The 144,179-nt window shown below is 48.0% G+C and overlaps 1 protein-coding gene across 1 annotated transcript; it reads right to left on the reverse strand.

The window, feature by feature from the left end:
- Positions 1–8,551: 8,551 nt before the first annotated feature.
- On the reverse strand, positions 8,552–117,219 carry ABLIM3 (actin binding LIM protein family member 3; the record flags this gene model as incomplete). Its single annotated transcript, XM_080804715.1, is given in 24 exon segments — positions 8,552–10,698; positions 15,546–15,626; positions 16,047–16,171; positions 16,889–16,949; positions 17,769–17,827; positions 18,394–18,423; positions 19,641–19,788; positions 21,045–21,109; positions 22,385–22,519; positions 24,864–24,911; positions 26,308–26,406; positions 27,104–27,233; positions 27,709–27,738; positions 29,301–29,456; positions 33,440–33,511; positions 35,712–35,770; positions 48,460–48,547; positions 56,161–56,254; positions 59,818–59,944; positions 67,583–67,695; positions 69,731–69,914; positions 80,289–80,426; positions 117,179–117,206; positions 117,208–117,219. Coding segments are annotated over 24 exon segments (2,196 nt in total). The 3' UTR covers positions 8,552–10,584.
- Positions 117,220–144,179: the final 26,960 nt, after the last annotated feature.

Raw genomic sequence — 144,179 nt, forward strand, 5'->3', positions numbered from 1 at the left:
GTAAAGAGTTTTGTGTGGAGAGCTCCGGGCTCTGTAAAAAGATATCAAATTTGATTCTGGGAACAATAGCAGGAAGAAAGCTTTCAACTCCCCAGTGCTCCCAGTCTTGGGAAAACAAATGATACACCCCAGTCTCATTCTCAGCTTATCAGGTGGAGCTGGGAAGACTGGGAATGAAAAATTTGGAGGCTAAAGGTTCTGCGTCCCAGCAAAAGAAACATACTCTTGCCTTCTATCCTGTCACCTTGCCTCTAGGTCTGTTTGCACCACGGATACCAAAGTGAACGTTCCACGACCCCAATCAGAAGCCCTGTAAAAAGATGTGTTGGCCCCATTCTGCCCTCAGTGTAGAGCCCAATTTCCTTATTATGGCGTTCGGGGTGCGTTCTTCACTGACCCACTTTCTCATTACAGACTAGCAGCTCAGGAGACCCTGGGAAGAGTCAGAAAAACCACAGGTCGGGTGTTCAGACCTGGGTTCTTAAACTGACTCTGTTGCTCTGTGAATCTTAGCTCTTCGGTTGGGTCACCAATGTTTCATTTCCTACTTACTTCTCTCCTTGCCTCTTCCTGGTCCCCCAGATTGCAAGCAGCGTGAGGATGGGTGCTGTGTTTTATTTCCCACGAAACCTCTAAAGCCTAGTGCAGTTCCCGGCAACTGGTGAGTGATAGTAAGGACTGGCGAGTGAGTCCATGAATAATTGCTCAAGGGCTCCTGGGCTTCCTTGAATGCACACATCCCGGAGGTGCTTTTGATCCTCTGGGAGTGTTTGTTTGCTCACTTATTTGCAGGGGGAGATGAGATCGCAGTGAGGTGTTCTGCAAGCCGTTGGTCTCTGTGTCCCCGCCTTACTGCATGCTGCTGGAGGCAGGCAGCCCAGCCCACTGGACTTCTCGGGGGCCTGGGGCCCCTCTACCCAGCTCCTTTGTGCAGAGTGAGCCGCAGAGCCTCCTGCTCGAGTGTCTGCCCAGGGCTGGTGGCCGGATGAAAACTTCTCTTGTTCCATCGGCACAATGTTGCCATTATGGCCCCTACCCAGGGAAATGACACATGTCTGCTGGTCCACCCCGGGCCCCGGAAAGCAGATAAGAGATCTGGGTGGTGGCTGTTGGGAGAAAGAGAACGAGTTTCATGGCTGAAAACCCCCCCTTCCATCGCACTTTCTGGTTCCTGTTCCCTGGGCACGGGAAACCTACCTGTACCCGGGCCACCAGGTTCGGCTTCAGTGGTGAACGGAGCCCAGTGCTCTGGTTGTGTTTGGAGGAAAAGAGCTTTTGTTTTTATGCCCAAAGGCTGCATGAAACCTGTCCCCTCTCTCCGGGTCCTTTCTTAAAAACAAGAGCTCTCTTGGCTCCTTTTGTGAGGCTCCCATCCTGAAAAGCCTGAAAGGCCAGCCAGGGGAGGGGCATGTGTGAGGGGTCAGGGGAGCACTGGGTCCATGGCCAAGGAGAGCCCTGTTGTGCCCTGAGAAGGGCCAGTAGCCAGCTGCGTGGGCCAGTGTGGCCAGCGGGAACATGGGCCCCAAGAGGCCACCCTTTTAAACCCTTCTGGAAAACCCAGAAATCCAGATTTTAGTGTAAAATTTCTTGATTTAAAAAGGTTGGTAATGAATTACAGTTGCCTGAAAACATTGTGAGCTGGTCTTCATGGCGCCCACAGCTACCTTTGTGGAACCTTGAGGCAGAGTATGGCCTCATGAAGACTTCCGGGGAGTCTGTCCGGCTGGATGCATCCACCCTGACGTCCCGAGGTAAGGCCCAGCCCCTAACACTGCCGCAGGGGCTGCCTTTCTTCTGGAAGGCTGCGCTGTGTGCACGTCCATGCCGCAGGACGAGACCAGGCTGCAGAAGTCCAAAGGGAATTTCTGAATCCTGGAAATCCAGAAAAAACTTTAGAGCAGAGAGGAACCGGAAATGTTAGCTGAGATGGTCTCTTCGTTGGTCAGTTAAGGAAACTACAACCCAAAGCACACAAGGCCCAAGAGGCAGGGCCAGGAGCGGTGTCCAGGACTCCAGACGTGATGTCATGGGAGCCACACTCCTGCCTCCATTAGTGTCATTCTCTGCCATTTGTGGGACACACTGGGGAAGAGCAAGATCCAAGACATGATCTTCAACCTCTCTGAACCCTCGATGGCTCACCTAAAGATCATCTAAAAATCGGGGGCTAATAATAGCTTCCTCATAGGGCTTGTGAACCTTCAGTGCGACTGCGTACGTAACGTGCTTGGTGCCTGGCCCGGCCCAGAGGAAGTGTCTTCCAAATTCAGCTCACACTCTGTTGAGGGAAGGAGTTGTTGTACAGTGGCCAATCATGGGCTTCGGGGTGAGACATCCCTGAGTTCAGGTTCAGGCTTTGCTATGTACAGCTGTGAAACCTTGAAAGAGTTCCTTATCAAGAGCTCAATTTCCCCATCTGTAAAAGAAGGGTAAAGGAAGTACCCAGAGGATTAAATGAGATAAGTCAGGGGCCCAATCTGGTGCCTGCCGCATTGTCAGTGTGAGTTATTCTTTTTTTTTTTTTTTTTTTTTTAAGAGCACAGGTTTTATTTTTTATTTTTTTTTTCTTCCAATTTTTTATTTATTTTCAGCGTAACAGTATTCATAGTTTTTTCACCACACCCAGTGCTCCATGCAATCTGTGCCCTCCCTAATACCCACCACCTGGTTCCCCCACCCTCCCACCCCGCCCCTTCAAAACCCTCAGGTTGTTTTTCAGAGTCCATAGTCTCTCATGGTTCACCTCCCCTTCCAATTTCCCTCAACTCCCTTCTCCTCTCCATCTACCCTTGTCCTCTGTATTATTTGTTATGCTCCACCAATAAGTGAAACCATATGATACTTGACTTTCTCTGTTTGACTTATTTCACTCAGCATAATCTCTTCCAGTCCTGTCCATGTTGCTACAAAGGTTGGGTATTCGTCCTTTCTGATGTAGGCATAATACTCCATAGTGTATATGGACCACATCTTCCTTATCCATTCATCCGTTGAAGGGCATCTTGGTTCTTTCCACAGTTTGGCGACCGTGGCCATTGCTGCTATAAACATTGGGGTACAGATGGCCCTTCTTTTCACTACATCTGTATCTTTGGGGTAAATACCCAGCAGTGCAATTGCAGGGTCATAGGGAAGCTCTATTTTTAATTTCCTGAGGAATCTCCACATCTGGTGCAGCCACTTTGGAGAACAGTGTGAGTTATTCTTGTAATCAACATGGGTTTCCTCTGCAGAGGTGGTCAGATGCTGCTGGAAAGAGCGGGGATACTGAAATCCCAGCCACATACCCAGGCTGCCCCCTGCAGGGGGGCTTATGTAAATCAAACCATTGGAAAAGGGATCGATTCTGCCAGATTCTTTGCCTTCCCTGCAAGAACACGTCATATTTTTTTTTTAAGATTTTATTTATTTATTTGACAGATAGAGATTACAAGTAGGCAGAGAGGCAGGCAGAGAGAGAGGGGGGGAAGCAGGCTCCCGGCTGAGCAGAAAGCCCGATGCGGGGCTCGATCCCAGGACTCTGGGATCATGACCTGAGCTGAAGGCAGAGACTTTAACCCACTGAGCCACCCAGGTGCCCCAACACCTTGTATTCTTAAATAGAAGGCTTGAAGGCTAACAGAGCTTCCAGCTACTGTTACACACAGTAGAATTTCGTGTGTATATTTTTAAAGAGGTAAACAGTGCGCTATTTTGTTCAAAGGACAAATTGCTCAGGACAGTTTCTCCTGGTCCAGGTGGGTAAAGACCCTGTCTGTGAGTTAGACGGACGATACATTCTTTATCCACAAGAAGGCGTGGGAGACTTCACTCGAGACTCCCCTGTGAGGGTTCATTTCCTCTAGGAGCCGGTGTACTGGTCACAACTGCTCTGGTGGCAAGTGACAGAATCACACCTCAAGCCAGCTTAAACCAAAAAAGGAATTCATTCACTCAGAGGGTAACTGGGGAGCGTAAGGGATGAGGCTGGCAAACAGAGCAGTCTCCGCTTTGTCTCCAGCTCCTGACTCGTCCTTCCTCTGCTTCATCTTCACCTTCAGGTGGTCTGTCCCAGTCTGTGGCAGAGGAAGTCACGCTGCTGAAGGCCTGCCGGTCTTTATCTTTAGAGGGACAGTGCGGTGGCCAAGGTCAGTCCTCTTTTCATGCAGTTCCAGAACCGGCCAGAGGGGGCACTGTGGCCTGGGTAAACCACCTGATCTAGGAAAGCGGCAGATGCCCAGCGGTCAGGAGGCCCCTTGCCCTGCAGCCAGGTACTGAACCTGAAGTACACCATTCCGTCCTTACCGCCCTGTGAAGTAAGTCCACCCTGGACAACGTTGCCATTATGGCCCCTACCCAGGGGTAGGGTTTTTCATTCCTATTTTGCAAGCTGATTTCACGTGGTATATTAGTTGCTAGGGCTGTCCAAACAAAAATCCCACGGACTGGAGGAAGGGCGGGGGAAGAGGGGCTTAAACCATGGAAATTTATTTTCTCATAGCTCTGGAGGCTGGAAGCCCAAGTTCAGGGTGTCCTCCGAGGCCACCCTCCTGCTGCCTCTTCACATGGGCTTTCCCCTGTCACCTGGTGTCTCTGTGTATCCCAATCTCCTGTTCTTATAGGGTTACCAGGCTAGTTGGAGTAGGGCCTGCCCTAGGTGCCTCACGTAAAGGCCCTCCTAAATACAGACACATTTTGAGGTACTGGGCATTAAGACTCCAACATAGGAATTTTGGGGTGACACAGGGTAGCCCACAACCCACACGTGGTAAATGGGGAGGCTGGGAGTAGCACTCAGGGAGGCCCGATGTCCCTGCTGCGGCTCATCATGGCGCCCACAAAGACAAAGGCTCTATAGCCCAGGGCGGCAGGGAAGGAACTGTATCCAATGAACACTTTTCAAGGTCTGGGAACCTCCTGCCGGCACAACCCCTGGGAAGCAGCCAGCGGTACGAGAGTCTTGGCTGGCTCTCTGAGGCGGGCAGGGGTCAGTCAGGCCCTGCTTGATTGTCAAAGTAGCTTGTGGTTTCTTCTCTGTGCAGCATCTTCTGATTGTTTTCCCTTCGGCTCCTTAAAGCCCAGTCATCCTGAAGGGACTGAGGGAATACAAAGCTTCTCCCCTCCCGCTTCTGTTAGAGCAATTCCCAAAGTACGGAATTCAGACTCTTGCTGGAAATGTGGGATGGATTTCGGTGTTACACAGACCACCATATCTGAGGAGTTACCAATTGATTTGCATTTGTGTTAAAAGCGTATCCCTGGTCCTTATAAATCCATACTTTCCCTGATACTGCTTTAAAATAGAGATAGCAGGTATGAGTCAATGGAAAGAAAAATATCAGGCTAATAGCCATTAAGTACACAATCTGATGACAATCGAGAAGGTTGTGTTTGAGCAACTGAAATTTGGGAAACACTTTTGGTCATGGGCATAGATGTCCCCTTACTTTTGACCCAATTCTTCTGCACACTTGGCCTTAATTTGCCCTGAGGACTAACCGTGTGAGCGTGTGTGTGTGTGTGTGTGTGTGTGTGTGTGTGTGTGTGTGTGTGTGAGACAGCAGGCCTTTACTCTCTCCTGTCTGTGCTCCTGTGCCCACCATCTTGGATCAGGGCAGGTGAAGAGGGTGTGGGTTCCTGGGGGGTAATGAGAAGCTGGCCCTTGTCTAAATAGCTTCAGGATTTTATTTATTGAAAGTCCCACCCCCGGGGTCTTGCATGGCTTGGCAGCAGCTCATGGCTTGGTATATAAGTAGGTATTTATCATTATGGAGGCAAGATTTTGAGCACCTTGAAGTCTGATGTGAAATGAAGCATTTCAAACTTAATTCCACATGGGGTATTCACGGAGTTGGCATGGTTCTGTGAAGTTCATTACTGTGGATTTTAGCAAGGCTTTCCCCTCCTTGAACTTCAAGCCCTTCTTCTCCACGTGTGGCTCTGTTCAGTGGCCAGTGGCAGCTGCTGACCCCTTCTACAGCTAGCCCCACGTTTCTGCTCCAGGGGCCTGGTGAGGATGACGGGCCCCAGTGCAGGCAAGCTGGCTGCTTGTTCTCCTCTGCTCAGATGCTCAGGGGCCTGCTTCCGCGGCTTCGAGGAGCGGCCATTGTATTGACTTTAAGCTCTCACATTCTGTGATTTCTGCACCCTCCCCCTTATGTTCTGGTTTATTAATGTGAGGTTGCCCCCCAGTGGTTCAAAAAGGTCATGTGCAGGGAGAAAAGGTTCCCTTCTCCAACTTCAGAAAGGCTAGCTCCAAGGTGTTGGCATTTGTCCATAAAAGGAAGAGGGTTTAGAGCAGCACTTCCCTAACCTCGCTATGTGTGTGAATCACCCAGCAGTCTTAGCAAAATACAGATGTGGACCGAGTAAGTCAAGGGTGCGGCCTGAGATTCAGCATTTCTCACAAACTCCCAAGGGGACTCCACGCCAGCTGGTTGGGGACCACACTCCAAGGAACAAGGCTCACAGCAATTTTCCTTGCATCTGGTGGGTTAGCAACCACAGTGCAATCCAGACAATGTCCATAAAGCCTGAATGAATGGGAGGCATTCAGTCTCCCTGTATGTTCTGGACCCTGCCTGCCTTCCCACTACTTCTCGTCCTCCTCCCCTGCTCCTCCTCCACTTAACAGAGCCACCCAGGCCCCCCTCCCTTCCTCCCCTCTTCCAATCTCGTTCTCCCCTTCACTCACTCCTCTCTGTCTTCTCTGGAGGATTCAGTTCCTCAAATACACCAAACTCTCACCAACCACAGTGCCTTTGCACATGCTGTCTCTGCGCTTAGAGTACTCCCACCCCTACTTTTCCCTTGCGTACTTCGTTTTCATCCTTCAGTGAGTATGTGAAGCTTGTCCCTTTCTGCTCCCCTCTCTGGTACACCATTTGTTGTCTGTGCAGCTGTTATCTTTCTGTGTCATCTCCTTTGCTGTTGCTTACCTATAGTCTGCTCCCTCCTCTAGGCCAGACCTTCATGAGAGCTCATACTGCCTTACACCCTGGTGAATCTTCAGTGCTCCTGCTTCCCCCCCCAGATGCTCAGTAAGTATTTGCTGGGTGTGTGTATAGGCAGGGAGCAAAGGAGCATTCTTTTTTCTTTCTTTCTTTTTTTTAATGAGAGAGAGAGAGAGCATGAGAAGGGGGAGGGTCAGAGGGGGAAGCAGACTCCCTGCCAAGCAGGGAGCCTGATGCGGTACTCAATTCTGGGACTCCAGGATCATGACCTGAGCTGAAGGCAGTCGCTTAACCAACTGAGCCACCCAGGAGCCCCAGAAAAGGAGCATTCTTTAGTGTCCTTTTGTACATTTGAGCCACCTGGGTGGAGGGGCTGTAGTGGGGATAATTCTTAGAAGATTCATATGATGGGAGGTCAGGAAAGGAGATACTCTTAAGCCACATCTCATCTCCAAAGATGTCAGAAGTGAGATAGGTGTTTATCTTAGGATAGAAATAGGACGTACAGTAGAAATAGAGTAAGTCTCACGTTTCTTAGAGTTATGTCCAATGAGTTTATGAAACTTTGGATTAAACAAAGGTACTGTAGAGCTTTGTGGGACGTTTTGGCAATATACATTATGGGTCTCTAAGGACAGGGACAGTGACTGTGGCAGGGACACTGTGATTCACTATCCAGAGGCCCTTCCTTGTTTTCCTGTCTCTTTTCTTTCTCTGCACAGCACTTGCCACCCACTGTCGAGGCTCAAAATGCCAAATACTCAACTTCCCAGCCTTCTGTGCAAGCAAGGGCATGAATATGTTCCCTAGCTCTGCTGGTGGGACCTGAGAAGTCTACTGAGGACTTCTGGGATAGTTTTCTGGTCAAAAGAGACCCATAAAGGGAAATTTCTTTCCTGCCTTTTGCTGTGGTGTGAAGACACAATGCCTGGAGCCATGGCACCAGCTTTGCAAACATGAGGGTCCCGTCTCAGGACAAAAGCCACTGTACTGAGGATGGGGGAGTGAAGAGATATGGAGAGTCTGGGCCCTCAATGGCATCCCCGAACTTCTGAATTGATTAGCCCTGCACTTGGATTCCCAGTTGTGCAGGACAATATGAACTCTCGTTGTTCAATCACTTTTAAGAAGGCGCTCCTTACTGGCAGCTGAAAGCATCCTGACTGCTAAGAGGGGTTAAGCTGGTCTCTCTAAGCCCATACAGGCTGGAGTTCGCTTCTAGCTCCATCATGGTAATTATAAGTCCTCCTGAAAGCTGTTTCCTCATCTGTGAGATACAAAGAATTATTCTTATTTCCTCCCTCTTGGTTGTTACAGAAGCTGACATGACATGATGGGTGCCAAGTCTTCAGTGGAGCGAACTACTGTTATTCTAGTGAGTTTCTGGATCACAGCCATATTTGTTGGCATGTCCTCCACCGTCTTGCAGAACCCCGCGTTCTGCAGGACACACTCTGGGTGATGCTTACTTTGTCCAATTTTCTTAATTAACAGAAGCAGAAACTGAGGCCAAGAGAGAGCTACTCCCTAGACTCTTTTATTTTGGAAAATGTGCACGGTAGCCTCTTCCCATATCACGCATTTCCACTCACACCAGAAACAACAGAAGGACACGGGTCTGGATTGGAATTATGTGCTTTTATGGGAAACAAAAATACCCAACAACAATAACAAAAGCCCTTCATCTTGCCAAGTTCTCAACTGGTGATAATGAGGCAGTTTCAATGATTGCGTCTGGCTGGGGACATTTCTAAAGGGTCAGGACAGTTGAAAGACACTGGCCAAAAGGAGGGTTGCAGAGAGGATTGATGTTTTAAATGAAAGAATATTAGACTTCCTTCTGGCCCCTCACCCTGTCACCCTTTCAAGTTACAGTCTCCTCTCAGTTTACAGAGAAACTTCCTGAACTTCGCTCAAATGCAATCTCTTCCAGAAAGTTCCTTGGTCTGCACCAACTTGCATCTGCTCTCTCGGTAATTCCACAAACACATTCTCACGCCATCTCCATCACTTCCTGCCTTACGTCCATCACGTGTGAGTTCATGTCCGACGACACCCAGTGCTAGCAGGCATGCCCCCCAGTCCAGATCCCGTGTTGATCATCTCAGTGTCCCCACCTCCCTCCCCCCTTCAGTGCTCAGTATACAGCAGGTGCTCAGCATCAGCAGGGGCTCAGTGAGGGTTCGCTGGATTGGAGTCAGTTCTCTATTTGCCAGGTCACAACACCAGCCTCTTGAGAGTCATAGTGGTTATTTCCACTTCTTCGTCTTCCCTCCGTGACCTCAAAATGATCTACATCAAGGCATCTCCAGGAAGGAACAGACCCCACCACACATCGCCAACTGGGGGCCGGGGGTCAAAGGTTTGGGGGAGGGAGGAGAGAAGGTAAAGTCAAGCTTTCATTGCTGTTCAAGAAGGCCAGAGGGCAGGAAAGGCAGCCACTGGGGAAATCCAGGGTGGTCATGAGCACTGTTGGCAAATGCTTCATTTTGGAATTCCATAAGCAGCCATTCTTCCAAAGGTTTCCCCTATGAAACATGGCCAACTTTGCAGTGGGAGCCAACGACTGACTGGTGAGGGACAGGTTCGGTTGCCCTTCTAGCCCAGGGGCCTGCAGACGTAGACCAGGAGGCTTTCTTTGGGACATGGCCTGTATTACGTTTGGAAGGGAGTTAGAGGTTGTCTGTCTAGCTGTTCTGTTGGAACTGTGATGGGAAAGTTAGCCCTGTGGTGTGTTGAGTTGTCAGGCACATAGATCGTAGTAAGGCTGTAATAATGGACCTCTCCTCTGAAGGGGGGAAGGGTTAGGAGGTGCTGGGGGCAGTGAGGGTGAGAGGAGGGTTGCAAAAGGTCCTGCAGCTCCAATTCCAACAGGTGCCCTGCTCTGGCTCCTGTGGCTGGCTCCCATGCCTTCCCTCTCATCTCCATATTGGGGCCAGGCAAAGGGACCAGTTGGAAGTGGTGGAGGGAAGGGAAGTGACTTTTCTCCTCCTACCATGAGACTTGGACAAGGGAGAGGTCAGGGCCAAGGGCAGAAGGAGGAGGACTGAGAAGCTGCAGAGAGGCCCAGGCCCGAACCACTTCGTTTGCTGCTGTAGTGAGTAGATCCAAGGCCCACACAGCTAAGGGCATCACCCCCAGAGAGCACCAAACTCCTAACTGGGGGAGACTGGAGAATTCTTCACGGGCTCTCCATGGTGCTCGGTGACTGGGAGATCACTGTGGATCCTCCCGTGGGAGGGCCCCTCTGGGGCCAGTAAGGTGTGGAAACTGCCTGGTCAGCATCCACCCTGGAGACTGGGGAAAGAGCCGAGAAGCAGAGAGAAGAGAGACTTCTTCAGGCACCTCCTTTAGGAAAGAGAGTTGGACCTTGGGGGACTCAGGTTAGGACAGATGTTTCAGTATAAAAAGGATCCCCAGTAAAAGGATGGGAGTCTCCTCAAATCCCTTCCCGAACCCCAGAGCACTTAGAAAAGAGAAAGTAAGGAGCATAAAAATATCTCGATGACGTGGGCTTGCCTGACAGTACAGAAAAGCAAGTCTCATGGCTGGCAGTGTGTCCCATTACACAAGAGAGGATTATACCGAGCTTCAGTATAGAGATTTTACATGTATCTTTATATAAATGCATATATATTTATAGAGCCTCTGCCTAGAACAGCCGGGCTTGCTTCTTCAGTTCATTCCTCTTCCAGAGGGCCAGCCGGTCAAACTCCGAGATGGTCATGCCGAAGACCTGGTAAAACTCCTCCTGGGACAGGTGGCGCTGAAAGGAGGTGGGAGGGCACAGAGAGGGAACAGCTTGAGGGTGACAGGTGGAGATTGGGGGCAGGTGCAGGCAGAAGGGGACCTTGGGTGTTTCCTCTGGCTGTGCCGTGCTTGGCACAGACCCGCAGACACGTGGGATGAGTAGTTGGTGTATGCGAGACTGTGTGCAAGGATGTTTCCCGGGAGGGGCCTCTGTTGCTTGTCTATGGGGGCCTCCCCCGCCCGGACTCAGGTGGGAATTTGGCTTCACCTAAGTGCCTCTCGATGCATCCTGGCGGACCTCACCTGTCTGCATCCTGCTTTTCGCATTCTGTGCTCCGGAATGTGTATGAATTAATAGGATTCTTCCTAACTTTAGGAGTAAACGGGGGGGGTGGCCAAGATTTTAGGGTGTACTTTCTCTTATTACTATTTTTTACAAATGAGCTGGAAGGTTATTCCTTTTTCCAGTCAATGAAAAAAAAACAACCTGCTGTTCCTACTTTCTACCCACTGAAATGTCCTTTCATATCTATCTTACATGAAAACAAATATACCATATAATGAAACATCCTTCTGCCTTCCTTGGCAGGTTTTCCCTCTCCTTTCTGCCTGTTCTTCCTCCTGCCCTTTCAAACAGTCTTGAAGGTTGATACATTGTCAAAAGCTCTCCCAGTTAGAAATATATGGCACCTGAAATGTGGCAAAATGTTAACAATTCGCATTTAGGCCAAGGGTAGAAGGATGTTCATTTCACTCTGCAACTTTTCTGGAGGTCTGAAATTCTTCAAAATAAAAATTTAAATTCTGTTTGAAGAGAGATATGTAGGGTATATATCCTCCCTGGAAACCTACGGGAATCTCTGAGATGACCTGTTGGTAGCAATCACGTTAGCTCATTGAATATTGAAGGAGATTCCCTGAGAATTATGTGTATGGCCACACCATAATGAGCCAATTCTCTTGCCTATGTGAACTAATATTTTGGCCACATTTCCGGATCTTGAAGCAAAAGTAACTTTGATACTTTTGATAGATATCATTGGTTGCTGGAGACTTTGAGCTGGTTTTTCAATACTTAAGAGTGTTTAATAACACCAGCAATTCCTTGAATTGCATTTCTGCCATGCCCATGACTGTACGGTTGCCCCCATTTTCTCAGTTAATCTTTCCAACCCCTCTGATAATCGGACATTATTTCTATGTAATTAAAAGATGAGAAAGCCGGGGTGCCTGGGTGGCTTTGTGGGTTAAAGCCTCTGCCTTTGGCTCAGGTCATGATCTCAGGGTCCTGGGATGTAGCCCCACATTGGGCTCTCTGCTCGGCAGGGAGCCTGCTTCCCTGCCCCCTCTCTGCCTGCCTCTCTGCCTACTTGTGATCTCTGTCTGTCAAATAAATAAATAAAATCCTTAAAAAAAGATGAGAAAACCAAAAGTCAAAGATTTAAAATGACTAACTTAACCAAGAGGGAGGGAGGGAAGAAAGGAGCCTGGGTAAGTAGCAGAGCTGAGACCAAAGGCCACGCCTTCAGCTTACAAACACAGTGCACTCTGGTTGACCCCTTGGCCAACTCCATTAAAAATTCATAAATAAGTCTTTCTATTATGAAAAATTTCAAAAATACTCAAATAAATAATATAATAATAATAATATATATAATAAATAAACTCAAAAAAATAGCACAATGTACACCCATGCCCATTACCCAGATTCAATAGTTACCAAGAGTCTGTCACATTTCCTTCACCTATTGTATTTTGCTGAAGTATTTCAAAGCACACTTTAGACATTGTATCGATTCCTGCCTCTCTAGGGTCCTATGAGTCTCCCCCTGAGATAGCAAAACTTACTGGATATTTTCTTAGGTAACCATGAGGGCATGAGCAAACTTAAAAACAACTGACAATCATTCCTCGCAATTACCTATAAAATGCCCTTCATTGTCTCAAAAATGTCTTTTTATGATTTGGCTGTTAGAATAAGGCTTCAAACAGCATCCACGTATCACATTTGGTTGCTGGACCCCTTCAGCCTCTGCCAGGCCAGACAGTGCCTTCTTTTGTCCGCGCTGTGGTCATGTCTGCATTTGTCTTGCTTGCACTCAAGCAAGGGCTGAGAAATGCTGTGGATACGGGCGAGTTCTATTCTCAGCTCCTTCCACGGTAAAGACTGAGGGGGACTGTCAGTTAGTCTCATCTGTTCTTTTTTTGTTGGAAGGTGATGGTTACTATTGATTCTCTAGGTCATTTTCTCTGCTGTGCCCAAAAATCTTTTTCATGAGTTTCGATGCCAAGGAATGGCCGACTCAACCTGAGGATGGTGTCCTCACCCTGGAGGAGACTGGAGCGCTTCTGCTCTCCCTCTGTGAAGGGCCAGCTGGAGCCTCCTTTCTCTTGCAAGTTTAAAGCACCCAATGCCAGCGCTTTCCCTTTGACATTCTGCACAGACTTGAAAGCATAAAGGTAAAGCTCACAGGCTTTAAAGCCAGGCAGATATGGGTGTGTGACCTTGGACAAGTTACTTTACCCCACTGAGCCTCGATTTCCTCTTCTGGAAAGTGGGAACATCCTAGCACCTACCTCCTGGATACATCGAGGGTGAATGAAGTAGTGTGGGTCATGGACAGTAGCCCAGATTCGGGAAGCACTCAGAGGCTGTTCACTCTCACCCCTGTAACGATCTCATGTGTCTGTCACATGGTGGAGTCTGGTCCTCATTTCCTTTGATTTCATTTCCCCCTCAACCTCTTCCCTGTGCTCATGTGACCCAGCCACACTCACCACTTGCTAGGGCCTTCGCAGTGGTTGTTCCCTCTGCCTGGGATGCTCTTCCTCCTTATATAAGCATGGCTAACTCCCTTTCCTATCTTGAGTCTTTGTTCGGTCAGGTACGCAGGGAGATCTGCTCTGACCACCTGATTTGACACGGCCACTTACCTCTCCCTCTAACCTCCAATTCTCTGCTCTCCTTTTATTTCTCCCCTCAGCCCTACTAGGTTCCATGTTCTAGATGATTTATTTATTATTTGTGTCATTTGGGGTCTGTCTCCTCAAGTGAGAATGCACTCACTTTATTCACTGATGTTCTGCAAGCACCGAGAGCAGGACCTGGTCTACATAACAGGCTTCTAATCCATGTCTTTTGGGTGAAGACAATCTACACTCTGAGCTCCTTGAGGAGCTCTTCAGTCCCGTCCTTGAACTGACGCAGGGGGCTAGGGCAGTGTTTGTAGCCCTGTGGTCTCAGCTCAGGCTCCCTGTTAGACATCCCTGGGAGCTTCTGAAAAATACCAGTCAGTGCCTGAGCTCCTTCCCCAGATTGCAATTTCATTGGTCTAGGCTGAGGCGCAGTACTGGTATTTTTAGGAAGCTTCTGATTCTTAGGGGATGTTACCCTTCCCTGGCCAGAGCTTCTGGGAGTCCTGGAGGATGTAAGAGGGCGATTGGTCCTCCAGGATGAAACAACCAGGTTTCCATCCCTCAACGCAGGCTCCCCTGAGCTGCCCTGGGAGCTGTCCCCTTCAGCACCGGCAGCTTCTCACTGCTAGACCGTGAGGGAGGCCCTTGTTATAAATGTGGGGATAATCAACCACTCGCTAGGCTGCTAGCCCAGCCTGCTAGACCTGGAAGGACTCACAGAGCTTCCTGGCTTGCTCATATTCCCTTCCCTCCGCCCCAACCCTTTATTCTGGACAAATTCTTAGCAGCTAGGTAAACGGTGGTTGATATGCTCATCCCAAGGGGTGCTGAACCTCCTCTCTTAGAAACCTGCATTCAACTCAATGAACATTTTCCAGTACTTCCCCTGGTTCAGGCCTCATGGTAGAGGACTGACCATCTTTGTCGGACAGAGGAAGTGGATAGCCCAGTGATCTGATACAAAGGAAGGACAAGAGGTGCTTGATCTCCACTCCCAAGACAGGGCTGAGTGAGGCTGGAGGATGGGTGAGGGACGCATCTTGGGAAGAAGGTCTGGGGGGCTCTGGGACACAGGCATCTCTACAGGGGGGCCCTGAGGAGTGAGGAGGCTGGCAAGTTGGGAAGGGTATTCTAAGAGAGGGAGAGGCAGGGAGAGGCATGGTAGAAAGGGCAGAGTGTGCTCTAGGATCAGGGTCCCAGGGCTTGGAACTCCAGGCCAGGTGGAGCGGACTGCTGGAAAGCCCAATGCCATGTTCAGCCCTGTCTCTGTGCTTGATTGATGCCGTCCCGCTCGTCATGATGCTCTCCTTCCCCTCTTCACCCCAAACCTGCTCCTTCAAAGTCTGTGCACCTGGGAGACCACCAGACTCTGTGCCAAGGGCTCTGTGGCTAGTGTCTCATTTACTTCACTGGCAACTTGAAGGAACACAACTGCCCCTCTCCACAGAGGAAAGAACTAAGGTTTGGAGAGGTTGTTACTGGGCTCAGCTGACCGCCTAGGGATGGCAGGACCAGGGCTGGACTGGGGTCTGCTGTGAGATTATCTGATGCTTTTATCTTGTATACAGTGCTGACTGCCCCACGATCCCCACAGGGAGCACCAGCTTTCTGTACCATCCTGCAGGAAACCGGGGCTGTGTTTCTTCTTATCCACCAGCCTGCAGGCCCCCATGGGAAGGGACCAAAACCAGCTCTTGTCTTATGTCTCTAGATGCATCAGGTAGGACAGGACGTAGCTGTGCACCACAGACGCTAATCGAACTGAGAAGGTAGCACAGCAATGTTTAGTCTTAGGCTAAAGACACCAGGTTGGCATCTCTGCTTTTTTCCACAAGCTACACGACCTTAAGGCTCTTCATTCTGCTGGACCTCCCAAGCTGGGTTACATCAGGCAGCTTCTAGAATCCCTTCAAACCCAAAGGTTCCTGCTGAGTTTTCTAGGCTCACCTCTAAACGTGTCCGGTCCACATCCTTGGGCAGCCGATTTCTTCCTCTCGTGGTCACCAGCAGCAGTTCATAAGGGTAGATCTGAGGAGAAAGGACGGGGTGGGGGTGGGGCGCCAGGCTGGCTGAAGGCGGTGGGCTTGTCCCTCCAGCCACATTTTGTGTCTGGGCATCCTCCTTTCCCCAGACAGGGCCAGAAATGAAAGTGTGAAGGAAGGGCTGTGTCTGTTCTCCTTGGGGTTGCCTGGTGACCTCAAGGCACCTTCTCCCCAAAGGCAAAACCCAAATCCCGTAATACTGCCAGGAATGAGCTTGGTGACATTTGACATTAACACGGCATAAGGCCTCATAATTGTAAATGTCTAATGTCTGGTGATTGGCAAGCCTCCAGAAAGTCTCTGAGGCCCACAGGGAATTGTCTGATTTTAGTGGGCAAGAGAGATGGGGCAGAATACAGGAAAAGGAGGCCAGAGAGGGGCTGGAAATGCTGGTCTGAAGAGGAACCTTGAGGTTATTTATTTGATATCCCTTCCCTGAGAAGATAGTGCTGTCATCTTCCTGCTGGATCCCAATGTAGCAGCATCTGGGGTGGGACCCCCAGGGTCTCTGTATCTCCTTTACCTTGTACTCTGCAGAGAGAAAAGAGAGACACACAAAATGGAAATACATTGGTTTTTGCTTTACATCACGACACTAGCCTCAGTCTTAGAGGCTCCGTCCTTGTCGAATTCACTCTGAATCAAGGCTGATAGGAGCACAGTGGATGGCTGGAGAGAGGGGTTGGGCTGAGCCAGAGATAGGGTTTTAGAACAAAAATGACTTTTGAGGCAATTGGAATAGAAATAAGAAGATTCTGAGATTGTGAAGCACTTGGGCAAGGTCCTCCATCCTCCAGAGGAGTCCTCCCGTGTTTTGATGTAGGCTTGTCCTCCTGCCTGAGCCTGCTTGTAGGAGCTGGCGGGGAGGCCGGCAGGGGAGTGTCACTGGCAGAGAGCATGAAGCTCATGGAACGTTTGCCGGGAACAATGTGCATTTGGCTCTGAGTGTTTCCCTCCACCCGGGGCTGGCAGGCAACTCTAGCTCAGCAGTACGACTCTGCAATGGCTCTGGGAACCCAGATGGGACAGATGGCCTGGAGATCACCCAAGGCCAGGGACTCGAGAGGATGAGGGAAGAGGAGGGGAAAAGGGAGGGAATGGGAAGGGAAAGGGAGTGTGGGAACTCGGGGTTTGGACCGAGCCCAACACGGGGCCAGAATCTATAGTGACTATTGGTGGAAGGTCAAGCCACAGTTACGAGCAGGGCGCCCAAAGCTGCTGCGAGTCCCCGGAGAGGCCGGCACTCACCTCGCATGCCCCAGTTGACGGCGTTCATGCTGTCATAATGGAAGAGGTCTGCGCTGGGTGTCTGCAGGGGAGACAGGGCCAGGGCTGGCCTGAGCAAGCTCACAGCTGCCTCCCTGAAGCACTCCCCCACCTCCCGAATATGGCCCCAGGATGGACAGGACGTGGTCCTTCTCAGAACAGCCTCGGTCTCAAGTCAGGGTGACCCTACTCGCGGCCACATCCCTGGTGCCTAGGGCTGGCACGCATTTGGTACTCAATAGTACCAAATGAACTACATTTCATGCTTTCTTTTGCTGCTCTAATACCACTTTTCCAATGAAAACTGCCCTGGCAGCTCCATTTAAAATCGCAAAGGCCACCTGGGTGGCTCAGTTGGTTAAACATCTGCCTTCGGCTCAGGTCATGATTTCAGGGTCCTGGGATCGAGCCCCGCATCAGGCTCTCTGCTCAGCAGGGAGCCTGTTTCTTCCTCTCCCTCTGCCCCTCCTCCCTGCTCGTGCGCACTCTCACTCCAATAAATAAATAAAATCTTTAAAAATAAATAAATAAATAAAAGTGTAAGTTGCCCCCTGCCCAAAATGCCAATCCTTATCCTGCTAGTTTTCCTTTTTTTCTTTCTTTCCTTAGCACATTATTATCTTCTACATTCTCCCTGGTGTGACTCGCATACTGTTTACTACCTCCTTTTTGTTTCTCTCTACAAGAATAGAAGCTCCAAGGGGCAGGGATCACTGATGTATTCCAAGTACCCGGAGTATATGAACGCTTTCAACAAATATCTGTTGCATGAGCCAAAGTCATGTCTAGGCTCTGAGCGTGTGGAGCTAATGCCGGCATTGCCAACATCTTGGGAGCGACATCTCAGCACAGCCCCTCTTACCCTGTGTAGCCCGTTCCTTCGGTAGGCAGGCAGGGAGGCAGATTTGGAGATGAGGGGGTCTGAAAAGAAACAGCCAAACAATTCCTAGGAGCCACAAGCCAGGGGTCCCTGTCCCAGAGGCGTCCAGCTGCACATGGCCAGTACCGTTCCCCGACTCCATGGGAGGTTAGAAGGGGCGGAGGCCATAGGCTCTTACCCCTGCTCTACAAACAACTGACCGTCTCAGGGATGCCTCGCCCGGGCAGAACTCCAGACCCGCCCGAAGCCCATGCGTGCAGTCTCCTGGCCTCACCCTGCACACATCTATGGTCCTGTGATGAACCCCTGTGTCCTGGCCCCAGGTGACTCGACAAAGGCCCTGGATTTGGAGTTGATCTCAGAGCCCAGACAGGCAGGCTCCCAGGCGGGTGGAAGAGACACCTGTTCTTTCTCTCTGGGATCTATCGGGTATGGCAACCCTGGCTCCAGGACCAAAGATGGAGGCCCAGATCTGACAAACACAATGGAGTGGACCATTTGAGATCAGGACTGTGTTGGGACATCTCAGCTACAGGGGACCTGCAACCAGCTCGGCTCTGGCTGTCACAGGACGCGACAGGCTGAAGGTAGGGTGGGTGGAACATACCACTGTCAGCAAGGTAGTGGGATCGAGGGGCTGCAAAAGAAAAAAGCCAGAGATCAGCTTTCAGGGGGACAGATGGACATGGTGGAAAGTTCATGGGGACAAACGGACATGGCTCCCATTCCTGGGCTACCCTAGCTGGTGGAGATGAGGGGCCTCCTTCACTACCTCCTTTCTCACTGGTCAGTTTCCAGTTGCCGCACCTGTACCACATCCTCTCTCCCCTGCCTTGAGCACCTGGTGTAAAGCAAGCAGGTGCTCTCTGGTATTTGCTGTACAGATGCCATTGAACAGAACTGGACTTTGAGCCGCCTTGGTGCACTGCACAGAGCCCAGGGCCAGGGGCTGAAAACAGTGTGCCTTGGTGGTCAAACAGGGAAACAGGCTCATCAATTTAGCCTGGCTCTGCCATAACTTCTATACATAACTTAATCATGATTTGGTTTTTCTCGTAGTAAAATGGAGAGGGATGGTGTCTCCTGTATAGGGTTATTGGGAAGAATATATGACACATAATACTATAAGGTATTAGCACAGTGTCTGACAACATACAGAACCCTCAATAAAACTGGCTTTGTCGTCTTTACCATCACCGTCATCTTCCATCTCAGCTCAAGTCACGATGCAGTACAGTAAAGAGGGAAACGCTTATGGCCTTGGAGTCCCTCTGACTTGCACCTGATCCATTTACCAGATTATTGACCTCGGACAAGTAGTAAACTCTGGTCTCTCATCTATAAAGTGGGTGATAATAATCCCTCTACATTGCCAGTCTTTGTGAGGACCAAGAATAATAAGGATTATCTATCTCATTGAGTTGAGATAGGATTTCCCAGCAGGACTGACTCCCACAGGGGTAAGAAAGGGAGGGAAACGTGTGTTTGTCCAGAAACAGGGAGAAGTTTACAATGAGAGGATCTCTGGGCAGAGTGCTTGCACCAAGCTTCTGCTTGTTTACTTCCTGTGATGTGGGGCTCACTACCTCAAGAGCCAGTCCCTTATATCTTTGAGCCATTCAGACAATTAGAAGACATTTTCCTTTGCACTGAACCTGACTTCAAGTCACAGCTTTCAGATGCCCCTAAGAAACAAGTGCCTGCTCTTGGCAGAATATGGTCTTACTTAGTGCCCCATACAGCACCTCACCAAGTCCATATGCTAGACCCAAGCAAGGCCATAGGAGTTCAGACTCTTTGAGGGAGTTGAGAGGAAGTGCTCCCAGCCCGGCAGACTTCCAGGGTGGTGCTTACAGCCATTGAGGGACATCTCATAGCCAGCCGTGTGCAGGGCCTCCCGGCTGCTGGTGGAGCTCCGGGGTGGGGTCCAGGGATCCGCGTAGGAGCTGGACCGGGCCTTCATTTCCTCCTTCAGAATGAGGCGGCCGATTCCGCTCTGGAGCTGGGCACGTGGGAGGAACAAGAGGAAGTGGGAAGGAAGCAGAGAACATGAAACAGAACAGGCTAAGGACAAAGGCTGGGTGGCCAGATTCCGGGGAACCTCTGTCATTCTTGCCTTCCCAGCGTCCCTCCCTCCCTACAGCCTCACAGCTTCCTTTAGGACTTCGCTTCTCATCCACAAGTGGTCCTGTGGGCTGGGGAGGGGAGGTGGGTCTGGTGGAGGGCACCAAAAGCCCGTGTGGCCCACGGCAGGTGGGTAGAAGGCTCCAGCTGTGCCTGGGAGGGTCTTCCTTGGGACTCTAGCTGTTGTTCCTGGCACACATCTTTTTTAAAACATTTTTTATTGAGGTGAAATTCACATCAGATACAACTAACCACTTTGGACTAAACACTTCAGTTGCATTTGGTGCAACCACCCACTCTGTCTAGTTCCAAACAGTTTTAAGCCACCCCCCCAATTAACCCTGGACCCAATAAACTGTCATTCCCTCTCTCCCCTCCCCTCCCAGGCCCTGGTAGTCACCAGTCTGCGTCTGGTTCTGTGGCTTTACCTATTCTGCCCATCTCGTATGAATGGAGTCATCTGATATTTGGGCTTTTGTGTTTGGCTTCTTTCCCTCAACATAACGTCTTCGAGGTTTGTCCACACCGTGGCCTGTACCCGTTCTTCATTCCTTTTTATGTCTGGCTAACAGTCCATTGTATGGATGTACCGCATTTTGCTTCCTCCATTTGTGAGCAGATGGACATTTGAGCGCTTCCCCCTTTTGGCCCTTGTGACTAGTGCCGCTGGGAAGATTAAGGACATGTGCTTGTTTGAGGCCTGTTTTTCAGAGCTTCTGGGTAAATCCCCAGGAGGGCAATTGCTGGGTCATAGGGTAGTTCTGTGTTTAACTTTCTGAGGACTCTCCAAACCGTTTTCCCTGGTTACCGTATCACCTTCCACTCCTACCAGCAGTGCATGAAAGCTGCTGGCAGCCTTGCCAGCATGGAGAGCCTGCATGAGCATGAGGCCAACGCAGCAGTGAGCCAGCCCAGGAGAAGAGAGAGACAGCTTTCCTATGGCAGTTTGCTGAGCAGCTGGATCCAGCCATACCTGAAACTCCTCCTACTGTTTGAGTTTCTGGTTATGCAAAGCTACATGTTTCTTTTTTCTACCGTAAGTGGGCTTGAATTTGGTTTCAGTCACCAGCAAGTGATCATCAGACCCTCAGGAACACACTGTCCAGGCATCTTGTCCAGGTGAAGCTTGCTTACCTTGTGCATGCTGCGGTCAAAGTCCTCCTCCTCTCCTCCAGACGAGAACCTTCTGGCTCGGGCCGCTGCCAAAGGACAGCTAGGATCAGCTCCTGCTTGTGCTCCTCATTCAGCCTGCCCCCGACAGGGGTCATGGCGGGACGCCGAGCCTCTACAGGTGGGAGCTTCCTTTCTAGCCGAGTGGCCCTGAACGAGTGTACTTTGGGGAACCACCCCTCTGCCGGGGATCACCTGTATGGAGGGGCCTAGCAGCCCTCCATGATTGCCCCAACATGGCTCATGAGCCTCAATGTTGGGACTTTGGCTGCCACTGGCGGGAAAGAGAAGTCCTCTTTCTGTCCTGGGTAGGACAGAAGCCTAGATGGGTTGGAGCTCATCTTGCCATGACTGGGGCAGGGCCAGCCTGAGGATGGAGCCTCCCGAGACAGACTGTCTACTTCGGGGGTAGCTGTGCTTGTGTCTTAGCTCCTTTTCCCAATGCAGACTCTTCTGAGGGCAGGGAAGGGACCATCTCCGAGCTCCCGTGAAGCTTTGCTCAGAATGGATATTCATTTAGGACAGGTTGTGTGCTGAATCAAAAAGGAGCTTGATGGAAATGCACCCCCTGTGCTTGAAAGAAACAGCTCGAGATGCCCAACTGGGTGGGATGGCCTCCCAAGGACCATGAAGGCCCCAGCAGGGTGTCTACGAGAGTCTTCCGTCTCATACAAACTGCCTTTTCTATCTTCCAAACCGCTTTCCACCCCATAGCCAAAGTGAGGTTTTAAACCCCCACACCTGACCCTGTCACATTCAGTGGCTTCCTACTGTTCAGGAGAGAGACCCAAATCCTTGCTTCAGGGCACAAGGCCTTGTGGGATCTGGCCCCTCACCCCCACCTGCTTCTCTCCCTCTCTGGCTCCCCGTTAAGCTGACAGCTTTTCCTTTCCTCCAGTGGAATCTGCCTTCCCACCTAGGGGCTTTGTAGGTGTGATTCTATCCTCTGCGGGCCCACCTCTGCCCCACTCTTTCTGGGACAGCTGAGTCTCTGCTTTGAGAAGCTTTCGGCATATTCCAGGTGGACAGCACGCCACCGCAGTCATCTCCCACCTCTCGTGTGTTATCTCCTTCCTGCACCTCACCTCCCTCTCTAGCCAGAACCTAGATCTTCTCCACAAGGGCAGGGACCTGATCTATTTTGTTCCTAGTGATTCCCTAGAGCCCAAGGCTGGCCCTCAGTACACGTTTGCTGAATGAATGAATAAATCAACGATCGTGGAAGGAGGGGGCTGCCGTCCTAACCCTGTGTCCCGGCGCGGGTGACAAGGCTCTGGTCCAGGCTCCTCTGTGGGGCACATTACCTTTGGGGGACCCATGGTAGGTCCAGTACTCGGACTCTGCAGCATAGTAGGGGTCCGGGGAGTAGGCCGGACTGTACTTGGAGGCCTGGCTGACGTCTTCACTCGTTTTGCTCTTGGTTGCTATTGACAGATCACCTGCAAAGGAAATAAGGGAAGAGCTTCAGGGAAGCAGAGTGTCCTAGAAGAGCGTGCTGTACACTGTTTACCTGTCCCGGCCAGGCTCTGGCCCAGGGGGGTGAGGACACTTTGGGGCCAGGGTCTGGGACACGGAGCATCAGGGCTGTAAAAGCCCTGAGGCCCAGCCGCCCATGTTACAGCTGGGACTCTGGATGCCAGAGAGGGGAAGGGGCTTGCTAAAGCCCACACAGCAAGTAGACGAGACTTGAACGAGACCCCAGCTCAGGGCTCCTGCTACCACATTCCATGGACTCCCAGGTCTGTTCCCAAGTGAACACTAAGGCCATGGCTCCTCCAAGTAAGATTAGATGGGTCCCAGGTGATCCAGGGCCCTTACCTTCCTCAGCCTCTAAAAGCCTGCCTCGTCTGGGATTTGAGCCGTACCTAGGGTGGGAATTGCCAAGGAGAGCCATGTGGCCTCTCAACTTTCTCCTCACACTGAAATGCCAGACCTTGCCTAGGGAGACAATACGTCCCAAAGAAAGGAGCATTGGACAGGGAATCAGCAGTGCTGGGTTCTGGCCCCTGCTCTGCCACTGAACTTAGTTGTAACACCGGGCACATCCCGCCCTTCTCGGCTTCAGTTTCCTTATCTGTAAGTATCTGAACCCCTCTGCTGGATCCGGTGCCACCCAGCTTCAAGCTTCCACAACATGGATCATCAGGCCTAGTGCAGACACAGTCCTGATAGGCAGCGACTTTAGCCCTGCCCAAAGCCAGGCAAGAGGATGACTAGGGCCGAGAGAGGGCTGGGGAAAAAAGCGGGTCCCTGACGTTTCTCAGGAGAGAAGTGACAGTCCTACACCCCGTACGGCCAGAGCAGCAGAGGGGTCTGGGTTTGGCTCTTTGCCAGCTCCTGCCTCTGCACCCTTCCTCTGCAGCACTGGCTTCCAAAACTTCTAGACCTTGCAGATTCTCTTAGACCTGGGTCTTGGGCGGTTCCGCCCACCCTAACGGATGCCATTCAGCCTTTTTATGTGCCCACTTATCCATGCAGTCTACCCCACTCCAAACGCATCCTGAGCCTGCTCCGGTGCTGCCCCTCAGAGCCCATCTGGAGAATTCACACACATTCCTGAGGCGTAGCAGATCTGGTGGGCTTCTCCTGGACAAACTGACGTTGTCAGGGTCGGTACCTTTCTGTGACCCCTCGGGGTGCATGGCTTGTACCCCACAGCCACACAGAGATATGCACGTGCTCACAGACTCACCTGGAGCCCAGCCTGGGCCCCTCTGAAACCGAGGACGTTTGTCTAAATTGTCAGGTCTTAAGCCAGAGCCATCATTTATATTGGTAGCCCCCCCCCCCCCCCCCCCACCGCCATCAGCTCAGTGAGCTCAGATCCCAGTCCTGGACTGTTTCCACCTGTGTTTCTGTGCTTCTCCGATTGTGTGCTCCCCTCGGTTGCCCAGGTAACCTGCAGGGAGGGCAACACAGGGTAGCCGCCCCTCCTCTGCATCCCAGAGGCAAGGGGTGTGCTTTGTCTGCTGAGGCTCAGTACGGGACTTTGCAAGAAGGAATGGGGGTCTCGGTGCTGCCGGACTTGGTGCTTCTCATATGGAGTGCAGGTAGGAATCGTGAATGAGGCCAGTTCCTGTGTAGATTCCCAGCTCACACTACCAGTATTTCTAATATGAAAGTCTAGGGCAGGGGAGGGGCCAGGGCACCTGCTTTTTAAGTCTTTCAGGTACAGGGGGTCTATAGACCATTCTCGAAGAACTGAATGAATGAATGGAAGAATGAAGGCACCCTTATCGAAGCCCCACTCCTTTCTTATCCACGTCTCCTCCCCAAGCCTTCATTTACTCAGGACACTGTGACTGAGAATAGCTTAGAGCAGCAGTTTCCAAGCCAGGGCGGGCTTTGGAATCACATGGAGAAACTCTTACAAACACAAAATTGCGATTCAGTAGGTCTGGGCTGGGGCGCAGGAATCTGCACGCATCCCACACGATTCTAACGACCATCAAAGTTTGAGCAGCCACGCCCGGGAGTGCTCCCAGTGGTCCGCGCATTTGACAAGAGTTGCTCTGCGCCTGGAATTTAGGACACCAGACAGCAGGGAAGGGCGGTTGGAAAGGAGGTGGGGAAACATTTAGGAGACACGAGGCCTTCCTTGCTCCTTTGAAGTGACACCAAACGCCTCCCCAGTGTCACCTCAAGTGATTGGGGCATAGCCCCCAAGAGAGACAGAATTGCAGCCTTGCAGGCGTCCCTCTTGGTGACCCCGGCAGACCATCCGCACAGGTGGCTAACGGCCCCGCCCCCTCTCTGGCCACACCCTCTCTGCCCAGACCGTACCATGCCGTTTGTAGATCGGGGGTTTCCGGTAGATGTTACTTTCTCCAGCTGCCAGGCAGACAAGGAATTGACGATGGGGAGGAGAAAGAGAGGAACAGAGAGAGAGAGAGAGAAGAGGAAGGAGACAGTAGTTGGTCAGCTGATCTCAGAAAGAGAGGCTGTCAGCACCATTCCCGAGGGTCCACTATCTTTCCTTGGTGGACACGCTCTTCCAAAACTCAACTTCCCACCTCAAGGCGTGAGGTTCTAAGAAAGGTGAGGGGAGAGGAATGGATGGCTTCTGACGGTGCTGAGGAAGGGACTCGGGCTTGAATGGTGGGCATGCATGCACGAGGCGGTGCGCGCTCAGCAGGACCCCATGCACGAAGGTGCCCCCTGCCTCTACCCAGCAGCCACGCCTCATTCCACATAGAAGTCCCCAGAATGCTGCAGCCGCGCATTCCGCATGATCCGCCGCCCTCTCCCTCAAAAACAGACAGGATGGGACCTTTCTGGGGCAGTTGAGAAAGGTACGGATGAAACAGCAGGATGAGATCCTGGGGAAAAGTGAGTGGGGAGTGAAATTCTGAGCTCAGAGTTGGAAGACCAGGTTCCAGACCCAGCTCTGGTGAACTCAGGGTGAGACCTTGTCCAGACCATCTACAGTGTCACTGAGCCCCTGCCTTTCCCTTCTCTCCTATCACTCGTCCTCCTGCTCACCACTTCCAGCCATGCTGGACTGCTACCAGTTCAGTGTTCCAGGGCCTTTGCCCTTGCTACGCCCTCTGCCCAGGATGTTTTCGCAGGATCTTCACATGGCTGGCTCCTTCTCATCTTTCCACCTCAATGTCACCTCCTCCAAGAAGCCCTTCCTGACCACCCTGCCTAGCCCAGCCTCCCCACCCCAATCACTCTATCACATGCCCTGTTTTATTATGTTTACTGCCCACATCATTTACCTGAAATTACCCTTTTACTTGTTTGTATACTCATTTATTAACTTTCTCCCCATGTATAAACACCATGAAGGCAGGGTCTGGGCTAGTTTCAGCACATTTGTTCAGGGCCCAGAACAGTGCTGGGCTATACAGGGAGAACAGAAAGCCTCAGGGAATTTAAGGAACTGGCCCAAGGTCGCAGGCTTCTAAGCGGGGGAATGGGGATTTGGTCCCAAGAGTTTTGAGGCAAAAGTACGTGACTTTCAGCATGGTTACTGCTGCGTCCCATCAAGGCTCTCAGACATTCGAGGCCCTTCTCTGGCTGCTTCCTGGTGGGCTTGGTCAGGGCTGGCTGTGTCAAGCAGGTAGACTAAAGCCCACGGGCGTGTCAGGACTGAGGGGAGGGTTAGTGTGGGGGACTGGTTAGGGAGGGTCCCAGGGACTGGCTTCTCCTCGCTGCCGGTGCCGGCACCCGGCGACCCCATTTAGCATGCACCCATGCCGGGAATTGCGGGCTGACAGCCTACCTGGGATGTGAAAGTGCTTGGGAGCCTGGTAAGAGGTCGGAGTGGAGGACCTCACATCTAACTGGCTATGGTATGGAGAGCTCCGGCCACTCTCGGGCCCTGGAGCGCGCAGGCAGTGGTCCCCAGAGAGAACAGAGGCACAGAGAAAACAGGCATTACCGCGGTGGCAGTTAAGGCAGCAGTGACATGATGACAGCAGGGATGGCAGGGAGGGGCTGTGCTCTCATGCACCGTGTCTGCGGATACAAGCTCAACCTTCTTTTTTTGGCCTCACCCCAAAAGTCAGAGTTCGTGGGCCGTAAGCGTCCACTCCACTGGGCTTCAGGAAGGTGCCTTTGGACCCCTTGGCTCCCCTCCCCCTTCAATTGCTTCTTTCCTCCACCCAAACACCTGCTTCATCCCTGACCTCAACGTGGCTGTGGATGACCTGACTGAATGGGTTAAGGCTGGGCCTGTGTCCAGTCCTCTGGCCCTCTGGATGGGGCAGGCCAAGGGACAAGGACAGAGGAGGCTTCTTCCAGCCAGGGCTGCTGGGCTGTCCGCCACTCTCCTCTCCTGGCCGCTTACCGCCCACCTTCCTGCTGCTTCTCAACTCCAGGTGCCCCTTCTCTCCCCCGGCCAGGGGCATGTCAGTTACGCCTGGCTGGTCATCTGGGTGGTCACCGGCCTCCAAAGGGCCGAGCTGTGGTGGAGATCCTGAGGGAAGCTCTGGGCTGTCTCTGCCGTGGGCAACAGCCAGCCACTGCGTGGTCCCCCTGGTTCTTCTTGTTCCTTTGGGGGCTTCCCCCTTCCTTACCGGAGCGGTAGTAGTGGTGAGGCGAGCGGGAAAAGGTGGGGGACATGCCCTGCCGGCTGTAGGTGGGAGAGTCGATGTATCCTGGGCTGGAGGCCCTTCTCTGTCGGAGGTCCAGGTTCTCGTAGATGTCCTGGGAGAGGAAGTGGGCCATGAGCCAGGCCGGCAATTAAACAAGCCTGTGGCCCAAGTGTCTAGCAGGCAGGTGGGGCAGTGGTGTGGAATCCAGGGTTCTGGGGGGTTGAGGATCCAAAATTCATGGTGCTGCCCTTCCGAATACCAAGGCCCCCTCCCTGGGTTATACACATACCCCGAGGAAAACTGCAGACAAGTTTTGGGGCCTTTGCCCATCACTCAATGTCTCTTGAATAGAACCCGTGGGTCAAGGTTTCCAGGAGCGCCAGGGAGGCTCCCTTTGGGTAGAAAAGGCACTTCCTCTACCGTTTATGCCACAGCTACTCCCTCCAGGTCATGCTCCTAAGTCTGCTGTCTATGCCTTGGTCGGGGCACCCTGGGGTGCTGGGCGGGGGCAGTGAAACCGGGGATCTGCTCAGTCTGCCTAAAGGGACCCAAGTATAGAAAAGTCCTCCCCAAACTAACCCAGTTACCTGGGAGTAGGGAGATAATGTTCCCAGCGACTTAGGAGCGAAGAGTTGGAAGACCATCGTGAAAGGAGCAGAGGAGAGAGAGGAGGGAGAGAGGAAGAGGGGTTAGGCAGCAGAGCAGAGATGGGCCAGCAGCTGCTTGGGGTCTCCCTCCCCAGACAGCAGTCGCGCCGAGCGTGGTGGAACACCAGCAGTGCCGACACGCAGCAGGGAGCCCTGAGATCACGTCCTTCATGTACCAATGGGAAACTGAGGCCCAGAGAGGGAACGGGGTGTCTTGGGGCCTCTTGGGTACAATGTGGTAGGGTCTCCACTTGGACCCAGGCTTCTCTATCACAAACTCAGAGCCATTCCGTGATCCTGTCCTGTCTACCAGTTCGTGACTACTCTGTGGTTCATGAGGACAACGTGCAGGGCTGGGGACACAAAGGTTGGGCCAACCAAGGCCTGGGCTGCTGCCGTCAACGTGGGAGTTGGGCCAGTGGGCGGTGTGATGGGCTGGAAGTGGAGCATCCCGTCTCCAGAGGGCAGTGGCTGCTCAGCACCCCCGCCCCCAACACCTGCCCCATGTTAACCCCACTCTTTCCGTTTCCAAGAAAAGTGAGAAATGCAGTTTCTTAGGTGAAATCTCTGCATATTTAAACGTTGGCAACTAATTTACATTTTTGAACGAAAAGATACTTAGTGAAACAAAACAAATCTGGGAGTTGGCTTTGGCCTGTGGGCCCACTGTGCCATTTCTGGCTTCAGGGACATCAGTCTCTAGCTGGTCCCCCCTCCCTGGTCTATTTCAGGGGCCAGAGCCCCGAGACTCTCAGCATTGGGCTCTCCAACCAAATGAACGCTAACTCCTTTAGAAAGGAAGGGAACAGCGGTGGAGTGGGGACAAGAACCCGGGTCCCTGCTCCCCAGGCCAGGGCTCCTTCTTTCATCAATCTCTGCTCAGGGCCCTGAATGGGGTGAGGACTCACCTGCGATACAGCCTGCCAGGACCTTCAGGGTAATGGTCACCTGCCTTCTCCAGAGAACACTTTCTCTTGTCCAGCAACCACTTAGTTCTTTCAAAAGTTGGCTTTTGAAAACTCAGAACTCAGAACTGCTGAGTTCTTAAAAAGCGTCTCTTGCTTTGAGCATAGGGGCTTAAGGCCAGGTGCAAAACCCAGAGAACCTATGCACCAGGGATTATAAACCTAAGTGGCCACTGAGCCTGTCAGGGATGAAAGCCGTGGGCCGCGTATAAAATTACTCCACTAGGAGAAAAACAGTAATTCAAGTGATAAGCAGTCACAGGTTTGTGGCTTCAATGCTGGGGTTCTCGGGGTGGTGGCAACTGGGGAGAAATGGGGAGCCCATGTCCTGCCTATAGGAGGCGCTGTTCCCGCCACTCCAAATAGTGGAAAGACACCTGCTCTGATTTTTTAAGAAAAGCCAGATTTTTGGATGAAATCACTTGATTTTTAAATAATGACTCTAACTTCCTGTTTAAAAGAGTGCAGGGGCTGACACTGTGGAGGCCAAAGTGTGTGTGATGGAGTGATGGGGACCGTGTGGGCCTTTCCTCCAACAGCCCCAGAGAGAGGGGCGAGATGCCATACCTCTCCATAGCCACATCTCTCCAGCATCTCGTCGGACGTGTATCTGGAATGAGGCTCGTAGGAAATGAGGTCGGGGCGTTGTACCTCGTAGATGGACTTAACCTTGGGGAGAGCTGCCAGGTCTTTGTAATTAAGGATCTCATTATCCACTTTAGCCTGGGGAGGAGGAGAGGTACAGGAAAGAGGCAGAGAGATAAGAGGGAAAGGAGAGGAAACAAAAACCAGGCACAGGGGAAACGAGCTTCTCCAGTTTCCACTAAAAACAGAATATTAAGATGGCAGATGTACAGAATATTAGAATCCGGCAGGTCTTAGAGGCCCTCCCTTCCAAGGGGGCTCACACTGGTTGAGTGCATTTTATGTGTGAGACCCTGCACTTTGTAGGAATTGTCTCCTCCAAGTGTCCTTATGGCTCTGTGAGGTCAGTGTCAATGTTATTACTGTTTTCCAAGTGAAGCTCAGACGGTTCTGCGCTTGGTGCCCCTTAGCCAGTAGGTCTGAATCTGTCTGAACTACCCAGCCTTGGTGGGGACTGCCTTCCGAACCCATGTGGGGAGGACATCCTCACTCACAGCTCCTTGAAGGTGATAGTAAAGACAGAATTAATCACAGAGAGTGAAACCTGAGCTCATGTTTGGTGAGCACTTACAATGAGCCAGACTCTGAAGTCCCTGGTAGGGATTAGCTCCCTTAGCTCATACAACTCACAGTGCTACTAGCAGGCACTAATACCATCTTCTTTTCTGAATAAGGAAACAGGCACAGAGAAGTCAGTGAACTTGCCCATGGTTACACAACTAATAAGTAGCAAAATCAGAATTCAAGCCCAGCCTGTCTAGCCTTAGGACTTGCCTTCCCAGCTGCCTCTGTTGGCTTTACAGGGTGGGGAGCTCCCTGTCTACAGCTGGCAGAGGGCTGCCCTCAGAAAGCAGACCCTATATTGAACTGAGACAAGCCTCTGGTTGTTACCTGACCTTGGCTGAGCCCAGTCCTCTAGAACAGCATGGATTAAGAGGCAGCTTTCCTTGCATGGGGCAGACCACTTCTCGTGGCTCCCGAAGCCCTGTCCTTGCCATGTCGGCACCCTCCAGGTGCTCCCTCTGTGCCTGGCTTCTGCTGTGGTCAGCCAGGATCTGTCCCCACTGCTGTGACTTGCAAGGTCTTGATGTGAGAGAAACTGAGAGGCCACTATAGACAGAGACTCCAAGGAAACTGTATTTATCCAAATAACATTCTTCCGGTGCCTGGGGGCTCAGGTGAGTCTCAAGGCCAAAACTACTGTAGAGAGAGTAACTTTCATAAAGCCCTTATAAGCACTGCTATTCGAAACATATTCCAAGGCCCTTCCACCATTCTGTCCCCATCCCAGCCCCCTGTTGTTTGGATGCTGTGATGCTCGATCTCCATTGCTCCTAGATCCACCATCCGTTCCTCCTCTCCCTGATTTGGGCTCCGAGGCCCCATGGACTACTTCAGAGGCTCCCTGGCTTTCTGCTGGGCTGGGCCAGTGGGGGGCACCTGCATACTGGGAGTGGTAGAGAGAGACACTGTCCCCTCACACTGTCCTGCCATCAGCAGCCACGGTGGGCATAGCTCCCATCCGGGGCTGCCTTTCACAGCTCCAGCTTTCACTGGACATTCTCTTCAGGCCTAGGGCGGTGACAGCTCCTGCTTTTGTAGACTCTGGATGCCACACGATGTCTTGTGGGTCCCCTAACCCTGACTACACCTCTGTAAGTGGTCGCTTCACAAAACCGTCCTCAGTAAAACCCTTAGAAGGGTGCTATCTCATTTCTGCCAGAGCCTGCCTGGGTTAAGCATCACGTCTGTGCCAATTTGGGGGTATGTGGGTCAAGGGAACCTTATTAGGATGGTCCTCTTGCTGCGTTTTGTCGTGGGATGTTAGATCTTGACCTTGAGAGCTCTTGGCTTCTTGCAAAATTGTCTTGACCCATCAATAGTCATCTCAGCGCTTCAGTCCAAACCTCAAAAATACTATATTTGTATTTTCTCTTAGAGCCACTGTGTTCATGGGGTTATAAATGAGCCTCAGGTTTGGAGGCACAATGACTGGACAGAGGCTTCCCGACATAATTAGCCAGTAAGGAAGGAAGAGGTCAGAACTCCTGAAGATGGTTCTAGCTGTCGGTGGGGGGTGGGGCAAAGTCTGAGAGACCTGGCCCCCCACCCCGTTCATTGATGATTCTATTTTAACACCAAACCTCAGCATTTATGAAAATCAGACCAACACACACACTCTCTCTCTCTGCCTGTTATTGCGTGTCCCGAAAGTGGTCAGTTGGCTTCTTCCCTGAGTTTGGAAGCCACCTTTAGAATGGTTTGATTTAAAATACGGCCCCCGTGACCTGTGGGGTCATTCCCCAGAGCGGCTGAAGGTGAGGTGTTATAACAGGCAAGAAAGGAGAGTATGAGAGGGGAGACACATGCCTCCGCCAGCATGCACGGGTTGCTGATCTCGGTGTGTGAGCCCCAGATGGATGGCCCAGTGGCAGGTGTGCCCCGCTGTCCTTGGTTGTCTCTATGGAGCTGATCTTAGAGAACTGCCATATCTATCTATCTATAATCTATCTGTCTGTCTGTCATCTATCTATCTGTCTATCTATCATAATCTATCTATATCTCCCAAGTTTGCATATCCTGGTAACTCTCCTGGAGACACGCTCAGTTTGTTAATAACCTTCTCACGGTGTAGACCCTGAAATCTAGCTCATTAATCCTGCTGTGTCTGGCCCCATTCATAGCACCAGGGTGGGGGGGGGCAATCATCATCTGTCTTGTTCTGGACAGGAATCTTCAATGAGGACGTACTGTGATCAAAGAGCTTATCTTCTGTGGGAGCCGCAAGGCAGTATTGACCACATGGAAGTTGCTGTCAGTGATAACTCTTATGTCTGATTTTCATTTTAACAGAGGAAGAAAGGAAAGGAAACAGCTCCATTAGTGGGCATTATCCAGGGATCAAGGAGGAAACTAGATGTGGATTTGGGGTAAAATAATAACGAAGCGATGGTGGCCAGGGCCCACCCAGGGCTGGCTGGTTTGGGGACTGTATCTAGAACTTCTAATCAGGAGCCGTCTTCCTGCTCTGGACCATTCCCTTCCCTCCACCCCCTCTCCCCAGCTTTGGTCTCCTTGGCCCTTCCGACTTGGGGGCTTGGGGAAGGCTGGAACAGTCCACAGTCAGATGGCCCGTCTTCTTGGCTCATCTCTGTCCTCCCTGGCCCTGCCTCCCTCACCTGCTTTAACTTCTATTTCTCTGTCAGGTCTGAACTTGAATGTTTCTTCCTCAGGATTCTTTTTCCAGGTGGCCCTAGATGGCCTGTCCTTCTGTCCCTCTGTCCCTCCGCAGCATCATTAGAGCACCCTGCACTTTTCCTTCCTAGCACATACCAGAACTGCGACTGCTTCTCCTTGGGGTTATATATTCAAGGTTACGAGGATGGGCATCAGGTTGGTGCGGTTTACCACCATTTTCCAGCACAGAAGCCAGAACTTAGCCCAGAGGAGACACTTAGCACATGTTTGTTGAATGAATGAATGAATGAATGAATGACTGGATGAACGGATGAATGATATAGCCAAAGGACCTCTGAGATCATCAGCCTCCACTCTTGTCTTTTCTGCCATGTCTCTGCAATGATGAGTGTCTCTGTTTCAGTGTCTCTGAGGATGGGGGCGCAGATGCCTGCTTGTGGTTGCCTCCTTATCACACAGCCATATCTCCCTCTACTCTCCACTCTGAATACCACTCTGACCCCAGATTTTTGTCCCACTCTTAGCTCACTTAAGCAGTGCAGAAGGAGGCCCACTGTGCTGGTTTCAGAGCTCACCAAGGGCTCTTCTGTCTTTGACTTTCCTGTGCTCCAGCTGAAGTCGACCTTATACCCCATAACTTTGTGTTTACTAGGCTTTGTGCTCCATGTGGGCAAGGCCCCCATCTTCCCTGTGCGCGGCTATGTCTCAGGACCTAGCACAGAGTCTCTAGCACATGACAGGTGCACGCTAGATGTTAGTTGGATGAAAACCTGACAGCTGTCTTTGGCTGTCCTTAGAAACTCTTTAGATAACCAGACCTGCGGATAACAAAGACCCCTGGGGGGCTGAAAAGCGATACGTACGCAGATGACTCGGTTGGGTGACCCAATGCTGGATCCGGGGGGTGAGATGGAAGTTTCGGACGTCCGCCTATGCTGTGGGAGAGATGAGACAGAAGGAGTGAGAAGCCTCACCTCCCGCCAGTGGGGAGGGGAGGACGGGCGGGGAGGAAGAAGGCAGCTCTTTAGGGAACAACAACAACGTGGTTAAATACGCTTGCCGGCTTTCTGTACTTTCTCTTTATTTTCTGCCTTTGTAATCAGTGTCTGAGTGTGAATGAAATGGGAAAATGTGCAGGACTTCAGGCTGTTGGACAGAATGTGGATTTGTGTGTGTGTTTGTTAACATATTTGTAATTGACCTTTTAGGTAAGTATTTATTCATAAAACTTTTCGTTTGGGGTTATCCTGCCAATATTGTATTTACTTTAACTGAATAAAATTGGCTGGGACTCATTCCTTAGCAGTTTGTTTATGTGAAATGTACAAGCAGGTTCAATTTCCTGTAATTTGCAGAAAGTACTGATTCTTCACAGTGTATCCATTGCAAATTGACATTAGCCTAAGTGATAAGCTTAAAAAAATCTTTCCCTGAGCAAAGACAATGAGGCGTTAACGGCTCCCTCGGCAGAAGGAGGGGCTATGATGTAGTCACTACATCAAATACTAATGATGTACTGTATGGGGATGAACATAACATAAAAAAATTATGGAATAATCATTAAAAATAAAAAATAAAAAAAAAACCAGACCGGGAACTAAGAGTCCCTAGTGAATGAACTATGTGATTTCAGAGATCCCAGAAGATCTGTAACATGAAGGGGCTGGTCTGAGGGACTACGACATTGCCTGCCAGATGTCTCAGGCCATAGTTTAGAATGAAAGCACTCTACCTGGGGCTTTACAGCAGTGTCTCCCAAACTGTGCCTCCTGAACTGGTGGTGACTCTGGCAAGATGAATTTAGGGGGAGCATTTGATGATACTGAGTCGCAGAACGGGAGAGTAAAATGTAAAATTGTATTTCATTCATCTCTGTCACATCAAGGAGGAGGTCTTAACTTAGTGCTGATGTATTTCAGCAACTGTCTCCACTGTTGTTCATTCCCCACCCCCCACCTTTTTTTTAAACAAAGAGAGTAGAGGCAACACCATCCAGCTGGAATTTCTAAGATTTGTTTTTAAAAAATATTTCATTTTCATTGAATGTATTTTATGGTTACCTTCTATTTATAGTAAATAATACTGGTTTTCCACTTGGCAATATCAAGATTTATATTAAAATAAGCTCCTTTAAGTGAAGAGTGGTGGGTTGATTTCAGGAAGAATATTAAGTCTGTAATGATACAGGTGATGCACAGATGTGGCAAAAGCATCGGGGTTGTAGAAAGATAACAGAATTTGAGAAATGCCACCAAAAAGGTAGAAATTGAGGAAGGAAAGGGCAATTAGGTCCTTTTACATCTTAAATGGAGAGGATTTGGAAGAAACAGGGGCAAAAAACACATGGCTGAGACCAAATTATACATCAATTATACATCTATTGATGTATAATTTGCACATCTATTGATGTGCAAAAGGTGCAAAAGGTAGAGGCACTTCTGATGTCATCAAGTGCCTGTCCCCAGCATGCACCCGGCTTTCTCCCCAACAGCGTCAAGGACTCAGGAGCTGGGCTCCTCCCTACGGTCCTTGGATCAAGAACCCGGATTCACAGGACTTCCTGGGACGAGTCAGAGCACAGTAATTCAGAGCGACACAGGACCGCAGGTGGCCTGGTGCGTGGCTGGGGACACTGGCTGTGTTTCTGCCTGCTGCATTACTGTGGGCAAACCACCACCCTCGTTAGACTGTGACTTTCACACCAGCAAAGAGAACATACAATGCCTTGCGCCATCTGATCCATGGGGTTAAAGGAGGCAAATCAGACAGTGGCTGTGAAGACACTTTACAAATTGTCAGTTCCCACTGTCAACTCTATTCTTTCTAATACATGACATGAGGCTGGGGAAAACCCCCAGTGTGTCTCCACGCTGGCTTCAACGAGGCCACCGTCTTGGTGAGCAACGCTAAGACAAAGGCCTGGCCCCAGAAATGCTAAAACCTCACAATCTGACAGTTTTCAAAGTGCTCTCACATCCCATGTCTTTATCCCCTCAAATGCGCCATGAGGCAGGTGTTCCAATGAAGGAAATCTAGTGATATAGGCATGCGTATTAAGGAAAGACCCCCTCTAAAGTACAGTGCCCCCAACCAGAGGCAAGAAGTGTGGTCTAGTATTTCTACCAGCTTGCTTACCTTTAACTTCTTCTCTGCCCGGGCTGCCTGTTTGCAGATGGGGTGCCAAACCTCAGAACCTAAGGGGACCAACAAAATAACAAAGGTTCAGACCTTTCACCCCTAGAGTTCTCTTGCCACCCCTCACCTCCCTTTATTTTGTTGGCAGCACACCTCCCCTACACAGCAGGCAGGACCACCCCCTGGGGAACCAGGCTCTTTGCTGCTCCATCGATCAGCCACTCTGTTCTTTCTACATGTCCAAATCCTACCCATGCCTCAAGGTCCAGGTCTCACACAGCATCTTTTTTTTTTTTTTTTTTTTTTTTCTCACACAGCATCTTCTTGCAAACTTTCTTACCTGCCAGCTGGGAGTGACTTCTCTCTTCGTTTCTGTCCATAGTTCCTGGTATCTTTCCTAACACACACGACCTCAAATCACAGTGGCCTGTGCATTCAGGGCCCTAACTAAATTAGAAGCACTTCCGGGCAGGGCTGACTTTTATTCATTGCTGGCTCTCCTGCAGCAGGCAGCATGGGATCTGGCTCTCGGCAGAGGCCCCATCCATGTTTGTGGGGTGGACGGGTGAGTGCATGATTGGCAGCGAGTGACACAGAGCAGGTGGTCGGTGAATATTTGTTGAATGAATGAATGGCAGTGGAGGTGAAATAAAGCGACCGACCATGGTGACCTCCAACCTTCCTTTCTCTTCAAAGACTTCGGACAGGGTCTGAGAGCTATCGCCGGAAGGGGGGGCGGGGCCATGACGTGGAGTTGGCTTCAGAGGACGGCCTTGACCTGCTAATTCCTAAGAGGCTCCAGACTCTGCAAATTTAGTATATTGCAAATGCCTGCATTTTATTGTGTGGGGGGCTGTCCAGTTGGCCAGCCCCAAACTCGAGAGGCCAATTTGGAAAGGCATGAGCAACAGGTGGCTGGTCACATGTTGAGAAGAAGCCCCAAATATTACACATTCCCCAAAGAAGAAACAGGTGTCGTGGATTAGAAGGAAAAGTAGGAACATATTATCCCTCTGGTGCCATTGCTCTTATCACCAGCCCAGAAAGGAAGGGGGCCAGCAAATAGCTGGATTCCTGGGCACCCAGATGGCATTTGTTTGTCTGACTTTGTTTTTAGGATACGCTTTCCATTACGGTTTGTTGCCTGGAACCCCCAGGACTGGAATGCTGGCCAAGCGACAGGGGGGTGGTGTGAAGTTGAAAAATTAGCCCCCAAAATGGAGAGAGGATAGGCCTGAGGTAAGGATCCTGGGATCTTGTTTCTCAGCCTGCATTCTTGTCTCTGCTTGGCCCCTAACACATTCTCTCTTCCATTCTCGTTTCTTCATCGGAATATAACAAGGAGGTGGGATTTGGATGGTGCTGGAGATTGTTTTCATCTCCAAGCTTTTAATTCTAGGCCCAGTTTGTCATTTATGAGATAGATCAGGATCTTTCAGTTTCGTTTGCTGATTTTTCTTGCAGGTTCTTAGTAATTCAACAGGAGTTTAATTCTTGCTAACGTAAGGTGCAATGGCTCTTGGAGCCCAGTAGAGGGACTCCCGGTCTGTGGCTCAAGCAAGCCTGGTCATCACAGGGTGTGTCTGCTGCCAGTGGTGGGTGGGGATGCTTGCTTTGGGGAGTTATTCAAGAGAGCATTTCCAGTCCCGGGATACCGCTGAATCCACTAGGAGCTGTTTAGCCCCTGGGCTCTGGCAGGAAGCGTATGTCACAGGTCACCGCAGGAAATGGGTGAGGGGCATACGGATGTCTCAGAAGGTGGTGAGATGAAGGGAAAGAGGCATATGAAGGGAAAAGTTTGGGCAGAAGTCCTCACGGTTGGGGGGGGGCAATGATGAGTTAAGAGAGGAGGTCAGACTCGATGGTCTCTCCACGTCGCTCACATAATCTGTTCTGAAATAGAGCTGAGCCACAAATGACTTCAGTATTCAGCTCATAGGAAAGCAGGTTTATAGAAGAAGTGAGAGGGGAGAATCAAAAGGGAGAAAGGAAATATTAGAGATGGAAAGAAATCAGAAGTTTGGGAGTTGGCTGGATAGCGTCTAAAGAGGGAAGATATTTGTTGGTTGTGAGCAACAGACTTAGGTAAATTACAGTAAGAAAAAGTGATCTGTTCATGAAGACCCCTAGGAAGTGGTGGTTGGCTGAGCTCAACGACGTGACACAGACAGAAAGACAGCATCCTGAGTGAAGAAGGCTATTACTCTCTTCCATGGGCTTCTCCCCAGGGCTTAAAACAGTACCTGGCTCACCTGTGTTTCATAAAGACATAAATGAATGACTGGTTGGATCCCGCCTCTCTATTTTATTTTATTATTATTATTTTTTTAGTATTTTTTATTTATTTGAGAGAGAATGAGTCTCAGGCAGACTCTGCACTAGCGTGGAGCCTGATGCGGGGCTCGATCTCACGACCATGAGATCATGACCCAAGCTGAAACCGAGTCAGACGCTTAACAGACTGAGCCACTCAGGTGCCCCCACCTCTGTGTTTTAAAATGAGACACAGGATGAAAGGCACCCCGAAGATGATGGTAACCAGGACGGAGAGGGGACCCAAAATAAGGCCATAAGGCAGGGTCTTCATTGTGGAGAAGAGAAGACTTAGCAGAATGGTGAAAAAGAGTTTTGAGTATTTTAATACTTCTCTGCGGGAAGAGCAATGAACTTGTTCTGCACGTCTTGTAATGTAGAACAAGGACCAAGGGCAGAAGTTTCAGGGAAAGAATAGTCAATGTCTGAGGACTGAATGGGTCCATTCTGAGTGTGAGCTCCCTGTCCCTAGAAGTATGTAAGTATACATTGGGTGGGTACATGCTCAGCAAGGATATTATAGAGGAGACATCTAATGAAGTCGTTACCCTAGTGGATGTCTACTTTCCCTCCCAGCCCTTGGGGAGTCTGTGTTTTCATCTTCACAGATTTCTCTGTATAGAAAAAATGAATTATTTGCTCCTATCCAGTGAATTAGACTGGAATGTAAGTTCTACCAGGAGCGGGATTCACATCTGTTGTATCTGTACATACAGCTGCAGGGACTGCAGATTCTCAATAAATACTCATGGAGTGAATGAATAAAACAAAAGAAACATATTATTCTGTTTTAGGCCAGTTAAATTCTCCAAGCTGGGCTCCAAGATTTAGACAAACAGTACAATTTAGACTCTGATTTGACAGCTACAATTCCAGAGTGAGTTTCTATCAGAATATTCACTGGACTGGGGTTTGCCCAAGTGGGAGCTGTGGCCCAGTTGTCCAGAAGCCTGGTAAAATGCAGATTCCTGGGCTCCCGGGAGGCCCCTGAAGTCAGCTCCTGGGGCCGGGGCCTGATAATCTGTGACAAGCTCCCCAGGGACTTAGGATTCCAAAGTGGAGAACCACAGGGCTGAGTACTCCTTGACACTCCAACTCTGTTCCTTTGGAATGTGATGGGATAAAGAACCAGTTGTATAAGACAGAGGAATGTCTTGACTTCTTGTAGGAAGTTAACACCTTTTGCTGGTTAGACTCCTGGTTCCATGAGTCATACCCTTGTTTTCGGACACTGTCCCAGACAGTCAGGTCCTGCGGTTCAAACCTCGTGTAGAAGTCATGGAGTGGAGGGATTAGCTATTTCCTTGTGAGCTGACTCAGAGGCCAAGATCAGAATCTCCAAAGTTGTCCCTTGGCCAATGGTAAGGCTCTTCTTAATCCCCAGAACAGGAAACATCAGCCTTGTCTCTCTGACCGGTGACGGCACACCCCACATTTGGGTTATTCTTTTGGGTTACTTAACGTTTGGGAACCCACCCGTCTCTCTGCGGGACATTGAAATGCAATTTGCCAAACTTCTTCTTCTTTTTTTTTTTTTTCCCCATTAGTGGAGATTTTAAGGCTGAAGCCAGACCTGATTCCACAGTCTTCCAGACCACCCAGCCAGGCTTATGAACACAGCAGTGACGGAACCCAGCTCACCCAAAGGTTCTATTTGCCCAGCACAGCATTTTTTTGTTTTTCGGTATCTGAATGCTTTTCGACCCGGCAGGTGGCCAGTGACCCTCCCTGCTGTCTGCCTCCTGGCCCTTCTCTTCCATTTCAGTAGGTGGTTAGATTTTCAAGCCCGGATCCCAGCCAGGATGTACTCTCACAGCAGCTTTCTTCCCCGGACTTCTCTTGACCGTAGCAGGATGAGGTTTCTCAAAGTTCTGCCTGTACGTCAGCGGGACAACCTCTGTGACTCAGACTTGCTAGGATCATGGAATGGCTCTTTTTAATTTTTAATTTTTAATTTTTTTATAAATATATAATATATTTTTATCCCCAGGGGTACAGGTCTGTGAATCGCCAGGTTTACACATTTCACAGCACTCACCATATGGAATGGCTCTTTTAAAATCCCTGCCCAGACACACAGACACGCTGTATCCACACAGTGGAATAGCACTCAGCCATAAAAAGGAAGGAAACACTGATACATGTGACAACATGGATGGATCTAGAAAAAAATGCTGTACTAAGTAAAAGAAGCCAGACATAAAAGCCTATGTATTGTAGGATTCCATCCATATGAAATTTCTCAAATAGGTAAACTATAGAGACAGATGGCACATTTGTAGTGCCAGGCTCTAGCGGGAGGGGGAATGGGAAGTGTTCGGTGGGTATGTGTTTCCTTTGGGGGTAAAAATGTTTTGTAACTAGATAGAGGAGGTCGTTGTACAGCATTGTCAATATCCTAAAAGCTACTGAACTGTACATAGTAAAATGGTTACTTTTATGATACATGAATTTTACCTTGAACCTGAAAATCCCCACTCCCTGCCCCTAGCAGGTGGATGGCTTCTGTAGACCACAGGATACTTGACTCTTCACTTATTACTGAAGGGTCCCAAACTCCACAATAGGGAGACGAGTGAACCTTTCTGTCGAATCTGACCCACAATAACAGCCCAAGATTATACTTGGGCTGTTATTGGTAAGTCTTTACCGCGTATTGGGCAATCTATGCCTTATTTGTCGTAATATTCTTCTGGGGTCTGAATGCCAGTTACATCACTGCTTACCAGCATCGTCTAGAGCAAGTCAGTTACCTCTCTGTGCCTCAGTCTCCCCACTGATAAAATGGGAATGATAACACTATCTGCCTCAGAGGTCTGTTGTGAGCTTTAGTGAGTTCATGTTCGTAGAGCACATAGCACAAGGTCTGTTAGCGTTAGTGTTAGCTGTTGTAATTATCATCATCTACCCTCCCCTACCAAAAAAACCCTCTTTGCCAGGATCTAGTGTGGGGAAGGGGAAAGGAGTACCAGAGAGACCTGAGGGCAGGGTGTGTAGAGTTACTCTTGTATAGAGTTTACTCTTCTACTCCAGGGAATCTTGGCCCCGGGGGAGTGAGGGGCCTGCGGCAAGCACAGGGCTGGCTGTGTGGGTGGAGTTGGTGAACAGAAGCCGGGCTTGGCTGCCAGCACACCCCTCGGGGAGCCTGGGCTTGGGCCCAGGGATGAGGGCAGCTCAGGAGACATGGAAAAGTCTCATTTGCCTCGCACTGCAAGGATCAAGAGGGCTTGAAGCTTAATAAAGAGGTGGAGGGAGAAAGTGCTCAGCTCCCAGGAAGCTGGTTAGCATGCAGGCTAGGGGGCGGGATGAAGGAAGGAGTGTGGCAGCACCCAGGTGCAGAGGCTCACGGGGAAATACTAACTACTGATCACGAGAGTGAGGCCGGCAATTAAACTGCAAGGAGTGCTTACTACGTGTCACCCACTAAGCTTCCTTATTATTGTTAGTATTATAACTAACATTTAGAAAGCGCCTATGCCAGGCCTTACGCAACATACCTTAGAACAGTGGTACTTAAGTCAAGGCTCACCACGATAATTAACATTTACTGACCATAGAGGCTAAGCCGTATGCTAAGCGTTATTACTAATGACGGTAATGTTGACGATAGCCAGCATTTTTGAGTGCATGCGTCACGGGGCGTGGTCATTTCTACATTCCCGGATGTTTACATGAGCTCAGATGGGCAGACCTGGGAGGGCCAGGCTCAGTGCAAAGCCTTCCTCGTGTGTTCGCTCACTTAATCCCACAGCCTGGCGAGATGGGCCTAGTGCTATCCCTGTTTTCAGATGGGGACATTGGGGTGTCTCGCTCTGTCCAGCATGGTGGCCTCGCCCTGGCCTGGCTATGCACATATGACCGACTCAGGCTCCACAGAGTCTCTCTGGGACTTCTGTGCTGAACTTGGCAGGGAATACTGCCCCTCTGGGACCACGGAGCCCTCCTTCCCCAACACCGAGGCAGCCGGTGCAGGGCTGGACAGTGGTCACACATTGAAGGAAGCAAGGAGCAGAACCATCCGCCGACCCCTGTGGGTTCCTCAACCCCATCGTGCCGCTTCTAGATGCTTCTCAGGTCTGTGAGATGATCAATCCCCTTTTACCTAATGTTGTTTCTGCCACCTAAAAAGTCCAGACTAATAAAATTTCTCATTGAGTGAAAACCCGAGTATCTGACAAGTTCTTGACTTGCCCAGCGGGCAATTTTGTTTCTCAGGAAATAGAGGAAGCAGCCAGGGAAATTGCTACTCAGGACCCAATTCTGACCAACATGGACAAATTGGCTGGTGAAGTAGATGTGACATGTAACTCTCGAGAAAATAGCCACATCGTCTCGAGTTTGAGGTTACCGGAGAGAAGAAGCAAGTTGCAAACAGACTTTAAAATATCAACTTCAAACTACTACGCTATAATATTTTCTATAGGCTGCAAGATGTTTGGTAACCCTAAAAGTCTAAAAAAAAAATCGCAGCTCATCCAAAATGAAAATGTAGTCTATTTCAAGTGAAATAGGCTTAGTAGATTCAGACGTTAGGAGGTATCAATTTAGTACAGTAACAGGATATGTTTGAAGAGTCTAAAATTATGTAGCAGGATTGGGGAAACATGAGATTTAAAGTTTTGAAGCATTACTCCTACAAGCTAAGCTGTCAGTAGAGAGATCCAATTTAAAGTAACAATGCTAAACTACTAGCTTATAGCAACCAATAGTACGTTGGTGCCTTTTAAAGTGTGGTTTGATGAGACACGTAGATATGACTGAGGGCTGGTGTTCTCCAAAGCCATAATAACGGGAGGCACCTGCCCTGAACATGTGTTTGTTACATGCACCTCTTTTAAGGTACTTGTCAGAGGAAAAAGAAGCCTTCCTATATGTCAGTGGCATCCCCAGCTGTGCCAGAAATACACACCTCCTGGTGCCAGAACCTTCTATCATCTGAACTAAAAAAAACATGATCTGAAATAGACTACCTTATAGAAGAGAAGGTTTTGGGGTAATTACCAAAGCAAGCATTCAGGGTTCTGTTTTGGATTTGCGTTAACACAGAACTGGGACTCCTGACTTGATGTTGGGCCCTGGACACCTCTGAAAATTTGAGAAAAGCTACAGACCCTCTCCTTCGAGAAATAAACCTACATGCAAACTTCAGCAAGCAATTTCTAAGAGATTCATTGGATTCAGAAGGCCAACTACAAACTACAGGTTAATAATTCTGAAAATGGGGGCTCCTGGGTGGCTTAGTCAATTCAGGGTCTGACTTCAGCTCAGGTGATCTCGGGGTCCTGGGATTGAGCCCCGAGTTTGAGTTCGGCTCCCTGCTTAATGGGAGAGTCTGTTTGTCCCTCTTCCTCTCCTTCTCCCTCTGTCCCTCCCTCTGCTCGTTCTCTCTCACTCAAATAAATAAATAAACAATAAAATCTTTAAAAAGAAAAGAATTCTGAAAAGAAATGGGAGAAACTGCCTTAAACGAAGCCTAGGAAGATAGGCCAGCTAACCTTGGCCCAGGGACATAACCTATCTAATGTTCTTCTTCTCTTCCATGGGGGATATTCATGCCTCTTAGCTCACAGGGCTGTTGGGAGGATACAATGGGAGACTGCATTTAAAACTTGTAGTACAGTGCTTGGCACATACTAAGTGCTCCACAAGTATCAGGTGATGGGCCATTATTATTATTAGCAGGACCTACAATTTGTTACATTTCTTCCTTTAGCAGAGCCAGGTTTGTCAGGATTTCCTGCCTGTGTAGTTCACTATATGAATGATAACAGAGACCGTTTAAAACTCTGCAGCCGAGGGGCACCTGGCTGGCTCAGTGGGTTAAAGCCTCTGCCTTCGACTCAGGTCATGATCCCAGGGCCCTGGGATTGAGCCCCGCATCCGGCTCTCTGCTCAGCAAGAGCCTGCTTCCCCTCCTCTCTCTCTGCCTGACTCTCAGCCTGCTTGTGATCTCTGTCAAATGAATAAATAAAATCTTAAATCAAAACAAAACTCTGCAGCGGAGCTCCTGGATTCCCAGTGTCCTTCTCTCTCAGACCCTCAGAGCAGGGGTGTATGCAGCGTAGAAAGATGGACAGGAACAAAGTCTATTTCTCCTTTTCCCCGGGTCCGGGTGTTTTTAGAATAAAGCCAGATTCTATCTGATGATCCACATTTTGGGCTTAGAAAAACTCCCACCGACCCAGCAGCTGTAAGCTTTGTGATTTCGATGTGTTTTGCCTGAACCTGTAGCATCTCGGCTATTATTCTGCTGCACGAAATCAATGACGTGATTTCCTGGTGAAACCCAAATGAAGGGTTTGGACAACAAACAGATTAGAAATCTGGCATCTTTACAGAAGCAGTTAAAAGACTGAATACACAACAGAACTTAAAACAAATAGAAGAAAACTTGCTTTGGTCTCCGGGGGGGCCCCAGGAGTTCTCCCCTCGACAGACATCAGCCTTCTCCCAATTAGAGCTCATCAGAAAGCCATCACACCGTAATTAAAACACAAACAAACTGACCCGAAGAACCTCCCGAGGCCCGCTGTCAGTGCCTCGTTGTGTCCCACTCCAGAACTGACGAGACTGGGTTTTTAAACTTTGCAACCTTCCTAATGCTCGCTCGCTCGCTCGCTCTCTGTCTCGTATGTTGCTTCTACACGGGGCACTTTGCACTTTCGCATTCAGTCTGATATTCATGAGGACCTTGTGGAGTACACCTGCTCTCTGTAGGCGGGTGGTGGTGGTGGGGGGGGGGTGGGAGCCTGCCTCAGTTTCTCCACCACACGATGCTTCCTCCTACAGCGGGCCTTTGCACCTGCTGCTCCCCCCGCCTCCACCATCTTTCCTCCCCTCTTCACCTCCCACCTCCTACTCATTTCCAAGATCTTGGCTTGAAATTTCCCCTCTTCAGCAGAGCCTCCTCTGACCTCCCAGACTAGATCAGGAGCCTTCTGAGCACACTCCCATGGCTCCCAAACTTTCCCTTCTCTGCATTTATCACAGCTGGTCGTTATATTTATGCTTCTATTTGATTGAAGTCAGCCTCGCCTCCTGAGAGCACACTCCGCCGAGGAAGCAGGCACTCCTGCTTTGCTCATGTCTGAGCTCCCAGCACATCACAGAGAGCCTGGCACATAGCATGGCCCCGGTTTGAATGTATGAACAAAGGAGAACAATTATTCTCATTTTGCAGGTGAGGGAAGAGACTCAGAGAAGGAAGTCATTTCTCAAGGTCACAGCCCATCCGCAGACGTGTTGGTCCTTAAACCCAGGACTCCCAGCTCTCCTCACTTCTGTGCTGCCTGTGCAGAGAGTTTTCCTGCCATTTCTGGGGAATATCATTCTGAGAGCTAGTTACCCTTCCCACGCCCCCCCGGGAGGATGTCCAAGACAATCAGAGGCCCAGGTCTCAGGGGTAGCAGAACCTCCAGGTGGCTGCATCCCCTAAGACTCCCACAGCTGGAGTCAGTATGACTCCAGCATGGGAAGGCCTGGGCCCCCTTACTGTACAATCACACAGCATCCCTTGAGGCAGGTCCTTGAACGCCCTGCAATTACTCCCACTCTCCTAGGAGCCAGGAGGGTAGGAATGGAGATAATTAAGGAGGAGGGTGACAGGCCCTTCTTCATCACCAAAAATATCTCCCACCTCCTGCAGGCCTCTCTCTTCGTAGGTTTGATTGCACATTCTCTCGAATGATCACCAAACTGTTCCCCTCATCACTTAACCCTTTCAGCATTCTGTGACATTCTGGCCAGAAGCAAGGCTTGGAGATTCTGGATTCACGAGGACGAGAGCTCCGTGAGGGCAGTGAACTTGTCAGACCTGCTCACTGCTATATCTCCAGTTGTTAAGGGAGCACTGGGCACACACAGGCAGTGCCCGATAGATATTTGTTGAATGAATGAAAGAACTAAGAACTTTCCATGTTTCACAAACCTACCATATCTTATAGGGACTGTTATTAGCCTATTATACAGGCTAGGTAACTGAGGTTCAGTGCTAAGAGACTTGCCCAAGGTCAAAAACTTGGTAATCAGTGCAGCCAGCCATTCAAGGCACCAAATGGGGAGATCGGGATTGGGAATTCGGGAAGGGAGATAAAGATGTTGATGATTCTAGAGATGTGAGTGAGAGAATAGTTTCAACACTAGGAAATGTGTTTACCAGGAAAGGGGGAGAGGAATACCATGCAACGAATTTCCAAACTAAGTGCACAGTCCAGATTCCTGGTGGTCAAGGTGCACAAAGACATCATGCAGGGTTCTGAGACTCAGGGGGACTCCCTGCACGTAACCCAGCGTCCTGCAGCAGGAAGTGCTAGGGATCAGCGCTGATGGAAGAGGAAGGTCCAGTCCTTGTTGGGACCTAAGTAGCTGGCAGAGCCTGGGTCCCAGGAGGTGAGGTGGGAAGAGCCCCAGGGTGGGCGTCATAAAGCCAGTCTGCCCCTACATGCTCTACATTCCTCTGGGCCTCATAACTCCTATCTATACAATGAGGGCTGTTTCCATTAGTCTAGGGTGACCTCTGGGACCTTCCATCTGTGGTACCTGTCTGACTGTACACGTAAGTATGTAGTTGTAAGCTCATAGCATCTTAGAAAGGGACACCTAGTCCAATCCAACCGAGAATTCCTGCTCCAGCATTCCCAGTAGAAGGTATGAGATTCTCTTGACTATCTTTGGGCCAGTAGTTCTCAACCGAGAACAATTTTGCCTGCCCAGGGTGAATGTCCTGGATATTTTGGGTTGTCACAACCGGAAGGAGTACGTTGTTGGGATTGAGCAAGTAGAGGTCAGGTGTGCCTCTAAACACCGTGCATGGCCTAGGATAGTCTCTACACCAAAGACTTCTCTGGCCCAAAGTGTCAACAGTGCAAAGGTTGAGAAACCCTGCTCTAGGCAAAGGCACGCAGTGCCTAGCGTGACAGGAAGACACACACTCCGTGACTGCTTCCCTGGCCTTCGTCCTGCTTTGAGGGGAAATGCGGAGGAAGTGCCTTCTTAGCCCATGCATCAGCCAACAATGACCCCCTGTAGAGTGAGGACTTAGTGGGGTCCATGTCAGGAGCAAACAGGCTCCCGGACTCCACGGCAAGCTGGAGGGACCAGGAAGGAGGGAGTGTGTAAGTTGTGGGCGGGGTCAGGGTCAGGGGCACCAGAGGGGGTCGTGAAGTCCGGAGTGACCCACCTGGACCTAGAATGGCAGGACTTCCAGGGGAGGGCGTGGGAGACTGGAGGAAGCCAGCAGGCAGGAGAGCAAAGTGCAACAATGAGGACGAGGATGCAGCAGGGAATGAGCTTGCTGTCTGCCCCTGCCCCCCACCGGGCCTCACTTCCCCCGCTATGGCCCCCACACCTGCACTTTCTTTACCAGCCTCAGAGCTTGGCGGATTCTGTCCCCTCAGGGGGCGATTCTTAGCCCACCATCCTTTGGGGCCCGGCTCCTGGCCCTTCCTCAGGGCATCTTCCCCGAGGCCCACCCCACACATTAGGGCTCTCAGAGTCCCATACCTCCCCCCTTCATGAATCTTATCGCGATGGCCAGTTATCTGTGGGATTCCTGACTGCGGCCCCCTTCCGCCGCAAGGGGCTGGGGCTGGAACTCGCTAGGGACCCTGGGGCAGAGCCTGCACACGGTAGCGTCTCAGGAAATGGTTGCTGAGTGGACAGAGAAGCACTTGCAGGCAGGCTGTAACAGCTGACATGTTGGGTTTATTCAGGGCTAGAAGTGGAAAGGCAGTCTGAGACCTCGGCGAGAGGGTTCCTACAGTGGTGGGCAGCCAGGCGCCCTGAAGACAGGGATCCGCCGAGAACACTACGAGATTCTGGGAGGATGGACTGGGCTGAGGCTGGAGGAGAAAACAGAGCCTGGGGACTAACAGGCTGACCTGCAAGAAGCCTGGGGCCAGAGGGCTAGGCCTTGGGAGGGGGCAGAGGGGGACCAGTCCCTCTCTACTTCTTGGAGACTGCTGGTTCCTTTCCATTCCTTTTGGTGTACCCCGAGAGTCTGCGGGAAGCCCCAGGCAGTCTGCTGTGGTGCTCTGAGTTGTGGGGGGGCGGGAGAGGGAGGTGGGGGAGAAGCCGTGATGCTGCAGACGTCCCACAACACAGCCATCTTTGTGGGGTTGTCTGACCCCTCAGTCTGGTTCTGCTCCTGCTCCCGCCCCCTGGGCAGAGCCAGGAGAGTCCGCTCAGAGCACGGCCCGGCCCGGGAAGCAGGCCAGGCCAGAGCAGCGGGCGGAGGCGCACAAGGACGGAAGGCAGATTACATGTCACTTCACATTAGCCACAACGGCAACTCTCCCAAACCACCCAGAGTGGGGCGAATTAATTGCAGTCTTGAGGACAAGCCAAAAACAAAGATAACACCGAAATGAAGGAGATGGTCTCTCCTTTACAGACGTGGGTGGACAGGAATGCCTTCCAGAAGGTCTGGTTCGCTTACCTGTGAGGTACATCTCCTCGCCTTCCGTGAACATCTGGTGGCAGCGGACACACCGGGCGCATGTCGGGTGGTAGTGCTTCCCTCCTGCCTGTGGAGATGGAGAGAGGAAAGAGGAGGTCAGAGCTGGGGCTGCTGTCCACAGGGCAGGTCGGATTTGAACATCTCCTAGGCACGTTAGCATTGTTGATGCCTTTGTGACCCTAAGGTTGGTTGGGAGTCTACCCAGAGGAGTCCAGAACCATCTAAAAACCCACCCAGGAAGCTTGGTGATTCTATGCCGTGGGACCCCGAAGGTAGTTCAGGGGACTTCCCCGGACACCTGCACTTCTATTTTGGCAGTGGAAGGACCCCTTGGAGTCCACTGGTCCCACCTCCTCATTTCTAGATGAGGAAACAATCTTGCTTGGAGACATCTCATTACTTCCCCAAGAATGGGGCCCTTATCACTGGCTGTACCTGAGTGACCCTGAGTGGTACAGGGACTGAGATTTAATAACATTGGATCAATGAAGAAAAGGACCTCTTTTCAATCCACTTTCAATGCTTCCATTTTAAAAAAATTGAATTTATTTAGGTAATCTCGACACCCAACATGGGGCTTGAATTCACAACCCTGAGATCAAGTCATATGCTTTTCTAACCGAGTCAGCCGAATCGAGAGTACCAGGTTGGTGCTACTGTGTGTCTTTAACATCTGTCTGAAACTTACTAACCTACCTTTCTCAGAATGAGAATAGGTTTGAGGCTTGGAGCCTCCATAAGCAGTAGAATCCAGTTAGAGCTTTGTGTGTGTATGTGTGTGTGTGTGTGTGTGAGAGAGAGAGAGAGAGAGAGAGAGAATAGAGGAGATATATATCTCTGTGTGTGTATACACACACACACACACACACACACACACACACGTATGTATATATGGGTTGAGCCTCTGCCTTTGGCTCAGGTCATGATCCTGGGGTCCTGAGTATGTGTGTGTATATACACACACACACACACACACACACACACATATACATGTATATATATTTATGTATTTTGGTTACTGGCAATATAGGAAGCGATCTTGGTTTTCCTATTACATGTTCATTTATTTATTTATTTATTTTTATTTGTAAGTGAGCCAACTTAAAGCCAATGAAAGTATTAGGTAAGAAGGTATTAGGTAAGGTCCATAGACATGGCAAAACTTCTGAGAGCGGCACGTGAAGGACAAGCTTTTAGGGCTCAGTAGACAAATAATGGGCCCCACAAAGGCAGGACCTGCTGACACTGAGGCTCCAGGCCTGTGATGGCTGCACCCCAGTGTCTCTGCCCCATCCCCCAGCTCACCCCAGTCTTGTTTTGGTGATCCCCCTTGACTATCCCCACTTTCCTTTCCTCCAACTACTTTATTTATTTATTTAAAAAAAATTTTAAAAAAATTTTATTTATTCATTTGACAGAGAGAGAGAGATCACAAGTAGGCAGAGCAGCAGGCAGAGAGAGAGGGGGAAGCAGGCTCCCCGCTGAGCAGAGAGCCCGATGCGGGGCTCGATCCCAGGATCCAGGGATCATGACCTGAGCAGAAGGCAGAAGCTCAAACCATAGAGCCACCCAGGCGCCCCCTCCAACTACTTTTATAGAAATGGAAATAACTTGCAACACAAATTCTTCTATGGGGGAAGAAAGAGCCTCAGAGGTTGCCCCTCTAGGTGTCACTGGAAACTGGTAGCAATACTGGCCCTGGGAGGAGAGGTCATGGGGGTGGGGGTGTTGGGGAGCAGGTCCCCTGTGTAGCACTCACTTCTATGCTGACTGTTCTGATACTACAATCCACACCCAGAGGATCTGGTATGTAGGGGTCCTTCAGTGGTGGTTCCAGACTCTCCATATGGAGGAACTCAGCTCAGCGATGGTGTGGGAAGGTGGGGCTTGTTTTGAAGGTACACTTGACCCTTGAACAGCATGGATTTGAACAGCGTAGGTCCATTTACTGGTGACTCTATTTTTCTATAAATACAGCATTGTAAATGTATTTTCTTTTCCTTATGATTTTCTTAATAGCATTTTCTTCTCCCTAGCTTACTTTATCGTAAGAATACTGTATATAACACATACCTCACACAAATACGTGTTAATTGATGTCATGTGATGGGTGAGGTTTCCAGTCAACAGTAGGCTATTAGTAGTTAAATTTTTGGGCAGTCAAAAGGATACGTGGATTTTCAACAGTGTGGGGTCAGTGCTCCTAACCCCGTGTTGTTTAAGAGTCAAGTGTATATTTTGCATGTTAGGGCAAGGTTAATTTGGGGGGATATGCCTGCAGGAAATTAATGGATATTGAAAAATTGTTATAGGCCCCTTCCCAGGCTGGTGGGATGCTAATGGGTTCCTTTTCCAGTTCAGAAATTATAATTGAATAATGCCGAAAGCTTATTTCTGAATATTTTTTGGGGGAGTGGTGGATGGGTAGGCATGGGCTTCTCTATTCTGGAGACACTTGATTTATTCTAAAAACTTAGCAAGAATGAAGAAAGGGCAGATTTTTCAAAAAGGAAAAACAAATCTCCAGTGTTCCTTATTTGTGTCTGGTTTGTGTGGCTCCCAGCAACGATGAAATGCCCTTATCATCACCAAAGCAAACTGTGTTCAAACTTTGGGAGGAGCCCGCTATTTTCCCAAGCTGGTATGTCATGGGACTGAACCTCTCCTACCATGACAAGGACAATTGGTTTAATTAGTAGCCTCTTCCTACTTTGTGTCTCTTTTTCATTTCAATTATAGACCTGTTTTCCAGGGAGGCAACAGCGCCTTGGCAAAACCGAGCTTGGCATCTTCCTCAATGTCGCGCCCCATCACCCCACCCGGGCCGAGAGATGCTGTGCACCATCACAGTGACAACTTGGAAGCAAGTTGGGAGGGAGGCTGCCAGACCAGCTGGCACCAGATTAAGGGAAACCAAGTCAGTGAGGTTAAGATGGGACAATCTGTTAAGAAACAGAAATCAAGAAAATAGTGTAGAAACACGGGGCATATCGGAGAGGCTGAGAATCAGAGCAACGTCAGGAGAGGCGGTACTGGGCAGTCTGGCTCTCCTTGGAGAGGACACAGACAAGGAAGGAAGGAGTGTGACTGTCATTCAGCGTGTTGAGCTCTGTCACTGAGGAAGGGCTGGTGGGGTGGCCTAGGGAGGGAATGGGAAAGGGGAAATGGAATTTCATTACGTACTGTTGTGTCCCTACAAATGCCCTGGGCCCTGTAGTGGGCAAGTGTTTTTTGCTTGGCCAATATCCTTCCCTCTTCTTCCAGAAACAGCACCAGGGTTTACCCAGGTGGTCCTACATATTCCCCGCATCAGTCCATGTGGTTAAGCAGGGCTGACCCCACCAATAAGTGTATTCCAATTCTATGGTCACAGCTATTGGTTTGGAGATGGCTCTGAGATTGTCCAGTGAGAACCAGTCCCAAGCTGAGCTATGAGAAAAGAGAAGCTCTCCTTCCCCTGGTGATGCTGTCTAATAGGCTTATATCCTAAAGCGGCTGGTGTCCAACTCTCCCATCATGAAGGACAGCCTTCCTGAGAATAAAACCAACACAGGACGAAGTGGAGCCAGGATGGCAGGATACTCCAAATGCATTCATCTGAGTCCTGGATCCAGCTGTGCCTGAAGCAAGCCCTCCGCCTGGGTGTTTTATTATGGGAGCTGATAAATTTCCGTTTTGGCCTGAGCCATTTCAGTATAATTTCTGCACTTGCAACCAAAAAGGTCCTGACTACCTATAAAGATACTCCTGTATGTGTCCTTTACTCTCACGTGACTACCCTAGTCACAAGATGTCTGACACTAAATGTGTGTTGGGGGCTGGATTTCCACACCAAGCAATTCTCTGAGATACCAGCTGGGTGTCCTACAGCTTACTTCAGTTCTGAAACTATTTACACGGAAAGAGCATCAGACCCCACAGGTTAAGCGCTCAGTCTCACAAGGCTGCCTCTTCAGATGCCAACCCAAGTCCCAGGTTGTCAGACCCAGGTTGCTTCTGACCAACTGGCTATAAATTGGGGCCCCCATACCCCCCAAGCTGGGTTTGATAATTCGCTAGAATAGTTCCTGGAACTCAGGGAAACACATTTACCTACAATAAAGGTTAGAGATGAGCATCCAGCTGGAGGAGATTCGTAGGACAAGGTGTGTGGGAAGAGGCTCGGAGCTTCCATGCCCCCTCCTGACACACCACTCCCCCAGAACCTCCACGGGTTCGGCCACCCGGAAGCTCTCCAGACCCCATCCTTTGGGGACTGCTATGGAGGCTTCATCACATAGGCATGATCCCCCATTACCTCAGGCTCCAGCCCCTCCCCCTCCCCCTCCTGGAAGATGGGAGATGGGGCTGGAAGTTCCAAGCTTCCAATCATGGCTTGGTCTTCCTGGTGATCAGCTCCCATCCCGAATCTCTCCAGGACCCCATCCAGCCACCTCATTCACAAAAGACCACCCACTCAGGAAATTCCAGGAGATTTAGGAACTCTGCGTCAGGAACCAGGGTCAAAGACTAATATTAGAACAACAGATGCTCCTAGTGCTCTTAACACTTAGGAAATTGCAGAGATTTTAGGAGCCCTGTGCCAGGAACTGGGGACAGAGACCAATAGTTTTACTTTCCATTATTTCACACTAACATATCCATGAGAAGTTGAATGATAGTAGAATTCGACATGATAGAGAAAGACTCTAAGTCTCAAAGAAAGTGACTTGCTTCTGGTTTCATGGCTAGAAGTGGTAAAATTGGAATCCAAATCTGTTTCATTCCAACCATGTATCTCATGACATCATGGAACCTCAAAGACCAACCCCTGAGTGGCTGAGAGCTGTGGGCATGTGTTATGGGATATAGGAATCTCAAGTTCTAGATTTTTAGCTCTTGCTTTACCAGAAATGCTGTGTTTGACCTTGAAATAACATCACAGGTCTTAGGGCTCACTTTTCTCATCTGTAAAACGAGGAGGGTTAACTAGCTGATAGCTAAAAGTCTCTTCCAGCACTAAGGGAAAAAAAAAATCAATAAGTCCACGATGCTAATGGAGCCTCGTACAAACGGAATCAATCGAAAGCTGGTTACAACAGCAGCCCGAGAAGAGGCTCCCATGATGCTAAACCCAATAACATGAGGGAGAGGACAGCCACCGCAGACAGAGTTTCAAAGCCTCCTGGAAATGCTGGGATGAATTCTCGTCTGCAGCCCTGCATGTGATCCAGATTTCCTCCTTTCCCAAAGAAAAGTCTGCTTTGGGGCGCCTGGGTGGCTCAGTCTGTTGGGTGTCTGCCTTGGGCTCAGGTCATGATCCCAGAGTCCCAGGATCAAGTTCCACCAAGTCCTGCCTGGGGCTCCCTGCTCAGCAGGGAGTCTGCTTTTCCTTCAGCCCATCCCCTCTGCTCATTCTCTCTCTCTCTCTCTCTCTCTCAAATAAATAAAATCTTAAAAAAAAGTCTTCTTTTATGACCTCTCATGCCATAGACCCTTTACCCCCACTACGGTGTAGATGCCTCTAATCTTGCAGACTTGAAACTTTCTGGAAGGTCTCCCCCCTCCCTGGCTTTTCCCCAGCCCACACTGACCTCACCTGTTCCACAGAATCTGACCAAAGCTGGTGGACCTCGCCCTCCTTTCTGAAGCGCTGTCGTCTTGTGGCCTGGCCCCCACTCTCGCCCCACAGGCCTGACTGCTCTTCCTCTTTCTCTGACAACCCCTCAGTCTCCTTGTGCCACCCATTCCCCAGGGTGCCTTCAGCTCACTCCTCCCTCCGTCTCCCTCCCTCTCTTCCTCTCTCTCTCTCTCTCTTCCCCTCTCTCAATCCCCGGTGACTCCCCTGGTGCTGCCTCTTCCTCAAATCCCAGCCTCTCTGAGATTATTCCGTCCACGCCCAAGCTGTGTTCCTGAGCTCTGCTCCACATTTCTGACCACCTTCCCGAAGCCTTCCCGGAATTTCAATCACAACCTGTCTCTGAGGGAACTCGCTGTTTCTGCCCAGATCAGCTCCTTCCCCTGCCTCCCCCAGTTCCCCAGGGGGCAGCACCAGACTCCTCCCACCCAGGCTTGATGCTCTGGTACAACTTTTGACTTCTTTTCCTTCAATCCCCACGTCTACCTGGTGGCCCCGGAGCAAAGCTGTGGGAATCCCACTGCCGTCACGCGGGAGGTAGGTGGGTTCTCTGTCTGCTGCCACTACAGGTCTCCAGTCCTACCCGCGGTGTCATGGCCTCCTCGCCGGTCTCCCACTTCCAGGTTCTTTCCTCTGAAGGTAACCTGTGTCTATCACACCATCCCCCTCTGAGGAGCAACTCTGAGTGGGTCACTCATGCTCAGTCTTTCCACAAACTCTGTTGCCCAATGAATCCATACAAACTCCTCATCCTGGAATGGGGCCCTGGGAAACCGGGGCCAACACCTTAGCTGTGCTCCGGTAGCTTGCTTTCTCCTCCACACCGCACTCCTACTGCTCCCTGGGAAGCTTTCATGGTTTATCAGCTCTGTGCCTTTATCTTATCCTGAATCCCTACAATCTTACCACGTTGCTCCTCGGTTTAAAACTCTCCAATACCTTTTCACTGCACTTACTACAAAATTCAACTCCTAAACGGCTACAAAGCCCCATGGGGTAAGCCCCGTGTGCTAGACCATCCTCCCCTAGCCTCAGTTTACATAATTCAGCCACACTGGCTTTTTTCTCTGTTCCCTGAAGGGGTCAAGTTCTATTCTTTCCCTAGCGCGTCACCAGACAGTCTCCTTCTCGTCCTTGGGGCCCAGCTTCAGTGCGTCTCCTGGGCTCCTCCTTCCCTGCTAGCGACACTCTCTCCTGCTGGGCCCAGAGGTGGCTGCAGAATCCTTTTCAACACAGTGCTGACTGCAGGTGACCGCCACCGACCGGCCAACAGTAACACGATTGATGAGCCTGCCCGTGAGAGCTGCCCCAGTCTGCCGTGCCCCAGTCTGCCGTCCCCCAGCCACCGCCAGAAGGGAACACTGAGGCCTAGAGAGGCAAAGACACTCACGGTGAACCTGAGCACGAGTTAGCCCTTGAGTCAATATCCGAAACCAATTGTTCCTGCTCTTAGGCTATTGTTCGTCTGTTGTACCAAACTCTTTCCTGTTTTTAATTCCTCAAGGTGGGTGGTCCCAAAGCATAGGAAGCTTTCTGGGCCCACAGGGTGTGGAAGGAAGGCCTGGAAGGGCAGCAGACAGGGGGCCAGGGCAGGGGCTCAGCTGCGGGTCACCTGTTAAAGGCAGAGCGAGCTGGTCATCAGAGGCAGGGGACAGCTGTTGTCATGGTGATGGACCAGCCAGGGAGCCAACCGCTAGACAGGCTGGTTCTTAGATCAGCACCTTACCAAATGCTTAAAACTTAAAAATGGCTTCCACCCTTTAGCAGAGCTGGGAAGAAAACCATAATTGTCCCTCCCCGGTAATCTATCTGGGTCTGAGTCCAGAGAAGACACTGATAGTCCCAGCACAGCATTTTTGGAACCAGGAACAATTTCGTCCAGCTTCTCATTTTTGGGGTGCCCAGAGAGGCAAAGTTATCTACTCAAGTCAGGGAGTAAACTCTGCTGAGGTCATGGCAGTGGGGGTGGGATAGGCTACGGAAGGAGGGGTCCTCAGTGATGACCTTTTGGAGTCATAGGCCATCCCGCATAAACACCTTCCCAGTTATTTGAACCCACTTACCTCCAAGACCCTGCCGCTGATGTACCGGTCACAAGTCTCGCATTTGATGCCGAACTGGGAGTGGTAGTCGGACTCACAGTATGGAACGCCATCCCTGTGAGAGGAAATGCACACAGGGAGAGGAGGCTGGGGGGTGGTCCACGGGGGGTGTCACAGGCAAGTTCCTGGACCTGCAGCCCGTGGTGACTGGACCGAGATTAGAAACACTGGAGGAGTTTGTTAAAAATGCAAACTCTCCAGACACCCCTCAGATCTATGGAATCAGAACCCTTGGGAGGGGGGCCCAGGAATCTGCCTCTTGACAAACTTCCCAGGTGAACCTGGGAACCACTGGTCTGGGCTGCTGGCCATGGAGATCCCTCTTCTAGTCCCCTTCCATTTCTCTCCCACAAGTTCTCCAGAGCCGCTTTCTTCTCTTTATCTCCAAGGACTCTTTTTAAAATGCATTGTAAAAATGTATAAAGTTTTATTTTGTTTAGAATCGGTAGTCTTTGCATTTGGCACCTTACAAAGGCATAAAGGGAGGAGGCTTCTTCCCCCTCTTCCCAGCCCCTTCCAGGAGGTCATCGATGGGGTCAAGCTTTGGGTATAGCCTTCAGGGCTCCTCACCTGATAAAAAAAATTTTACCTGTAGTGAGAGAATCATCTGACTGCTCTGGGTCAGGAGATAAGAGGAACCCACCCTAACCCCTTCCCATGTGCTTCATTTTCGCCCAGAGCTTCTAACGTATCAGGCAGTAATAAGATTATTGTGAGTCATTCTTACACTGTGCCCCTGCTACTAATAGCTACTGATATGGATGGCCTGGTGTATGCGCGCCCTCCAATGGGGTTTTACATAGATTATTTCACTGAATTCTCACGGCAGCCCTGGGAGGTCAGAACTATCCCTCTCCTTCTATCGTGTCGATGAGAAAACTCAACTAGGAGGATCTAGAGCTGGATTCAAACCCAGGCGCTCTGGTGCCCCCCCAGGTGGTCATGGGGCCTGAAGGACATGGCCGCCATACGCGCCGGCGCTCCGGCGCAGGGCCCGGCCTGTCATGAGCACACAGCAAATGGCTGCCAGAAGAACCCCCGTGATGGCGGAGAGGGGCGTCCAAGGTGGACATGGAGGTAGCTGGGGGCATCAGATAGCTCACCCCAGCTCTGGGCCCTGCCTGGCTCTAAGGACTGGATCTGACGACATGGTTCTGTGGTGCTAACGCGTCCCTGAGGAGAGAGGGACGCCTCCCCCACTTTTGGGTGTAACGGAACTGGCTGACGCAGAGAGGCCCGAAGGACAGTCATGTCCTTGTTTCATCTCTAAGTTGTTGCCATGCTGGGATTGCTGGAGCCCACCCTGTGGGGCAGGGAGCGTGTGTTCTCCTGAAGAAGAGGACCCAGCAAAGGCCAGTGGTCAGACTGTTGTTTAAAGGCCCCCTAGACACTTATAAGGGTGCTGTTTTAGCCTTGGTACCACCCTGTGAGGTCGGTCTTCCTATCCCTGTTTTTATAAACGAGGAAACAGACTCCGAAGGGCTGTTAACCCAGGCGTCCATCCTGGAGGCGGTGTCTCTCCACGCCTGCCACTGTGCCAGCAGCCAGATGAGGAGCCCAGAGCCAGGCTGCAGAGAGCTTAGGAGGGCTGGGCCTTCTTGAGAGGAGCTCTGCATGAACCCGACACCCCTGGCTGAGGCTCATAGACTCAAGGACTCCAGGCTGGAGACTCAGTAAGGGCACTTCTTACTTGGCAGGCACGGAGCGAGATGCCAACCTCCTCCCAGCATGGCCTTCAAAGCTCTCGGTGCCGTGACCTCAGCTCCCCTCTGCAGCCTGGGACCGTGGTGCACCTGCGCACACGTCGGAGCTCCGGGCAGACACGATGGGTGTGTCAGGCACCAGCCCGCCCTTGCGCAGGCTGGGCATTCCTCCTACAAGCTTTCCTTCTGTGTGTTTTCAAATCTTACCCTCGTTTTCAAGGTCTGGCTCAAAGAGTGCTGTCTTCCCTGAAGCTCTCCCAGATTCCAGATTTCACTCCCTGCTAGTTAGAAGTGCTCCTTTCTTTCTCAGAATAATCCGAGACTGTCACTTGGACCTCTGACCCAGACAGTGCTGTCTGGCGGCATCCGTGTCCCCTTTCTGCCCATAGCCTCGCCTGGTTTTCCTTCCCACTCACAGTTACTGTGGGTCACAGAGGGCTGCTCTCTGGCTCTAGGAGTCACGTCCTCTTGGCAGTGATTGGTCAGGAATGGGAGTGTGACCCAAGGGTGGCCACATCAGAGACAACCGTGGGACTCTTGCTGGGGTCCTTGGGAAAGGGGCCTCTGTCTCTCTGCTGGGCTTGCTACGCTGGTAGAATGAAACCCTGAGATGTTGGTGATCATCTTTAATACCCTTGGGGGAGGGGTTATTTGAGAATAAATCCAACACAGAGGAAGGGAGAGCTGAGGGGCAGATAGGAGGGGAGAGAGAGAGAGAGAGACCTCCGCAGTGCCAGTAACATCTTTAAGGTCCTGGATCCAGCCGTGCCGGAAGTCAGCAGGCCTCTGGCCTTTCCATTTCCGAGCCAATAAACTCATTTTTGCTTAAGTGGGTTTGAACTGGGTTTTCTGTTGCTTATAATCCAAAGGGTCTGAAAGAACAAAACTCCTGATCTCTCCATCACCTAAATCCTGGTGCCATAATTTTTTATGTATCTAGTTTATCTCCCTTGTTAGCCTATAGCTCTCCTGATGGCGAAACCCAGACACGCTACGGCTTTATGTGCTTGCCCCATCCTGGCAGTGGGTCAGCCCGCGCCCCAGCAGTGTCTGGCTCAGACAGCAACAGCGCTGTGAGGGGCTGTGACCGTCACTTTTTTTCGGTGCCTGATTTTGGGAATGTGGTCATTAGAGTCTGGAGGTAAGGCGGGGCGGGGCTCATCCTGTGGGACCCAGTGCGGCCCCTGGGGATGGTGTCCTCTCTGCTGATAGCTTCCCGTGTCCCTTGTATCTCATCTCAATTCAATTCATTCAACAACTGTATTGTTGGCCAGGGGATGGGCATCACGCTAACAGCAACAGCCGGTAAAACAGACGCCCTGCCTAGGTGAGGATGACATTAAATATCACCACAGAGCAAGTTACTTATTTCCACAAGCCTCAGCTTTTACAGCTTTTAAAATGGGGACGGACGCCTCATGGGGGGGGTGGGGGGAGTTGTGGGGTTTAATGCGATAACCCATCCACGGCCATTAGCATATCCTTTGTACGTCATAAAACCTTGGTGAAAGGTAGCTAGGGTTATCGTCATTATCAGAAGTTAACATGGATGAGAGTATGATTGCAAACGGTGTGAGCCTGCGTGAAGGGAACAGACCCCGGGAGGGCTGGGGTTGGGAGAGCGGAGGCGGCAGGGACAGTAGGAGACCTTCGGAGAGCGGCGGGCTTCGGACTGAGACCAGAGGGAGGGGAGGAGCGAAGGCGGCAATGGCCAGAAGAGCATCTCAGGGAGAGGAAGCAGCATGGAAGGGTCCGGGGGTTGGGGAGCCGTTCTTTGTGGTTGTGGGAGTGCGGTGGCTGGAGGCCAAGTGGAAGGAGGTGGCTCGGGAGATCCAGGCGAGGGTCCCCTGGGGCAGGCCGGAGGAATGCAGGGGTCCTGGAAGCCGGGCAGGGATGGGGGAGGGGAGACACCCACTTGCTGATGTACTCCCCGGTGAGGATCACGCTGCAGGTCTGGCACTTGAAGCAGCTGACATGCCATTGCTTGTCCAGCGCCAGAAGTGACTGGCCATGCTTGATCTCCTCTTTGCAGCCAGCGCAGTCTGCAAGACAAGGAGACGCCACTGAGCAGAACACCCCAGGGCCCCTGACCTCTGCTGTCCTCTCAGTCCCAGGGATGGAAACCCCTCCCTGAAAAGCGCCTTCCCATAGCAGCTCCCAGCTTGGCCCGGGCACCTGCCCGAGCTCTACCAGGTGGAAGCAAGGGCCCCGGAGCCCGGGCTGCTAGACAGGAGGACTGGATGTGAGGGAGAAAGAAAGACATGCTAGGATTCCTCCAGAAAGCTCTCTTGTCATCCTGACCGCTCTTCATCCCTCACAGACGGACTCTGTTCCGCATCTGGCCTGCCCTCAAACAGCTAACTAAGCGCACTACCGTTCGTGGCCTGGGCACCGGTCACATCAGCAGCACCTGGGAGCCTGCAGACCTACTGAAGGTCTTCAAGCAGAGTCAAGTCGAGCAGCACAGCTGCAGGGGATAAGCTCAGTATCTAATTTTTTCCTGCTCTTGGGCCGTATGCTCCATGACAAGGACCCTGTCTGTGTTTTGTGCGTAAATGCATTCTGTGCTCAACACATAGTAGGAACTGGATGAGCATGAGGAGAGGACCTTGTAGCACCCAGGAGGACAGAGTTTCCCGTACCTGCCCCCGCCCCAACATGCTTATAGTATGCAGGACATTCCCCTCGCCAAGGGTTAAAGTCTAGTAAGACCGACCCCAACCAGGGGGTGTTCTCACTCCCCATCCTCATCACCCTGGAACGCGCACCAGGGCCCCAGAACGTGGGGGCCAGCCCTCTGCCTGTTGCTCAAGGCCTGTCTGGGGGGGCAGGAAAGGGAGCCAGCATCCAAGGTACTTGGGAGATGCTGGGAATGTAGGCCCACTCTGGAGGGGGAAAGGGTCATGAGACAAAGTTTACTAGAGGACGAGCCTCTCTATTGGCACCACCAGACAGATGCATACTTCGGATCAGTGGGGGGAAGAGAAACTGCAGATCAAGTTGGGAGAGGCTGGCTGGAAGCCCTTGTGTCCAGCTGGGAGCCAGGCCTGGGAGAGAAGATGAAGCGGCCTGTCGAGGAAGGGGGTGTGCCCAGCTGACTGCGGGGAGGGTCTGAGCCCCACTGAAGTGCTTGGAGGAGGCAGCTCCCACGGTTCCCGCCTCTTGGCTCCCTAGACTTTCTTTCTTTTCTTAAAAAACATTTTATGGAGGGGCACCTGGGTGGCTCAGTGGGTTTAGTCGCTGCCCTCGGCTCAGGTCATGGTCTCAGGGTCCTGGGATCAGGCCCCACATCGGGCTCTCTGCTCAGCAGGGAGCCTGCTTCCCCCTCTCTCTCTGCCTTCTACTCTGCCTACTTGTGATCTCTCTCTCTCTCTGTGTCAAACAAATAAATAAAATCTTTAAAAAAAAAAAAAAACATTTTATGGAGCACTGGGTGTGGTAAAAAAACAATGAATACTGTTACGCTGAAAATAAATAAAAAATTAAAAAAAATTTTATTTATTTGACAGACAGAGAAAGAGCACACGTAGGCAGAGGGAGAAGGAGAAGCAGGCTCTCCCATGCAGGGTTCGATCCTAAGACCCTGGGATCATGATCCAGGCTAAAGGTAGTGGTTTAACCACTGAACCACCCAGGCGCCCCTCCCTAGCACCTTTCGAACATCCCTTAGCACAGGCTGGGGCAGGAGGGGCTCGCATTGCAAAATGCTTCGAGCCTCAGGCCTACAGATGGGGGCTGGGAGAACAGCTTTGGGATTTCTTTTCCTTCCTCACTCCTCCGGAAAAAATCTACCCACCTGCATCCCAATAATCGCAGGCTTTAGAATGTAATCGTTTAGAGATTATCAGGCACTCCCTTTCCTTTTATAGACATGACTTGCGCATGCTCAGCACAGAAGAACTTGAGGGCTCAGGGGTCAAGGACTGAAGCCCGCATACTGAACCTGTGTCCGGGGCCTCCTTGATAGACTTAGATAATTCCACAGGGGCGCAGGGATCACAGAACCCTTAGTCACAGTCCCACCTAATGCAGAAACCTACAGCATTCTTGACAGGCAGGCACCGTCCTCTGCTTAACTGCCTCCAGGGGTAGGAAGCTCACCCCCTATGGAGGAAGCCCCCTTTGCCTTTGGACAGACAAAATAGTCACAAGTGCCTTCTTTATTTTTTTTTCATTTTCATTTTTAAAAATATGTATCCTATAAAGGTTTATTCTTTTTTGTTTTGTTTTATAACTCCATTTTTAATTTCCTAGCTGATTTTTTTTTTTAACTGAAGTGTCACTGACACACACTATTACATCAGTCTCAGGCGTACGATAGCGACTTAATAACTCTACGCCTTACACTGTACTCAGCACAAGGGTAGCTCCCATCTGTCCCCACATACCGCTGTTACCGTGTCACTGGCCATGTTCCCCATGCTGCGGCTTTCATCCTCGTCATCTACCCATCGCATAACTGGAAGCCTGCGCCTCCCACTCCCCTTCACCCAATTTTGCCCATCCCTCTTCCCCTTTACCTCTGGCAACCATCAGTCTGTTCTCTGTATTTATGGGTCTGTTTCTGCTTTTTTGGTTTGTTTGTTCATTTGTTTTGTTTTTGAGATTCTACATGTATGTGAAATCATATAGTATTTTCTTTCTCTGTCTGACTTCTTTCACTTAGAGTAAATGGACCTCTAGGTCCATCCACGTTGTTGCAAATGGCAAGACTTCATTCTTTTTTGTGACTGAGTAATATTCCAGGGTATATATCTGCCACATCTTTATCCATTCATCAGTTGATAGGTATTTGGGTCATTTCCATATCTTGGCTATTGTAAACAATACTGCAATAAACATAGGGGTGCCTATGTGTTTTTAAATTAGTATTTTTGTTTTCTTTGAGAAAATGCCCAACAGTGGGATTACTGGATTATATGACATTTCTATTTTTAGTTTTTTCTTTTTTTTGAGAAAACTTCATACTGTTTCCCACACAGGCTGCACCAATCCACATCCTCACCAACACTTGTCATTTCTTGTCTTGACTGCCTTTTTTTTTTTTTTTTGAGAGAGAGTGAGAGAGCATGTGTGAGTGGGGGAGAGGGGGAGAGAGAAAGGGAGAGAGAATCCCAAGCAAGCTCCATGCTGGGTGTGGGATTTGATCTCACAGCCCTGATATCATGGCTTGAGCTGAAATGAAGAGCCAGACCTTAACTGACAGAGCCACCCAGGTGCCCCATGACTGCCTTCTTTATATGGAGCTGAGACCTGACTCCTTGTGATGTGCCTTATTTTATGCAATAAGAACTACCTCCTTTGCCTCCTGACATCACCTTCAAATATTTAGAGACAACTGAGGTTTCTCTCTTCTCCCTCCTTCCTTACACCTCACTTCTCCTTGCTTGATGGGGTCATCCTCCCACCAGCTTCACAGTTGACTCTGTGGACTTGGTGCATTAGAGCCAACAACACAAAGCCCCACCTCTCTAGTACATCTCATTTGAATATCTGCATCCTATGCGGCCACATTCTAGTCCCAAGTCCCATCTCCTCAAGTTGCCGTGATGCGTCTGCGATGGACGTGGTATGTGAGTCAAAATTCAGGAGGCTGTGCAGGGGCGTGGTTAGAGGCTGGGCCGGCAGGACAGAGTGAATGGTGAGAGGCGGCTGAGGGCACAAGCCCAGCCCCCTCACGGACTGGTTGTGTGACCGCGAAGCCCCTGCTTCCTCATCTGACCATCTCCCTTACCGCATTGGTGTGAAGATGCGCTACTTTCAGGCCTGTAAGGACTCAACACGCAAGCTCAATGAATGGTCGCTGTCATTCTTACTTCATGTTCTTGTGTTTCTGACCCATATTCTGTGCTCGGTCCTGTCTCTGGTCTGAGGCCAGGAGAATTTTCCTGTTGCCGGGAAGGCCTGCGGCTTCCCCGAGGATTCTGGGATGCCCCCTCTAGGTGGTTTTCCTTTTCATGTTATACCGCAGGTCCTCAGATGGAACAAGACCCTTTTCTCCTTCTTCTCCCTCCTCCTCTCTGCCTTGACCCCCGGTGGAGCTTCAGGCGCCAGCCAGGAGCCCGTGAATCTGGTACAACAAACAGGCGCAGTCAGGAGAGCGACCCCCTGCCCCGCGGTGGTTGCTGTGCAGCCAGCTGTCTGCTCCTCGCATGCTCCTCTCTCTTCCAAGATTACAACCTTCGGCTGGCAGAAAGTATGAGGCCACCACCTGTTCCCCCAAGTCCCTCAGTTTCCTGAGGTCTCTAGAGACTGCAGGCAGCCATTTTTAGCTTTTCTTCACTGTGTCGTACATTCCATCTAGATCAACGAAAATGAGTGGGTTTTGTGAGTCATAGCAAGTCAAAGCATTCCTTGCTTTAGATAACGAGTCCAGGAAGACATGACCCTTCCCTGTTAGCCAGTCATATCTCTGGTATAGGGTGTGAAGGGAAGAGGCCCCCAGGTCAGACTGCCTGGTCCCACATTCCAGTTTCATTACTTACTATTTGTGTGACTCTGGGCAAGTCATTTACACTCTTTGGGTCTCAGTTTTCTCATCTATAAAAGAATTACTTTTCTCTCCCTCATAGAACTATAATGAGATATTATGTATAGACATTATGTACAGAAAACTTAGTGCATTGCCTGACAATAGTAACAGTCAATCAGTGTTAGCAGTGGTGCTGATGGTGATGCTGGTATTGGTGGTGGTGGTGATGGTGATGACAGTTGTGATGGTGATGGTGGTGGTGATGGTGACAGTGGTGATGGTTCGTAGTGATGGTGGTCACAGTTGTGATGGTGATGGTGGTGATGGTGACAGTGGTGATGGGGGTGGTGGTGATGATGGTGACAGCTGTGATGGTAATGGTGGTGGTGATGGTGACAATTATGATGGTGGTTTTGGTGTTGGTAGTGATGGTGGTAGTGGTGGTGACAGTTGTGATGTTGATGTTGGTGTTGGTGTTGGTAGTGAGTTGGTGACAGTTGTGATGGTGATGGTGGTGGTGATGGTGACAGTGGTGATGGTGGTGACAGTTGTGATGGTGATGGTGGTGGTGGTGACAACTGTGATGGTAATGTTCGTGTTGGTAGTGATGGTGGTGACAGTTGTGATGGTGACAGTGCTGATGGTGATGGTGGTGCCAGTTGTGACAGTGAAGCTGATGTTGCTCCCACTGCTGATTCCTCTCAGTGAGGATGGTGAGGAAACACTTCTTATTTTTATAAAAAGTTATTTTTTCTCTTGATAGTTCCCGAGTCTTCTTCTTGATCTATTTTGAGTAGATAACTGCTCCTGCTGTTCCAGAACGTCTTTATTCACCCTCCAGGGATGAAAGGTCACACCCCTATAGATAAAAATACATCAGGTTTTTCCTCCTCCTTTTTCTTTTTCCATGATACATTCTTCATCTCAGTCCTCTTTTGGATCTGGTTTTGGTTCCGTCTCTCCTTTGGGAACTCAGCAGACCTCCCAGCAACCCCTCTAGTTATCTTTTAGCATGGACAGTGACCACCTTTAGGGAGAAAACACTTCCATGAAACATATTCCCTGTAGATCCACAGCTTGCAGTCTTTGCTTTGTGAGTAACAAGATGAGCCACGATCCTGGGTCCTCCTCCTGGAGAGAGCTTATATGCTCATGTGCTTCTCATTATTCACTCTTCTTCACCTTCCTCTGCCTTTGGACTTGCAGAATTATGGTGGCGACATTTAGCACCTTTCCTCAAGGACACGCTCGCATACAGGATTCCCACACTCAGCCAAGGAACCGTCCCACCTCTCTGAGGTCCCTGATGTGTGTAGTAATGCAGCACGAGCCAAGAGAAGTAACAGATTCAGGAATCATACTCCCTCTTTGGTGTGCTTTCCAGATTAAATCTCCAAGTCCGCAGCATCCTCACTTTATATTCAGAGAACACATTACACACCATGGCGTATGCTAGTCTGGCTCCTGGATACTAACACATTTGCTTTCCACAGAGCTGGGTAAATGGAGCCCCAGCAAGGCTCACGCTCCCGGCCCCAGCCTGCCTCTCTCTACTGCCTCACACGCCGTCCTGCTGGTCTCTGAGCGCCTTCGCAGCATCAGTCACAGGGCCGTGGCCCCGCATCCCAGCCCTCCAGCCCTGCTGTTATCCTGCATGAGGCTTTCAAGGAATCACGAAAGAGAACAGTGTGAATGCTCAGGCACCTTGAGATGGGAACCTGCTCAGACCAGCAAAGTCTTCTTGAATGTCACCAAGGATGCTGAAGGAAGTGTTCTGCGCATTCTGCGAGCAGATCTGATTAGATTGGGAGGAAGGAAGGGTGAGGGAGGAAGCCTTCCCATCGTCTTTCTCCCCAGCTCCCCACGGCAGGCTCTGATGGAGCCCCTTGGGGCCCAGCCCTGCTGACTTGGGGTGTTCTGTCTCAGCCCCTCGGCAGGATGCAGTCCCGGCCTGCTGACTCTCTCGGTGCCTGCGCCCGCACACAGGCCACTAATGGATTTTCATTGATTCTGCTGTGGGGCCGGTGGGGGTGTCATGTAATGGGAAAAAACTCCGGAGCCTAGCACGACTTGAGGTAAGCCCCGGGGCCAGGGCCTTGTATGGGTGGGCACCTGCTGTCAGCAGCCCAACGAGGGCATCTGGGACCAGTGATTTAGACATCTTACCACTAGACACACTTGAGTGGAGTGGATGTTCCATGAATTCAAATGACTGTTCCGAGGTGCACTCCTGAGCCTCAGTTTTCCCCCAAATCTACAGTTTGGTGATGAAATATAACATTCACTCTGGTGTGGTAGATGTTCCCTTCATCTCTAAACGCTGGTTCTCAAGTCTTAGGAGCAGCAAATGTATCACCCAGGAAGCTTATTAAGAACGCAGACTTCTAGGCTCCTTTCTTAGAAGTCCAAAGTGGGGGGCGCCTGGGTGGCTCAGTGGGTTAAGTGTCTGTTTTCAGCTCAGGTCATGATCTCAGAGGCCTGGGGTCGAGCCCCACGTCGGGCTCCCTGCTCAGCAAGGAGTCTGCTTTTCTGCTTTTCCCTCCGCCCCTCCCTACCCCCCCGCCCCCCCCGCCCCGGCTCATTCTCTCTCTCTCTTTCTCGCTTGCTCTCTGTCAAGTAAATAAATAAAATCTATAAAATCTAAAAAAAAAAAAAAAAGATTAAAAAAAATAAAAAAAAAGAAGTCCAAAGTGGGCCTAAAAATTTGTATGTTTAGCCTTATGCAGTGAAGTTGACGCAGGTTTCCCTGGGATACTTTCTAAGAGACACTAGCCCATCCCTTGTGGTTTGCTCCCATATTTCTCTTTTTTAAGATGTGTCTGTGTATACTTTTTAGTGGCATTTGTAGAAAATTGAGAACCCTTGGTGGCTTCTTCAGCCCTGTTCGGGTGCCCTGAGGAACACAGATCCAGAAGGGAGATGAGATGGGGAGCCTAGCTCATCCCAGAAGAGCCCCACCCAAGCGGCCAAGCATGGTACAGGCTGTCACTGTTTCTAGTCAGCAGCCTGCTTTCCCTGCATTTCTGCTTAAGGAAGCTGGCGAGTCTGGGCCCAATGCCAACTGGGTCAGGCTTCAGGAGTCCTCCAGGGTGGAAACCTCCCCCACTTCCCTCGGGCCTGCAGGAACGGATGCCGGAGCGGGAGCCGGGACAGGGAGCCCTAGGACGCACGGCCCGCAGACACGGAGGTGCCTGGGGGGAGCACTCACGGCTTGGTCCGCGGATCTTGATGGGCTTACTGCTGGTCATGGACTGGGAGCATGTCTGACACACGCATTCCTTCCCGCTGAAGGTCACCTTGTCTCCAATGGGGAAAGGCTTCCTGCAAGGGAGATGGAAGAGAAATTCAACACCTCTTCTCTAGAGGGATTCCATGTCTATTGGTGAGCTGACAGAAGATGGGCTCGAAGCTCGCTGGCACCACACGCAGCCTGCCTTCTATGAGACAAGGTAAATTCAAATGCTGTTCATGGTGCCAGATGGGCTGAACCAACTCAGTGGGGACCACGACTGGAACTGGAGGCCCACTTGGACCACTGATATGATTTTAACACCAGGCCAGTCATGACCATTAGTGAAGCTCACGTTTCTCATCTGTGAACGAATTGGTTAATAATTCCTCGCAGAGTTGCCCCCTCTTCCCGGAAAGACTTTTTCCATCCCAACCTCCTCTATCCCCAAATATCAAGAAGAACTCACTCGACTCCTAAATTCACCAAAATGTCTTCCTTTCACTAGCCAGGACATTTAGAAGTCCACCAATAACCTCTTCCTCTCCTCTGCATTTGTGCAGTTTGGGTTTCAGAGTTCAGAGGTCTCGAACTTGTCCGTGTCCTGCCTCCCTAACAAAGATGAACTGTACATCGAGTCCCTGGCAGCGTCGAGCCCATCGTTCAGGGGCTCTTGTGCATGAAGTCTGGGAGAGACATTACACAGACTCTGAGGGCAGCCCCGGACATAGGCTTCCGGGGGCTCCGCTGCCCTTGTATTTGCAACGTGGGACATGGGAGGGAGTGCTCGGGTGAGTTGAGGGAGGTGTGTTCTCATCGAGGCCCAGGCACTGACTTCTGGTAAAGGACACAGCATGATGCTGGGGGAGGCACTTCCTCTGTGTGGGACTTGACAGAAACTTCACTTTAAACTGTCTGGACCCAGGATGCCTGGGTGGCTCAGTTGGTTAAGCCACTGCTTTCAGCTCAGGTCATGATCTTGGGGTCCTGGGATTGAGTCCTGCATCGGGCTCCCTGCTCAGAGGGGAGCCTGTTTCTCCTTCCACTCTCCCTGCTTGTGCTTTCTCTCTCTCTGTCTGTCAAATAACTAAATAAATTCCTCAAAAAAAAAAAAAAACCCAAACAACAACAACAACATATGGACCCTACTGTGCCAGCCTCCAGTGGGTCTGGGATTCTGGGACCCAGCACCCAGGTTTTAGGAGATGGATGAATGAATGAATTCCACTGGGTGATTTTAGTTTCTTGTACACTGTGTCATTAGTCTCAGCAGGAACCCTAACTGGTAACTAACAGGTAGTTATTTTATGGGGAGAATAATCTATAAATTCCTTTCCTAATTAAAAAAAGCATACATTTATTCCAAACCACGTTTCTACATATGACTTAATCAGAACAGTCCATTAAATTTTAATGCATTTGTGGGCAAGGCTGAGGCCTCCTTTATTTTTTGCTTCTCCTTAATGCAGTGCTTGGCACACAGTGGACCCTTCACATACGTCTGCTGAGGTAACAAGGAACTGGGGCACAGGGCACGAGGGGGAGGGAAGGGTGAACTTCCCATCGCCTACCAGCTTGCCTGAGAGGCTAGATGGTTGTCATATAATGACAAGAACAGCAAAAGCAGACACAATTACGTCCCAGTCACTGAGCTACAGCTTTTGCAAATGCCATCTCATTATTCTTCATGAAAAGCCAACAATGTGGCAATGGTTTTGATGCCCATTTTACCGATGAAGAAGCTGAGGCTTACAGAGAGGGGATCACTTGTCAGGGTGATGTGGGAAGGCTACAAACAGGTATCTCTACACTACATGTGGCTGAGGGGGTGGGAGCTGGTCCAGTTGCCCGGTTTCCCAAATGGGTTCAGGGTACTCAGTAGTCCCTCTGAGGACTTCTGATGGGAAATGGGAGGCTGAGGGCGGGGGCTCAGGTCCTCGCTCTGTCTGGATCTCTAGACAAACTAGTGTTTTGCAGGAAATCACCTATGACAGACAGGATTCGGCTGCTGTCACATCGTTCCGCCCAGGACAGTCTAGAAATCCAAGTGTCCAGCATCCAGCCCTGGGAGCCCCCAGACTGTGAGGGGGCCCAGGCGGAGGGGCCCGGCCTCCCCCACCTGCTCACCTGCACAAGCTGCACACGAAGCACTTGGGGTGGTAGGTGCGGCCCAGGGCGGAGATGACCTCGCCGGTGATGAAGTCCCTACAGCTGTCGCAGCGGGTGCCGTAGAGCTGCTGGTAGTCCTGGGTGCAGATGTACTCCTGGTTCTTGAAGAAGAAGCCGGACTGGGCCAGGCCGCAGCCACACACTGCAGGGCACAAGGAGAAGATCGAGGGCAGGCTGAGTCCAGGGAAGGTTGGCCAGCACGAGGTTCTCGCAGGGGACAAGGCTGACATGTGACTTGGTCATGAGTGGCCCAAAAATAGTGACACATAGGACCTTGTGGGGCTAGTGTTCCTTAAAGTGTGTCCTGAAGACCCCTTGCATTGGAAGCAACCTCGGGCTCCTCAAGAGGCTGATGCCTGGGCCTGAATCAGATCCCCTGGGGGCAAGGCCCCAGGGATTTGCCTTTTGGTGCACTCCCCAGCTGATTCAGATGAGACCACTGAGGTCGTTTCCTCCTCTTGTGCATGGATGGAAGTTTAGGGCTGCGTGGCTCACACAAGGCCATACCATCTCATGAATTGGATAAGATCAGTTAAAATGTCCCCTGGGCACTCTCCCTGTGTATGATTCCGTGCAAGGTGAAGACAATTTAGGATGGCAATGGGATGAATGGTTGGAAATTTATAATCTGCTCTCACCATAGACATAAAGAGTTGGTCTGTTCCAAGGCAAGAATGATAAAACGCAATCCCTGAACCATGAAGAGCTAACAGTATATGCCAAAAGACGACCTTATAGAACATACATCATGGGCAACAGGCCATGGGCTGGAGCGGGCAGCAAGTGCCAGGAGTGGGGAGGAAAAGGGAGCAATGTTGTGGGGGAGGGATCATGGTAGGCTTCTTGGAGGAGGCGGCACTTAAGTTGAAGCCTGAAGGTGGAAAATGAGCTAAAGCACACAAGCAGGAAGTTGCAAGTGATATCTGTGTGGAGGTGTGGTATTTTTAGGGTGTGTAGGGCAGTAATAACAGGAAGACATTGACAGGCCAGTTGGAGGAGAGCCTGAGTCCAGCTTAAGAAGTTTAGGCTTTGTGGGATATTGAGGAGCCATGGATGGTTTTTCTCCCAGTTTTTCAAAACCTTAAAAAAATATTTTGAAACTCTCTGACATAAACAAAAGAAGAGAGAAGGTTATAATGATGTCCCATCACCCAGTTGCAAAAATGACCAATTGCGTTGCTAGCTTTTGCACAGACAGGCAACGTATATCACCGGGTCTTATGGGATATCCTTGCGGACAATACGAAGAGGCATAGGGCCGATAACAGAGGAGTAGGTGGAGGTAGTTATAGGTGCTTGAACGACCAAATCATGTGGGACTCCCTACCTCCAAAGGACTTAGAAACGTGGGAAGTGAGATTTCCCTCCGAGGGTTAAGTTACGAAATCCACACCTAATGGGAAGGACAGAAAGAGGCAAAGTTTCTTCCAAGAGATTGAATGGCTCTTAGGGCCACCAGAACTGCTGAATGTATTGATCTGGCTAAAGCAGAGGTAGCAGCCCAGAAGGGGCTGGCCAGCCATCAAGGGAAGGCCATTGGGGAGCCCATTCCAACCCTTTGACCAGCCCCCTTGTTCTGAGTCTGTATTCACTACATGACTTACAGTTTGACTTACTAGGTAGACTTTTGGGAGAGAAGAAGCTGGTCAGGGCAATGCAAACGACTATAACAGAGAATGACATCTCTCCATTAATAAAAGGGCACTCCGATTTTATACATTGGTTTCCTGAGGTCTTGGTTAGCATGGACCAGCTTTCTGAGGCATGATCAATGGTGTGGAAACCAATAAGATAGAATTCCAAGCCTGTAATTGTGGGGACCTGGCCTGGATTAGGTGAGGCTACCCCAGCAAATACTGTCTCCTTGTTCATAGGGAAACTTGTCATGCAAAAGCAGTCAGGTTAAAGAGAGACACGTGGCACAAGTGTGTGTTCACCTTGCAGGCCAGAGGCAGGCTTATGGGGCCAGGATGAGTGAGCAAGAGGGCAGCCCCAGAGGTCACAGCATTAGGGGGACCGTGCAGCACAGTGGGAGTCATGATAGTCTGCGAACTGGACCACCTGGGCTCTGGATTTGTCACTGCCGCTAACTCTCTGGCTGACAATGAACTTGGTCTTTGTTCACATGCATGTACAATGAAGAAGGTGGATTAAAAAGTGACCTGAGCTTTTCTTCTGACACTGGCATGCCATGAGTCTAGGAGAAGCAGAGCTCCTTTCGGGGTCTACCAGGGGCCTAAACATTTTAAACTCAGTATGAGGTGGGGCTGGCGGGCCCTGGAGCCCACCCCTGCCTGCAGAGAAGCAGGGCCTATTCGCGCAGGGGGTGGTGGTGGTTGCCGGCGGGAGGGTTGATCTTCTACCAGGCTTCGTGAAAACTCATTGCAGCAAACAATGCCTCAAGAGCAGGCCGGGCCAGAGTACAGGGCGTTCTGGGGCGTGCAGGTGGCAGATCGATTGACTTCACGGCTGTGGAATTAGTGAGGTCATGGCCTACGACCTCATTGGAAACAGCTCCTGTTTTTTCCCTACTTTTCTCCCCTTTGTTTCCCCCACCAGCTCCACCCCCAGAGCCACCTCTCCCAGCGGACAAACCCAGGAGGCGGTAAGAAAACTTGGAACAATCGGTTCCTCCGTTTCCCCCAAGGAGCTGCAGGAGAAGTTTTTGGTAGAAAGGATGTAAAGGCTGGTAAGAATCTCAGGGGGTCCCTGGAAATACAGCGAGGAGCACGGAGATGGAAGGCAAGCTGGACAGCACAACAGATGTATTTGAGGCTGAGCAGAGCCCAACATCCAAATAACAGGAAAGGCCTTGGAGAGGGTCTGCAGCAGGCAACTGATGCAGAATTTAACACACTCAGGGCAGACGTTATTCTGTGAATCAAAAAAGTGAAGTCTATTAACGACAAAAAAAAAAAAAGGCAGATCAATGGGTTTGACAGTGGGACAGGATATGAGAAGTTAGAATCGCCTTGAGAAAATCCAGAATGAGTGTTCATTGTTAAAAGATGCCCAGAAAGACACCTTGCCCACAGTCATAGTGCGTTTCAGGGGAAAATGGACTGACCGTCTTGTGGGTCACTGGACCGTGGTCCATGTTTCTGTTCTACCACTCGGGTGCCGTGTGGCTTTGAAAAAGTTACCCCACCTCTCTCGAGCTCAGCTGCCTCATTTGTGAAATGAAGGAGCTACGGGGTAACTGAGAACACACGGAGACCCGCGAGTACACGGGTCTGCCATAGGATTCTGTTGGTTTTCAACTTTGCAAACGAGATGGAGTTTTCAAAACCAAAACTTTAGAAGGGTTCCTGAGGGCGATCTATTTAACATTTAAATGTTTAACTGTGAACTACATTATACATACAGAAAAGGGAGTAAATATACAAACACGGTTTAAAGAAGAAGAATAAAATATACTCCCAGCGACCCGCTCCCAACTCTATGAAACAGAACATTCCCGGTGCCTCGGAAGCCTGTTTACATCTTCCAAAAGCATCCCCTTCCCCACGTTGTCCCTAATTGTGTGTTTGTTATTCTCTTGCTTTTCTTTCTACTTTGACCACCTCTGATGTATCCACAAATAATGCCTTGTTTAGTTTTGCCTTTTTTGAACTTTATATTCGTGGAACCCCACTGCATTTATTCTTCCACGCTTGCTTCGTACTTTCAGGATGATGTGCTGGAGATGCATCCAGGTCGACGCACGTAACTGGGTTTTTCATTCTCACTGCTCTGCTGTATCCCATGGTCTGTATCACAAGCGATCTATTCCACTGTAGGACATTTGACCTGTTTGCAATTTTCTTTTTCTTTTATGGAAATGCTGCTTTGGGCATTCTTGTACCTGTAAAGCCTCGAGTTTTCCAAAGAGTTTTTCCCATTTGCTTTCCCACCAGCAGTTTCTACTGATCCATATCATCATTGGAAGCTGATAATATATGCATCAACATAGTGGCTGTAAAATGTCATCTTATTGTGATTTTAACTAATTAATGAATTAATTTTTAAAAACACACTCTTTTTTTCTTCCTTCCTTCCTTTCCCTTCCCTACCCTTCCTTTCCTTTCTTTTTCTTTCTCTCTCTCTCACTCTCTTTTTCTTCCTTCCTTCCTTTTTCCCTTCCTTCCTTCCTTCCAAGTAGGAGCACACATGTGTGCATGTGCACAAGCAGGGTGCCGGGGGGTGAGGGTAGGGAAAGAGGGAGAGGGAGAGAGAGAAACCCAAGCAGGCTCCATGCCCAGTGCGAGCCCGACTTGGGGCTCAACCTCATGACTCTGAGACCATGACCCAAGCTGAAATCAAGAGTCAGCCGCTCAACTGACTGAGTCACCCAGGGTCCCCATCTTACTGTGATTCTAAATTTCACTTCCCTGCTTATTTTTTTTTAAGATTTTATTTATTTATTTGACAGACAGAGATCACAAGTAGGCAGAGAGGCAGGCAGAGAGAGAGGGAGGAAGCAGGCACCCTGCTGAGCAGAGAGCCTGATGCGGGGCTCGATCCCAGGACCCTGAGAGCATGACCTGAGCCGAAGGCAGAGGCTTTAACCCACTGAGCCACCCAGGTGCCCCCACTTCCCTGCTTATTAATGAAATTGAGAATCTTCTTATATGCTTATGGGCCATTTGTGTTTTCAGGGTTCATCCATGTGGATGTATTGCTACAAAATATTCCACTGTGTTTTATTTATCTGTTCATTGGTTGATGGATATTTGATTTGTTTCCAATTTTGACTTGATGAATAATAGTGCCATGAACAGTCATGCACAAGTGTTTGCGTGGACATGTGTTTTCATTTCTCTTAAGCATATACCTTATGACTTTGAAATTGTTAAGTCATATGGTAACTCTACATTGAACTCCTAGAGGAACTGCAAGACTGTTTTCCACAGCAGCTGCGCACTTTGCATTCCTACCAGCAGCGGGTGAGGGTTCCAATTTCTCCACATTCTTGCCAACATTTGCCGGATTCTCTGTCTTTTTGAAGATGGCCGATCTTGTGGGTGTGACATGTGTCTCCTTGTGGTTTGATGTGCATTCTCAGGTGGCTAATGATATCGAGCATTTTTTCTATGAGTTTGCTGGACGTTTGTAGAACTTCTTTGGAGAAATGTCTCTTCAGATCCTTTGCCCATTTCGAAATTGGATTATTTATAAGTTCTAAGAATCTTTTATATAGTTTAGATACAAGTTCTTTACCAAATGTATGTTTTGCAAATTTCCTTTCCCATTCAGTGGGTTGGCTTTTTACATTCTTGATGGTATATTTGAAGCGCAGAGAAGTGTTTAATTTTGATGACACCTAATTCATCTATTTTTCTTCTGTTGTTTGTGCTTCTGGTATCCAAGCCAAGAAGTCTTTGACTAACTCAAGATCACAAAGACTTACTCTTGTATTTTCTCCTGAGAGTTTTATAGTTTCAGCTCTTACAGGTAGGTTTTTGACTTATTTTGAACTAATTATTATGTATGGTGTGAGGAAGGAGTCCAACTTCATTATTTTGGTTGTTTTTTGCATATATATGTCCAGTTTTCCTAGCACCATTTGTTGATGACTCTTCTTTCCCCATAGAATTGTCTTGGTAGCTTTGCTGACAATCACCTGACCATAAACCTAAAGGTTTATTTCTCCTCTCTCAATTCTATTAATCTATATGTCTATTCATGCGCTAATACCACATTGTCTTATCTACTGTAGCTTTGTATTAAGTTTTGAAAGTGGGAAGTTTGAGTCCTCCAGCTTAGATCTTTTTTTTCAGAAATGCTTTGGTTACTCTATGTCCCCTGCAATTCCATATTAATCTCACAATCAGCTGTCAATTTCTTCAAGGAAGTCAGCTGGGATTTTTATGGGCATTGTATTCACTATGACCAGAAGAGTGTTCTGCCCCAGATTTGTATTTTGAAGCCCTAACTCCCAGTGTCATGGTATTTGTGTAGCGGCCTTGAGGAGATACTTAGGTTTAGATGAGGTTATAAGGGTGGGATCATTACTATGAGATTAGTGCCCTTTTTAGAAGAGACACCAGCCAGCTTGCCATCTCTTCCTCTCTCTCTCCCTCTCTCTTTCTCTTTCTGACATGTGAGAGCACAGTAAGAAGATGGCTCTCTGCAAGTCAAGAAGGGAGCTCTCACCAGAACCCAATCATGCTGGCACCTTGATCTTGGACTTTTGGTCTCTGGAACTGTGACAAGATAAATTTCTGTTGTTTAAGCCACTCAACCTACAGTATTTTATTGTGGAAACCTGAGCTGAGTAAGAGAGCATCAGATCTGTGGATTAGTCTGAAGAATACTGCCATCTTGACAATATTAACACTTCCGATCCACGAACACGAGATTTTATTTATTTAGATCTTCTTTAATATTTCTTTTCAGAGTATAAATTTTACACTTTCATTAAATTTATTCTTATGTATTTTATTTTTGATGTTATTACAAATAAAATCATTTCTTAATTTTATTTTCAGATCGTTCATTGTAAATATATAGAAATTCAATTGATTTTGGCTTACTGATCTTTCACCCCAAAACCCTGATGAACTTAGTTGTTATTTCTAATAGCTTTTTAGTGCATTCCTTAGGATTTGCCATTTTTTTTAAAAGATTTTATTTATTTGTCAGAGAGAGAGAGTACACACAAGCAGGCAGAGAGGCAGGCAGAGAGAAAGAAGGAAGCAGGCTCCCCGCCGAGCAAGGAGCCCGACGCGGGACTCGATCCCGGGACCCCAGGATCATGACCTGAGCCGAAGGCAGCGGCTCAACCAACTGAGCCACCCAGCGGCTTAGCCAACTGAGCCACCCAGGCATCCCAGGATTTGCTATTTATGAGATCATGTCACGTGCATATAGAAATAACTTTACTCTTACTTTTTCAATCTGGATATCTTTTACTTCATTTTCTTGCATGACTGACCCAACAGAAGCCTGTGGTACAGTGTTGAATGGAAGTAGTAAGAGCAAACAACCTTTTGTTACTTTTTACTTTACAGGAGGGCAGGGAGGCAGGCAGGCAGTCTTTTACCATTAAATATGATGTTAGCTATAGGTTTGTTTGGTTCTTGAGAAATACTTTTGCAGAACACATAATTCTAAATTTACAGTTATTATTCCACTGGTCTCTGGCTTCCTTGTTGCTACTAACATGTCAGCTGTCAGTTTATTCACCATTCACAGGCAGATGATCTATTTCTTCTCTCTGGCTGTTCTTAAAATTTTCTTTTGTCTTTGGTGATCTGCAGGTTCATTCTGATGATGTATGTAAGTGGATTTCTTTTATATTTTTCTACTAGGATTCATTAAGTTTCTGGATCCAAGGATTTGTGTCTTTGAATGGTTCTAGAATATTCACAGCTGTCATGTCTCCAAATATCCTCCCACTCATGTATTTAATTACATATCTCTAGAACTCTGATTGAATATATGTCAAACTTTTCCACGATTTTCTCCATGTATAAACTTCTCTTTTATTTTTACCTCCTTCTTATATTTCTGAACCAAATGTATATATCTTCTTCTTGGCTAAATCCTACAGTTCATTAATTCTTTCTTCAGCAACATCTAATCTGCTATATAATCCACACACTGACTTTTAAATTTCAAATATTATTATTTTTATTTCTAAAATTTTGTTTCTTTTTCAAATCTGCTGTGCTACTTGCTATAATGTTTCCATTCTTGTTCTTTTTTTAAATGGCTCTTCTTACCTATTTAAATGTATTGTATGTAGTCATTATATAATGTCAGAAAATGCCAATTTATGAAGTCTTTGAGGTTCTGATTCTTCTCTTCTTTGTTTCTGTGGTTCTACCCCCAATATGATTTGTGTGTTTTTGATCGTGAGTTACTCATTTGACTAATAATGTTACCTGTGGGAGTTCTTTGAGGCCTGGAGTAAAGCTGAATTCCTCCAAAGAGGAATATCACTTGTTTCTGCCATTTTCCAAGTATAGGACGACTTTCTTTTAAATTCTGTTTCACCTTTTTAAATATTTATGCCAGATATATAGCATGAACACAGAACGTGAATCCATGTTAAGGGTGGATTATGGGTAGACATTTTGATACAAGTTTTATTCTCCTCTACCCAGTGCCAAAGTTGGTACAGAAAAGGTTCCTTGCTGTCTCCTCCTCCAGTTTATTTCTCACCCATCCATACATTGAAAGTAAGATTTTCATAGGGGAAAATCTCAGCTTTACTCAGAGGTCTCCTATTAGATTCCTACTTAGACCAGGCTCTAGCCTCTACTTCCTATGTCTCCATCATCTATACAGCCATCAAGGCAAAAGCTCAAGGTTGCCAAGGTCGAGCATAAACCATCAGGTTTACACTGGCAGGCACACGAGGATTTCTGCTTTTACTTTTTTTTTTTTTTTTAAAACCTCTGCGGGTTCTTTCATTTCATGTCAGCACAGTAGTGCACAGTAAAAGAACTGTAAGAAATATTCATAGAGATTTTTAACTTTTTCAAATGAAGCTATTTAAGGTAACTATAACTGTTACTGCTGGAAACAAAAATTCTTTCATTTCTTTCACTTCTAAGCAAGTTGACATTGAAAACAGTCAGAAAAGTAAATCTATTTTTTTTCTCCTTAAAATCTCCATGAAAAGATGTTTTCCAACCTCCCTGTGGTTGATTGTCAAAACGTTCACATTCTTCCTTTCTCTGTATTCACACCCTTGAAGTCTGCAAATCCTCCCACCAAAGGCAAGGTTTATTTCTCCATGATCTTGAACCCGGGTCGGCCCCTTGACTCGTTTTGGCCAATGGGACATTGGCAAGTATGACATAAGCTAAGGCTTAAAAAGGTCTTGCTTTCCGAAGCTTGCTCCCTGGCTGTGCTTGGAACTCTGAGACCACCATGCAAATGAGTCCAAGCCAGGCTACTGGAGGATGAGAAGCCGGATGCAGGCACTCAGCCCGACAGTCTGCCAACCACTGCCAGCTGACCCAGCAATAGCATCATGATGAGGCGAGTGGAGACAAGGAGAGCCAGCTCAGCCTGGGAGAACTGCCCTGTCAACCTAGAGAATCATGAGCTAAACAAAAAATTACCTAAAACTATTAAATTTTGGTCTAAGCAAAGGGTAACTGATAGACTTTCTTAAGAATATGATCATACAGTCCTAGCTCAAGCCTCCTTAGAACAATTTTACTGTTTTTATCCTTTGTCCTGCCCCAGCTTCTGGGGATGTAGAAATGGTCACTCGCCAGGACACTTTTGCAAGTCAGCTTACACTAGAGGGGTTTGCCAAGCCTCAATCTGGAATTCAAATCACATCAATTAAAATATATTCCATATATGCTTCCACTAAAAGCATTAGGACATATGAATATGTAATTTATTTGCTCAATGCAGAGTCTATTGAGATCCTGAGGAAGAAATCCAGAATTTTTCTCAGTGGCAGGGGAAGTCAATCTCAGACACATAAGACTGAGGTTGGACGCAGTTATTAAAATGAAAAGATCTGAGGTTTCAATTGATCTTAAATTCAATATATGTCAATGCCGTGAAGCGACTCCTCCGGAGGTCAATTCAGCATCAGTCGTATTAACAGAAACGGTGCCCCTGCTCTGTCTGCCAGACTTTGAGAACCGTGGTCTGTTCTGGGCACGATGCTTTAAGAATGACAGCGACAGACCAGAATGGATCAAGGAAGAAGACTCCAAGATGATACAAGTTGGAATCATTTCAGATGAAGCTCAAGCTGAGGACCCACAATGTCATCAGGGCTGGGGAGACTTGGCTGCAAATACGTGAGCGCCAGCCCCAGGGAACAGCACACATGAAGGACCCATCACACTTCATGAGAACAAATCTAGAACCAGCGGGTGGAAGTTACTGGTTTGGGCTCAACCATTTTCCAAACCCACGGGGCCATCCAACCTCAGAATGGCTGCTCTGGGGAAGAGAAAGCCTGAATGAGGAGTTCAAGATGGAAGCTGGAGAGGCATCTGTCAGGGACCATGGTGGAGGGAGGGCTGCCCTGCCTGGGCCAGAGGGCTCCCAGGCTCTCTCAGCAGAGTCCTAGCTGCTAGTTATCCTGCTTGTTTAGGAAATTGTAGTTTTTAAAGAGGTAACCCGACATCCATCTGCTCCCAAATTACAGACCTCGGTGAAGTCACAATGTACCTTCTCCCCTGTTAAGCCTCACCTTTGAGGACTGGTCATAGAAGAGGGGCTCATCTCAGAGCCCCGCTCTTTCATTCACTCTCAAAATGGTTTAGAGGCACGAGCCAGGAATCTTTCCAGATGTGTAGATAAAACTTGCAGGATTGCCTTTTTCCTTCTGGGTCAGCACTGCCATTCTGAGGTCCCCAGCTTCCCTCCCTCCCCCACGTCCAGAATCTTTCCTCCCACTTCCCTCCATACTGCCCAAGGGAGAATTCTCATAAAGGCTCAAGGAGAGTTTCTCTAAGCCTGTAGAGGTAGTTCAACTGCCTGTGTTTTTTCTGTCTGCCCCCATGGCATGTCCTGCCATCTGACAAGGGAGCTGGGAGCCTGGGCTTCCTACCTTGGCAGGTGAAGCATCTGATGTGAAAGTGGTTGTTGTGGACACGGACCACTTCTCCTTTGCAGGTGTCTCCACAGCGGTAGCACTGGATGACATTGGAGCTGCCTCGGGGATTGTAAGGATTCTGCTGATAAGGAACTGTAGGAAGAAACAAAGAGATCACTATCCAGAAGGCCTGTCTTCTACAAACTCTGTTACAAGACATTATCATAATCCTAACTGGGAGAAAAAGCAGAACACGTGCAGGTAATTAGCCAAGTACCTTCAATACATCAGCAGGCCTCATATGCCAAGCTAAGTCATCATGGAGATGTGAGTCCATGAATCTCCTTAAGCGGGCAGAGACTTATGAGTGAGCATAAGCCTTCCTTGCCATAATAGAGGTCAAGTTTATAGAAGAACTAAAGTAAAAGAAGAAGTAGAGTATTTCAAGGTAAATGATCCAGAAATAACAGTTTTTGGATGATTCTGGATCAAAACCAGGTCCCAGACTTCTCAAGAGAATTTGGTTCTTGCAGTTGATACGGGTCTCAAAGAAATGGGTGACTGACCCTACCTCCAATGGGCTTGGAGCAAAGCAAGTGACATTCCCCTCTCTGGGCCTCTAGTTTTGGCATCTATAAAATGAGGGTGGTCAGTGGTAGTATGGGTTTTGTACAAAAGAGGCATAAAGGGGTGGCACTCTGGTTGGAAGGAGGTTGGTGAGAGGATTCATCTGAGTGGCACTTTCCATAACACTGAAAAAATGTCAAAAGTATATAATTAAGAAAAAAAATCTGGTAGAGATTAAGAAGGGCCTATGGTCATGGAGGTTGGGCACTTGACGATACTGTATAGCACTACTACCCTATGGGTCTATTCTCTTGCCCAGACTCTCCATGGCCACGTTTCCAGATCTCCTGTCCCTGAGATATACTTTGCTTGGCCACTCTAAAATCCGGCCTCTGGTATTTAATATTAGTAGACACCTGCTTAGAATAAAAAAATTCAGGGTTGGGAGGGATATTGCCAGCTCTCAGGTCCAACCTCATTATGTATAAGCTACTGAGATAATTTTGCCAATGAGGAACCAGATCTTCTCTCTTGTAGGAAGCCCCTGGGGAGATCGGGAGAGAACTCCTCAATTCCTCAATTCTCAAAGTCGAAGCAACAGTCCCAAACCTTTTGCTCATACTCTATTAGGAGAAAGCTCACTCTTGTCCTGGCTATAAAGATGACCACCTGATTGGAGGGGAATTGATGTTTACCATTTAGACATGCAGGCTTACTGCCTAAATTTTGAATAAGCTTATTATAAATTAATCTGGACTCACATGAACCTTGAACTGCAAAGGAATTTACAAAATACTTGCTTCGGGGCTTCTTGACCTAGTGTGGTCATGGTTAATGGGTGTTCACTGAAATTTGAATCTTTTATTCTAGGCACAAGGAAGGATGGCACATGGTGTCTTGCTTGGCAATGAAAAGTGAATGGAAATCATGTGTGTCACTTTCAACTGGAGCCAGCCAGTTTGTGATCTGCCATATTGCCTTTTCCATAACCCAGCAACCAGGGATATCCCAGATGGTGTGCCGGGTGCATCAGCTCGGATCCCTTGATTGAGCCCTGGAGTGCAGCTCCAAGACTAACCCAGGACGAACATCTATGGTGAGCAGGGAGTAATTTTTGTTGTCATGACCTCGTTACTGCAGTGTATCTGGATGGATACGCCTGGGATCTAATATTTCTAATTAAGTATAAAATTTGGTATTATGTACATTATGCTACAGCTCTCTTCAGATTCTCAAAGATTGCCTCCAAAACTGATCTTAGCTGCCTTCCTCCTTTTAAAGACAAGTAACAGGAAAGCCAGGAAAGTAGGATTTCCTTTTTCTTTCTTTCTTTCTTTTTTTTTTAAAGATTTTATTTATTTGGGAGGGAGAGAGAGATTGAGAGAACAAGTGGGGGGAGGGGCAGAGGGAGAAGCAGACTCTCCGCAGAGCAAGGAGCCTGATATGGAACTTGATCCCAGGACCCTGAGATCATGACCTGAGCTGAAGGCAGACACTTAACTGACTGGGCCACCCAGGCACCATGGACTTTCAACTATCTTCCACTTACAGGTCTCCTGAATCCCCCTTGTGCTATAGGGCAAGAAGCTGGTTACTGAGCCCTGAAAGCGTTGCATCTGACAGCTTTGCTGTCTGGGGTGGGAGAATAATATCCTTCTCAGAATCTTTGTCTCAAGGAGTCCCTGCCCCTTATTTAACTTTTCTGCTGTCTTAAATTTAAGACAAAATGTAGTGAGTTAGCTAGTTAACTAAATCATTAATTAACTCACTAAATGGGTTAATACACACAAAGCATTTCAAAAAGGGCATGAAGTGTTCCCCAAATGCTCACCGGTACCATGACCATCACACCCACCCCACAGCGCAGAGCAATCCTTCCCCACCCCCAGAACGTCCATAACCATTCATCCCATGCCCCCTTCTTCTTTCTTTGCTTCGTGCTCACCACCCCTGGAAAATATTTCACTCTCCCCTCCTCCACCAGTTCATGAGAAAGGTATCTGAACGGTGTGCTGATCCATGATTGTTGAAAGAAACAAAACTGTGAGTCTGAAAATCAAGTAAGAACTAACAGGATAATCATCACCAATAGCAATGAGAAGTCTGAAAAGTACCCAAAAGCCCCCCCAGAATCATTGCCTGAATTCTCATTTACCTTTTCTAATTTAACCTGCCTTATTGCTTGAGAACCAACTTCCACGATCAATTAGATTTTCCCCTGATTTGATTTTCTGGGGGAAATTGACTTGGGAACATGGTTTTCAGTCAAGACTCAGTCTTTTTTTTTTTTTTTTTTAAGATTTTATTTATTTATTTGACAGACAGAGATCACAAGTAGGCAGAGAGAGAGGGGGAGAAGCAGGCTCCCCGCTGAGCAGAGAGCCCGATGCGGGGCTCGATCCCAAGACCCTGGGATCATGACCTGAGCTGAAGGCAGAGGCTTAACCCACTGAGCCAACCAGGGGCTCCAAGACTCAGTCTTTGACCCACTCAGATAAAAAGATGTAAAATCTGGGGGAGGGGACAGATTAGGAAAATGGGTTTTCTGGGTGCAGAATTAGTGATGATCCCCCCCACCCCTAACTCTGCTGCTTTCCTCAGGATGAGGGTGCTCCTTTGGTGCTGCTGACTGTGGCTGGAAACCCACAAGCGTCTGATGTTTGTAAATTGTCCCACAAATAGAAATGCAGGCCTCGTTTGTGTGAGTTCTTCCAGATTGCTGATGTAAACTGTGATTATAAAAGGGCAGCAGTGTAGCAAGATTCCAGTTTACAGACGTGTGAAGATTTTCCTTATCTAGATAGTGCCAACAGGAGCTCTAGGGGTCAGGGGAAGGTAGGCTGAGCTGTGCCATATCAGCTCTTGCCCTGAAAGCTACCTCGTTCCCAACAAGATCTTGTATCTTTGGGTAATTAAGTCAATGACATAATCAAACCATACTCTGTGTGTGTGGAAGGTGCCATTTCTTCCCACCAATCTCTACCCACCCTCCCCCAAAGCACTGGAATTTTATTGCTGATTTTCTGCTGGTTATTATTTCCACGAATTTTGATCTCAGAAAGTACTAGAAGTTAGTCACATGGTTTATAACATTTGTCTTATGTACTAATGTCTCTTTAATTCCAGATTGACTTGTACTTGTATTTTGAACTACCTGTCCCTGACAGCAACATTTTAGAGAAGACATGAGCCTCAAAGGACATTAGCTCGGGTGACTTGTGAAATAATCCATGAAGTTATGAAGTTTAGAGACCTGGATCATGGGATATGTTTCTAAAACATGGCCAGGAAAGAGCACATAGGAGGGACATTGGCAGTGTCCAGTCAGTAAGGAGTGCTGTCCAACAGATTTCTGAGTACAGAAATGTTCAGTATTTACACTGTCCAAAATAATAATTACAAGCCCTATGTGGCTGTTGGGCATTTGAAACATGGCTAGTGTGACTGAAGGACTGAATTTTTAATTTTATCTCATTTTAATTAATATAAATTTACATTTAAGTAGCCACATGTGGCTAGTGGTACCATTACTGGACATTTCAACTTTATAGATCCACAAGCGGAAAACCAGGCATTGAGACTGGGGAAAGAAGAAATGAACTCTGCTGGAACCCTACTTATATAAAAATAACATGTGCAAATTAATTCGGGTATACCACCTCAGACTTAAATTATTCCTTTTCATCCTTGAAGAGTTTTAAAGTTGTACTCAAAAGCAGTTTGCGATCCGAACCAATTACACACACATTCACCCATCCTGAATTTGACCTGGAAACAAAAGATTCTGAGCAATGCGATAAATACTAAATTTTTAAAAAGTCACAATTTTTCAGGTACTGCAAGACTGAACAATCTTAATTTTTCCAAGACTAGAAGCAAAGAGGTCAATTGGCAATGGCTGTCAGTATACTTTTTTAAGACAGAAAATCAGCCCAGTCAGCACCTGTGAGATGAAAAATGAAGGGTCGGCTGCAATGGCACTATTGGGTATTTACCCCAAAGACACAGATGCAGTGAAAAGAAGGGCCATCTGTACCCCAATGTTCATAGCAGCAATGACCACAACTGCCAAACTGGAAAGAGCCAAGATGCCCTTCAGCAGATGAATGGATAAAGAAGATATGGTCCATATATACAATGGAGTATTATGCCTCCAACAGAAAGGATGAATACCCAACTTTTGTACTGACATGGATAGGACTGGAAGAGATTATGCTGAGTGAAATGAGTCAAGCAGAGAGAGTCAATTATCATATGGTTTCACTTACTTGTGGAGCATAAGGAATAACACGGAGGACATTAGGAGAAGGACAGGAAAAGTGAATTGGGGGAAATCAGAGGGGGAGACGAACCATGAGAGTCTGTGGACGCTGAGAAACAAACTGAGGGTTTTTGAAGGGAGGAGGGAGGGGGGTTAGGTGAGCCTGGTGGTGGGTATTAAGGAGGGCACGTATTGCATGGAGCACTGGGTGTGGTGCAGAAACAATGAATCTTGGAACATCGAAAAAATAAAATTAAATTAAAAAAAATAAAAATGTTATTTGTGCAGGTGAAATAAAGAAAAATGAAGGGTCTGAAGTAGACACCCAGCAGACCTTTAGTTCTAAGAGAAAATACAACTTAATTCCACAACTAAATTTGCAAGTAAAGCTCTTCCCAAGTGTGACAGAGATAATTTAAAAGTGTGGGAGCACAGCCGCAAATTGGAAGGGGAGGGGCAGCTGGCCTCCGGGTAAGTTAAAGAGAGTGCGTGAGTCAAAGGAGCAAGAAGGAAGCTCGACACCCAATTCCCACACCCTGCTTTCCTCCTTCTCTCCAGGGGGCTGTCGTTCCTATCTTAGGAGTTTCTCATCCACGAGCCCCAGCTGGCCTGAGTCCCAGTTCTCTCTCTGCTGTTACCTGCTTTGACCATCTTGGACACACCCTCCCTCCGCAGTCACTGAGGAGATGGGACAAAATGATTTACGAAATCCCCTCCAATTAAAAGCTGGTTCTGGCTCTGTGTGTCCTTCTCTGTGCCTCTTCCGCCCTCCACACACTCCCTTCTCTCCATTAACCCGTCTCACTCTTCAACTCCCTGGCGCTGCCATTAGATTACTCTCTTTTAAGAGCCGATCACGGCATGCTTCCCCTCTCACAGACAACGTGACCTAAGTTATGCTCCCCTCACCGATGTGGTGCCTGCACAGTTGGTCCTTCCCCCTCTGAGGGTGGCCTGACCTTGTAGAAAGAGACATGCCTCCATTCTAATCGCGTCATCTTTAAACTCGTCTTTAGGAGGGAGAAGCACCTATGGTGTCCTGGGGCGTAATTAAAAGAGTGACAAAGCTGTCTTGGAGACAACAGAACCACTGTGAAAAATGGCTGGAAGTGTAATAGAAACAGTGCGGCTTCTGCCTGAACAGTGCAACATCAAGTAGAGAGAATCAACCAGTTCCAAAATGAGCTTGCAACCGCCCCGGGCCCCGGGAAGCAGCCGGGCGCCACAGCTGTCACACGTCGGCAACTCACGGCTTCATTAGGACCCAAAGTACCCTGAGTGTGTTCACAGGTATTTCCTAAGCACGGAGGAGGAGACCCGACTGTGGATCCAGGCATTTCACGGGTAGAAGGCAGTCTGCCTGACAGGTTAGGGTGGGGTCTGTGGAGCATAGTCTCTGGTCCTTTGCGACATGACCTTGAGTTTGGTTTTGGAGTTGAACCGGGGTCTGCAGCCTGATCCCGTCTCCTGGGAAAAGGCGGCAGTGACAGGGGATCCCTGCATTGACAGGCACCGGGTGCAGGGGTTCAGGGTGTGGATGCTGGAGTCAGGGGGGCTGAGTTGGTATTCTAGCTCTGCTGCCTGCCGGCTGTGTGACCTTGAACAAGTTAAGTGCATGATGACGCCTGTCTCAGTTTGCTCATCTCTAGAGTGGGAACAACTCAGGTCAGCTGTGAGTATTAAATCGCTTCAGTTATATAAAAGTGCTTGGGACACTGCTTGGGCTTAATGAATATAAGCAAAAATTAATATTAAAGGCTCTCTGAAGTCACACACCGCCACCTCAACTCAGTGCGGGAATTCTTTCTGAATTGCCCCTTGCCACTCGCCCCGGGTTTGGCTCAAATATCGTCAAATCCGTTTTGGGGCCAGTCCAACTTGGGCAAAGGTTTTCTGGTTGTCCCTCCCTGCTGCTGCTCAGGAAGAGAAGGCCCTGCTGCAGCCGGTTCACCCCCTTAAAGCAACCTCTTCTTTCTGCCCCCATTCCAGAGCTTTCTGTTGATGGGTTTCTGTGGGCTGCAGAGGTGGGTGGCTGACACGCTTTTGATGTATCCTGCTGAGGAATGTGTGAATTGGGTGTTTCCTGTTGTGGGAAACAGAGGCTATGATCTATGTTTTCCTGGGGCGGTGTATTTTGGGCACATCTGCTGTTTCCAGGGGGATGTGTTGGCGTGTCAGTTGTGTGTGCATACTTAGAAGAGATGGGTGATTTGTTTTCTGAAAACTCTGCTAGGGAGACCGTGAGAGCTGCTTTTGGTAACCCCTAAGGGCCCCGCGTGTATCATCTCATTGTGTCATGACATCTATGTTCATCGTGCGAATCCCTGGAACCCATCAGAGCTCCCTGGGCTGGGAGGTCACCTAATACAGAGATTGTGAGCCTCATGAGGGCAGGGACCACGGTGTCCTGTCTGTCTCTGCACTGTCTGTGCCAGGTCTGTAAAGGCTCAGTAACTACTTGATGGGTAAATACAAGACCGAGTAAGATGAGTCCCATGGTTTCATTTAGCAAATGAGAAGGCTGAGGCCCGGAGGGAGATGGAGAGAACTTAGGCGAGCTGCGTGTCAGTGTCTGAGGGTGTGTGTTCTAGGATAGCAGGATAAAAGAGAGCGCAACCTGCAGTGTAGCCCACGGGTCACAAACAGGTGGGGGAGGGAGTTCACAGTACAATATGCTTCCAACAATCTGGAGTTGTGCTGAGGCTTAGCATTAGCCTAGGTGGGCTGGGAGTGGGAGTAGGGGGTCAGTGGTCCAAGATGCAGAAGGATGAGGAGAGAACTTGGAATGAAGCCATGCATGAAGAAACAGCAGGGGCGAATGCCCAAGGAAAGTTCTGGAAGGATAAAAGAGCATATTTGCAGAGTGGTTACTCTGTCAGGAACTGGGCTCAGCAGTGTACATATGCCATCTCACTGAGTTCTCATAATTCGGGGGGGGGGGTGTGATATTATTATCCCTATTTTACAGATGGGGAAACGGAGGCCCAAAGAGCTGAGGTCACTTGCCCACAACCATATCATTAGTAAATGGCAGAAGGACCTGAACTTAGGCAGCTCCCACCACGAAGCTCTACTGCCGGCAACGCAGAAGGGCCAAAAGGGGTTCCCTCTGGGGAGGGAGTGGGCTTGGGGGAGGCTACAGGGGATCTGACTATTATTCCCCCCCCAAGTAATCATCCACCCATTACCCAGCGGACTTAAGATATGAACATAAATTCCACACAGGTTGAGGAATAATGTTTGTGGGGTACAGACCAGGAAACTAGGTGTAGTGACTGAGCATCTGTGGCTGAAGGTGAGGATGAAGGGGCCGTGATGGCTGCCCCCGGAGCGAGGGGATGGCCGCCTGGAGCCACTTCTGTGGCTCAGGACTGACGGCCTGACGGGTGTGCGTGTGGGGCTCCCCGGAGGGGCAGCTCAGCAGGTGCCGGGCAGAGGCAGGAGCCCTCTGGGGATCCCCGGGTCCCTGCCCAGGTGGCCCGGCCTGGCCACACTTTCCCGTGTCAGCAGGTCAGGAACATCAGTAACACAGTCTGTGACCCCAAGACGCTCTTGTCAAACCTTCGCTGCCACAGAAACCCTTTCCCAGCCTCTCTCTCTGCCAGGCTCGGCAGCGTGCTCCGTGGTCAGGGAGTGCGGCTGGCAGCAGGAATCGAGCAGACGGACCTGCTAGACCCAGCCGGGCCCCTTAGCATGGCCAGGGCCCTGGGGGGGGGGCAGGGCGGTGAGACCTGACCCGTAGCCACGGCTGGAAGTTATTCTTCACGTGAGAGTGGGGTCCCTCACTGAAATGGGAACAGCCTATTTGTTATTGATTTGGTGAATTCAGAAAGCTGGTCCAGATCCGGAGTCAAAGAATTAGCTTTCCCTTTATTTCTATGTTCATCTTATGATTGTAAAAAAAAAAAAAAGATAAGAAAAAAAAAGAAAAGACTGTGTATTTCTGATTGAAGTCAATAAAACACTGTACGATTAAAAAAAAAAAAACAAAAAAACAAGAAAAGCCCTCAATTCTATAAGTCAGCGTGGTTCCTCTTTCAAGATAAGTGGAAACTAAGTGGCAGGCAGTCTGCACCTCCGTTCCCCTCTTCATTGGGGGGTCTGGTCCAGGGCTCAGCCCAGCGGGGGCAGCACGGGCCTCTTTTCTAAGGACTCAAATAGATCTGTGTTCTCATTTCTTTCCCTGAGATTCTCCTCCCCACCTCTGGGCCAGGGAATCATTTTTTGTTAGCTGGGGGTAAAGGAGCCCTTTCTGCCCTATCTAATTTATACTTTCTCTAGAATATTTGGCTTTGTAATGGATCCTTCCTGTTTTGAGGGCACAGACTTGAAACTCAAAAGCCAGGAAGCGACCTCTTTTTGTCTTTGCCTTCTGCTGCCCATCCTGGCCCTGAGGCCTCCCTCCCTGAATAGAGGGGGAAGGATGAAGACGAGCGGCTGAAGGAAATACCAGTTAATATTTCAAGAATATCATCTCGCTACACTGGGGCCATGAGTTTTGAAAATCTAATCTAGAGACCTGGGTACGAACGGCTGAGGGTCTGTTGAGCCCAGGCGGAGAAGGGGAAACTCCCTAGCGAATCTGGCATTTTCCCCACTGGGGTTGCCTCCTGTCAGTAAACACCAAGTCTCTTGTCACACTGCTGACTCTCTTCCTCACTACCTTTACCAAGTCCCCCGTCAGGGACACTGAGGGGCTATAAGAGGAGCCTAACACGAACATAAATTGGGCAATTACTTTGTGCCAAGCCCCTTGGGCTTCATACCTCCCAACTCATTGAATTCTCTCAGCCCCAGGAGACAGATACCATGGGATCCCTCTTCTATCTATGGGCAATCTGAGGCCCAGAGAGGTTCGTTAATTTGCCTGAAGTCCCACCACATGTAAAGGTTGGAGCTAGGGTTCAGGCAGGCACTGTAGATCTAGAAGAGATTTGATTTTCCCTCCCAGGGGGTATTTCCAGCTGGGCCTCCTTCTGCTCTGTGTATCCTGAGGGAAAGAAGGGGACCTGCCTAAGCATCACCAGCAGGCAGCATGGGGCTGCCTTGCACTGGGGCCTTGACACACCTTTTCCAGCATCTCTACAGCTTTTTGGGAATACGACTTGGGTTTCCTCTAGGGTCCTGGAAGCCATGTTGGAAGTAGAGGGACTCCAGGAAGCCAGTGATTGTCTGTGCTCTGAGTGACTCAGTCCCTTGGCCTGTGAGCCGGAGGTTTGAACACTTGTACAGTGTTTGCTTCCTGAGGCTGGCAGGCCATCGGGCTCTGAGACACCGTTGAGAAATGCAAGAAACATCAGCTGTCACCTCGGCTCCCCTTGACTTACGGGTTTTTAGCGGAAGACACACAGAAAACATCTCGTCTAGATGTTTCTTTTTCGCTTTCCTTTTTGGTGTTTTTGGAAGCTTCAAATGTTTCCTTGAAATGCTGACGTGGCCTCCAGGTTGTACAGATTCTATCATAAACCATGTACGGAATGCAAACATCTGGTCACCTGGTGGGCATTCGGGGACAGCCGCCAGACCAGGGGATGCTTGCACTGCATGGGGCTCCCAAACATGCTTTACTTGGGCAGCTTGGTGTTTGTTTCTGGGCCTTCCAGACACCATGGTTCCTACCTTTTCCTTTCTGCCTCACCCCTGGCCAACTTCTCTCCCTCACAGCCAGGCACCTGAAGGCACGGGTGTTGCGGTCCCCACCCAGGGCCCACAGAGCTTCTGTAATGGAAGAGGTGGAGGGCCTGACATGGACCTACTTATGACTCACTCTCTCTCCAAGCTGGCCCCCAGCTCCCTCTCCCACACAAGCACACCTTTACAGCCCTGAGGCACAGAGAGGGGCCGAACCTGCTCACCATCCCCACCATGCCGGCCACACCAGGACCAGCAGGGAAATGCCCTGGCTTCAGATCGGGCAGGTTGTCTGAGAGGATGCCAGAATGAGGGCCAAGTGACACAAGTTCGGGAATTCTCAAAGTCATTCCAAGCAGCCTCAGCACTCAGAGGGCAGAGGTCCCCCCCGAGACCCCTCTTTGGTGTCCAGAGTGCTTGTCCCATCGCTCCGCGTTCTATAGGGCTCTCCTGGATGACCTTTGCTACCGTCCATTCACCTGCAGGCATGATTGCTCCAAGAGCATCCCCCCAACCCGAAATCTTACTGTCAGTCAGGGCCTCCTCTCCCCTGGCGGACGAGATGGTTCACATCCTATCACTGTCCCATCTCCCCCCTCCCTCCCTCTGTCTTGCTCTCTCCCTCTTTCCATTTCCCTTTCTCCCCTCCCTTCCTTCCTCTGTCCTACCAGGATTTGGGTTAACACAGGGCTCTTCCCTGAGAGGGGGATATAGGAGTCCTCAGGCAGGACACGCCCCACTCCTAAGTCACTGTTTTCCCATCTACAAAGGAAAAGGCTTGCATTCTTGGATCTCTCACTTTGCTTTCAGATCCAATAATCTATGCATATTAAACAAAGTTGCAACACAAAATGCCTTCAGGGGCCAGGCAGGTAATGTCAGTGGAAGATCAATCCAAGGGGACGAAACTGAGGAGGCTGGCTCACCTACGGGAAGAAGAAGCCACTGGGCCCCAGGGGATTTCTGTCCTGCAAAGGCACGTTAAGGTTCCCAAAAGGCTTATCTGTGGGAGAGTATTCTGCCCGTGGGCCACCAGTTTGGGATCTCTGCATCCAGACAGATAGATGACCACAAAGTCACTCCCAATTACCATCTGAGAAGTCATGTGCTCACCATACGCCTGTAGGATCTGGAAGAACAGAATATTCCTAAAATGAGGTCTTGCAGAGCTCCAGGCTGGATAAAGGAGCACCACAGAAGCCTGTCACTCTCAAGGTCTCTGTGACATTACTCAGGGACAGGCAAAGCTTTTCAAGGTTTTTTTGACCATGAATCACTAGGTGAAATTAATTTTGCAGAATGACCCAGGACACAAATATGTGAAACAAAAGTTTGCCAGACAAAACTTCTTTTTAGTACGCATGATATGTTCTGATATTTTTCTATTTCTATTCTCTTTAATAGCTCATGCCATTTCATTAAAAAATGTTGTCTGCAACCCAATAATATGTATAAGATCAAAAGGGAAAAGAATGATAAAGATCCTTCTAGGTTTGCCCTGCCCCATACGGTAGTCATTCTTTATATGTGGCCATTCAAATTAAAATGAAGCAAAATTAAAAATCCCATTTCTCAATCACACTAGCCACATTTCAAGTCCTCGATGGCCAGCATGTGGCAAGTGGCAATTATATTGGATAGCACAGAAATAAAACGTTTTCATTAGTGCAGAAAACTCTATTAGACATCCTCATCTACAAAAAGCCTCACAGTTTTGCCACTGAGGAGACCAAGGCCCACGACCCTTCAGAGAGATGCATTTGAAATTGTGGCTGAAAGGGTTGGGGACAAATGGTTGTAGCCTCCTAGATGTCTGCCAATGTCACAAGAGGAATTAGGATGAAGAGTGGCCCCTTGCATATTTATCCTCACGACAAGACCCACAACTCAAAGGCCACATCCTTCAGTCTACACCCAAGGTTGTGGATCAGAACCTTAACCCTCACAGAAAAACAAAAGCAAATTTTCATTGCCATCCACGAAATTTATGGAGTAAGTTCTGGGAACTGGAGAGAGAACCAGTTATGGAACCTGTCAAATCTGGGCTCAAATCCAGACTTTCTCTCATAGGCTGTATGAGATTGAGCTAAATGCCATGTCACTGGGCCTTAGCTTCCTGATCTGTAAAATGGGAATAATATATTTGCCTTTTAGAAGTTCTGAATGGGGCAGAAGTGGTGTACACATAGTGCTTTTCTTCTCTTTTTTCTTTTTAATGTTTTATTTATTTATTTGAGAGAGGCAGAGCATAAGTGGGGGAGAGGGAAAGGGAGAAGCAGACTCCCCACTGAGCACAGAGCCTGATGCAGGGCTCCATCCCAGGATGCTGGGATCATCACCTGAGCTAAAGGCAGATGCTTAACCGACTGAACCACCCAGATGCCCCGACATAACGCCTTTCTTCAAGGAAGTGCTTTTTGCCCCATCACCTGCTACATTGCAAGCGCTAAGCCCAAGCCCGTTGTAATGACATGATCATGATAATAGTAGCAGCAGTAATGATAACAAAATGAAGCTAAATATTGTGGCAATGTAAGACTAAACTAAATACACCTCCCACTCCAAGGGAAATTCCAGGATGGAGGAGGGAAGTTTTTTTTTTAATTACCTTTTTAATGTTCCACCCAGTCCTGGGACTAGTAAGTGCTCCATTCATACTTGCCAAATGAATGAACAGTGATAACACACAGTCCCTAAGGGCTACAGTCTCAGGGAGAGTTTGGTAAGAGAATCAGAGAGGTCCAAAAACGGAGTGCTAACATTTTTAAGAATTCTTTTTTTTTTTTTTTTTTAAGATTCATTTATGAGAGAGAGAGAGAGAACACTAGTGGGGGTAGGGGCAGAGGGAGAGGGAGAGAGAATTTGCAAGCAGACTCCCCACTGAGTGCAGTGTCCAAGGCGGGGCTCCATCCCAGGACCCTGAGATCATGACCTAAGCGGAAATCAAGAGTCCCTGCCTCAACTGACTGAGCCACCCAGGCACGAGCGAATTATTTCTGATGGAAAAGGGGAGGAGAGACAAAGAACACAACTGGAGGAGGCACCATTTTGTATTTGCCAGTAGGCTGTCGACACATGGTACCTGGGATGAAGTCAAGACGTGAGACACAACCAAGAAGGAGAATAAAAAGACTAACAGATAATTAGGAGGGAAGACGAAGACTACACTTCCTCTGGAGAGAAAAGATTTTATAGAAACAAAGATCTCCCCCCACCCCAAAATCAACAGGCAACACCTGCTTTTTGCCTTCAGGAAATAAACTATTGTTCCAGGTTGAAAACTGAACCTGTCTCATCTGGGGGATGAGGGGGAAATGTTTACTTTCTGTGTGGATCAGCAAGTAGTTCTCAATTATCATTTGGCCCGTGGAGAGTGCCCTGCAGACAGATTTTTCCATCCGTAAGTGTAGTGGACATCTGTTGTTTTGCCTGCTCAGCATCTGCTCAGCTTCTTCTGGCAACACAACTTCTTTTTCCCGTGGGGCACGCGCTCTGTGGAGTTCCAGTGGGCTGACCCTCTTCCAACGCCGGATCGGAAAGCAGCCTGGGCCTGGCCAATCAGAGCACCCCGATTCTCTTCCACATGCTTGGCAGGCACGTGACCATGTCATCTCTGGGGTTTTTCTACAGGAGCTCTTGGAAGAGCCATCTGGGTGGATAAGGTGGGAGGAGGTGGTCTGGGGCTCCTGCTGCCATCTTGCCCACTCCGCCCCCCCGCCCCCATGTTGGGAGAGCCTACTAGAGATGGAAAAAGAGAATGAACAGGTGCTGAACCCATCACTTGTGTCTGTGGCTCCAGATGGGCCTGAAGTCACTGGCATTTTTGAACTTCCCAATTATATGAACAAATATAGCACAGTTCCTTTCTAAAAAAAATATGAGTTAGTTTGAGTTGCAGTTTTGTCGCTTGTAGTTGACTACTTTATGTCTTAATTAATCACAGTTTTTCCTCTAAATCATAATCTGTTATCAATTTAAGTTAAACACATTCCAGGACCATTTCATGCTGGACCTCATGGATCTAACACGACTCACAGCATCTAGCTGAGGACACAAGGACAGATGAGGTGGACAGGTCCCTTTCCTCATGTGACACATTGCAGCATGGAAAATGGCAGGCAAAGTGCTCCAAGAGAGGAAGAGGAGTCTGTTGCTGGCTCAACAGCCATGCCTCTCTTTGCTAACAGAACTTTTCTCTCCTGGAGGAAACCTGCTTCTGTTTACCTTCCCTGAGCAGACATGTCTTCCAGTCTTCACCTGGGGAGGGAATCTTGATTGGGGAAACAGATTCTTTTGCCAACTGACTGGCTTAGGCAAAGGCATGTGATATACTCCTGGCCAAGGAGACACAAAGGGAGGACAGGTGGAAGGGGAGGGTTGTCTTTGCTCTTCTCAGCCTCTGGAGGTTTTTGTCCACTTTGGGTGCTGGAACCGCAGTCCTGCTGCCCACGATGGATTCTGAGGGATTCTGGAATTGTAAAGAATCGGGGTGCTTGAGGATGATGCTGAGCCTCTAAATCAACCTACCTTGGTTCAGCTCCTTGTTGGCTTTTCTAGTCTACGAAATAGACATGGCTACATTCTTTAAGCTACTTTTAGGTGGGGGGATGTCACTTATTGCTGTGGACACTCTGTGGAGCCAAGAGGGCTATACTACGAAGCATCCAAGCAGTCAGGAAAAATTTCTGGAGCCACTCTGGAGGTGAAAAAGTTAGCTGAGCAGAGGTGGGGTGAGACAAGGTGGTTGTATAGGGGAAGTCAGTGGTGGACGTGAAATGGGAACAAATTTCATCACGGTGGTGCTTTTTACTGTCTGAGTGTTTCTCAAAGTGATCAGCTAACCACCTGCTTCAGAGTCACCTGGGGAGGGGTTGTTATGGATTGTCAAAATGCAGATTCCTGGGCTTTCCCCCCATACCTGCTGAATCAGACTTCAGATTTTAAAACAAGCTCCTCTGGAGGGTCTTTTGTTCACGAAAGGCTGAGAACCCTTGGGTTAGTGACTAGAAGACTCATGTACTCTCTGGCATCAAGATGAGAATTTTAGAAATCTTGATATCTGATAGTAGTGCATATCAAAAGTGTTGTCACAGATGACTTGATGCCAATATCCTTCTGAGCATTACAAAGTATATTTTCTCCAATGTGTTTGCCAATCTTCACAAATGTTTAAGTCATCTGGCAATGAAATAATGTCCTAATACAAGTAGATTAAACATCCATTTAATTTACTCAGCCCCTTTCTTTTCTTAAGTTGTCATTTCTTTTAGGAAGAGCTGTTTCTGGTCTGTGATTAGAGCCACCCCCCATCAGGCAGAGATGAACAGTGGTGGTTGTGTGGGCAGAGACATGAGCAAAGGGGTTTCCTCTCTCTCCAGTGTGTTCTGAGGAATGCACTTTGGGGTCTCAGAGCCAGCTTCGGTTGGTGTCATTTGTTCAAACCAGAGTCTGTTCTTCCACATGATGAACCCTGAAATTCGTGGGTTTGTTGAAACTCACATGGTCCATCCATTATCAAGGCATATAGATAGATCCCTTACTGAGCTCCCCACTTCAGCCTTTTCTTTCCATCTCTACCAGCCCCGTCCCAGCCATAAGCCTCTCTCACCTCAGTGACCTCTCTCACCTCAGTGACCTCAGTGACCTTCCTACCACACATCTTTTCTCAATCTCAAGGAGGGGCCATTCCCTGATCCCCCTGACCCTACCTACCGGTAGTCATTTCAGCGTCTTGACATCTTATCTCATGTTTTTGTTCTCAGTATAGTGGGGACCAGAACTCAGGACTTCTGATGCCAAGTTTAATGCTCATACTATGGAGGCAGGATCTGCTGCGCCAGAAGAAAAGGATCTGAACTTAGAGGAGAATGGATTGGGTGGAATGAAATGGAAACGGGCAGCTCAGGCAGGAGAGTCAAGCTGACCACGGGGGCAATAGGGGGTGTAGTCAACCAGACTGGAGCAGCTCACAGAGAGAGCACAGTCCATTTGGATCTCGTGAGCAGCCACTCAAAGGTCAGGAGCCAACAGATTCCTGCTGAACTTGAGCTAATCGGAACTTGCAATCTAAGGGTTCTTGCAGATATAGTCTTAAGGAGGGGATTAAAATTTTGCACCACTGTAGTGCAAAAGCAAGCCAGAGACAATAGGTAAATGAATGGGCATGGCTGTGTTCCACTAATACTTTATTTACAAAGATACGCAGTGGGCCAGAGCTGACTTTTGAGCCCTCGTTTGCCCAGCTCTGCTATATAGAATCATCAGTGGGCTAGCAGAAGTGTGTGTGTCTGCGCTCAGTGTCCTGATGCCGCCCATCTTTCTAGGCCAGCTCAGAGGCGCTCTGGCTGGGTATTAGACTAGATGATTTGAAAGATCCCTACCCACTACGAGATTCAAGGCTTGTTTGGCCTGATTTTACCTCAAGGATAGAGAGGTAGAATCTCCACCTCCAATTCAAGCTATGTTTGGAATGGAAATTATCCTCCAACAAAATGCCTCCAATCGTAACTGCCAGTTCTATAACTGAGCATATGTTGGTGGAAGCTTCAATTCAAAGCGAGCCAGTTAAAATGCAAGGAAGGGACAGCTAGCAGATCTTTCCAGTTAGAGTCCAGGCTGTTAATTACTTTTGTAAAAGAAATACATAAACATGCAGATGGCAATTGTAGTAAATATGATCATCTACATATAAATATAAAAATCCAACCCACTCCTCAAGGCCTATCTCATATGCAACATACTTTTAGAACTATTTCCAGATTCTCCCCTCACTCTCCTCTAAATACGAGCTCTCTTCTTTAAAAACTCATGGCATGTACTTTTTATGACTAAGCAGTGGTTCTCAAACTTGAGCCTGTATCAGAATCCCTAAATGTCTTGTCAAAACAGATTGCTGGGCCCTACCCCCAGAATTTTCTCTTGGATAGGTCTGGGGTGGGGGCTGAGAATTTGCATTTCTAACAAGATCTCCCCATGATGCTCCTGCCACTGATGTGGGGAGAGCCACGGACCCAGACCATGTTCTACCCTATAACCGTGTCACTTTTGTGCTTGCTTTATTTCCCCCAGCGGCTTTGAAATTACTTGAGGAGAAATGCTACAGTCTGGAGGATTCTTGTGGGTCCCCTGGACAAACGTTTAGACACACCCATGGGATGAGATGAGGAGCTACGTTTCTGGTCAGGATGAACTTGACAGCTGTTTCCTACAACAGGTATTTCTTGAACCCACAAAAGAAGCAAATGCAACAGACTTGCTCCCAAGGAGTAACCTGTAGCCAGTACAGGAAATTTCTGTGGCTAAACCACTCTGTAATAGAAATCACAACATGGTCAAGTTCAATATTCTGGTGGACGACCAAAACCCAAATGGAATTCATCAAGTGGTTATACAACTCTTCTTATACACAATGTGGTTACTGGGTGTGTGTGGGGGGCCCGGGGAGGGGGGTGAACAATGACAAATACTAGAAACACTAAAGTTTATCTCAATACCCTTTATAAGGAATCCAAAAATAAAAGTACGTTGGGTATCAGAATGTGGCTGTATCTGAAGGCAGGGACTTTAAAGAAATGATGAAGTTAAAAATGACATTATCAGTGTGAGCTCTCATCTAATATGACTTGATGTCCTTATAAGAAGAGGAGATCAGGACGTAAGCATGCCTAAGAGAAGACTGAGTGAAGACACAGGGAGAAGACTGCCATCTATAAGCCAAGGAGAGAGGTCTCAGAAGAAACCAACCTTGAAGACCCCTCGATCTCAGACTTCCAGCCTCCAGAACTATCATAAGATAAATTTCTCCTGTTTAAGCCACTCATGTGTAGTGTTTTGTTATGGTAGCCCTAGCAAAGTAATTCAGGCTCCAAAGCAAGCAGTATTTTAGATAGTCTAAAGGGTATAAAAGCTGTCAGAGAATCAAGACCATGTAATGCCCTGGGAAGAGAAGATGCCTTGCACCGTCTGAGCCCTGACATCTCTTGCCCGGAGGATGCTAGTAGGTCCAGACTGGACCTTTCCCCGACTCACTCTCTACTCAGGAACCACAGTGATGTTTTCAAAATGCAAATCTGGCGATGTTTAACCTTGACTCCCATCACTGCCAATGGCATTTAAAACCATTCAGTGGTTTCACTTGGCTGTTGGGATAAAGCCAGGCTCCTTGCCATGATCTGCAAGGCCCTGTGTGGCCTGGTCCCCGCCAGCTCCCCATCTCACCCCAGACCCCTCGTCCCCTCTGGCAGCACCTGACAGCCACACTGGCTGGCTTTCCTTTTCCTCAAATGCATCCTGCTCTCTCTCCACATCAGACATTTCCAGTCGGAAACGGACATGCCAGGGGGCACTTCTACATTCAGACGGGTGGCAGGTCCTGGAAAATGCATCTGGAGGCAGATGGCTTCCAGCAGGAAGAAGTCTTCACTGCTCTTTCCCCACTGCCTTCGTCAGCCTAGTCACCAGCAGAAATTGTCCAAAGAGCAGCTGAAAAGTGTCAGAACTTTAAGCGAGGGTGCAGTAAAAGGTGAGACCTACAGAGATGGACACAGGATGTCCTTCCCAAACTAGACCCGGGCGTCACCACTCACCTGGGAATTGTAAAAGGAGCTGAAGGGTGAAATTCTGAGCCTGTTGGCCAAAACAAGTCAACTGCTTTCATGGGCATGATGAAAGGGCTCTTTCTTTTTGGTCTGGCTTGCCCACTGTCCTTCCAGACACAAAGAGAAGAGCAAAGCTTCTATCCTGTGCTCACTGTCCTGTGTCCTCTTTTTATCATCACTTAATTACAGAGACTGTGCTTTCTGAATGAGAGACCAAAATGCACGGTTGGACGCGTGGTCTAACAATGGGATGAAATATTTCAAATGAGGACAATTGTACATAAGGACACTAGACCCACAATGGACTGACTCTTTTTACCCTGCCCCATTTACCTATAACCCAAATAAAGCTCGATTTGCCTTGTGCTCAACTGCTGTGCAGAATTGTATTAAATTTTAATGATGAAAAGAAACATGGCCAGCAACCAAAAGTAACAATAATAATAATAAAAAAAAGCCAAACATATGCTCGCTTCTCTTTCAAAGACTAGCTAAGGGAAGAAGCTAGCAAAACAGAGGCTAACTCAAAGGCTTTCTCATTCACTGCTTCATTTGATTGTCACCCAACACGGGAGTTAGGAGAGGCGAGGGTCGTGTAGCCTGTTTTATGGATGAAAAACTTGAGGCTTAGGGAACTGGAGAGATGTGCTCAGACTTCTACACATGCCTTCTGACCCTAGTCCAGTGAGGTTTCTTTTCTGTGTTTGTGCCCATGAGCGCGACTGCGCATGCACACACACACCGCTAGATTCCCTTCCCACCATTTTGCATCTTATAATACTTTTTAAAAAATTTCCTGGCATTAACGTCAGCAAAAATGATGATCACCAATATAAGTTCAAGAAATCCCAGAGATTCACTCACATTTGGTTCTCAAACCCCAGTTAAATGTGTTGCTCAGACAAGAAGGAGCAAACATCAATGAAACATACAAGCATTTTCACTCTCTCGGCCTCTCTAAGCTAGATTAATGCTTTAAGGGAAAAAAGATCCTACCAGACTACCTCTCTTCTAGCCAAAAAGCCATTCTGTCCCCAGTCGACTCCAGGAACCCTGGTACAATAATTAACATGTGGGCCAGAATCCCAAACTCATTGGCACAGGACAGATTCTCAGATGAGAAACAGAGAAGCCCCAAATCCCACTCATATAAAGGGCTTATTGACATTATCTGTTGAAAACAATACAGATTTCAAGGGACTTAGGCAGAAAGAAAGTAGAATTTTGGCTACGGAGGAAGTAGGTGGGGGGCAGAGGGAGGACTTCTTCCCAATTTCAAAATCCCTACATTTTCACCAGAGCTTTCTCTATGTTCATTCACTCATGTGGACTTTGTAACTGGCTAACAAGCATTTCCCCATAGCACTGATATCACAGAAGCCAAAATAATCTGGGCCAGCCAACACATTCCAGTTGTAAAACAGAAGGTCTCAGAGAGTTCCCACAGGCAGATTAGCTATGTGTGATGCTCAGGTGCTCTGGGCTTGGGGGGCGGCCTGCTCAACTTGGGGCTAAATCCAGGAAGAGAGATGGTCTTAGTAACAGCAATGGCATTCTGATCTGGAAAACTAAAAGAAGATAGTGGTTCGATTATTAGTGGGAGAGAGAGCGAGGGGATTAGGCCTCAAAGACCCATGAGAAAAACCAGAGGTCTGAAAAGTGCCAAAAAAGGAGATGGACACAGGCATTCATTCCTTTTTCTCCTGGTCCCTGTGCTGAGTGTGGGATGCGGAGGACACACTCCGCATTGTCCTCCTAGAGCTAGAGGACAATCCCTGCGTGTTGGGTCGTTAGTTTGTTTGTGCTTCAGATTCTTCTCCACTGGAGGTGCATGCATAACCCCAAGTTGTAGCCCAACAGATGGACTATAAAGCATCACTAGGAAGAGAGGTTGTCTCAGCCTTCCTAAGGACAAGATGTCCTAAGGTTTCCTCGAGTTCTTTGACACAGAAAGCTTTTCCCACATGAGCACACTGTAGTGACACTAGCATTATTCCCGTGTCACCCTTCTGGCACCCACCAAGCCCCAGGGAAGACCTGGCTCCAAGTCCCAAGTCAGCACAAACAGATTTTAAAGTCCACACACTAAAGCTCACGTTTGTTGGTATAGTCATTTATTTGGCAACAAGTTTGTGTCATCTTCTGTAGATGGGTAATTTCTACATGCTAAGGACTCGGGATACATCAGTGAATAAAACCAGTATGTTTCCTATTCATCGGGAGTTCACAAACTCCCCAAGTTTGTATGTGAAAGATATGGGAAAATTTGTATGGGAAAGATAGATGGTAAGTAAATAAACAAATAACTACAAAATAGGACAAGTGGAATGAAGGAAATGAGTAAGGGGTGGGGATACATAACACATTTCCGATGACACTGCAAGAATTCGAGGAAGCCAGCCATGGAAGACCAGGGAGAAGAATCATGTGGGTGGAGAAGCAGCATGTGCAAAGGTCCTGAGGCTGGAAAACACAAGGCAAGTTCAAGGGGGCAAGTGTAGCTAGAACATCAGGGCCAGGGAGAGGGCTACATGAGAGAAGGCTCTTAAAATACACAATTAAAAGATTTCCAAACATTTCCCAGAAGTTATTATAGTTGAAACAGCTCTTCGAAGTAAGCGAGCCTGATAGGATGGGTCCACTGAATTGATGAGGACACTAGCAGATATCACAGAGTTAGTGGGAGACCTGAGATTTGGCATCAGTTCTTCTGTTCCTAAGCTTAGGAATCTTTTAGAAGGTCTCCTCATGCTATATATATACTTATATGTATAAGTTGTATTTATGTAATTATTATATATTTACATATATAATAAGTATTATATACCTATAAATGTATATACCTATTACATACTCATAGACCTGTATATTATTTATTTATATATGAAATATAGAGTATAAAAGTATATATACATATATAGAAATTGGGTATGAATTATAAACAATGAAATATGTGGATCTTAAAAACAGTGAGTTTTGACAAACGTATAAACCTGTGTAAACAGCATCTCAATCAAGATAGGGTGGTTTCTACCACCTCTGATAATCTGTAATCAATTACTCTTCCCTCAACCAGAGGCAAACCCTGTTATAATTTCTACCCACACAGATTAGTTTTGCAGGTTCTTGAAGTTCATATAATGGAATCCTACAGTATGTGCTCTTTTATGCCTGGCTACCTTTTCTCGGCTTTTAATTAAGGCTTCTGAGATTCATTCATGCTGAGGCCTGTACCACTTGGTTCTTTTTTACTTTTTTTGGTGCATAGTATTCCACTGTGTAAAATGTAACACAATTTGCTTATCTATTTGCCTGTAGATGAGCATTTGGGTTGTTTTCAGCTCTGGGATGGTATGAATCAAGCTGCCAGGAACATTCCTGCACAAACCTCTCTGCAGATACATGTCTTCCTCTCTCACCCGTAAATACCCAGGGGTGGAGGTGCTGGATGGTAGGTAGGCGTAGGTTCGGTTTTTATGACAGTCACAGTTTTCCCCAGTTCTGTCAGTTTCTATTCCCACCAACAAGGTATAAGAAATTTTAGCCATTTTAGTGGGTGCTAATTGGTGGTTTTAATTTGCAGTTCCCTGATGAGTAATGATGTCCAACATGTTTTGTGTGCTGACTGACCACGTGTACATGCTCTTTCGTGAAGAGTCTGTTAGAATTGCTTGCCCATTTTTGTTGCTTTCGGTGTTCTAAGAAGTTATTGCCTACCTCAAGGTCATAAGATATTCTCCTCTATTTTCTTCTGGAAGCTGTACAGTTTTGGCATTCAATTTATTTAGGTCCCTGACCTATCTCAGATGAATGTTTGTGTATTGACTAGTGATGGACAAGTTTGTCAAATGTGAGGATTCCTTTATTTTTATTTATTTTTTTTAATTTTTAGAAAGATTTTATTTATTTGAGAGAGAGAGAGAGAGGGAGCGAGCAAGCATGACGGGGGAGGGGCAGAAGGAGAGGGAGGAGATGATGTCCTGCTGAGCAGGTACCCGGATGTGATGCGGGGCTGGATCCCAGGACCTTGGGATCATGACCTGAACCGAAGGCAGATGCTTAACCAACGGAGCCACCCAGGCGCCCCTCCTTTACTTTTATTTCAGTTTTACTTTTTATCATGGCATACCGCGCATGAAGTGCACAGATGTTGAGTGTAAAACTCAAAAGTTTTTCACATACGTGCCCATGCACGTATGCATCCAGACACTTAACCGACTGAGCCACCAGAAGCCCAGAGGACTTGTTTTTAATATCAGAAATATTTGCTAGCCTCTCTGTATCAGTCTTATAGTTAAGTAATAGTTACAGTCGCTTTTTGCCACATTGAGTTTTCTCAAACACATGCACTTGACGGACTGCTATGCATTCGAGGCTGGGTGCACATGTGCGTTTACAAGCCCCGGCACGATTTCTCTGGCTCCCCATTGGTCTGTGGCGTGTAGTTGGGGAGCAAATATACTATATACCCTACTGACATATGGCTCCTGTCCTCAAGGAGCTTATAATCTAAGAAGAGAGCTAGGAAATGCACATAAGTAAATCACGTGGACCTAGAACAAATGACCTTAAGAACATTTTAAATCAAGGGTCGGGGGCTTCAGAAGAGGAAATAACATCACTTCAGGAGTGCATGAGAGGAAGTGGGAATGGAAGAGTCTTGTAGCCTAAAGATGACTAGGATTTTGACAGATGGGAGTAATTGTAGGGGGTAACTGCCAATGGGAAGAATAGTTAAAAAAGAGGTGCCTTAGTTAGGATCCTTTTGGTTGTAATTTACGGAAACCCAGCTGGAAATTACTTTAAGCAAAAAATAAATGGGTTGGTTCTTGTGAGGACAGGGTCTGTGAGGGGGAATGGTAGGTAGTCTCTGGCTTTAAGTCTTGACTAGATTCAGGGCCTTTGCTACAGGGTCAGAGCTATGACCTTCTTTATTTTTCAGACAGCTTCTCCCTCCCACATATCGGACAAGAACGGCCACTGGAATCCCTAGACCCTCCCAGAATCTCCTCAGCTGCACAACCTCAGTGAAATGACTATTTCTCCTTCCCAACATCGCCCTATTCAATTTCAGGGAATACTCTGGTTGGCTTCTCTTGGGTCTAATATCAGGAACTCATGATACCAATCCTTGTGGCCAAGGTAGATGAGAAATTCTGGTCAACCAGTCTAGGTCATGGGCCATCCTTTGGGGGAGATGCAGAACCCCACACGCGACAGTCTCAGTACTACGTGGAATTGGGGGGAAAGAATCAGAGGAAGGGATGATAACTGAGCAGGCAATCGGCTGCTGTATTTCATTACAAGGGAACGTGGGCTTTGAGTAGGAACTGTGAACGGGGAGCAAAGCGGGAGGAGACTCTGCTTTAGACATGGAGCACGGACATGGAACATCACCTGGGTGTCTGGCCCCAGTGTCATTCTCTGCAGCCCAAGAGCCATTACTGAGCGGATCCCAGAGCAGCCTGGGCAGCCTGACATTTAGTGGCCCGTTGGGAAGGTTGTGAATGATGGGTGTGCTGTCTATGCAGGGAGCATGAAGACTGGAGACAGCTGTGTACAGGCCTTTCTGTGTCTATCGTTCCAGTGCATCTTGTCTGTCATACTTGGAGTAAGTTCCTCTTGGAATTACAAGGATGAACTAACTGGGGATTAGGCATTTCTGTGTCATCATTGTGGAGTGCAATGTTAAAGCTGGAAGAGACAGTGGAGGTCATGTAGCATTGGGGGCAGCAAACTCTGGCTCGTGGGTCAGATTACTCTCCATCTTTATTTTTGTAAATCAATTTTGACTGGGTCCATTCGATGACACACTGTCTGGGCCTGCTTTCAGGCTGCAGAGACTGTGGGGCCTACAAAACTCCAAATCTTTTACCACCCAGCCCTTTACAGAAAAAGTGTGTCAACCCCTGGTCTAGTAGGACATGCTCCTTACTCAGTCAGGATCATCCTCTACAACATTAGTTTTATTTCTGACTCATGCCTAAGATCAAAAGAGACAATCCACGGACAGTTTAGGATGTAGTCTGACATACAATAACGCACTCCTTAAATGTCAGCTAAACAGAATGATGGGATATCAATATATACCTCCGTTCCCCTTTCCCAATGGAATGACCAAGAGGTGACTGTGTTGTAACAACACAATTAATTATGTGTTGATTAATTTCTTATTTAAAGGGAGTTTCCCTAACACATTCAAATGCATTTCATTACTATACTGTTATTAACCACTGCTGGGTGTTCTCAAGAGCCAGGCCCTGCGTTCAGCATCACATATCCATTCCCTCACTCAGTGCTCCCCCAATATTCCCAACTTGAGAGGAAAAATGCTACTTTGGAGATAAAGCAAGGCACTGAAACCTGCACAGCTAGTGAGTGGCTGGGCTGGAATTTGAACCCAGGCCGTCTGACTCCACAGCTCAAGGGTTTATCGAACACACTATCTAGGCAGCTCGATTTGGTTAGTAACCTTGTTTTCAAAGTATCAGTTCACAGTCCCAGAAATCAGAATCAGATAACAAGTCCACCTGTGGGTATAAGAACAGTAACGCAGCGCAGGCTATAGAACTGGGACTGCCCTCCCTGCACCCCACACCTCCCCTCCCCGCCACTCCCGCCACACCGCTGCCCTTAACCTGCCTCCCACTGTCCTTGGACTCTCCCATCCATCAGGTATGTGTTGCCAGGGAGATCGTCCTAAATAATGCACAGCTCTGGTCAGATCACTGCTTGGCTCAAAACCTCTCACAGTTTCTCACTGGCCATAGACTGTAACAAACACCTTCCAGGCCGGCTTTTAAAACTCTCCAAGATCTGATCCTCACCAATGGCCCAGCCTTATTTCCTCACTGGCCACCTAGTCATACTCTATAGAGTACAGACCAACTGGACATCTTGACATTTCCCAGAATACTCTGCATTTGTTTATTTCACCCTCCACTCAAGCCAAGGGCTCAGGACGCAGGCGTTGTGCAATGAGGACTGTGGAATCTTGCTGGAGAAGGATTGAGTAAGCCCATCTGGGATGCCCCAGCTTTCTCTTATGCTCTGCCTAACGAAAGTTTATTCACATCTCAAGGTTCTCTCTACAAAGGAGGTCCCAGGTCTTCCAAAGGAATTTGGCCTGTCTTCCCCTTCACTCCTTCCCTTTCAACACTCATGGGCTTCTCCATCATTTTAGCCACATATCGTGTCCACCCCTCGGCCACACTGGAAGGAGACAATCCCGGGTCACACTTTCTGTCCTATGCATCTCCCGTCCTATGGCACCTGGCCCACTGCCAAATCCAGAGCACAGATTTGTGTCATGGTCCCAGTGAAGGGGACAGCAGTGCTGGGACATCGAACAGGAGACAGACTGTGATGTCCATCAGTGTAAAATGAGGAAAGATGGTGAAAAGGAGGGAGCAGGAAGAAGTGAGAGGAGATCGGAGTCCGATGGACATGGTTTCGAACATCTGCCTGACGCTTCCTGGCTCGTGTGAGGGTGGCCAGGTGACTTTGTCTTTGAACCTCAGAGCCCTTTCATGCAAAATGGGGCATTAAATATTCCTCGTTAAATCCACCCGTTCACATAGACATTCAAGGTTTCATTACTTATTTTTTTTTTAACTGAAGTGTAGCTGACACACACTGTTACGTCAGTCTCTGGTGTACAATAGCGATTCAACAACTCTACGCCTTACACTGTACTCAGCACAAGGGTAGCTCCCATCTGTCCCCACACACAGCTGTTACCGTGTCACTGGCCATGTTCCCCATGCTGCGGCTTTCATCCCGGTCACCTACCCATCGCATACTAGAAGCCTGTGCCTCCCACTCCCCTTTACCCACTTTGCTCATCCCCCAACCCTCCTCCTCTCTGGGAACCAGCAGTATATTCTCTGCATCTATGGGACTGTTTCTGCTTTTTAAAAATGTTTGTTTTTGTTTTTTAGATTCCACATATAAATGAAACAACATGGCATTTATCTTTCTCTGTCTGACTTGTTTCACTTAACATAATACCCTGGACGTTGATCCATGTTGTTGCAAATGACAAGATCACATTTTTTTTTATGACTGAGCAATATTCCATCATATATAGAGATATGTGCGCGCGCGCACGTGTGTGTGTGTGTATGCCATATCTTCTTTATCCATTCATCTATCAGTGGACACTTAGTTTGCTTCCACACCTTGGCTATTATAAATCAGGCTTCAATACACATAGGGGCTCATGGATCTTTTCAAATCGGTGTTTTCGTTTTCTTTGGAATTACTGGATCAGATGATATTTCTATTTTTAACTGTTGAGGGACCGCCACACTGTTTTCCACAGTGGCTGCCCCTATCCACATTCCCACCAACAGTGCACGAGTGTTCCTTTTCCTTCACATCCTCGCCAACACTTGCTATCTCTTATCTTTTTGATCCTAGCCATTCTGAGAAGGGTGAGGTGATAGCTCATGGTGGCTTTCATTTGCCTTTCCCAGATGATGAGAGGTGTTGACCAACTTTGTGGCCAATGACCCGGTCCTGGAGCCTTAGTTTCCTCCTTTAGAAAATGAGGGTACTATTACTACCTATCTCCTACAACCTTCATGAGGATTAAGTGAGTTTGTGTCTGCAAAGAACTTAACACTGTGCCTGGTACGTAGTAAATGCTCAAAAAACGTGAACCATTCTTAGCCTTCGTCCCTCTGGGTCAAGCACTGTGATGAGTTTGGAGGACTGGGCAGTGAATGAAACAGACAAGCTTGTCACACGGTCATCACGTGGTTTACAGTCAAAAGACAGTAAGAGACAGAAACAAAGGAAACGGTGCTCACAGACGAAGGAATTACTGACTGTGGTAAGTTCCGTGGAGGATGGCGAGAGCCAACATAACACGGGGACCAGTCTTAGGTACAGAATACAGGGAAGGTTCAGGGAGGACTGTTGCAAGGATTAACTAAATTATATATGTAAAACATTTGCACTCAGGCTGTATCTGGAAAAGAACATCTCTTGATTAGGAAGGAGATTAAAAAAGTGGTCAGGGGCTAAGAAATCTCTGATGGGCATTGGGCTTCTTTTTGTTCCTGAAATGTTGCCTCCCTAGGTCCCTTCTCCCCATGTGTAATGGGTCCAGGCTCTGTCTCTGTCCCTTGAAGGAGGGATTTTTCTTCACTCGAGGTGCCTGCCCCATATAATCCTGGCATCACAGGCAATTTTCCTTCCAGAATAACTCATGCTGACCGTAAAAATATCTAATTTTACGGTTGCCTTAGATCGTCCTTGCACGGACAGGGTCTGGATCCCTGGGCTGTTTCCCCAGATTTCAAAGAGCAGGAGCAGACCTCGGGCTGTCTCTTCCCCTACAGGCTGAGAGCAGCTTGCTGCGGGAAGATTCTCACTTGGTGGAGTGTGCTTCAGGTGCTTAAAATAGATCAACTGTGTCATTAGACAGACTATCGCAGAGCACTCGTTTCATTGGCCCTGCTGGTGCTGGTGAGGGCAAGAGATAACAGCCCATGGAGAAAGACCTGCGCTTTGCACAAAATTAAGCAGATGCGAGGAAGAAGGTCTGGAAGTGATACAGGCAGGAGAGAGTGGAATTCTGCCAGGAGAGGGGGTGGGGATGGCTGCGGGAGCACACAGTCATAACCACAGCACCGGGAGCAATGGGGACTGCCAAGTACAGCCTGTCTGGACCCCTTGTCTGGCTGGTGATAAACTTAGAAAAGAAGCTAGAGACTTCTGGGCGGCAGGGCACATCCCAGCAGCGCTGTGTGAAATTGTCAAGGGGTCATACTCTTCAGGGGACACAAAGCCAATGTGTGGGGCTGACTCTCGCATCTCCCTACTGCTCCCTCAATGCGCTTTCTCTTCTATTCTGGCTGCCCTTTCCTGGGCACGCTCCAGGGTGCCTGAATGCCACGCTTCAGACCCAGCTTCAGCAGGGTTCTCAGAAGCGATGCTATGGCCTCGCCTGTCCACGCAACCTAGAATTACATTGTCCAGCAGCCCACATCGCTCCATTGCTTCCTACTGAACTTGAGGCCAACTTGTCCCCTCCCCCAACCTTCTACTCCAGTGGCCGCCATGCCTGGTGTCATGAACAAAGGGAAGTAATGGGAACGGAGGAGTGGAAGAGGTCCAGTTGGGAGGTGGGGGTGACCAGAGGGGGACACAGACTGAACACAAAAGCGTGAAGGAGAAGGAAATGTTGACGAGGACTACTTTCTAATGACTAACTTCAGTGACTGTCCTAGCCATCAACTGGGACCATAGAGTTGAAGTCGTTTTTCTCTTTATTTCTTTTAAGGGGAATGGGTTGGATTTGAAGTACTCTGGGATATCCAAGTGGGCAACTTAACAGACGGGTCAGAAAGATGAACCTAGAGTTCAGTAGAGAGACCTTTATCATAAAGACAAAGAGAGCAGGCTTTTTGCTAACAAATGAATCCATCAAATATCTTTTGAGCACCTACAGTGGGCTAGGCACTGTGCTTTGCTTTTTGTGAATTATCTGCCTCTCTATTTCTTCTAGAGGAATGAAAAAAAATCTGCTCCCAGCTGTGGAAATTATGTTGGCATTATCCACTCACGCGTACCTATCTTTCTCAAGCCGGAGAACCTCCAGTGCCAGCTCTGACAGAGGAGAAATCTTGAAGAGCCTTATGGGATCAATGCCGTCTGGGGTCAAGTTCAGTGATTACCTTTCACGAATCACTCCTTAGCTGGGATACACCAACCTTTCCGACCCAGAACTAATGCTGCTGACCAGTTGTCCTCAAATGGGCCAGCCGTGCCCCATAGGTCAGAACAATCCCTGGAATAGTTCAGCCTGGCACGGTACCTTCCTTTGGTCTAGAAAAAGCACCCCGGGCTGGGATCAGTTATCCAGAATTGCCTTCCTTCGGTCTATGCCCCACCCCCTACTACTAGGTTCCCCTGGAAACAAAACTGACCTCTAGGAGACGAGGGCAGACATGTTTGCCCAACTGTATCAGACAGGATATGATATCACCCTTCTGGGAACGGGTCAGCTGGGGAAATCCTTATTTATGCAGCAGGATTCTGCTCACTTCAAGAGGACTTTTATAGCATGGCGCTGTTAATCAGTGGCTAAGTCTAGATAGAACTTTCTCCAGTAAAAATGAGCAGATACGCTGCAGTTTCTGCATCTTGGGGTAAACACACACTTCCCCATGTTTGATGTTATATTGATCATCTACTAGACTGGGGGTTAAAAATTAAAATGCCTCCAGCAGCAAGGGAACATAAAAATACAAAGCTGTCCTTGTGCAGTTTACGAGGACAGTGTGGCAAGCGGGCAGCCTGGAGACCAGCACATGCCCCACGGAAAGCAGGCAGTCCTAGTGCTATCGTCATGCAGGAAAACGGGGGCTGGGAAGCAAGATCTTCCCTGCCCCGCCCCCACTTTTTAAGATTGTTTATTTATTTATTTATTAGAGAAAGAGAGAAGATGAGCAGGGGGGCCGGGCAGAGGGAGAGGGGGAAGCAGACTCCCCACTGAGCAGGGATTTCTCAAGGCAGGGCTCCACCCCCAGACCCTGAGATCATGACCTGAGCTGAAGGCAGATGCTTAAAGACTGGGCCACCCAGGCACCCCCACTGTCCTGCTTTTTAAGAGAAGCTAGAAATTCTCATTTTTATATCTCAATTTCCCCATTTCTCACTGTTGGCTAAAAATTCAAATGGACTGAAAACCTCATATAGGGCAAATAAAACCTGCCCTATTATGAAAGATGGTGGCCCATCTTTCAGGGCCTGTGCGACCCACAAAGGCAAGAGCCCCATTGTCTTTTAGATTTACTGCCATGTCCCCAGCATCCCACCTGGTACAGAGTGGGTGGTCAGTAAATATTTGTTGAGTGAATAAATGAGCAATCCAATTCTTATTCCCCATGTTGGACATTCCCAGGAACGAGGCCAATTGAAAACCAATACCATGACTATAAATTCTGTTACACCATCAGGATGCTACAGTTGTGCATAATGACCTGGATAGGGGGTGGAGTGGGAGTTGCGTTTGCTGCAGACAGACAGAGTGTGGAATACTAAGTCGCCCCCGTCCTCCCTTCTGGGGACCTCCTACGTGTGAGCGTTACGTTTCCGGTTCTCAAGGAGAGGCTCTGTTCCCGCTGGTCAGAGGTCAGCCTCCTCCATGAGCCCTGGGGAGTGGATGATATTCAGGGGGAAACCCACCCACAGAAAAATCTTCTTGATGAGTCATTTAGGTAACAAACACTGCATTATGGATTGTGTTCCTATGTTAGACTCCTTGCCCCCCAGTTCCCCAGAATGTGACTTGTTTGGAGATAACGGTCTTTATAAAGGTAAGCAAGTTACAGCGAGGTCATTAGAATGGGCCCCAATCCAATGTGACTGGTGTCCTTATCAAAAGGGGAAATTTGGACACAGAGACAGACAGAGGGAGTGACACAGGTGAAAGACAGCCATCCACAACCAAGGACAGAGGCTAGAAAAGATTGTTTCCAAGGCCCTCAGAAGGACCCCATCCTGCCAACACCCTGATTTTGGACTTTCAGCCTCCAGAACTGCGAAACAATACACTTCTGTCGTTTAAGCTCCCCAATCTGTGCTGCTTTGTTATGGCAGCTCTAGCAAACTGATACAGGCTGTTTTTATTTGTTTTATAAACATTTGCATGGCCCGGCAACGTTTGAAGCAATTCAGAGCTATTAGCTCATGTATTCTTTCCAATAGCTCTGTGAGACAGGAACTATCATGAGCTCCCCTGCGATCAGATGAGGAAGTGAGGTACAGAGAAGGTAAGCGACTTCCTCAAGGACACACAGCCAGTAAAGGGTAAGTTCCAGTCTGTACCCTTAAGGGCTAAAGGAGAACGATTTAACTGGTGAAATATTCAAAAAGTCAGAGGTGCTTCCACACTTTGGGTTGTTTTCTGTTCTAGTACAATGGTATCCGGCCACTGTTGAGGGTCCGCCAGGGGCTGACCATTCACCACGCCAGATGTTATCTCAGCAAGATAAAGCCTTTGCCAGATAGGAAAGCTGGAGCTCAGCATTGGTATCACTTCCTTTGTGCACTACAAATACTCCTGAAATCACATTGTGATTTTCAGACCTGTGTTATACTCATTTTGGATTTTTTTTTTTTTTTACAGATTTTATTCATTTATTTGAGAGAGAGAGATTGAGACAATGAGTGGGAGGAGAGGCAAAAAGGAGAAGCAGACTCCCTGTGGAGCAGGGAGACCTCTGCGGGGCGCCATCCCAGGACCTTGGGATTATGACCTAAGCCAAAGGCAGATGCTTAACTGACCCAGCCACCTCGGCACCCTCATTTCGGATGGTTTTAAAATTGTTCCTTACGTTACTCCTCAACCCTGCTCCTAGCCTCCAAGATTCATTTGTCGACAACTGCTTCATTCATTTGAGAAGCATGGTTAAAAAAAAAAAAAAAATCTCCATCCTTATAAAGCATACAGTCACCTCTATTTTATCTGAATTTTGCAAATGTAAAATTGCTTTAGAGGGCAGCCTACCAAGTTAGTGTTTGTAGTGGATCCTTCTTGTAAAGAACTCCGGGAGTTTCTGACCTGGCAGAGGGTGGTCATCTCACTCCTTATGCTGGGCATCTTCAATTCTGAGCTCCCATGCGTCTCCAACACCCACTCTGCTGCCTTCTGTACTCTGCACTGTGCCCTTCAAGGCTGAATATTATGGGCCCATCAACTGCCTTCCTTGCCCTCTGGCCCCTGGTTGGATTGGGCCAATGAGGAGCATAGTAGGAGATGGAGGAAGGGAGGAGAGGGCAGTCAGGCAGTTACCAGCCTTCTAGTACTGGGCCATCCTGGCTTCTTGTTTGTTTTTCTACACCCTTCTCACACACTCGCATAGACTCCTTCTATTTAACTCTATTTAACTTTAACTTCTATTTAACCTTCAAACTGCCCATGTGTTCCCTTCCAGGACCCTAACTGATAGACTCCTTCCCTCCTCTTTAATTATATTATAATCTCCTCTATAATCCAACAGCTGTGAGGCCATGCAGATTTTATTTTCTAAAAGCTCTTTCCCCTGATTTTTATTCTTACCACCACCAAAATCCTGGCTCTCAGACCTTTTCTGAACTAGGGTGATTGCCTCTCAGCTAGGATCCTAACTTCCCGTCTTGCACTTTTCAACCCATGCCCCATACAACACCAGGTTAATAATCTTCCCAGAGGTTTCCTTCAGGAAGCTATGGCTTTCCTATGAACAGGACCTAGTGCTAGCTACCACAGCGGCAAAACATGCTCATTTTCCACCAGAGGGTTCGGTTCTTTCGATCCTGTCCTTCCAGAACTTTGCTCTGTGGCCAATTCAACTTCAGATTTGACTCCATCCCCTGGGACCCAAGGCTGGTGAGCCTCTCACGTTATTTCTCTCAACCTCACGACAACCCTGCCCTTTGACATTACTGTTCGCCTCCTATACATGATAAAGTTCAGGTTCAACGACGTAAGCTGTTTGGTCTGAGATCACAGAGTACGCCACAGATCCTGTGTTTGAAGTCAGGAATCCATACCCCCGAGTGCTGGTTCTTACAGCCCCAGGATGGTGTCTGCTTATCTCATTATATGGGTGCTAGGAACCTTTGATGCTCTTTTTAGCAAAACAGTCCGCTCTAAAACTATAACCTTTCCATGACAGAGGCCAAGGAAAGGATCAGAGGACGGCAACTGCCAATGAGCTAAAGGAGGATGGTTCTTGGCCTAACTGTATATGGGGCTCATGATGTCCCCCAACCTGGAGGATGGGCTGCTGCTCAGCTCTGGGTCTCCGAAAGCCACAGCATACCTGAGGGGGACGTCCCCTTGGCTGCAGGGCTGGGAGGGCAGTCCGCCACGTCGGTACCACCACCTGACTCCATCCTCCCCGGAATTACCCCTTCCTCTCAAATTTTGGCGGAAAGGATTCGGAAGACACTAGAAGTGCACTGAGAGGTCGGTAACAGAACCCTAATGTCCCCCGGTGTTACCATCTGAGCCATGAGTGTCTCATTTATGAATAAAAACGATTCACATACGTGTACAAAGCATTTTCACCTGATCCCAACTAATCCTCAAAAACCTTCTGGTAGTCTCGATTCATGACCACGGTGTGACATCAGAGAGGCTGAGGGACCTGCTGGCTCTGACGACACGGAGCCCACGACAACCACCACAATGACCACGGTTGTGACAAGAACGGCCTGACCGTCATCGCTGATATGAGGCCAGCGACGGCTCAGGCCCCACACTCTGACCGTGTTAATGCTGTGTTACTATTTCCCTCCATCCCACACGAGGTATGTCCTATCATCTCCACTTTGCAGGCGAGACAACCAGGGTGAAGACCACACGGCTGAGCCGCGAAAGACGAGGACCAGAACCTGGGACCAGCTGAATCCAGAGCCTGAGCTCCGTCGGCTCTCACGCGCTGCCCCGAGCCCTCGGCCCCGAACTCCTCTTGCCCAGAAGAAGTGATTGGCCCTTCGTCCTCACCCCCGCTTTGCCCTCACTTCAGTGGGGCCAACCAAACCACCGATCAGGAACGCTGCCGCACGCTGTCAAAACGCAACGCGTCCAAACACCTCTCATAACCCCCAAGCTAACTGCATGGCTTGAAGACATTAGTGAATGTTATTAGCTACAAGGTGACCCCGTGAAACTGGAGGAGTCATGCCATCTACCAGGGTCAGGGTGGCAGTTGGGGAGATCATACAGGTGCGATGCTGGGCACAGGGACCGGTAGAGGGTGAGGACCCGAAACACGGAAGGGAGAGAAAAACTGGGTAAGACTATCTCTTAGGTTCAGTTTCAGGCACAAAGGCTAAATAAGAATTTTACATTCCAAAGAGGAGAGCATTTTTGCTGACATCGGGTCACCTCAAGGGCTTCTGCCAACGCCCAGTCCCTGTAACCTTATGACCTTGTCAGGGCTTCACTCATGTGAGGTCTGATTTCTCTTCTCTCTACTTGCAGACTCTCAGGGCTGGGAGCGGCCGCAGGGATGATGGAGCCCCTCCCCCGAGCCCTGAGCTCAAGTGGCCAAAGTGTTCCCTGGGGTAGCCCTTAGAGAAGAACTTCTTACGGGGCCCTCAGCGGCTGCCCAAGTCATTCTACTCTGTTTATTTTCCACAACTCCCGGAAAATAAACACACTTTCCCTATTTAGAAAAAGTATATGAGGCTGGTATCACATTTTTGTTAGTCCTCAGCATTCAAGTCTATTGGTTGTTATTGCTTAAAAAAAAAAAAAAGTAAAAGCTGTTTCTTTTTTTCAGGAATATTCAGTGTTGCTAATGGGACAAGAGAAAAGGGCAGGGCCAGCGGCTTGGGAACTTAATTCTAAGTTTCTTGAAAAATAGATGAGCCGTCTTTCTCTCCTATCATTTGATGAGAAAGGACTCCCATAAATATGTCTATCCCCTGGCGACAGTGAGAGACAGTGACAGACAGCTCACATCTTTACTTCTCTGAAAACACTCAGACGCAAACATGTCGCCCACTTAGGTGACCAGGTCTACGGAATTTGGCTTTTTTCCGGAGCCTGGTATGAAGCCAAAGCACCGTTCCTGACTGTCAGAACCAGGAGGCAAAATTCTCTGGCTGGAAGAGGCAGGGGGAGTTCAGCCGTCCTTGCTCAGCAGAGCTATGTAATACACAAAGGAAGACAGCAGAGAGATGAGTCATACAAATACATAGTAAATAAATATATTTCATTTCCATCTCCCTGGCTTTTGCTTTGTTTTCCTCTCCTCCATGCCAACAGCCTTGAAATGGAGGGAGGCAGGAGAAACAGTGGCTTTGGTCTGGACACAGCCTCAGAAGGGGCTGATTTTCCTGGCTTTGCTTTTCGGCTCAAGCTTTTTAAGAAGAAACTTACAGATTTAGATCCAGCCGTTCTCATTTTACAGATCAGCAATCTGGGATCCGGAGAGGAGAGTGATGGGAGAGTCGCAGACCCAGGGAACCGAATGTTCCTAGGGTTCTCTGCTTCAACAGTCTCACCTGCTACTGAAAGGACCCAGACAAGCTGAGCTGACAAGGAGGCCCAGACCTCCTCTCCAGGGTGGTGGTCACAGTGGGTGCCCACGGTCCAAGGGACTACACTGAAGAGAAACGAATGGGGCCTCCTTGTATTTTTGCCTGCATTTCTCAGCAGCTGAGGCCCAGCCTAGCAGCAAAATGTCTGGTCCTGTCTCTGCAGAGCAGTTGCTGCCTCTGGCCTGTTAGCGATCTTGGCCAAAGGGCTTGTCCCTCTCCTCTCTTCTCAGGATGGCTACACAGCCTGCAGGTGTGTGGAGAAATCAGCCCCAGGCCCATGGGGCTGCGGGCACGAGATCAGGATATTTCACAATCTCTAAACCCAAAGGTGGCTTCCTGATGATTTGTTTATCAAACTGCTCGCTTCCAGCCCACTGCCTGCCCACATCCACCCACCACAAGCCCGGGGCTGGCCTGCCTCCTCCTCCCAGCTTCAGGACAAGCCAGGCTGTCCACGGCTTTCCAGCTGTGTGCAGGGAGGTCTCCTCAGAGCCCCCACAGTCAGACAATGGCCACGTTCGTTAGTGCTTCCTAGGCCTTCCCAGGCATTGCTAGAAGGAGACAAGCAGCCTTCCCCGCAGAGGCAAGTGTTGCTGCCAATAAAACATGAGCAAAATTGTCATGAAAAGCCGGACCCCCATTCCTCTTCTGGGGAGCACAGAAAGGACCAAGGAGTCTGGGGGCCATGTGTCCACCCCGAAGCCAGGCTTCCTTCCTCCTTCCAGGCAGCCCCAGCGCAGGCTCCTGCACCTCCCGCCCCCACCCTGTTCCCATGGCAAAGGAGAGGAGGACCCACTTACTGCTCGTGTTCATGGTGATGCCTTTGCACTGGGTCTTTCATTCGATACGGAGGACCCGGTTGCTTTTTAAATCTTGCGATCTTCCGATCTCACTCATCACCTGGGGGGCGAAAAGGCAGTCCAGTGCCAGCTCTGTATCCTCAGGTGCTCTCTCTCCCTCTGCCGTCCCCTCGGCAGTCTGGGCTGCAGCCACCGGCCTTGAAGGCAAGTGGACTAACAGGCGCAGGTGAGAGCAGGGAGGAGGCGGCGGCGGCGGGAGGACACGCGCGCCGGGTCCCGCGGCCCCTTGGACCCCGGTGCCCGGCAGAAGCGGGGCTGGCAGCGCCGGCCCGCGCGCACCCCCGACTACTCCAGCCCCGCGGCTCCGGAGCCCAAAGGGGGTGTGGACCACGGGGAGGCAGGGCGGGGGCAGCGCGTCCCCGCCCGGCCTCGGGAGCAGCCACCGCCCCCGGGACCCACCTCTCGGCCGGCGTCGGGAGCCAGAGGCCCCTGCCTGGGCCCCTGCGACCGGCTCATGAATCCTGGTCCTCGTCTGGAGTCTCGAATTCCAAGGCGAGCAAAGCGAAATAGGAGAGCTCGACATCCATGATGCGGGCTCGCGGGGTGGCAGCGCGGGGGGCGCGGCCGCTCGCTGCCGCCACCTGCTGGACGCGCCGGCGCGTGGCCAGGCCCCGCCCCGCCGGGCTTCTCCCGGGGTCTTGGGGTGTGATGGCGGGACGGAGGCGTCCCTTGTGCCCAGGGGCAGGCCAGGGGTGCTCGAGCGCTGCTTTCCCCTCCCTCGGTGCTGGGGGTCTATGGGCTAAACAGTTTTAGGAAAATAAAGCCATCAGCGGGAGGGCCTGTGAGGGAAGGATGGGCTTTGCAGGAAGCCAGTTCTCACTTTCAACTCCACTTCTGACCAGGTCCCTTGTACTCTGGTCTTGAGCAGGTCACTGCTGTCTCTGCCTCATTTCCCTCATGTGTCTAAGGGGGCAGCTGGACCGAGTGGGTGAGACGTTAGGGGTTCCTCTAGCGTCCTCCCTTGGATCTTTGCCTCCCCCTTTATACCCATTATCATTGATTCACTGGGGACAATTGTTTCTCATTTCCCTAACCAGTTAGAATGTTGGCTCAGTGAAAGTATGGGTCTCGTCAGTAGGGTTCGCCACAGGGTCCCCCATACCTAGAACAGTGCCTTGCACACAGTAGGTATCAACAAACAGTTGCTGATAGAATGTCCCCCATCTTCTGTGGATCTAATATGGTGTAGCCCTCAGAGTGGAAAGTCTAGGAATCCCCACCTTGAACTATTTCCCCAACTGAGGCAAAGGCTGGTGTATGGCCTCATGACTCACCCTCACCGGTTCATCCAGTTTTCGTCCGGCTGACTGACTCTTGTCCAAAGTATTATTATTATTATTTTTGTAATTAGTTCTCGTAGGTGTGTATTACAGAAACCTATATTCTGATCTTTTGGTCATGATGAATTCAGTGGGGTGGGGCTCCTTACGTTCACTTGACTACTTATCCTCTCACCTTCTGAACCTGATTCACGGTCACAGAAGCGTGACTTCTGAGTATAGCAAAACAAGATCGAGAGACTCCATGATCCCTGTCCTTAGAATGATTCTGGTTCGAGCATGCGTAGAATCAAAGTGTTGTGAACGCTCCCACCCTCGACCTGTGGACAGGGAAACAGTTGGTCACAGAGGCCAAGTTGCCTGCCTTTGGACACACCGTGTGTCGTGGCAGATATGAGAGTGACTCAGTGCACAAGTGGTATAGTAGGGCAATGGCAGGTAACCACCTTCTTAAAAACGGGAAAGAATATCTTATAGGTAAATACAATGTTTCTGCCTTATACAGGGTTCAAAAAATAGCTATGGCTCATGACCCTTAAATGTGACAGGCTTCGGGAATCCTTTGATACAGGGAAGGGTCACTGGTTCTGAAACACATTTTGATAGCTTGTTAGGGTTTGTTTTCAATGGATCAGGAATAACCTTCACCTCCTCACAGCGGGTGTCAAAGTTTTGTTTCTGTTTCAAGGGAGATGGCTGCAGAAGGCAGATTCCCAGGCTCTTGGTTTTCTTGCTCTGCATTTTTTTTTTCTTAAAGCTTTTATTTATTTATTTGACAGAGAGTGAGAGAGAGAGCACACATGAGCAGGGGGAGCAGCAGCAGAGAGAGAGGGAGAAGCAGTCTCCCCGCTGAGCAGGAAGCCTGATGTGGGGCTCGATCCCAGGACCCTGGGATCATGACCTGAACAGAAGGAAGACGCTTAACCGACTGAGCCACCCAGGAGCCCTTGCTCTGCCTTTAAATAAGTATCCCAGGTGATTCAGAGACCACTTTGGCTACTGGAAAAGGCAGGGGTCTAGAACAGCTTTGTAAGTGATTAACAAAAGATCTCTTTAAATTTACATTTTCTCGTTACATTTTCAGATTGGGATTCCTTACTCAATTCCTACATTTCATGTAACTTGCTAGGTTCTAATGCTTGAAAAAAGATATTTCTTTTTCTGGGAAAAAGCTCAAGTAAGTTAAATGGGTAAAAGAAATAGGACTGTTGGATGAACATATTTAAGCTCACCCAAAACCTCAGTGTTCAGAATTTTTCAGATTACAGGACATAGTCCAATAAAAACATAGTATTCATTCATTAATTCATTCACTCAGTAATCATTTATGAGGGTCTACTTTGGGCTAGGCCCTGTGCTGGCAGCTGGGGATACAACAGGACAGACAAGGACCTGCTCTCCTGGAGTGTAACTCCTACTTGGGGAAGGAGTGGTAGACAAGAATTGAGTTAGCAAAACATGAATTAGGGAAACCCAGTGGTGGCTTGGTTAAGATCCCAGAAGCTGTTTGCAGCCTGGCTGGTTTTCAGTCCCAGCTCCATCAGTAAGTGTCTGCGTGACCTTGGGTGAGATATTCTATGAGCCTCAAATTCTTCATCTGTAGAATGGGTATAATATGGTACCTGCCTCATGGATTATTGTGTGTATTAAAATACTCAGTGTAAGGCTTAGCAAAAGAAGATGATGTGTGCAGATTGTTAATATCATCCCTCACTTACACCTACCCTCAGAGACAGTCTTGTCATTTTCTATTTATGTAAATCTGGTGGGTTTTTCCGTAGGGTGATGGCCATAAAAATATGTCTCAGAATTTTCCAACTGCAGCTAGCTTAACAGATAGCTTCTTCTCGTCTAAGGTTCTTTGTAATAATATCTACAACTCGATGCTGATGAATTCAGCTCTTGGGAGAGAACTTTGGTCCACTCTAAAAGCCCCAAATTGCATCTGTTGGGAAAATAATCTTATTTTCCCCGCATAATTGTAAAGATAGGAAGAAAAGAGTTAAAAGGAGCTAAAAAAAACTATACCCGTGAGGATGTCCACAACAATTGGAGGCAGCCAGGAAAGACGCAGAAGGAAGCTGGGGGTGGGATGTTCGGTGGAATTGGCTGTGAAAGTCATCAGGAAAGCAGAATCTTGGCTCTGTCCTTGCAAGAGAATGAAGCTGAAAACCGCAGAGCGGAGGGTCCCTTTGTTTGCAAGTTTGTTTTGAACTTTGAGACTCCAGAAGGGAGATAAACACGTCTCACTCGGAAACAGGCAAATGCTCCTGGGTGTTGGAAAACCAGGTGGGAAAACCATTGGGAGACGGATTTTCCATCTTCTTCAAGGGGTGGATGGGCTGCCCCCCCTTATGCTTCTCTTCGGCTCCAAGAGCCCCCTTGTCTCCTGACTTCCGGTCCCTGACGGGGGTGCTTTCTAGCTCTTGTCCCCATTTTCTGACCCTCTCATTGCTCTCCCTGACTAACCCAGCCTTAATCTCCTCGGCTTTTCCTCCCAGTTGCCTTCCTCTCTATCCCATCCAGCCGCATCCCATTTTTCTTGCTTCTGCGTGAGCCTGTCCCGCGCCGCCCCACTCCTGGGCTCTCCTGCCCGTTCAGGAATACCCCCTGACTCACCTTCATCTGGGCACAAAATCCTTCTGGCCTATGAGGTGTGGCAATGGTGGGAAGAGGCACTTGTGATCCAATGGTTTCTGCTTGCCATTCCTAGACTATTTGAATATCTCACCAAGAGTGAGTACTTTTATTTTTATTTTTGAAAAATAGTATGTTAATTGTTAACAACGTGAGACAGACCTGCATGTGGTAGCAGGGAAAGACTTCCATGGCATGTGGTTAAATCAGAAAATTGCAGAAAAATATAATCAGTATTTTTTTGGGGGGGTAATGTATGTTTGTGGACATATGTATCATATAATATAGAAACCATATAGAATATACATATCATATAGAATAGTTAAATCAAAGTGGGATCCCATAGAGATACCACATATACATATATCTGTAATGCATAGGATAAAGACCTGGGAAGATAAACTCTTAATTATCAGGCTCTTGGAGCAAAGTAAAGTTTTGGATTATGTAGTTTTAACAAAATCACTTGGGCAAGTGTAAGCTTTTTGGCAGACATTTATTTGAAGAAGAACTGAGGTATTCTTTTGTTTTCTAGTTCATTCATTCATTCATTCATTCTACAACTTCTAATGCAGTGTCTATCCATACCAGGAGCTTTGCCTGCCAGAAACACAGGGGAGGAGACAATACATAAATAAACACACAGACTTAAGATTACAGAGTAAAGCAAGCGAAGAGAGGGCAGTAATTGACACAAAATGATGGGTGTCTCTCTCAACAGTTGACATTTGAACTCAGCTGAAGAAGAAGGAGCAACCATCTGGATTTGGCGTAGGGCCTTGGGGAAGGAGAGGGTACAGAACTAAGTGGCAATAGAGAGAACCACAGGTCCAAGGGGAGGCAGAACCTGATGCAGATGATGAGTCTAAAGGCTTCTTTGTGGAAGAGCTGAGTGGGGGTGCCGATGGTCAAGACCACATTCAAGATGAAGGAACCTGGGATGGGGGTGCCCTCTTAGCCTGAGAAGAGAGGGATCCTGCTTACAATCATGACATAGTGGGGAGTAAGGCAGCGGGATAAAATGGTCTGGACTAGAGTCCTAGCTTTAGTCTTCATTGCAGTGTGACCTCAGACAAGTGACATAAGCTATCTCGGCTGTAGGTTCTTTGCGTGTAAAGCAGGGGTCATAGCAATGGCTAGCTTACTGTTCATATCGGGGGTGGTGACAGGTGGAAGGACTTACTCTGTGCCACCATCTAGTGCTGCTCATATACTTGGCTATTGTTTGCCTTGGGAGAACCTGACCGACTTGGAGGTGCCTGTCTGGGCCTGCGTTGCCACATCTAGAAATGGAGGATTGGACCAGGTGAGTCCTGCCATACCTTTCACTCTAGCATTCTTGGATCTCAGCATCTGGGTGTGCTGTGGTTGGAGTCTGGCAGAAGATCTGACCATGTTCCCGGCTGATGTAGAGACCTTTGATCCCCCGGGGGCTCCACTAGAGTTTGTGCAGAGCCCCCGGCCCTGAGCAAAGAACAGACTTCCCACCAGGAAATGGTGCTTTGCATGGTGCTCCCTGACTCCATGTCTGTGCCCCTTACCTCCCTGGGGCATGGGGGGGCGGGGGAGATCCCAAACTGGGGTGGAATTGGCAGGACATAGGCCTGTTTTTCTGGCCCAAAGAGGTTGGTGATGGAGCCATGCTTTTCTTCTTGTTCCTTACGTTGTTTTGTACAGAAATGTTTTTAAAAAAATCAAAGCAGTTCCCGAGGTCTTTGGGAAGCTTCTGGGGCGGGGGGTGGGGGGAGAACAAAGGAACTGGCTTCGAGATCAGAGTGTTGGGGGCTGCTGTGTTGACTGCAGGGAGCCCAGGGCCCATGGTCCCACCACAGGCTTCTGCTGAGGCCTCGCACTTACATCCGACCACAGCCCGAGCCTCCTTCCTGATGGGCACCTGCCAGCAGAAGCCAGGAGCTGGGGTGGGGCCAGCACCGGATGGGAATCTGGGAGACCCAGGAGCTGGACTTGGCCCTGCCGGTCCCTTGGTTAAGCCTCCCTGGGCTCAGTTTCCTTATTGGAATCTAAAAGGGAGGTCAGTGAGTCTTCTAAGCTACTCAAAGTAAGAGATTTTGCCTCACTCATTACTCACCAATCATCTCTCTTCTGCCTACAGTTCTACCTCGAAGCGCCCTCCCTGCTGTGCCTTCCTCGAACAGTGCCAGTCATTTCCCCAGGATTCCCTCAAGCCCTGTCTTCTCCTGGAAGCCCTCCTCTGAGCTCCTCGAGCACTGACTGCCCAGGCCAGTCAGTATCTTCTGCCCACCCCTCCATTGGGCCCCCTGCACAGAAGGAGTCCCTGGCCTTGAAGTGAGATTGTCCATCTTGGAACTTTGCACATGCTGTTCCCTACACCTGCTTTGCTCTGCCCCCGTTTCTTTGCAAAGCTGGAAACCCCTCTCCCTCTAGGTCTTCGCTTAATTGTTACCTCCCTAGAGAGGCCTTGCATGACCAGCTAGCTAAAGTATCCCAAGAGAATCTTTAATTAATGGGTGGAGTGAAAGCCTCTCAGACAACACGGACTTACTCATCTCAGAGTTCAGTTGAATTAACTCCCATGCCCTCCTACCCTGAGCTGGCTCGCTTCCCTCTTTATTCACTTGGCTCTTTAAGACCTAACTTCTATCTCTGGATATGGCTTCCAGTATATACTTTAGAATCTGCTGTGGGCTCACCTCTCTCGTAGGTATTAAAAATTACGAGTGGGTCTTCGTGGCAGGGCAGCGGGAACGTCCAGCGCTGTCCTGTGCAAGAGAAAAGCATCAGCAATCGAAGAACATGAGTTTCGGGTTTGCCCTCACTTCCTCGATATGTGACCTTGGGCGACCAATTAATTCTTGTTGCCTCTGCTATTCAGAAACAAGTAACAGTTGCCTTTAAACATTATTATAATACATATTATAACTATCCCTGTCCTGTGTCTACCTCAGGGTTGTTCCAGGAATGCAGTGAAAAACGGCATGCTTTATGAACGAAAGTCTATGCAAAGTAGGTGATGATTATTTTTCCCTCATCTCATTACAAATGAGCCATTCAAGCTCGGTTATTTACACAGAATTTGCAGAAGGTAATATCCTGTCCCTCGATCCCCAGGAAGGCCATGGTAAATAAAGGGCGAGCAGAAGGCTGTGGTATGGATGGGCTCGTCATTTCCCCGGGAACACCGTTAATAGTCATTGCCCTTCTTGGCGTGGTATTGCAATCCACGCGCCCCCTGCACATATCTCGTAACCCCTGAAACGGCAGCAAACCTCTGTTTGGGAGAGAATCCTGCAGTGGACTCCGGGGCGTCACGTGTCTTAGGTTGTCCCTGCTGTGTTAGCATTGGAGCTCATTGAAGAGAAGTCCCTCCTACGGAGTCCCAGTGGCGTTGGGGGATTAGGGCAGTAACGGTAAAACAAGGTATCCCGGGTCTAGAAGATCACCGGGTACTTAGAAATTCTGCTTCCATTTGAGAATTCCATCTCAGAGTGAAGGCGTCCTTCTGCCATAAAGGAATCCTCACAAGGTGGGCGGAGAAAAAGTTGCATTGCCCTGGGATTGTATCTGTAATGCGAAGAGAATCAGAAACAGTGTAAATGACACTGCAGGGGGCAAGAACAGGGGCCCGCCATCCTAAGGAAAAGGAGGCAGCAATTAGCAGAATGGGGTGGGTGCTGATGATGTCATAACCTGGAGAGCTGCGGAGACCTAGTGTCTGGTGGGGGCGAGGGCAAGATGCAGATCCGCACGTACTGTACGCCACACGTGATGACAATGAACACTTAGAACGTCCGCTATCTTCCCTAGGAGTAAATTTTAGGGCATTAGATGTGGTCTGGAAAAATGATAGTATTTAGCTCCGGGTGGGAGAGACATGGGCTGCTGACAGATGGCCAGGATTGGGGGAGAGGTGTCCTAGAGGGACCATGTTTCATTTCATATTTTTAAATTAAGGGAAGTGGGTGCCTGGGGGGGGCCAGTTGGTTGGGCAACTGCCTTCGGCTCGGATCATGTTCCTGGGGTCCTTGGATCGAGCCCCACATCTGGCTCCTTGCTCTTTGGGGAACCTGCCTCTCCCTCTACCTGCTACTCTGCCTGCTTGTGCTCTTTCTCTCTCTCCTTGTCAAATAAATAGATAAAAATTCTTTAAAAAAATAAAATAAGGGAAATGTATTCATGAGTTCTTGTGTGATTAGAAATTAATAATAGTGATTTAAAAATTTAGCCTTAGGCTCTCTTGAGCCCCTTCTCCGGGCTGTCTGGTTCATGACTAATTAAACGTGTATGAGTCACGGTGCCTAACGGTGAAGGAAGGTTCACTTTCCATCTCTGTGCTGGCCAGTCCGGGGGGCTCCTTTGGCCTTTGGAAGCCTGTCCCATGCCAGGTGCTGAGTGTGAGCAGAGCAGGGCCAGGTTCCTCCTGTAACTGACCTGTAATGCGACTTAACATGACAGAAAGGGTCTGTGCCATATAGTCGACACAGACCCATAAAAACTGTGAACCTGGAGCCTCCAGTCCGAATCTCAGTCCTGCTTCTACCGCCCAGCATCCTCGGGCAAGTGCCCGCAGCGCAGCAGGCTCTGACCTCTCTCTCCGACCACCTCCTCCTTGTTCCTTCTGTTCCAGACACACTGACCTCCTGTCTGCTCACGCTGCCTCCCTCGCTTGCCTCTCGTGTTTGTGGTTGCAGTTTCTTTCCATCGGAGCCCTCTTCCCTCTGACTTTCACATGCCTGGCTACGTCTCAGGGATCAGATCTCCTCTCCAGCGATGCTGCCTCGTAGAGGGTTCTTCTGAGTTGTGCCCTCCCTGTCAGTCCTTCTCCACCAACCCATGCTATTTTACTTCTCTGAGAGCAGGAAACACCACCAGAATTATGTTGTCTAACTGATTTGTGCACTCTTATGAACTGTGTGGTTCCCTGGAAGGCAGGTGCTTGGGGAGTGGGCACCCGCCTTGTCCTTCTCTGGAACCCAAGAACCGAGAATGGCACCTGGCACGTAGTAAGTGTTCAGTAAAGAGTATGTGAATGAATGTATGACTTTCGCGAGCCCAGTGAAAACAGTGCACCGGGAGAAGAAGGATTCCAAGATTCCTTCCATTCCCTTCCAGTCAAGAGTCGAGTCATTGAGTAAGGCAGGAGTGGCTGAAGGAACAGACCCCATGGGTCTTCTTCTCAAGTCAGCTGCTGCAAGGCTGAAAGTGTGGGGCCTTTTACTTAACACCCAGATGGTTCAATTTGCTCATCTAGAAGACAAGGGATTGGACTACATGCTTCTTTCTGGCTCCAAGCTTTTACTATGCTATAAAATATAGATGGTTTGGGTTCACAGGCTCAAATCAAGATATATGCTTGAATACACTTTCTTTAATATGCCTTTAATATCAGTTTGTGTCCCTCCCCCCCATTTTCTTCTTTCTCATAAAAAATGGAACGTCGTGTGTGTGGCAGTGTGGTCTCTGGTGCGCAGTAATCCCGAGCCCTTGATGTAAAATTCATTATCTGCAGTTTTCCCTCCTCATTTGTTTCTTCACTCTCCAAGTAATTTTGAGCTTTGACATCTTTGTTAGTGTCCTTTGCCCTTTTAGCAGAATGAGAATGCGGTGTGTCTAGCCATTGGGCTCTATTCTGAATATGACCAAGTGGGCATGCAGAAGAGTAGGGAAGGTTTGTTTCAGAACCCCACATTCAGGCATGTGGAGTGGGAGCTGAGGAGGCTGAGCTCCTGACTTTCCATGCAGCAGAAAGGAGCTGGGTCAGCTTGGTCTCTGGGGCCAGGTTCTGATTTTAGTGCAGTGTCTCTCCTTCTGTTTGGAGAAGTAACTGAGCAGATGCCCTTGATTTGGAGGCGAGAGGCCAAAAGCACAATAAAGACTCCTTTTATGGAGAGGTGCCTGGGTGCCCGGCGCTGTGCTCATTTAACTTTAATTCTTCCAAGTGCCCTGTGAGGTAGGAATCGTTATCACCTCCATTTTTTAAATGGAGAAACTGAGGCATAGAGAGGGTAGATCAAACGTCTGAGCTCAGGTAGGGGAGCTAAGATTTGCACCCAGGCCATCTGATTCTAGAACCCTCTGTCTTTCCTACTTCCAGTGCTGTCCACACACAGTACGGGATCCTGGAGTGCTGGTCTGGCTCTGCCAGGACAAGGTGCAGCTAATAATACTAATCCCTAACAGTCAAGTCTCTCATCAAGATTGAAAAAGTAGCAGTCAACATCAGAGTTCTAAAAAAAAGATTATGTTATAAGCAGGTCAGGTATCATTCGTTGCTTCAAGAAGTATACAAGGGCTTAGTATATGCAAGCAGAATGTATATACTCTGCTATCCCAAATAGAGACCCTTCTATAGAGACCCCTGCCCTCATGGGTCTTTTGGTCATTTGACAACTGAGGGAGTTAAAGCTGAGAGATTTTGTGTAACTTGTCCATTCTATCCAGCTTGTCTGTGGCAGAACTGGAATGCAAGCCAACCTGGGACCCCGCAGGCATTCAACTTCCTGGTGTAATAGAGAGCAAGATCTGATATGAAAGGCCGCCTGTGCTCTTTTTCTTTCCCTGAATCTGTGGCAGAATTCAAGGCGTCCTTCAAGAAGTTGCCAAAGATAAGAATCATTGATATTTGGGCTGGATAATTCTTGTGGGGACTGTCCTGCATTGGAGGATGTTTAACAGCCTCTCTGACCTCTGACCCCCCAGAACGTAGTAGCCAGTTGCTACAACCAAAAATGTCTCCTGATATTACCAAACATTGCCAGGAGGCAAATTGCCCTTGGTGGAGAACCATGGGAACCGAGGGACAATAAAACAAAAATTCTTTCTTGGCTTTAAGTCAATGCAGTTTTGCCTTCATGGGACTCACATCATGTCACAGGACCGAACCTCAAAATCTCATAGTGGTGAAGGTAATCCTTGGGGTGACTTGGGAGCCTGGAGCTATGATAGGTTTCTTCAGGTGAAGTTGAGGTTAATTGATGGGCTTGGTCTAAGAGTCATGTATGAGCGAAACGTGTCTTTAAGCACTAGAATTAAGCAAAACAAAACAAAGAAACACTGGAATTACTCTCAGTGGGGAGAGATGCTCACACAGTGAAAGGTAGGGAACTGAGGGGTTGGGAGATCCCTTGCTCCCATCTCATGCTAACTGGAGGGAGAGGAATGGTGGTGGGTGACTGGGGCTCTGACCTTACAACTTACAGTGTGGTCCATAGACCAGCAGCCATTGATCCCCTGGGAGCTTGCTAGAAAAGGCAGACACCTGGGGCCTCCTTCAGTCCTACAGAATCTGAATCTGCATTTTATTAAGATCCCCAAGTGGCTTGGTGGCATTTTCATGTTTGAGAAATAGTAGGCTATGGTATTAAGATACGCTTTATGAACTGAGAAGACCTCGCCTCTCTACGTAAAAGGTCCTCTCGCTCTCACTTTTGCTGTCGGTGCATGAGCGTGTGTGGATGATAAGTCTGTTCTGCTTATTTGCTTCACTGTTATAGGAAAGTGGTTTTGGGTAGGTTAGAAGCATCGAGACTTTAGTATTCAGCAGAATTGATGAAGATGGACGTGAGGTTTGTGCTGTGGGATGTATGTGTGTGTGTGTTTCTGGTTTACGCTCTTATAAGTTTTAAGTGATGAAGCTACTGTGTGTGTATTCCCTGTCACACAGGCCCCCACCCCCATATGTGAGAAAGTGAGTCTCTGCCAACTATTAGGAATCAGACCTCAGAGAAACATATTCATATGTTCATATTCATATTCATGTTCATATATTTATATTCATATTCCTCGCGTACACGAAGTGTGCTTCACAGGCACGGAGCGAGCACGGAAGGAGTCGATGACTTTGGATGAGCTCTATAAGCAAGGACCTCCTGTACGATCACGGGTCTTTAGCTGTGATCACTGTACCTGCAAAGAATAAAAAAGGTCACCGCCGATGGTCCCAGGAGCACAGACACTCTGTCTGTGCTGCCCCCTGCTGGTTAAGGTGCTTTAGACGCGCTGCACTTAGCCGTGAATTTCCCTTCTCCCCACACCTTCTTCTTTTGTTTATTTCTGTATTTACGCCTTTATAATTACAAATTCACAAGTGAATTACTGTTGTTAAAAATTTCAAGTAACAGAGTCATTAAAAAAAGAGAACGCTTTCCTTCCCGTTCCCCCTCCTTACTGGGCTACAGGAGGGCGGGCTGTGGTGTGGTGAGCTCTGCTCCCCCTGCTGACGTCCTTACCCAGGAAAGGTCCCGGGGCACAGAGAGGGCACTGGGAACATCTGCGGAGTGAATAAAGGGACTGCCACTGTCAGGTTGATGTGCTCCTTTCCTACACATTCAAAGTCCTAGAGACAGTCTACTTTTGTACATATATGGGTTCACACTGTAGGCACGTTTCCTTACTTTTTGCTCGTAGTCTACCTTGGGGATCTTCCCGTGGCTGATATCTGGACCCACTTCCTTTTTATTCACCACTGACTAAATACACTATCTTCGTGTGACGGATCCCATATGGATGGTGTCGAAGTTCCTTCTGTTTTGCACTATGTCCAGCCGTGCTGCTTGCACAGGCCTCTTGCCCAGATACAGTTGTCCCCAGGGAAGACACCTGACATGGACTGCTGGTGGCAGGACTCCTCCTTCCCATGCGTTTCACTGGGTCTGAAGACTGAAAACCTGAATCTCCCTGAAATACAAGCTAGACGGAAGGAAACTCCTTTCCCTGGGGTTGGTGGCGAGTGTCTGTCCTGGGCTCGTGTCCTGCACTTGGCCAACACACTCACACATGTGCACACACACACACACACACCCCATCCTATCCCAGCCTGCTTGCTAGGGAACCTAATTTTAAAACCTGAGCTGATGAGTGTTAGCATGTCCTATGGAAGCACACTGAACTGAGGGTCCTGAGGTTTGAGTTCTAACATAGGCTTTGCCAAAAAATTACCTAAAAGTGTTGAAGAAATGATTCAGTCTCTCTGAGCCTCAATTTCTTCCTCCTTAAAGTGGGTTGGGAGGAGAATAACTAGGAGCGGACATTCGCACGGCCAGCCTTCCAGGGTGGGGCTTCGGTCGCCCGCCCTTGACCCCAGGTTGGATGCGGGAGCCAAGAAATAGGAAACTGACATGTTGAAAGAACGTCAGCTGCTCCCGGGTGAGGTCAGAGCCGGCCCCTGGTGACCTCTGCCCGGTCAGCAGGTCAGCAACCCCACCTTCCCCGGAGTTGCGGCAGCCAGTTCCTCCCCTGCTCCTTGGTAAGGGCATGATTTGCATCTGTGCAGAGGGAAGCCCGGAGAACACCAACCCCATGCGTGGCTTGGTGATCGGCTACCTTCTGAGGGCTGCCCGGCCACAGACTCTGCTTGGCTCTTCTTGCCAGAGTGACAGGCACTAACGAGAGCGGTAAGGATGAAGCCCTGGAGTCCCACTGCCCAGGCTCGAGCCCCGACCCTGCTGTGTCTTATCAGCTGAGTGACCTGGGGCCACTGACTCAGACTCCTGTTTCCTTGTCTTTAAGCTGGGGGTAATGTTAATATAGCTTTGATGGAGTGTTGTAAGGATTCCAAGAAAGTTCTTTTTATTTTTTTTCCCTTTGCTTTTTCCTTTGTTGACAGAACATTCATTCCAGAGATCCATATAATATAAAAAGCCCATATATTTTCTCATCATGAAAACATAAAGTTTGAAATAAAGCGTTAGTTATAAAACCCAAAAAGCTGGCATCTGGGAGACTTGATGCAGAGGCTGGAGTAGAAAGTGGGTGGGGAGGTACGAAGCTCTTGGACGAGGGCTGTAGGTGAGTCTCCAAGAGAGAACTATATGTCAGGTGGGTCTTTGCTAAAGCTGGTAATGCTTCCTCTGAAAGTTCCCCAGGAGCACAGATCTCGGTCTGTTTCATTCATTGCTCTATCCCTAATGCCTTCAAGAGTGTCTATAGCACAAAGTAGGTATTTATAAGTATATGTTCGTATTTAAATTTCACGGTTCCTATATTCTTTTATCTTTTGTTTATTACTTTCGTTCCCAGCTTTATTGAGATATAACTGACATATAACATTGTATGAGTTCTAGGTGCACAACATAATGATGTGTTATATGTATATGTTGCAAAATGATTACCATAATAAGCTTAGTTAACATCCATTGGCTCAGGTAGTTAAATATTTTCTTTCTTGTGATGAGAAGTTTTAAGATCTACTCTCTTGGCAACTTTTGAATGTACAATAGAGTGTTGCTAATTATAGTCACCATGCTGTGTGTCATATCCCTAGGACTTACTTATCTTGTAACTGGAAGAATGTATTGTTTGAACACCTTCACCCGTTTCTCCTACACCCCTCCTCCTGCCTCTGGCAACCACCAATTTGTTCTCTGTTTCTATGAATTTGGTTTTTTTAGATTCCACACATAGGTGACATTGAGCAGTATTTGTCTTTCTTTGAGTGACCATTTGCAACAACTGTTGTTGCAAATGGCAGGATAGCCTTCTTTTTTTTTTTTTTAAGATTTTATTTATTTATTTGACAGAGAGAGAGAGAGACAACAAGTAAGCAGAGAGGCAGGCAGAGAGAGACGGGGGGGAAGCAGGCTCCCTGCCGAGCAGAGAGCCCAATGTGGGGCTCGATTCCAGGACCCTGAGACCATGACCCAAGCCAAAGGCAGGGGCTGAATCCACTGAGCCACCCAGGCACCCCAGGATATCCTTCTTTTTTAATGGCTAAATATTATTCCATTAAAAATAGATATTTAAATATATACGTTTGCTAATATTGTTATTTATATATATCTCACATATGTATCTTACATTTTCTTTATATATATTTATGCCTCACGTTTTCTTTATCCAGTCATCTGCCCATGGACACTGAAGTTGTTTCCATGTGTTTGCTCTTATAAATAATTCTGCAGTGAACATGGGGTGTAGATCTCTCTCTAAGGAGGGATTTCATTTACTTCAGGTAAATACCCAGAAGTGGAATTGCTAGATCATATTGCTGGTAGTTCTATTTTTAATTTGTTGAGAAACTTGCATACTGTGTTCCGTAGTGGCTGTACCAATTTACATTCCCACCAACAGTGCCCAAGAGCTTCCTTTTCTATACATCCTTGCCAACACTTGTTATCTCTTATCTTTTTGCTAACAGCCATTCTAACAGGTGTGAGGTGATATCTCATTGTGGTTTTGGATTTGTGTTAATCTCATGATTAGTGTTGTTGAGGACCTTTTCATGTACCTGTTGGCCAAATGTCTGTCTTTGGAAAAATGTCTGTTCTGTTCCTTTGCTGATTTTTTTAATTAGAATCTTGGGGCTTTTTTTTTTTTTTTTTTTTGCTATTGAGTTGTATGAGGTTTTTAAAAAATATATTTTGGATAATAGCCCCTTATCAGATACATGATTTGCAAACATTTTCTCCCATTCCATTAGTTGCCTTTTCATTTTATTGATGGTGACTTTTTCCCCCTTGAAGTGCATAATTACTGCTCAATACGTGTTTTTATTATTAATATTCAGAACAGAGCATAACACCTAGACCAAAGAGGTGGTCCAGAAATGTTTGATGAGTATATGACAGCTGCATGAATGAGCTGGAAATGAAGAGCCACATTTTAGCTCTATTTCTGCCTTTGACTTCATCTACCACCAAGCTTACAGCTCCTCCTGACTATCAGCCTTCCCCAAACCTGCCTCTAATTTCCTATCCTAGCATTTTTCCGTGGGGCTTTTCCTCCATCTGGAAAGCTCTTTTCATTTACTTCTGCTGTCAAAATTCCATCCTTCAAGAGGCAAATGACATGCCACCTCCTCTGTGAAGCTTCTTCTGTTTCTCTATTTTGTAGTGCTTCTTCCTTTTCATATTTGCAACATATTTCATCGTTGATGATTCCCAAATTTATATTTTCGGTCCAAATTTTCCTTACGAGCTCCAAACTAGTGTCTTCAAGTGTCTACTCAGTATCTTCATCTGGATGTCTAATAGACTCAAATGTAATACATCCACCCCTCACCCCTCCACCCACACAGCTATGCAGGCTCTCCCACCTCAGTTAAAGGCAACTCGATCTTTCTAGGTGCCCAGGCCAAAACGTTAGTCATCCTGATGCGTGCCTTTCTGTTACATCCTACTCTTAGTCCATCTGGAAATCTTTTTAGATCTTCTTGGAAATATCCAAAATTAGAACGTTTCTCACCACCTCCACTGTTACCACCATGGTCCCAATCGGGGCGGGTGGATTCCACCCCTGCCCTCTCCTCACGCACAATCCATTTTTACAGAGCAGCCAGAGTGAGTCTTAGTAAAATGTAGGTCAAACCATCAGTGTCCTGCTAAAGATCCCACAGGAGCTCCACATTTCACTTAAAGCAAAAGCCAACATTCTTGAAACAGCCTATCAGGCTTTACAAAACCACACATCTCTCTGACCTCATCTCCTACTGCTCTTTCGGTCCTGGACATTCTCCTCTTGTCCCTCCCAGATTCATTCCCTAGCCTTTTCTATCCTACGCTCTTCTCCAGGAGACTGGTTCCAGGAATCTCCAAACTTTCTCCACGGTCTTTGGCTTATAGTCTGGTCAGTCGATGGCAGGTGCTGGTTTGCCATGGGAGATGGGAGCTGAGAGAGGTTGTTATTTAGCTCTCTGTTTCCTTCCCTGCTAAGCCTGGTCGTGGCCATGACTCTGTTCTTTATCAAAGACCCCATCTATTAGTCCTCTCCTATAGCCTGCCTGCCTTCTCCAGGCTCCAGGAATCCTGCTCTCTGCTGGCCCCTTCTGGCCGAGGAGTGCTATTGCTAACTCTCAAGGGCCTGACCTTGCAGGATTACCTTACCTCTGTCCACAGCTTCGTAAATAGTCTTTATACTTAACACATTTTAAGGTGCTCTCTGCTTCCTGCCTAATCTTGAATGATCTCTTACCCGGCCTCACGTTGTTTAAGCAGCACTTTTGGGATATTGTGGTTTATAAGAAAAACATATTTGTCATTAAGATGATCAAAATATATTTCTCATATATATTTGGTCTTTGTGCGGAGTTCACAACTCTCCAAACCCTTGGAACTTCCTTGGTGCTAAAAGTGATAAAGATGTCTCTTTTATGTTAATAAGGTGGCTTTTGAAACTAACCTAAGGATGGGTTGCCAGGAGAACCAAACATGTGATTAGACAATTGGAACTTTTTAAAAAAAGATTTTATTTATTTATTTGACACAGAGAGAGAGAGAGAGAGAGAGAGAGCGAGCGCACAGGCAAGGGGAGTGGCAGAGGCAGAAGCAGGGAGCAGGGAGCCCAAAGTAGCACTCGATCCCAGGACTCTGGGATCATGACCTGAGTCCAAGGCAGATGCTTAACCGACTGAGCCACCCAAGTGCCCCTAGGTGATTGGAACTTTCAGTCCCACCTCTGACCTCTGGGGCGGGGAGAGGGCCTGGAGGTTGAATCAATTGCCAATGGCCAATGATTTAATCAGTCATGACTATGTAATGAAACTTCCATAAAAATGCAAGAGAACAGGGTAGGGAGAACTTCCGGTTTGGTGGGAGCCTGGAGATTTGTGAGAATGATGTACCTGGAGAGGTCATGGAAGTTCTGTGCCTTCCCCATATCTTTCCCTATGCATCTCTTCCATCTGGATGTCCCTAAGTTATATCCTTTTATAATAAACTGGCAGTCTAGTAAGGAAAATGTTTTCCTGCATTCTATGAGCCATTCTAGCAAATTAGTCAAACGCAGGGAGGACGTTTTGGGAACTTCTGATTTATAGCCATGTGGTCAGAGCACAGGTAATAACCTGGGTTTGCAACTGGCATTTGAACTTGGTGTGTGTGGGACTGAACTTGCAGAACTGAAACCTTAACCTATAGAATCTGATGCTGTTTCTGAGTAAACAGTATCTGAATTGAGTTGAATTCTTGAACACCCTGATTGTGTCTGAGAATTGCTCATTGGGGGTGTGGGAAGCACCACTCCTCCCATGTTGGAATTGGCATGACAACCAATTTTTCTTTCCACCCTGGTCTTCCTCTAGCATGCTAGGCACACTCCTGCCCTAGGGTCTTTGCATTGGTTCTTCCCTTTTCTTGGTATACTCTTCTGGATGTCCATGGATCCCTCCCTCTTGTCTTCAAATCTTTGCTTAGTTGTCACCTTCCCGGTGATCATTTCTTTGTCCTAATAAAATTATAGCCCTTCTACCCTGGCATTTAGTCCTTTTAAAAAATAATGCTTATCATATAACTCATGATGTTATTTATTTATTTCTCACTTATTTATTGTGATTTTCACTATCTTTATCCTCTCACTAGATTATAAGATCCTTGAGGCCAAGGGTTTCATCTGTTTTCACTGATAAATATCCACTATGAGACTAATGCCTGGCATATGGTAGGTGATAAGTGAGTGTTTGTTGAATGAGTAAATGTTGGAATATATCCCACTTTGTTTTCCATGGGTCCCTCCATGAACTATATAACCCAAGTGCTTATCTCATTACTCCAACTAAATAGTGTGTTCTCCAAGAGGAATAATTAGCGTTTATACCTGAGATTGCAAGGCAGAAGCCCTTAGGCTGGACTTAGCCTGCAGGCAAGTTTACTTAAAGTATTGGCACACACCATATTTCAAATACTATTTTGATTTATCTTTCCAACATTAAGATATGGGGGATATTTCATTTGAAGATGTGGATTCCTGGTTTCTATGCAAAAACAGAAGTTCTGGTCATATTTTACATCATGTTTCTCATTCCTTAACAGCTGAATAGGGCCTTTCCCCTTAGACTGGGAATGTCCTCTCCTATGCCATCAGGGCTATACCTCTTCTTAGTGTTTCCTTGACCTCTTCTTTTTTTTTTTTTATTATTTATTTATTTGACAGATCACAAGTAGGCAGAGAGGCAGGCAGAGAGAGATGGGGAAGCAGGCTCCCTGCTGAGCAGAAAGCCCGATGCGGGGCTCGATCCCAGGACCCTGGGATCATGACCAGAGCTGAAGGCAGAGGCTTTAACCCACCGAGCCACTCAGGCGCCCCTCCTTGACCTCTTCTAAAGCTGGTGTCAGTCAGCAACTCCGCTAAGCTCTTGTAAACAAAAAAGTCTGCAGCCTCTTGTGGTCAAGTATATACTAGGGAGACAATAAATGTTTGATAATGATGATGTATTAATGATGATGTAGAAAGGAGTCAAATTTCCATTTCATTTACTTTTTTCTTTGGCAACTTCGCTTCATTTACTTGTTCTATCAATTAGTGTTGATGCCTCCAAATATAATTATGGATATGTCTTTTTCTTTCTTTTTTTTTTTTAGTTACATCACTTCGCTTTATGTATTCTCAAATTCTATTATTAAGTGCATACATATTTTTGATTGTGTCACTCCTGAAGGTCAAGACCTGAAATATATCACAGGAACTGAAGGACACTGAGGACATGATCAACCAACTTGTGGTTGATGACCTGAAAGATGCTATCTGTCAACCTGACTTAATAAACATATATAGAACCTGATGGCAAAGGAAAAAAAAAAAAAAGCAAAATAAGCATTCTTGTCAGATCTACACGGGAACATTCACTAAGGTAAATTATATTGTGGGCCACAAAACTAATCTCTACAAATTTATCAGAACTTAAATAATACAAAATATGTTCTTTGATAATAATAAGATTAAACTAGAAGTGAGTAAAGGAAAAATAGAGCAAAAAGCTCTAAATAATTAGAAATTTAAAAAATACACTTCTAAATAACCCATGGATCAAAGAAGGAATCATGAAGGAAATTCTAATGTATTTTAAATTAAACAAATGGAAACACAACATATTTAAAAAATGTGATGTAGCTAAAGAAATGCTCAAGGGAAAATGTATAGAATTAATTACTTATGAAGAAGGAAAGTCTCACAACAATGGTCTTCACTACTACCTTAAGAAACTATAAAAGGAAAGCAGGTTAAACACAAAGGAAGCCACAGGAAGGAAACAGAGAGCAGAAATCAATGAAGTAGAAAATAGAAAAACAGTAGAGAAAAGTCAATGGAACCATAATTTATGAATTTCTAGCAGTCTAATCAGGAAAAAGAAGAGAGAATATGCCAGTCAGCAACATCATAAATGAAAGAAAGGACTTTATTATAGATCCTACAGAAATTAAAAGGTTAGTGATGGAATATTATGACCAACTTTATGTTGATGAACTTGAGAGCTTACGTGAAGTGGAAAAATTGCCTGAAAGACCGAAATTTCCAAAGCTCACTCAAGAGGAAACAAATAGGGGTGCATGAGTGGTGTAGTCAGTTAAGGGGCCGACTCTTGATTTCAGCTCAGGTCATGGGCTCAGGGTCCTGGGATCCAGCCCTGCTTCAGATTCTGTGTTCAGCGGGGAGTCTTCTTGAGGAATCTCTCTCTCCCTCCGCCCCTCCCCAACTTGTGCTCGCACATGCACATCCTCTCTTTTTCTCTCTCGAATCAATCAATCAATCTTAAAAAAAAAAAAAAACCTGAAGAAATATAGGCTGAGTAGTGCTATATGTATTAAAAAAAATTAAATTTGAAGCTATAAAATTTCCAAAAAAGAAAACTCCTAGGCCATATGAGTTTGGTGGTGAATTTTGACAAATACTAAAGGAAGAAATAATACCGTTCTAGAGAAATTTTTCCAAAAAAATGGAAGAGGGTAGAACATTTTCCAATTTATTTATGAAGCCAATATTAACCTGATACCAAAATCAGACAAAGACATTACATGAAAAGAAATCTAAATCCCAAATATACCTCATGGACAGAGACGTAAAAGTCCTTGGCAACATGTTAGCAAATCAAATCCAGCAATGTATTAAAAGGCTAACACATAATGAACAAGTGGGGGGTGCAAGGTTACTTCAACATCTGAAAATCAATCAATGTAATTTACCATATCAACAGATGAGAAAAGAAAAACAACTATTTCAATGGCGCAGATGAAGTATTTTAGCAAAATTCAACATCCATTCTTAATAAAATCTCTAAAGAAACAAGAAGCTATGAAACCGAGAAATCTGTTCACAACGTCCCTTTGCCTAAAACCTTATACCATTTCTATTTTTCCTGTCCCCTATAACTCTTGTACTCTGCCAGCTTCCTACACCAGCACTCACTCATTCATTCAAGATCTCTCAGTATCTACTGTGTGGTAGGCGCTGGGGGACACAGCAGTGAGCAAAATAATAAAAATTCTCTATCTTCATGGAGTTTACATTCTAGCAGGTTAATGCAGCTCTTCCTGGCTCCTTGCACAGTGCTCAGTGGCCTTTCATTCCCTCACACTTGTCATTTCCCTCCAGGCACAGGACCTCTGAGGGACATGCTGGTCCCTCTGGAATTCTTTTCCTTCCCCCCCATTTTTTTTTCTTAAAGATTTTACTTACTTATTTTAAGGGGGGGGCACAAGCAAGGGGGAAGGGCAGAGGGAGAGATTAGCAGGCTCTCCACTGAGCAGGGAGGCTGATGGACATGGGGCTCTATCCCAGGACCTTGGGATCATGACCTGAGCCAAAGGCAGATGCTTAACAGACTGAGCCACCCAGGCGCCCCTCCCTCCCATCTTTGTCTGTGTAACTCTGACTTATTGTTCAGATGTTAGCTGGAGTCCCTTCTGTGGGGAAGTCCTCCTTGATACCCTTGCCTAGATGCCTCCTCTTTTATATACTCTTACTGTGCTTACCTTCCCCCTCACTATAGCCCTTATTGTATAATTATTTATGAGACACTCTGACCTCTAGGTCTCCGATGGATTATGGGTTCTGTGAAGGCAGGGGCTCTGTTTTCACTCACTAGCGCCCAGTACAGAGTAGGTGCTCATTCAATATTGTTTAAAAGCCTGAACTTGTGCCAAAACGTTTTTCAACTTTTTATTCAACTTTGGCCTGGAATGGAATAAGAACTGGTCTAAGAACGTGCTCAGGAAATAGCATCCAAGATGTGGAGAAAAGGGAATCCTGGTGCATGGTGGTGGGAACGTACACTGGTGCAGTCACCGTGGGAAACTGGAGTTTCCTCAAAATATTAAAACTAGAAATACTATATGGTCTAGAAATTCCACTGCTGGATACTTCCCCAAAGAAAAGGAAAACAAAACACTGATTTAAAAAGATATGCACCCCTATGTTGCTTGCAGCATTATTTACAATGGCCAAGATATGGTACCAGCTTGTGCCCACCGATAGATAAATGGGTATAGAAGTGGTATTTACACACAACGGAATATTATTCAGCCATAGAAAGGATGAAATCTTGTCATTTCTGACAATATGGATGAACTTGGATTGTATGATGCTAAGTGAAATAAGTCAGACAGAGAAAGACAAATACCATATGATTTCACTGATGCGTGGAATCTAAAAAGTAAAACAAATGAACACACATATAGATATACACCATAGAAACAGCTCTTAAATACAGAGAAGGAACTGGTGGTGGCCAGAGGGGAGGGGGTAGGGAATGGGCAAAAGAGATGAAGGGGATTAAGAGGTATAAACTTCCAGTTGTAAAATAAAGAAGTCAGAGGGATGAAAAGTACAGCATAAGAAATATGTCAATAATATTTAAAAACCTTATACAGTGACAGACAGTAATTACACTTACCCTGGTGAGCATTGCAAAATGTATAAAATGGTTGAGTTTTTACCTTGTATCCTTGAAACAAACATAACATTGTATGTCAACTACACGTCAATAAAAAAAGAAAGAAAGTGGCGCCCAAGGAAGCATTAAGTAATTTATCAGTGGTCTTTAAATTAGTCATCCACCTGTCTAACCTTGTTTGGATTCAGCGCGTACTTTTTCCGCTTCCTTTGTGAGATCTCACCGGACGCTTCTGAAGTTCAGCTCCTACGTCAGCCGCATTCCTCTGCTCTGCTGACTTATCCACAAGGCAAGTGAGGCGCGTTTTGTGTAAGTAGATGTTGTGCATGCTCTTCCCAGACGGGATGCTCGATCTGTAAGGTGCTGGGCTCCATTGGGCCATTTCCCAGATCCCAAAGCTTTGGGAGCAGGGGCTGGGGCCTCGCACACTCACCGGCGAGGAGTCGCTCCCCCATGCTGCTGGGGTTCACAGCCCCACCTTTACCCAGAGAGCCCAGGGAGGTGTGCCCAGAGAGACGCTGGGTGGGGATGGCTTTCTCATTGGCAGGCAAGTCAGTGTGGGCCCAGTCAGTCCGGGCAGAACGAGAACAGCAGCCTGGATGTCTGGGATGGTCTCTGCCCTCCTCCCCCACCCTGGCCTCCCCCGCAGGAACCTAACTGTGTATCTCAGTCCTAGAATGTGAGGAATGTGCCAGAGCCTGATAGGCCTGAAGCGATCTGCAGAGAGGCAGGGAGGAGCGCTGCTCCTCAGTCAGAGGCCTGAGAGTGTGAGGACTCTGGGTCCTGAGGGCTGGGCTGCCCCTCCCCTCCTCCCTGGGCCTCCTGGTCTCAAAGGTTCCATTGTGCACTGGGCTGGCTTTGGGTCCCTCTGGTGTCTGCTAGGAGGTTGGAGAAGGGGCACTGTTAGAAAGGTGCCACCACCAGCCTGTTCAAGCTCATGTCCCTTGGTCTCCCACCCTTGAAGGATGGTGTAGACACAGACTGTTGTTTCTGCCTCCCAGGAAGCAGTCTGTCCTCTGTCCGTTGGCTTTTAGTATTTTTTTCTTTTTTTCTTAGAGATTTTATTTATTTGACAGACAGATCACAAGTAGGCAGAGAGGCAGGCAGAGAGAGAGGGGGAGGCAGGCTCAATCCCAGGACCCAGGGATCATGACATGATCCGAAGGCAGAAGCTTCAACCCACTGAGCCACCCAGGCGCCCCTGTTTTTTTTTTTTTTCTTTTCCCCAAAGAAACAGCTGTGTAGTTTTATTGATGTTCTCGATTTTTCCCCAGTTTTATTGAGATATAATTGACATACAGCATTGTAGAAGATGAAGATATATAACACAAGGATTTGACTTATCGTCAAATCACAATAAATTTAAATTAAATGTCTATGTGTTTGTTCAGTTTCTATATGATTCCTGCCCTTCCTTATCTTTACGATTTTCTTTCCTCCTTCGCCTTTCTTGTTTTGTTTGTGCTGCTTAAACAACTGATTTGAAACTGTCTTCTTTTCTCATATAAGCATGTAATGTACTGAAGTTCCTTTTAAGTATTGCTTTTGCTGCATCCCCCAAATTTTGATAGGTTGACTTCATCGCAAACTATTTTTTAATTTCCCTTGTGATTTCTCCCTCATCCCTTGAGTTATTTAGGAGTGTTTTGTTTAATTTGCACATACCTGGGGATTTTCTTGATATTTCTCTTTTATTGGTTTCCAATTCAATTCCTTTGTGTTCAGAGAACATTCTTGAATGTTTTTAAATTTCTTGACATTTGTTTTTTTGTCTCAGAATATGTTCTTCTTGGTGAATGTTCTGTATGCGCTTGAAAAGACTGTCTATTCCAATTTGGGGGAGGCATTGTTATATAAATGTCAATTGGACCAAGTTGATTGAAAGTGTTGTTCAAGTCTTCTGTATGCTTACTGATTTTTGGTGGTGGTGGTGGTGTTTGTTTGTTTTTTTAAGATTTTATTTTTATGTAATCTCTATACTTAATGTGGGGCTCAAACTCACAACTTGGAGATCAAGAGTCACACGCCCTACTGACTGACCCAGTCAAGTGCCCCAGTACATATACTTTTTTTTTTTTTTCTTTTTAAGCAGGTCTCACACCCAGCATGGAGCCTAATGCAGGGCCTAACTAATATCCCTGAGATCAAGACCTGAGCTGAGATCAATAGTCAGATGCTTAAATGACTGAGCAACTGAATGTCCCAACTTTGAAGACTGATATGTTTTTAAAATAAATTAACCCCTTTATTCATGTTCCTATTTATCCCTAGTCATGTTCCTTGTTTTGAAATTCACTTTATTTCATATGAGGCATTTCCTTTGATTGTTTTTTTTTTATATGTTTTAGTATTTTTTTGATTGGTGTTTGAATGGCATTTCTATTTTTATCCTCTTACTTTTAACCTAATTATGTCTTTATATTGATATATTTGGTTCCCTTTATCCACTCTGGCAATCTCTGAATTTTCAATGGAGAGTTTAGGCCATTTTCATTTAATGTAATTATTATTTCTTTGGGTCTAAATTTACCATCTTCTTGTTATTGTTGTTGTTGTTATTTAAAGAGAGAGAGAGAGAGTGAGCACATGTACACACCCATAAGCATTTGGGGGAGGGGCAGAGGGAGAGAGAATCTTAAGCAGGCTCCACACTCAGCGCAGAGCCCAACTCAGGATTTGATCTCAAGACCCTGAGATCATGACCTAAGTGGAAATCAAGAGTTGATGCTTTAACAAATAATATAGAGGACAAGGGGAGATGGAGAGGAGAAGGGAGTTGAGGGAAATTGGAGGGGGAGGTGAACCATGAGAGACTACAGACTCTGAAAAACAACCTGGGGGTTTTGAAGGGGCGGGGGGTGGGAGGTTGGGGGAACCAGGTGGTGGGTATTAGGGAGGGCACAGATTGCATGGAGCACTGGGTGTGGTGAAAAAACAATGAATACTGTTATGCTGAAAATTAAAAAAAAAAAAAAGAGTTGATGCTTAACTGAATGATCTACCCAGATGCCCCAATTATTATTATTTTTTTGGTTCCATTTGTTCTTCATTCCTTTTTCCTTTTTTTCTGCCTTATTTTGGTTTGCCTATTTTTTAATGATTATATTTAACATTAGATATACTTCTAAAAATTTTAAAACACACCTTAGCAAATTTAATAGAATCATACAATTTCTGCTATCACACTACCATCGAATTAATCTAGAAATTAATAATAGAAAGATAACTGGAAAATCCCAGCATATATGGAGAGTAAACAACACACTTTTAAATAATACATGGATTCTAGAAGAAATCTCAGGAGAAATTCAAGAGAAATTTAAAAAATATTTTGAACTCAATGAAATTGAAATCATAACTTATCAAAGTTTGTGGGATGCAGTGAAAGCAGGCTTAGAGAGAAATTTATAACATTGAATGTCTAAAAAAAAAGGAAAGACCTAAAATTGATATCCAAGTTTCCACCTTAGGAAACTAGAAAAAGAAGAGCAAATAAAATCCAAAGTAAGTAGAGGAAAAGGAATAATAATAATTAGAGCAGAGATCAGTGAAATGGAAAACAGGAGGTCAATAGAAAAAAAAAGCAATGAAACCAAAAACTGGCCTTTGAAAAGATCATTAAACAGGTAAAAAGTAAAATAGATGAAAAAAAGAAGGAGAACATAAATCACTAATATCAGAAATGAAAAAGGGTCATTACTACAGATCCCATGGAAATTAAAGGACAACAAAGGAATACCACGAATAACAATATGCCCACAAATCTGATAATGCAGACAAAATGGACCAATTCCTTGAAATGAACAATCTGTCCAAAGTCACACAAGAAGAAATAGATGATTCGAATAGGACCATATCTATTAAAGAAATTGAATCAATAATTAAGAACCTTCCAAACAGCAAGAACCAGACCCAGATGAGTTCATGGGTGAATTGTACCAGATGTTTAAGTTAGAAATTATACCAAAGCTCTAAAATCTTTTAGAAGATAGAAGCAGAGGAAATACTTCCTAATTCAATCGATGATGCCAGCATTACCTCAATACCCAAACCAGACAAAAACAGGCCAATATCTTTCATGGGCATAGATCCAGAAGTCCTCAACAAAATATTAACAAGTTGAATCAAAAAAGCATAAAAAGACATAGATACCATGACCAACTGCGATTTATCCCAGATATGCAAAAAGGTTTAATATTCAAAATCAATTAATGTAATCTATCCCGTAGAAAAATCACATGATCATGTGAATAGATGCAGAAAAAGCATTTAATAAAATCTAACACTCATGCATGATAAAAACTCTTAGTAAGCTAGGAATAGAGGGAAACTGTCTCAACTTGATAAAAACTACAAGAAACCTACAGCTAACATCATACTTAATTGTGAGAAACTCAAGACTTTCCTTCTAAGATCAGGTACAAGGTAAGCATGCCCTTACTCACAA

Source organism: Martes martes, assembly GCF_963455335.1.
Source record: "Martes martes genome assembly, chromosome: 5".
Classification (NCBI taxonomy): Eukaryota; Metazoa; Chordata; class Mammalia; order Carnivora; family Mustelidae; genus Martes; species Martes martes.